Here is a 121,896-nt window from a genome sequence, read left to right as displayed (position 1 = left end):
GGGGTCACACAGAGTCAGACATGACTGAAGCGACTTAGCAGCAGCAGCAGCAATATTCTTCTTCCTAGAAGGAAGTGTATGTGATTTTTTAAAAAGTCAGAGTTTGGACTGAGAAGACTTGAGACTGATTATGATTTTAGACAAGCCACTTAATTGAACTTCTTTTTGCTTATCTATGAAATAGTGATAACAATTTTCCTCTCTGACATTATTACATATATGTGAAAGACATACGTGAATGTAGAGTGAATGTAAATACATATACTCAAAAATACAGACCAATGAAAATAATTCTCTCTGCTCTACTTTGTGGAGTTTAAATTTTAAGGAAATGACAAAGAAGATTTTAGAAGTCTAGTCTTACTTATAAAGGATCATTTATGTCATATATATACATATGGTTTATTTATGCTTTTAATAATGAAACTGTTTATTTATGCTTTTAATAATGAAACTAGGGAAAAAATCAGTTCAGTTGAACACATAAATAATTTTATCAACATAGTATTTTCAGAGAAAGAATTCACTTCATTGAACTATCACAACACTGAATTTCACAGTTAAACCCACATGCAGATTGTAGGATAATTTTACAGAAAGTGTTTTGATGGAATGTGTTAAATATAAAATAATCCAATGCAATTTCCATTTAGCACATTGTACAAAATGAATTCTTCAATGGAATTAACAAGTTCATAATCTCTCCCATAAGGTGCTATGTATTCAAAGTGCTCTGTAGCAATGAGGTTGAGATCAGAGAAAAAATACTGTAGAACTCCACACAAACGCAGCTTAGCAATAAATGAAATTGGATATAATGGAGAGGAAACCTATTTTATAATGTAAGACAGTGGAGATCTATGATGTGCCATGAGTGATGTTCATCCTTAAAAGGGGGTGGGGCTGAAGGATTTCACATATATATCATTACAGTCATAATAAAAATGAGTTTAAAGTTGAGGTCATCACTTTTATAGTGACCATCATTTCCTCAAGTGAAAAGAGAGAAGAGACACAGAGGGTAGAAGAGACAGAAAGAGACAAAGTTCACAATACCTCTGCAATCCATTTTCCAACTGAGACTAATCTTCAATACAATCAATAGTCCGTGACAGCAGTTTTCAGACTATAGTGTACATCAGAATTACCCAGAGGGCTTGTTAAAACACCAATTGCTCTGCCCCACCCACAGAGTTTCCAATTTAATAGGTATGAGACAAAGGCAGGAATTTGTATTTGGAACAGTTCTGGGTAATGCTGATATCCTGATCAAGGCCGCATTTTGCAAACCACTGGTCCATTATATTAATACCTTTGATCACTGAATGACTCCTTTATTAAAATGAAACACACCTCTAAAGATAAAAAAAAATAAAGATAATATGCCTGATTTTTAGGGACATAGGGCAACCAGTGTGGACTGTATAATGATTAGGGAAGCAATTCTCAACTTTTTCTACATAGTAAAATCAACTGAAAAATTAAAACAACAAAACAAAAAACTAATGCCTACACCTATCTAAAACTAATTAGATCTGAATCCTTGGGGTAGGATCAAGGATTGATTCATTCATGAAAGTGCCCCATGAAAGTCTAATGTGTAGTGTAACTGGAGAATCACTGCTTTAGGACATCTTCTTTCACCTCCTTACGTAATGAAAAGATAGCCAAACATATGCACCCTTCGGGACACCGGTGTATGAACAGAGATGTCACAGGGAAATTGAAATCCCCAAGAGACACAGCTACACAACTATTTCTAGTGATACGGGGGGCAGGGGTAATTTAGAAAGCAGTCATGACCGTTGATTTGCAGTGCACTGCAGGGTTAGTTTCACAGGTTTGAAATAACAGAACCTGGGAAGGTGAGCAGCATGCTAATTTAATCCAAGTTTCTTTTCCACTGAATGATACCAACCAGTCTAGAGTCTAGCATGTTGGCATACAGGCTGATGTGCAATGTTTACCTGCTATAATGATTGTTACTCATTTTACTCGGCTAAATTATTTACTACATTAATTTAATTTGAGTGGCCCTATAAATAAGTCCCTCAAGGATAAAATGCTGCAAGCATTTACCTGTTCACCTCAGAAAGCAAGACTATAGAAACATGCAAAAAGAAAGGGCATTTTGAAATAAGATTTAGACATTAAATTACTGATCTGGCATAAATAGAAATATACTATTCTACTATGGCATAATAGACTATTTATAAGTAAATAAACATGCCATGGAACCCTTTTCTGGAAGGACTTACAGGTCTGGAACAATCTTTAGCACTGAAGGTACCTGGAAGAACATTTAGAGCTCATTTTCACAGACAAAGCCAAAGATTTTAAATCAAATGCTCATGTATGAAGCTGGGACTAATATGTGATTTTAAATAAATAGGAATTTAAAGAAACCCCAGATATCAGGACTGGGCCTTTCGGGTAATCTTTGGTAAGAGTCAAGCTTTTGAAAATGATAAGTTTGATTTGAATATAGACATGTTAACTGTGTAGAATTAGGTAAGAGCCTTCCAGTCCTCCATCAGAAACCAGCACTCTAGGAAGGAGCTGAGCACCTCTTCTCAAGGTGCATGAGGTGCTACAGACCAGCTGGCAGATTGGGAATCGCTCAGACAAGCACAGGGATTAAAAAAAAAAAGTCCTGGTGAGATATTCAGGTGAATCCTTCTCCTCCACTCCAAGTCTTCTGGAAGACGTCTTGAAAATATCCTGAAAGACAATAAAAAGGGTAGAACTATGAATATAATCACTCAGAATAGTAGAAACCAGGCATTAAGTACACATCATGCAAATAGTAGAAACACAAGGAAATGCTAGAAATAATTTTGGTCTTTAGTTACATCATCAGTATTTTACAGATATATTTTTTTAACAGGCTTCAAATATTTTAATATATTTTACTAATTTATGCTATATATATTTATTAAACTTCACAGAACTTCAGAAATGAAGACAGAGAGCCCATATAAAGGCAAAGTAAGCCTTTTTCCTTTTGTCCCCATGGCACACGCTCTCCTCTGTATCCATCTTCCCAGCCCTGTAAGGGAGAGGAGGAGGATCTCACTGCTTGAGAGCTGTATTTGCAAAGGCAGAGGCTGGGATTTAGAGTTGTACAGGGGGTAGAAATGCGTCCCTGTATGCCTCTGGTTTGCCTGTCCATCTCACCCAGCCCCTATCCTGATGGGCTCAGCAGCCCCTGGAACTGAAGCCTGTGTGTGCAGGCACTGATAAAGGGATGAGACAGCCCACAGGAGAAGAGACCCCAGGTGGGATATCTGTGTAATCCTACAAACAGGTTGAGCTTAAACTCACCATCAGCCATGAAGTCTCTTAGGCTTTCCCCGGACTCAAGGAAACATCCAGGTCCTCACTTCCTCTTTGCACAGAAAGCTCTTGCTTCTCTTGGATTTCCCTGCAGTTGAGCTTTTCAAAAAGTGTTTCTGCATCCTGTGGACTCTCTCTCCTGGCCTCTGACCCGCTCTCTTGGGATAATTCTAGTCTAAATTCTTCAGCTTCCCCTGACTCCTGCTCCCCATCAGGACTCCCCTTCCCTGCCTCCTCCCCCACCAACTCAGACTCAGCCCCTAGGGTTGTTTCAGCCTTCTCTGCCTCCCCAGCTGGCCCTGGCTTTGGAACCTTCCCTTCCAGGTTAAAAGGTTCCTCTGGAGCCTCAACCTCAGCCTCCAATGCCGAAATCGCAGTCATCTCCTCTGCCACTGGTACATCCTCCCCGCTCAGCACTATCCCCTCTACAGCCACCTTCTCTGCAGCTGCTCTTTCTCCTGGCATCTCATCCACTGTGTGCCAAGCTTCCTCCCCAGCAACATCTGAAAAGGAGGAGACTTTATTTGCTTCTATTTTCCCCTCAGCAGAATCGTCCTCCCTCTCTGCAACTTCTTCTGAGGCTCCTCCTCCTTGATGGGGATCTTCCACAGTCATAACCACGCCATGCACGCTCCCGTCCCCCTTAGGGGCCCCGTTCTTCGGCACTCCTGTCCCCAGCGTGCACTCTTTATCCACCTCCTCCTCTGCAATCTCATCCATCACTTCACTGAGTTTTCCTGCCATCATGGAATCTCCCTCAGGAACATCTTGGGTCAAGGCTGTGACGGCTACTCCCTCTGGCCCCTGTAAAGGCCCGTCTTTATTCCTCCCCTCCTGGTTGGTGACCACGTGTTGATCTTTGGTTGCAGACCCCTGGGCCTTACCTGCACCCCTGGGAGTCTGTGCTTTCCCTGTGGACTTGGTTTCGGGGGCTCCTGACACCCTCTCTCCTGCAGGGGTAGACTCCTCTTCCTGCTCTTCGTGGGCCACATTCTCACTAAAGAGCAGCTCTGTTGAGCCTCTGTGCTCTGTGGTTCCGGCATCTCTCAGTCTTTCCCCTCCTTCCCCTTTCCCCCAGACCGTTGTGTTTTCTAGGGAATTTTCAAATCCAGGGGCCGCTTCAAACATGTCTACCTCCTGGTCTCTCAGTGAGTCCTCTCCTTGTTGCCCTGCGTCTTCAGTCACCTCAGATGCCACCACGGCTGCTTCACCCTCGGCATCACACTCCGTTTCATTTGGGGAGGCTTGTGTCTCTTCCTCTGGTCTTTCTTCCTGCACAGGTTCCCCTGCTTTCCCTTTATGATTTTGTTCCTCTTCTGAAGTGTCTTCATCCTGAAGCACCTTTGCCCTTGTCACCTCTTCTCTCTCAGATTCAGTTTCCCCCAGAGGTGTTTTTGAACTCTCAGCTTTCCTCTTGTCTCTCGTTTCTGAGTCTAATTCCTCAGGTAACATTTCTTTCCTATCATCATCTGTATTAGACTCTGACTCCATCACCATCCCCTCCTTTTCCACCTGGTCCTTACGAAGTCCTTCCAGGCTGTCCACTGAACTCCCCATCTGAGTAGCCTCAACCTTCTCAGAAGTGGAGGAGCTCAAAGGTGTCTCCATTCCTGTGACTGCCTCTCTCTCTTTGGTCGGCTCGTCTCGCCCCAGCATTGCCTCTTCTAAACCCTCCTCTCTGTCAGATGTAGCGTCTTCCATGGGCCCCCTGTCCTCTAGGTCTGTACATGCTTCCTCTTCACTGTCCTCCATGCCCAGCTTTGCAGACCCAACTGCACTCACAGCCGCGCTCTCAGACTTTCCCTTCTCTGGCCTCACTGCCTCTCTTAGAGCCGCTGTCTCCTGAGCACACCCTGAGTTCAGAGCTGCTGCCTGGCTTGCCAGCACTGCCCTCTCTGAAGCCTGCCCACCTTCAGAAGCTGCCTGCTCCGTCTCCAGCACTGTTTGCATCAGGGCCGGTGCCTCAGCAGCCTCACCTTCATTCAGACCTCCAGAGTCTTTTGCTGCTTCTCCTTCTCTGGCACCTAACCCTTCTTTATCCTGCCTTCTATCCCCTTCTGCTTCTGCCTCTGCCTCAACTGCTCTGCCCTGAGAGAGCTCTCTTTGCTCCGTAAACTGTCCTACTAATGCCAGCTGTTCTACTTTTGGCTTCCCCTGCCCCGAGGGAACCTCATTAACCCCGGCTTTTCCCTGCCGTGCTGTATCCCCTTTTCCTTCTGTGTCAGCATTCCTGTGTTGAGGACTTTCACCTTCCTCCACGGCTTCTTTCGTCTCCAGGGTATGCTCTTCTGATGCAACTTGCTTGGATTTCTTGTTTGAGCTGAGTACAGTCCTTTCCTCCACCACCAGATTCCTATCCAGTGCTATAAAATAAGGTTAGAAATCAAGGTTACTTTAATCAAAGTGCAGGAGTAGACATTACATATAATTTTCTATATATAAGAGATATTTATGTATAATATCAAGGGGCTACTGATATTATATTTCATTTCCTCAACTCTAGGATTCCATCAGCTGTAACATGTACCATGATTTAATAATGGCTTTTCGTGATGAAAAAAGAAAAAAAAAAGAGCTATCAAATTTAATGGACACACATTGATATTAAAGGAAATTGAACATCAGAACTGTTGAAAACAAACAAACAAAAAAATCCATGCCTTAGAATAATAAAATCTCTCTCCCTCCCTCTCTTTCTTATACACACACACACACCCCATACACACATACATATATCCCACTTTCAAATGAAATATTAGGACTTGCAGAAAAAATTATGCAACAAGGAAAATAGTGAGGATTTCATTTTAGCAATCATTGTTCCCTACAGGACCATAATATGCTTGTTCTCAGCCTAGGTTTCTTGTACTCATGTGAGCATTTAGCAACAGAATCATAATACAATATGAACTGATCATTATCCCATACATTGCTCCCATTAAAGCTGCTGCTGCTGCTAAGTCACTTCAGTCGTGTCCGACTCTGTGCGACCCCATAGACGGCAGCCCACCAGACTCCCCCATCCCTGGGATTCTCCAGGCAAGAACACTGGAGTGGGTTGCCATTTCCTTCTCCAATGCATGAAAGTAAAAAGTCAAAGTGAAGTCCCTCAGTCGTATCCGACCCTCAGCGACCCCATGGACTGCAGCCATCCAGGCTCCACCGTCCATGAGATTTTCCAGGCAAGAGTACTTGAGTGGGGTACCATTGCCTTCTCTGCCCATTAAAGCTACTATATCTAAATTTAGTCATCAAATAACTTCGTAGCTCAAGGTAAGACTTTTTACTATAGATACAAATTTGTGTTGTAGGTCAAAATACCTCCCCTCTACCTTCAGAATTTGATTTGCCTTTGGCAAAAGAGGATCACAGAGCAAGACAGGACTTTGTAGTCTGGGACAATTTTCAACATAAATAACCTACTTGAAGCATTTCATAAGTTTCTCATCCATACTTTCCTGCAAATCTGGGTGTGTTAGCTATCATACTTCAATAAATATAAGTTCAGTGTGTTTCTTAAAAGGCTCCAGATAGATTTCTTATCCTTTAGCAAATATGTGCATTTCTGTTACAGTGATCCACGCAAAATAAATAAAAGCATTCCAGACCAAAGGCCAAATCATTTAAAATTTTCAACTGCAGAATAATACTTAGGGAGATTAGAGCTTCTCAAATAGTCCTCTCAATGCTTTCTATCAATCTAATCTTCTTTGTTTGTAGAGAACACTGGAATAGATTCTACAAAATAAGTTATAATGCCAGGATGCCGACTTCCAAATGGTATAAATGTATAATGTAGGCAAGTGTGTCTTCCTCATGGTTTTCTCTTGCTTGCCCTTTTGGCTAACCATCTCACCCCTACCCCATCACCAACAATCTCCCAGAAACTGAAAGCCCTGATCTTACTCACTTCATCCTTACTCTGTTACTCCATCTGGGACTGTCCTATAACTGCAGTTCCTCTCCTAACACCACACATGGCTGTCCTTTGTTCCTCCTCTTGGCCTCTTACCAGCTATTAAAACAAGCCATTATGAAGTTAGACAATAACAGCTGATATTAAATTTCCCTTTAAAAATGTATTTGGAAGGTAACTTTTGATATATTCATTCAAAGGAGTAACAGAAACTTCTCCAGGAGAAGGGATAAGCTAAACCCACTCCAGTTTTGGGGGGCTTCCCTGGTGGCTCAGTCAGTAAACAAGCCCACTTGCAATGCAGGAGACCTGGGTTGGGGAGATCCCCTGGAGGAGGGCATGGCAACCCACTCAGTATTCTTGCGTGGAGAATCCCCATGGACAGAGGAGCCCGGGGGGCTGCAGTCCTTGGGGTCGCAAAGAGTCAGACGCAACTAAGCACACAGCACAACAGAAACCTCAGGTCTATAAGTAGGGTGCTGTTAACTTTTATAGGAGGTCCTCAGCATACCACAGCAGCTATTTATTATATTAAATGTAGAGCCAAATGGGCTTCCATGGAGCCAGTTCACCTGAAAGAATATGGTTTGTTTTATTTCCTTACAGATTACTAGATTTAAAACAAAATTAAATGAAAGCCATGAGAAACAACATACCAAGTCTCTTTAATAGTATATCTATTACTATTCAAATTCCTGCATGAAAGTATACTTCAATAGTCAGTTATAAAAACATTTAAGGAAAGTCCTCTGTTTTGCTAAGTTGACCTCTAAATTTATGGATTAATTAAAGCACATTCAGGAATACAGCAGGGTAATAAAATTGCCTAGCCACTATGTAATAATATATTGTGCCTAAATTCTCAGAGAAAAAGTGCTAGTGGCATCTAGCTGAGTTATTACACACACACACACACACACACACACTCATAGGGCAGTCAGACATGACATTCCTGAAGCAAGGGAGAAAGCGTAATTGAAGCCCTTCTAAGAAATATCAATACAAAAACATGATGTGTTTTTGCTAGTAACCTCATGGGCTTTTGAAAAAAAAATGAATATAAGAAACCAAGCAATATTCAAAAACAGGGGCAATTTGATTTAGTGACTGAGTATGTACTTGGGAGTCAGACAGATCTCAGTGAGAATACCAGCTCTGCCACATAATTGTGTGAACTTGGGAAACATATCTCTAAGCCTTCATTCTCTTATCCATAAAGCGATAATAGCAATCCTTAAGTCACAGAATCTTTGTAAGAACAAACCATAAAATGCTTGGCACAGTGCCTGGCACACAGAGAGCCCTAACAAATCTTCCTTCCACATTCCCCTCTCACTGCATACAATATGTGATATTTTCTTGCTTGAATCAGATTTAATAGACAACAACTACTCTGCCTGCATTGTTGAGGAGGTATGTTAGAACTCCTCTGGTTGAATGTCCACTATGAAAGACTTGGGTTCTTGAAGCCCAGAGTCCTTCTGCAACTCAGTCCACTCAAGTTCAGGTGTCACCTGGCCCTCTCCACGTTCCCTGGGGGAACTTGAGCTCAGGGAGCCAGCCTAAGTGCAAATCATCTGGCTGCTACTATTTGCCTTGAGTAACAAAGTCCTTTTTCTCTGAGCCAGGAATCTTGTATCTTCTAATGCATCTGTGAAACTGGCTAATTTGTCTGCTTGAAAATAGAGTAAAATCTCAAATACCTTAGAGGGCTTGATGCCCATCATTAAAAATTGGATGTGGGGGGTAATGTGACCACATGATGAACACAATGAAGCCCCCTCTCCCTCCCCCTACTTCCACACACACATACATGTATTTAAATCGGGCTATTTTAAAAAAATTATTTACTAAATACAGGGAAACCTGATTTCAAGGACACAGGCTGTGTGACTAGATATATATGTGTCATGGTCTGTTGAGTCACTCTAATAGGCACTCCTGCAGCTGGAATACTCATCATCAAAAGCCAGGTCATTTGCTGATGGCAATGAATTCTTGCCTAATTTTAAAAAATAAGGAGTTCAAATAAATCACCATGAAATGTGTCTGGGCTCTTCAAGTCTCCAATGGGTCAGTTAGGCACATCCACCTAACTGGGAGACATGCTAAGAAATAATATTGGTCTGAAAATCCCTACCAATATTTTCTGTTATTTGCAGTCCTTTTTTATTATCTGAAATCCTTTTTAAAAAAACAAACTCTAGGCACCAATGTTTTCAAAAAAAGAATGATAACTTTCATATCTGATGTCAGCTCCAAAGCTCCCCTTAATGCCGCTCAACCACCTCCTGCCATCACATTCACTGGTCAAAAAGAAAATAAAGATGGAAAGAAGGATAAGAAGATGAAAGATGGAAATGGCACTGCCTTTTGCAGAGGCTTTCTGAAGATCTTTCCTAGGTAATGATGCACCCTTACCTGCACCTGTGTCAGTCTCCAGCTTCCTTGAGAGTTCCTCTCCTTCTGTGCTGCTAACACCAGCCTTGGAGTCATAGTGGCAGTGGAGGCTAGAGTCCACAGCTTCAGCTACTACCTGTTCAACTGATTGGAGACCACATAAAATACCAAAAGGTATTAAAAACAGGTCAAGGAAACATTGTAAATGAAACAGCAGCAAGTGGGGTTAATTAAAAGCATTCACATTAAGATCCTGTTTTTAAAATGTCAGGATTAAACAATGCTCAAGCTATGATTTCAAAATGAAAACAAATAGGAAATCATGAAGAAATCCATGCAAAGAGATACTTACATTAAAAAAAAAAAAAAGGCAACAGCCAGAAGCAGTGACAGATTTGCCAAAGGCACATGCAATGAAATGACTGTAAAGGAATTTAGTTGCCTTTTCCTTTTTAGAAACGTGTTATGGCTTTTATAATCCCAATCATCACTATTCTTTTAGATCTCTAAAACTACCAGGACTGACTATACTATAAGCATTTCGTCCGTTAGTAGATATTTCAGTGATGTGACTCCAACACTCCATGTGGACAGAGCAGAAAAGATATTGCATAATTCCTATAAATTTGACAGTAAAAGCTGCTGTAGACATTTCTGTTTACCTGCACTGATTACTAGCACTGAGCTTTAGGAATGCAAAGACCTAAAGAGTTCAAGTTCCACACTAACTGTGTCACCTTGAGTAAGTTCTTTGGCCTAAGGCTCAGCCTCAACTTCAGTATACTCATCTGTCAAAAAGAGATATCTTAGTGATTATATTGGGAGCATTAAATGAAATAATACCTGTAGAACATGTTTATATTTAACTTATTAACAAGTGCCTAAGCACCTAATGGGGCTTCCTTGGAGGCTTAGTTGGTAAAGAATCTGCCTACAATGAGGGAGACCTGGGTTTGATCCCTGGGTTGGGAAGATCCCCTGGAGAAGAGCATGGCAACCCACTCCAGTATTCTTGCCTGGAGAATCCCCATGGACAGAAGAGCCTGGCGGGTTACAGTCTGTGGGGTTGCAAAGAGTCGGACATGACTGAGTGACTAAGCACAAGCACCTAATACATAATAATAGATGAAATGATGAGTATGTTTATTGCAAGTATTATCTCCCATTTTCATATAATTCTAGGCAACCTGTAATATCCGTTAAGTTTGTCTTTAGTTTCTGGCACAACCCTGTCTACATCCCTTGCTTATCATCTGATGACCTGTGTCTCTAAATCTCTGACAGCTATCATTACACCACTTCCTGGTTAACAAAAGCTCACAAAAGAATACTAGACCTAGATTATCCCTTTTATATAAAAACATAGTTTCTCCAAAATATCCTCCCTCTCTATCTTTCTCTCCCTTTCTTTCCTTGCCTCCCTTTTCTCTTACTTCCTTGCTTTCTGTCCTCTCAGAGAGGCTGATGCAGTTGATCCAAAGATTGTACTTCAAAAAAAGCAGAACTAGAATGTGATCCCTTGCTCAATATAAGGTGAGTTGCTAAGAGGCAGTTAGTTACTTACTCATCCCTCTGTGTTTGGAAACAAATAGTGAGATATCTGATTCACATGGCTTTCAGGGAAAAAATGGAATGACTTAACTACATTAAGAGAAAAAATATGGAAGACTTCTGTAAGAAGTCTTTGAGCATCAGTTTTCCTCACTCATCCAATCCACCAAATACAAAAAGGTTGTTTTTTTTTTTTTATAACAATATAGTTTAGAGATGACATCAACTCATGACAATTAGGTTATCATTGTTTTTTTTAAACCAAGTCAATCTTTATTTTAGTAACTTTATAACATAGTATATATAAGTTAGATATCATCTTTCCCACTACACTAATGCTGGCACTGTTTAACTAGAGAGTCTAGATAAACAGTGTTTTAGGTCTTTGTGTATAAATCTGCTTGATCCACTAAGCAACAGGTTGGCAGGACAGGAGGGTGGGGGGGAATCTGATTTGGTATCAATTACTGAAGCTCTGTTTCATCAGAGCCAACAGGACATCTAGGCTTTTCCCCAAGTAGTCCACAAGCTATAAAGAAATATGGTTTACTATAGTTACAGAATCGTTATGTTGTGTATCTGAAGTTAATATAATGTCGTGTGTCAATATTACCTTAATAAAATATTTTATATGATTTACAATAATAACTAAAATAAACAATTAGCAGCTATTGAACCAAAAGACTATTCTAAGAAGCCAAACAGTACTAGCATAATCTATAAATTACAGACTCACTCAGAATTTCCTGAAGCTTGTAGTCCTTCTCTCTCAGGACTGTAATCACCACTTGCCCACGTCAGCTAGCTTCCCCCAGGAGGGTTAGGCTTTGGAAGTTGATGAGAGCCTGTACAGTTAGGTGCTGCCTGATTCAGGTTTAGCAAAAATGGGACACTGGCCTGAGCATCAAGGATTTATTAGGTGTGAGATCAGAAAAGGCCTCACTTGGTCACTTTTTTCTCAGATGTTCTTCTGAAACTGAAACTTAAAAAGCAAGACCTCAGCCAGCATCTAACCTTGACCATTTCCCACCTACTGTAAGGGAGGACCATGCATGCTGAGACTCCCATGTCAGCAGTGTGACACATCGCCCTGTTTCCTCTATCTATTTAGCCCTTCATCCCTCAAGGCTCTGCTCCTTCACCTTGCTATAAAGATGACCATTAAAAGCAAAGAGAACTGTCAGTTCCCATAGCATCTGCAGCAAAATGGAAGAGGCTCATACAGAGAATTTCATAGGAAAACATCTTTTCCACTCAAATGTTATAGGATATTTTGAGATATTTTTAAAATACCAAAATATTATTACATTACAGTATTAGCTTTCTATTATGAAAACAAATTTTAAACATTTTAAAAATAATATATGTTATTTTCCCCAAGTATGAAAAGAGTACATATTCACTACTTGAAGCTGGAAATAATAACGATAAAAAAATACAGAGACAATACAACTAAATACAACAATATCCTAGTTTCACCATTCAGAAACAACTAGTAGTCAACATTTTGGCAGGTTTCTAAGTATTTTTTTTCACTTTACTACATCTATAGATAACATTTTGTATCCCATTTTATTCATTTAGCAAAATATTGTGACCGTTTCCATGTATCATTTAATAAGAACTATTCTTCAATAACTGCACAGAATATTCTAATAAAGTTTTACTAAAATGTGGTACCAATTGCCTGGTGTTAAATGTTGAATTGTTTCCATTTTTTGTGATTATAAAGCTGCTTCAAATACAGATCATAATTATTTTATTATTTCTGACTATTGCCTCAGTATAAATTCCTGGAATTGGAATGATTGGGTCAAAGAGCATGATAACTTTTAGATGCTTTTGATATATGTTTCTCTATGTTCTTCAAAAAAGGAGGTCAATTAATAATTTCACCTCTAATGATAAGGGGTCTTATGTCCCTGTACTATTGCTGACAGCTTCTCAGTTTCCACCAATTCCTTCTAAATTTGATAATTTAGTCATTGAAAAGTGGTGGCAAGGATATGGTTTTCAACATTAGTAGGCAAGCTTTCTAAATTCATTCCCTTTCCTCTGCTTCTTTTGAAGCTAAACAAACCAGCAGTTCTGTATCAGAAGAAAGTTTTGCCAAGAATTGTTTATCTGAATTTTAAGAGCCTAAGAAGGCCATAAAAACAGAGTAAATATATATCCAGGTTTATTCCAAGTTCCCAGTCACTTTGAAAACTATGACTGTTCTTTGATCATTTTTTGTGTCGCCAATCAATTATCTTCCCGGCAACTCCCTGTGACAAAATTCATGACTAACATCATCTACCTACACAGTGAAGATGTTCATATGTTACCTTTGGCATTGAAACATGGCTTACAAAAACCCAGGATTAATTACAACTCAAGACCACACCTGTTCAAAGATAACAGATTCAGAAAGCTAAGGTCTATCCTCTACACAGTGGTGAGAATAATCTTTTCAAAACTTTCCACTCATGTCATTTGTATGCTCTGATTTTTCCAGTGACTTCCTATCACAGAATAAAATCCTCCTAATGGCATAAAAGTTTTTTTCCCTCTGGCCTCATCGTCTCCCACTCTCAGCTTGTCCATTCTGCTCCTGTCACAATGACCTCCTTCCAAATTCTTCACTCAAAAACTATGCTCCCAATTTAGACTCTGCATTTGCTGGGCTCTCTGCTTCTTGTGCTTCTTCTTCAAATGACAGAGTGACTGACCCCTGCACCTCATTTCCCTCTCTGCTCAAATGTCCCCTCACTGAGAGAGGCCAGCCCTAAAAAATACTACCCCTTCCTCAAACCATCACTCTATCTCCTTACCTTGATTTTCTTTTCTGCTAGCACTTAGCCCATATGCTCCATTACATGTTTGTTTTTCACTTGTTGGGCATATCTCTTCCCAGAATATAAACTTCAATATAGGCAAGCACTTTGTTACGGTCACACTGAGAACAGTGTGGCATAAACAGATACCTAACAAATATTTCAGAAGGAATCTATGAAAACAAATAGCTATATGCTTTCACAATTCACTCAGAATAAAAATAAAATATAAAAACAAACAAAAAACAACAAAAAAGAAATTGTATTTAGAACTGCAACTCTTAATGCATGATTTTCTTGTTCTTTCATCAAGACCATTCTATCCTGCCTCAGATCAGATCAGATCAGATCAGTCGCTCAGTCGTGTCTGACTCTTTGCGACCCCATGAATCACAGCACGCCAGGCCTCCCTGTCCATCACCAACTCCCGGAGTTCACTCAGACTCACGTCCATGATGATAAAAATTGCATTTTATTTAAATCCTACTATTTAGGTTTATATTACTTGGCCAAGCACTATGACTTCTTCTGATTCAAATATGAAAGTATAAAATGCCTACTTCTATATACATTTTACATTATATAAAACTTTATTAATATTTTATTTATATTCATAATGTATAAATTATATTAACTTCACAAATTAAGGCACATAAATTATTCCACCATGAGAATACAATGTGTCAAAATGCATTAAGACAGTTTAAACTAAAAATAACAGAGAAAACTAAACACATTTAAATAACACTATGCTCTATAATACTGAATTAACTCCCAAGGACACCATCTCATTGTAGCTAGCAACTATAATCTTTTACTTTACCCACTTCACTGCATATGACTTATCTTTTCTATAAATTCACCTGATTTTTTGGTGGACTGGACAAAACCTAATTAAGTGTGACATATTATAAAATACTTAGAAGGAAGCTATCACTTTATGTTATCAACATGAAAGGTATGAAGGCATTAAATGCAGTACTTTACAAATTTATCCATTGCTATAAGTGAAAACAATTCAGATTAAGTTATATTAAGTTAGACACAACAAAACATCATTAATTGTGTGTGACTTTTTGGCACAGAGACGTTCTTAACATAATCACAATTTTTATTTGAAGTCTAGTGGAAAATGATTAATTCAGTGCTATGCAAAATGAGATAGAATCTTTTACACATTATCTCAGCCCCCATTTCATTTCAACCTAAGGTTCTAATCAGGGAGCTAAGTAAAATATTAAAATATACACATTTCAGTCTTCACTAGCTTCTGGTTTAATTTATATAAGCTATGTTTTGCAGCAGAGTCACCTAAATGACCTTCATTTCAAGCACATAACTTTGGTTCCATCCCTTTCTCCCTCAGCCACCTAACTGAAGATTTAATTAAGGAGAAGGAACCACCATAACCTCTCTGCTTGGTATCAATATAACACATGATGCATTCAAGACCTGGTTTATTTTATCTGAAATTTTCTTAGGAATGTTTACTCATATAAAGACTTTGAGAATAGCTGTCATTACCTATTATTTTAAATATTTACAAATTTATTGCATCATTTCCTGGAGTTTATTTTAAAAACATCAGTACTCAACTGTCATTAATCTACTAATCCTTAGGGGGTTTGATGCCATAATTCTTTTACATTATCCTGAGTATTTTACAAGGTCCTTGTGCTATTTTGCTTATAAATGTCTCATTTTCCACTGTCCTTTAATCTCTCTGCCTTTAGGTCTCTCTAACCCAGAAATTTTATTCCTTTGTGGAAAATAGGCCATAAAACAAATCTACCAATTCTTACACAGAAAGCAATATTTAAGAAAAGTTGCAAAGTTATAAGATACTAAGGCAATACAATGGCATAAAATGTACAGTAAATAAGAATAAAAGTACAGTTATATATGCAGATATGAAAAGATATTCAAGATATAGTGTTAAGTGAAAAACAACAACTTGTAAAACAAATGTGTTTCTATCTGCATATAAAAATGACATCTGTATATATAATATATAATATGATGCATTTAGATATGTTTATATAGAGAGAAACTTTTCTGAAATCATGCACACAAAAAAATACTTATCCACAGTTTTTGCTCAGGAAATAGAAAAAAGGCCAGGCAAGGAAAACCCTAGCTTTCATCTTATTCTCATCTATTCTGTGTTACGAAAACTTTTCAACCAATCTTTTATAAGAAAAATTTTTTTTTCAAAAACTTTAAAATGTCTATTACCTTTGATCCAGAAATTAAACTTCTTGGAAACTAGCCTAAGAAAATAATTGTTAATTTTAAATTATCTTAGGTAATAAGATATTAGGGTATGATTAACAGTAGTGAAAATAGGGAAAAACTTATGGAAATGGTAAAACTATGAAAAAAACACAGGATAGAATAATACACAGACATTAAACATATTCATGAAGATTACATAATAACATAAAAATGTTTATGGTATAAAGTTAGGAATAAAAAGCAAAATACAACATTTTATAGAATTTATGACAACATAGATTTGTAAACTCTAACTTTAGAAATAAAAAGCCTGACCAAATGTTGAAAGTGATTTTTGTGTGTGATAAATCCACAGATATTTTGAAGACCATTTTTCACAATCTCCTAAACGTTATTTTGTAAACTATTAATGAAAAATAAACACCAAAAGAGGTCTGGTACATACATACAGTTCAGTTCAGTCACTCGGTCGTATCCGACTCTTTGCGACCCCATGGACTGGAACATGCCAGGCTCCCTGTCCATCACTAACTCCTGGAGCTTGCTCAAACTCATGTCCATTGACTCGGTGATGCCATACAACCATCTAATCCTCTGTCTTACCCTTCTCCTCCAGCCTTCAATCTTTCCCAGCATGGGGGTCTTTTCCAATGACTCAGTTCTTTGCATCAGGTGGCCAAAGTATTGGAGTTTCAGCTTCAGCATCAGGATCTTCCCAATAAATACTCAGGACTGATTTCCTTTAGGATAGACTGGTTGGATCTCTTTGCAGTTCAAGGGACTCTCAAGAGTCTTCTCCAACACCACAGTTCAAAAGCATCAATTCTTCGGTGCTCAGCTTTCTTTATAGTCCAACTCTCACATCCATACATGACCACTGGAAAAACCATAGCTTTGACTAGATGGATCTTTTTTGGCAAGCAATATCTCTGCTTTTTAATATGCTGTCTAGATTTATCATAGCTTACCTTCCAAGGAGCAAGTGTCTTTTAATTTTATGGCTGCAGTCACCATCTGCACTGATTTTGGAGCCCCCCAAAATAAAGTCTCTCACTGTTTCCATTGTTTCCCCATCTGTCATGAAGTGATGGGACCGGATGCCATGATCTTCATTTTCTGAATGTTGAGTTTTAAGCCAACTTTTTACTCTCCTCTTTCACTTTCATCAAGAGGCTCTTTAGCTCTTCACTTTCTGCCATATGGGTGGTGTCATCTGCATATCTGAGGTTATTGATATTTCTCCCAGTAATCTTGATTTCACCCTGTGCTTCATCCAGCCCAGCTTTCACATGATGTACTCTGCATAGAAGTTAAATAAGCAGGGTGACAATATACAGACTTGACATACTCCTTTCCCGATTTAGAACCAGTCTGTTGTTCCATGTCCAGTTCTAACTGTCTCTTCTTGACCTGCAAACAGATTTCTCAGGAGGCAGGTCAGGTGGTCTGGTATTCCCATCTCTTGAAGAATTTTCCACAGTTTGTTGTGATCCACATAGTCAAAGGCTTTGGCGTAGTCAATAAAGCAGATGTTTTTCTGTAACTCTCTTGCTTTTTCTATGATCCATGGATATTGGCAAATTGATCTCTGGTTCCTCTGCCTTTTCTAAAACCAGCTTGAACATCTGGAACATTCACAATTCACATACTGTCGAAGCCTGGCTTGGAGAATTTTGAGCATTACTTTACTAGCATGTGAGATGATTGCAATTGTGTGGTAGTTTGAACATTCTTTGACATTGCCTTTGTTTGGGATTGGAATGAAAACTGACCTTTTCCAGTCCTGTGGCCACTGCTGAGTTTTCCAAATTTGCTGGCATATTGAGTAGCCAGCAAATTTTGTAGCACTTTCACAGCATTATCTTTTAGGATTTGAAATAGCTCAACTGGAATTCCATCACCTCCACTAGCTTTGTTTTAGTGATGCTTCCTAAGGTCCACTTGACTTCAGACTCCAGGATGTCTGGCTCTAGGTGAGTGATCACACCATTGTGGTTATCTGGGTCATGAAGATCTTTTTTGAATAGTTCTTCTGTTCTTGCCACCTCTTCTTTATATCTTCTGCTTCTGTTAGGTTCATATAATTTCTATTGTGCCCATATTTGCATGAAATGTTCCCTTGGTATCTTTAATTTTCTTGAAGAGATCTCTAGTCTTTCCCATTCTATTGTTTTCCTCTATTTCTTTGCACTGATTCCTGAGGAAGGCTTTCTTATCTCTCCTTGCTATTCTTTGGAACTCTGCATTCAAATGGGTATATCTTTCCTTTTCTCCTTTACCTTTAGCTTCTCTTCTTTTCTCAGCTATTTGTAAGACCTCGTCAGACAAACTTTTTGCCTTTTTTGCATTTCTTTTTCTTGGGCGTGGTCTTGATCACTGCCTCCTGTAATATGTCACTAACCTCCAGCCATAGTTCTTCATACATTAGATCATAAGAAAGTCATAAACCTTGCCATCTAATGTTGAACCCATTTGAATGAAAAGATAACAAAATGTTTTAAAATTATAGATCTGATCAAGTCAAGAACACAGATTTCCCATAATAGTTGAGAAAAACAATAAACCTGTACACTTTTCATTTCACAAATCCAGAGGGAAAACCCACTTTTTTCCAAGTGACATGATTCTAGTTGAATGCTTCTATTAGTCCATGTATCACCTAATTAGAGCCCATATTATGTGCAGATTATTTTACAGAAAGCTGTCTACTTTCATAAATCCAAGTAAACAATCTAGTTTTCTGATGTGGAAATAAATGAAATAATAATGTCAATGTTGCTACTGAACTTTAACATTCTACCTTTTGGGTCAGCAGTTTGCTAAATTGTACAAATATTCTAGATTATATTCCATGTACCAGAATTGAACAATGAAATCCAAGATCAAACTTTTGAATTATTTTATTAAAGAGCTTCAAATGTATTTTAATAGGAGTCCTAACTCACATATGTTAAAATCATTTTGAAAATGTAGGGGGTCTTAATGTTATAATTCTAGGGCAGAGGTTGGCAAACTTTTTCTGTGAAGGGCCAGACAGTGAATCCTGAGGGCTTCGTGGGTCATAAAGTCTCTGTTGCAGCTACTTAACTCTGTTCTTGCAGAGCAAAAGCTGCAACTGAGAATATGTAAATAAATAAGCATGACTCTTTTCAATGAAACTTTATTTTCTGGAACTGTAATATGAATTTAATATAATTTTCATGAGTTATCATATATTCCTTTGATTTTTTTCCAATCATTTAAAAACAAAAAAAATATTATCTCACAGGCAATACAAAAAGAAAAGTGGTAGACCAGATTCAGCCTGTGGGCTGAAGTTTGTCAAACTGTTCATCAGAGTTTTTAACTTATTCTAAGCTAATATCCCTTGCTACTTCCCCATATTCAGCATGCTTTTATCCTCCTCCATCCCACCTTCAAAATCCTATCTAACCTTTAAAGTCCTCAAATATGTCCTTCATGAAAACTTTCTAAGTGTTCTTTATCAAATGGGCCTTCTCTTCCTTTGAAACTTTCATTTGTACTTTCTCTGGTTTTTATACATGACTACTGACCTTGTCCAGTTATGTATATGCCAAGCCTTCCTCTTAACATTTTGTGGATGAAACCCACTCCAGTTCAGTTCAGTTCAGTCACTCAGTCATGTCCGGCTCTTTGCAACCCCATGGACTGCAGCACGCCAGGCCTCCTTGTCCGTCACCAAGTCCCAGAGTTTACTCAAACACATGTCCATTGAGTCAATGATGCCATCCAACCATCTCATCCTCTGTCGTTCCTATTCTCTCCTGCCTTCAGTTCTGTCCCAGAATCAGGGTCTTTTGAAATTAAACCGTCTCTTACACATTTCTTGTTGATCATGGTGCATGGCAGAAGGTTAATGATGATGGTTGAATGGAAAGATAACTATTTGACATCAGTTCCTGGATATGGGCCCCAGTGGTTTAATAACAGCTTTTAAGTTTCTAAAAAAATATTATAGACATTAAAAGTATTCATAAGATTTAAAACATGGACGGATTTTAGCAATATTAAAATGTGACAACAAATTTTACGTCGGAGTCAAAAAGAATGCCCACCATGTTGGTAGAGAAGATAGATGGAGAGATGGGAGAGATATAAGGCATGGGGTGCTATGTGAGAGCCAACTATCCACAGGACACAACTTAGTCCTTTAACTGTCCTCCTAGAGTTGAAAAAAGTATCAGACCTTCCACTGCCTGTGGTATCAGGGCCTGATTATCCTGGGACACGTCTTAAGACTTTCAATGTCACATTGAACTTCTTATACACCCAGGAAACCCCTGGATCAGAAAGTTACTCAGCTTCAGACAACTCAAAATGAAGTTCGGAGATTTCTACGAAATCTTTAAATTTTCATTTAACTTTAAATTCCTACTGCACAGATGCAATAGGAAATGTTCAGAAACTGGAGCCACTCTCCCTAAATTCACATTCTAGGAATGTTTCTTATTATCTGTGTGATCCTTGACATCTTACTTAACCTCTCCAAACCACAATTTTGTCATCTGTTAAAAAAACAGACAATGACAAGAGAACCTAACTCGTGGGGATTTGGAGCATTGTGAGGATTAGGCAAGTTTCTCTAAGTACTTAGCACTATTACATAGAAATCATCTATCAGTGTTAGCTATATATACAGATGACTGCATATTTAGAAAAGAACAAATAGCATTGCTAATATTAAATAACCTCTAAGAAGCCACGCATACCCTTGCCTTCAGACATGTATTTTATTTGATTTTTGAGATAGAACTGCCATAGGAAGGAATTACAGAAAATAGGAGACAAGTTATATAAGAATTATCAAGTAATTTTTTAAATGCAGTAGAAGGAAAACAGCAAGCTGAAAATACATGTATGGTTATGTGACATAGAGAGAAATAGGAAAAAATTGAATCCTTCCGGCATTATCACAACAGTATTTCCCAAGCTTTGGCAGAATGCAGTGATCAAGATCAGGTTCCATGCACAGGGACAATGGCAGGTCAACTCAAAGGCCGTACTTACCACCTTTATCCACCCTACGGGGACCTGCCTTTTTGTCCTTCACCTTAGCAGTGCTTTCTTCCCAAAGCTTACTCTTCCTCTTTTCCTTTTCTTCCTTGGAAACATGTTCCCTGGACTTCTCAAATAAGCTCTCTGCAATCATTCCAGTTCCTTTCTCTGCTTCTTGTTCAAGAACATTCTCCAAATTTTCCTCTATCAGCAGAGGCTTGGTCTCCACATCTGTTTTTATTATTTCTTGTTCTTCAATTTCTGGAGAATCCTCAGTTGGAAGGTGGGTTTTTCCTGGCTTATCATTTTCACTCAACTCTTGAGAAGATGGACTTCTGACACTTTCATCTGGACTGTTTTCAGCGTTGGTCTCCTGGTCCCCCACTGCAGATTCATCTTCACTAGAACTAGAATATGGGTGACTTCTGGATGAGGTTGATGAAGCAGTTTTTCCATCTATGAAAAATAAAAGTGATGATATCACTGTATTTTCATAAGGGGAAATTTAATAATTATTGTGGGAATTATGTTCATAATTAATCATATTGACATTTTAAATATAGTTTAGTAGATTTGATTCCCTTTTCCCATATATTCCACATACTTATCATGATAAAGAAAAATCTATGTAATCTGTGAGTCTGTAAAAATTTTTAGTAGAAAGTCACATTTGAAAACAAATAGTGTTTATTTTTTGAGAGCCATATCATTGGAAAAAAACTATCTGTTTTGTTATAGAAGAAATGGAATAATCTTTTACTTGTTCAGCAGAAGCATTTATTTCATTATCATCTTGGGTAGCCACAGTATTCTCTGTACATAAAGTTTATATTTTTATCTATTGCAACACCCACCATACTAGTATAGTCTGGTAGCTGAGTATAGTAAAAATATCCATCGTTGTTGTTGTTCAGTCACGCAGATGTATCTGACTCTTTGTGACCCCATGGAGTGCAGCATTCCATGCTTTCCTATCCTTCACCATTTCCTGGAGTTTGCTCAGATTCATGTCCACTGAGTCAGTGATGCCATCCAACCATTTCATCCTCTGTCACCCCCTTCTCCTCCTGCCCTCAATCTTTCCCAGCATCAGTTATCTTTGTATTTGCATAATACCTAGATACTTAATAAATATTTTGAAATAATGCTCATGTGTGTGTGTGCACGCGCATGCGTGTGTGTAGAAGGAAATGTCTTTTTTCGGGTTCCCCAGAAGCAGATGCTGATGAGGATGCACAGGCAAGTGATGAAATGAGAATATGCTCCAGGAGAAGTTCTTCCAGCGTGGGGGAAGCAGGGAAGGGGAGGGAAGAAGTCAATCAAGGGAGCTATTTCAAGCAACATCTCAGCCTCAGCCCAAACTCAGGGGAAACTCTGAAGTCTAAATTATATTAAAATTTTTCCTCCCTGGAGGACTCTGGGCTCACACACTCTGCTCCAGTTAGACATGGCTACAGGCCACCCTGGGGGGACATAAACTCCTTGGCACTTTCAAGCTCTTTGTGCCTCAGGGTGAAGCCAATCCGGTAGCACAGGGCTGTCCTCTGAAGAAGACAGAGGATGCAGAGCTGGAAATGGACACACAGAATCAATAAAAGAGATTCTAGGAGATTTATGAAGTATGCTGATGTGATGCTACAGATACCCAGTCTAGAAACTTACCACAGCCAAAAATGGTTTAGCATTTGCTACCTGCAAACACTTCAAAGTATCTCCAAGACAGTCACACACACACTGACTCTATAAGGAAGATGTGCTGCCTCAATGTCACGGCATACACTGCCATGGGCCAGAAAAATACAAACTTGCCTTTGATTTTTTTAACCAAATAGATCCACGTTATAATTGTTTTTTACAAAATACTTTTTTTTATTTTCCAAATGAAAGAGCCCACACTTACAAGCTGCTTAGCTTTCTTGTTTTCTCTTCTCTGTGTGCTCTGGACTCTTTTTGTCTGTTTCTTTCTTTTCTGCTTGGCAGCTACCCAGATGGCTATAGCAGCTGAGGCAGAGTTTAAGGGAAGAAATACCTGTCTTTACTCTTATCCTCTTTCCTCCAGCCCCAACGGCTCTCCATGACAAGGTTTAGCATTTTAAGTATAGTCACTGAGACATATCAGAGTCTCCACAAAGATTTCAGAGATGCTACCCAGCAGTAAAAAACAAACTCCAAAAAGCCTTTAAGCAACAGAACCCCTTAAGTACAATTCCATTTGTTCTTATCACTCAACTACCTTGACAGGCACCAGATGACCACTGTTTCTCAAAGGAGTCACATACTTCAGCGGCTCATTTTTTATCTCTGTTGTATAAGATCTAGATGTGCTGTTTCTCGGTAGGGAATGTACCGATCAAGGACAGACGTTCTCTATCTTATTTGTACTAGTTGAGAAACTTCAGGGACTATGATCTCCCCCTCTCTTCAGTGTGTCTCACATTTGTTTTTTTTTAAGAAAAGAAAAACAACTCCTGTTTGCTAGTGGTTTGATCAGTGGTTTTCATTAACTGCACAATTAGCTAGGACACAATGTTATATTGATACTTGTTATACATCCAAAAATATCCATATCTATCGTCTGAATGTTGACATGAAGATGCTCATTTTTGGCTCTGCTGCTGCTGCTGCTAAGTCATTTCAGTCGTGTCCGACTCTGTGCGACCCCACAGACGGCAGCCCACCAGGGTCCCCCGTCCCTGGGATTCTCCAGGCATGAACACTGGAGTGGGTTGCCATTTCCTTTAGCTCTGAGTGTTGTTCATATAATTTAAAAAATGAAGGCTCCTCTTTCTTTAGCAGCTTCTATTAATTATTTTATTTCAAAGGCTGAAACGAGCTATGGTTCATTTTTGAGTCAGTCCTTAAGAGAAGAAAGATCAGCAGAATGAATGGCGAGGCTATCTGACCTCCCTTATAAACTCATTTCAGTTTTCAAATTTCTCTCCAACCTCCTTGCATAATCTTGTTTCACTCTCATTTCTTATTTTCATCTTCATACAGATGCTGGGGCAAGGCTTTGCCTACAAAAAAGCTCAAGGTGCTTTAGGGCCATGGAATGGGATTTTCAACACTAATTTTATTTATTCTCTTAGAAATAAAGTTTTTATGTAAAAATTTTTATATAAAGGAAGTTTGAGAGCAGACATGTAAATTGTAATTTTTTTCATCAGGAGGGAAAAAATTTGTCTTGGAGGCATGTTAGGAGACTTCACTGTCTCCTACCTGGAGTAGGAAATGGCAACCCACTCCAGGATTCTTACCTGGAAAATTCCATGGACAGAGGAGCCTGGTGGGATACACAGTCCATGGGATCTCAAAGAGTCAGACACAACTGAGCAACTGAGCATGCACTGCCTCCTACCAAAATTCCATTAGTCTCTTCAACGCTCCTTTAGGTACTGATGCTAAGAATTTACCCTTGGTCTCCATGGTAGCGACCTGACTTGCACGCATTCCCTAAGTCCTCTGCCAAAACCATCATGTTTGGTGCCACAGCTCTACCTCCTAAGAAGGATCCCTAACTTGTCTCTCTCCACATTCAATCAACCCCACATCCCTTCACTATCTTTTCTCTTCATGTAATCATAACTACACAGTGATAATAATTTCTTCTTTTACATCACTATTTTGCACATAAGATTGAGAGAAAACACTATGTTTTTCTGTAAAACAACCCTAGGTGCTCCAATCATGACTAAGCTACTCATTACCTACGACTTTGGTTATGCTACTTCTCTAAGCCTCTGTTTTCTTGGCTGTAAATTCTACCTATTGTTCTCAATAAATAATTACAGAAATTACATGATAAAATTAATCTCACCAAATCAAATAATAATTTCTTTATGATTTTTAGTCTTCTTCCCTAATATCATACATGATAGTCAGTTCAGTTGCTCAGTCAGGTCCGACTCTTTGCAAGCCCATGAACCGGAGCACACCAGGCCTCCCTGTCCATCACCAACTCCGAGAGTTTACCCAAACCCACGTCCATTGAGTCGGTGATGCCATCCAGTCATCTCATCCTCTCTCATCCCCTTCTCCTCCTGCCCTCAATCTTTTCCAGCATCAGGGTGTTTTCAAATGAGTCAGCTCTTCACATCAGGTGGCCAAAGTATTGGAGTTTCAGCTTCAACATCAGTCCTTCCAATGAACACCCAGGACTGATCTCCTTTAGGATGGATTGGTTGGATCTCCTTGCAGTCTAAGGGACTCTCAAGGGTCTTCTCCAACACCCCAGTTCAAAAGCATCAATTTTTCAGTGCTCAGCCTTCTTTATAGTCCAACTCTCACATCCATACATGACCACTGGAAAAACAAAAGCCTTGACTAGACCAACCTTTGTTGGCAAAGTAATGTCTCTGCCTTTTAATATGCTGTCTAGGTTGGTCATAACTTTCCTTCCAAGGAGTAAGTGTCTTTTAATTTCATGGCTGCAATCACCATCTGCAGTGATTTTGGAGCCCAAAAAATAAAGTCAGCCACTGTTTCCACTGTTTCCCCATCTATTTGCCATGAAGTGATGGGACCGGATGCCATGATCTTAGTTTTCTGAATGTTGGGCTTTTTCACTCTCCTCTTTTACTTTCATCAAGAGGATTTTTAGTTCCTCTTCACTTTCTGCCAAAAGGGTGGTGTCATCTGCATATCTGAGGTGATTGATATTTCTCCTGGCAATCTTGATTCCAGCTTATGCTTCATCCAGCCCCGCATTTCTCATGATGTACTCTGCATATAAGTTAAATAAGCAGGGTGACAATATACAGCCTTGACGTACTCCTTTTCCCATTTGGAACCAGTCTGTTGTTCCATGTCCAGTTCTAACTGTTGCTTCCTGAGCTGCATACAGGTTTCTCAAGAGGCAGGTCAGGTGGTCGCGGTTTCCCACCTCTTTCAGAATTTTCCAGTTTATTGTGATCCACACAGTCAAAGGTTTTGGCATAGTCAATAAAGCAGAAATAGATGTTTTTCTTGCTTTTTTGATGATCCAGTGGATGTTGACAATTTGATCTCTGGTTCCTCTGCCTTCTCTAAAACCAGCTTAAACATCTGGAAGTTCACAGTTCATGTATTGCTGAAGCCTGGCTTGGAGAATTTTGAGCATTACTTTACTAGCGTGTAAGATGAGTGCAATTGTGTGGTACACTTTGAGCATTCTGTGGCATTGCTCTTCTTTGGGATTGGAATGAAAACTGACCTTTTCCAGTCCTGTGGCCACTGCTGAGTTTTCCAAATTTGCTGATATATTGAGTGTAGCACTTTCACAGCATTATCTTTTAGGATTTGAAATAGCTCAACTGGAATTCCATCACCTCCACTAGCTTTGTTCGTAGTGATGCTTCCTAAGGCATGATAAGTAACATTCTAATAAATCTTTCTTGTGATTTCACCCTGTACATTATATTATGAATAGTAGTCACAGTCACCATTTAATGAGTAAAATAAGACAAAACTTGATCATGATTATGCACCTACTCTACACCAAGCAATGAGGTAAGCACTTTACAAGCAATTCATTTAATCCCAAGGAATACTTATCTTCTTTTTCTTGATTTAGAAGGTAAAAACTACAGAAGTTAAATAATATCCACTGTCCATTAGCTATAAAGGAACAACTTTTGTAAAATACTGCTTTTGTAATGAGATGTTTCCCCCCGAGTTCAATCCCTGGGTGTGGAAGATTCCCTGGAGAAGGGAATGGATACCCACACAAGTATTCTCGCCTAAAGAAGTCCATGGACAGAGGAGCTTGGTGGGCTACAGTCCATGGGGTTGCAAAGAGTTGGACACAAGTGAGCAACTAACACTTTCACATTTTCAATGACATGTTTGTATTTGGTGTAAGGGAGAACATATGTCCTCTCTTGATAATGAAATGAGTTCATTATCAGTGCATCAGTAAGATAAATATATACATTACTTTGTAAGGGTAAATATCTAAAATAAATTCAGATGTAGCAGGAGGAGAAGAAGCAAGCTTAAAAGTTCCTCCATATTTAACTTTAATTGGGTTTTCTAAACATTAATATGAATACTTAAAATACTGAGAATATAATCAAATCATGTATCACATTGTGCTGCTTAAGTCTTTTTCAATTTATCCATTAATGTAGTCCACCAGCCATGCATTTCACAAGATTTTATTGAGTGTCTCAATAATATCACTGCCATGTACAAGGCAGATTCAAAACTATAGAGAAGCACCTCATAGATAAGTAATTTATGGGAACTAAAAGATGATGCTGCATTTAAGTATCCATCTGAAAGCCATCCTACTTCAGTGATCCAAAAGTGAAGATAAAATGAGGAATTCTTATAGTTAAGAAAAATTAAAATGTGACTAACCATGCAAAAAAATGCAGATTTCTGACCAAAAGCTGCCTACAATCTTCCCCTAACCCTCTGTTATCTAAGGATTACTGAAGTCCATAGAGTGTGGTTTCAGAGCATATGCAATTTCAACATAGAAGGAGCATCATTCCCTCATATCCATCTCTTCAAGCCCATAGTCAGACCCAGAAAGGAAGAGTGAGATATCTGAAGTATGTCTAGTAAAGAGAATATTTTTGTGACACTGAGATTTTTAAAGTATTTAAGGCCAACTGCTTCAATAGAGTGAAAAATAGCACAAGTGAAATATTATCTTTTTTACTAGAAAAAAATTGCTTTAATTCTTGTTCCTTTCTTTGTGTTATGGGAACAGATGCCGCCTCTCTCTCTCTCCCTCCGCTTCCCCCCGTTCTCTTTCTCATAAGGAGCTACTTAGTCTTTACCTCTTACTCATAGGTACTATCAGCCAAACTGTCCACAAAAGTCTGTTCTCAGCAACATGACACTTTCCCCCTCAACCTTATAACATTTATCTATGACAATGTATTTTCAAGTGGTGAATTAGCTCCCAGGGTTGTCAACACAAATGCAGAGAAAAGGAAGCTGTCATTCTTTTTAAATGAAGGGAAGTCTCACACATCATTCTCAAAGTAGGGTCTTCTCTTAGTGGGTGCTCAGTCCCTGGCACTCCATCACTTGTGAGCCGCTCAGCACAGGGTATTTATCAAGGCAGGCCGATACAATTGTTTGCTGGCAGTTTAAATGGGGCCGACTTGTCACGGGAGTGACAGCCTGGGCAATTGTTTGCCCTCTGGGAACAGGTGCAGGCAGGTTCAAATGAAACGCATCCAAACACTAACAGCAAGATTCTTAATCATGTCAATAAAAAGGATGTACCAGTGTCTAGGATGCAGTGGTCACAATATGCCTCTTAGACTTTTGAAGATGAAATGCTGTCTGGCTTTTCAATAGAGCGTACCAAGGAATCTATTATGTCATTATCATTTTTAATACACATTTCTTGTTTGCCGGATGAAATCTCTAATTCTGATACTCTGCATGCTAAAAAGAATATTTTTGAATAACACAGGGTCAGGTTATCAAAATAATGGGATGGAAAATAAAAGAGCCTGTAGGTGGAAGAAAGAAATGGTAATAAGCAATGAGATTTTTACTTCAGAATAATGGCAAAGATTAAATGTAAATCTCAGGAATGCAAAGGAGCTCTTAAAAAGGATTGTTAAAAAATGTCATTACTGAAAGAAAAATAGTTAACCAGTTTAACTTGGGGCTTTTAAATGTCCCAACATTGTGGACTAGATTCTACATGTTCTGATAGTTTTCGTTACATAACTATTTAAAATATTATGTATTCTATACCTACCTTATGCAGCTAACTCTACACAATGTTTTGAATAAAATTCTAATAATAATCACATAGTGTAAATGTAACTAGATAGCATGGCACTGACAAAAGTATTTTGGGACTCTTGGTGTTAATCAAGTAATTCTTAATATTCACAAAATATCCTTTAGGAAATTGCCTCTGTGAGAAATAACAAAAACAACACTGTCTTAGCTTTTGTAGTATAATTAATCTGTGTGTTATTAATTTGGGTGATTAATTTTAAAGGCAAAATTTAACACACATGGAACTGTAAGTGGAAAATGAATTATGGCATGATAAAGTTTCATAAAATAAAGAGCTCAGTGAAGGCTGTGGAAGTAGGAGAGTCATGGAAGAGGAGGGCAATGAACTGGAAATGAGCAACAGGCCGGGGAGTGGATCAATGGAAGAGAAAGGTAAATTTAGGTAAAATTAAAATTTTTCCATTTTATTTTCTTCTGTTTAAAAGCAAAACAAAATCACAAAACAGAAGCTAAAAAATAGAATAAGATGAAGAGCTCAAGATAAATGCCTCTTTAAAATATACATTCTTAAAGAAACAAAATCCTTTTATTAGAGGCATTTGCATTAATTTTAGACAAGTAGATGTTGACTGATTTGGAGAAACGTTACATTGTTTTTCTCCAAAATCCAGGCTCTGAATTTTGCATCTTGGCTCCACCACTTTCCAGCTGTGTGAGTTACTTAATCTCATTATTTCCAAGTTTCTTTACTTGTAAAATGGAGGCAAAAAGTACCTGCTTTTTTAAAAGTTGTTTGAGGTAAATCAGATAATTCATGTGAAATAGTTAATATGAGCTCGGCACAAAATCGAGTCTTATAAACAATACCTATAGGATTCTTTCCTAAACATGGGATTCCAGTTATTTAACTGCAAGCAGTATTCAGTGTTAAAGCTTACTCATCATTGTCAGCTATTCAATAATCACAGGTCTAAATGATTAAAGCTTTCCCTCCAAGTAAAATTCAAGTACTGCATATATCTTTGTCTGCTTGAACATTAAAAAATTATTCGATCTTGGAAGAAATTCATTTGATCCCAGGAGGGAAGTTGATAACACAGCACAAAAATAATCCTCAGATGACCATATATTGAAATAATGTACTGACTCTTGACAAAATCAATAGATGACAATTCCCTACCATCATTGAAGAGATAAAAAATTGAGTTCCTCTTTGTTTTGACTAGATTATATTTATACACAAACACATTTTCAAACTGTTTTCCCGGTTCAAGTATAGTTTCTTTAAAATAGGATTCAGGTGACATCACTTTTCCATACAATTCTTTTAACTTTTTCTATATCATATAGGAATATGAATTAAATTCAACATTTACATTCAAGATGAGAAAAGAAACATATATTAGGCATGCCTAGAAATATAAAATGTTAAGTACTGAGAAATTTAAAAGGCTTAATTTAAGACTTTACTGAAAATTTTCAGTGCCTGACTATTAATATACAGTAGCTCTTTCAACTGTAATTGAAATGGCAGCAAATCTTTTCAAATGTATTGAAAGTTAAAGTCATTCTAGTTTTTCACATTGTGTTTTTTACAATGTGTTGTCACATTGTGCTTTTCACATCGCTTCACTCTTTGCTTTGACTATCAGGAAGTTCAGGATTATTTTAACTCAAGGGTAGTCATGATCCCCTATGCAGCTCCTAGCAAAATTATCTTCTCTCTTACTCTAAATAATTTCTGTTCTTTATTTTATTGCCCTGTGTATGTCTGCATGAAATTTTAGGATAGGTTTTCTTAAATTCTTTCTTGAAGAGGACAAAGTGACAAACTATTTGTTCTTGTGATTACTTCATTACTTAATTTACTCTTATTTTGTATAATTCAAATATATCCCTTGAATTCAAACTTTTGATATTTTTATACAGGAAAAAATTTGAGAGGTGAAAAATGGAGAAAATGGACAGCAATTCAAAAACTCATCATAATGTGACCTCATTTCTCTAGTTTAAAGCAAACTGCATAGACATACACACACTTAAATATAAGAGGCTATTATTATCACTGATAAAATGCCAAGAATGTACCAGGGAAGATATATCATTTATTTACTAAGACCTACATAGCCTTGGCCAAACATTTTCAAGGGACAAAGCCAGAAATGGATTCCTTCTTTGGATATTATCTTAGTAACTTGACATGTTTTTAAAAATCTTAAAAATTCAAGATATGCCACATATAATGAGGGTTTTTTTATCTACCTGAAATATTATGTATTTTCCCTATGAAATTCAGAATCATTTTAGGCTTGAATATTGTACAGGGGAAATTTTATCAATCTTTCCATAAACTGATATACCAGCATCTTGTGTTCAAAGTAAATTAAAAAAAAATGAGCATAAATGAGGGAGAAATTTTCAACTTTCCTTTAATTGAATAGGAACCACTTTTCATTTTCCAAAGCCAAAAGAAATGATCTATATGTGTGTGCACATAAGAGAACACTGAAAAAAAATTTTTTTAATGAGGTAACTTTCTAAGTAAACAGGAGATGTGTCACTACAAGTTTTACCTGACGCCTTGCTGGAAAATCTCAGCAAATTAAAGAGAAAGGATTCCATAATGGGTATCTATGGAAGATGGGGTGACCAGCACCTTCTGGTAAGGGTACCACGTTCTAAACAGTCTTAAAGGAGGCTTATCTCATTAAATATAAGGGAAAGTAGCGACACTTGCTAAACAGCCTATGCCGCATGATAAGCTAAACAACTTGCCTTGTTTATCATCTTCCAATTCACTCTCCGAGCATCCATCACCCTCATCTTTCACATTGTCATCAGCATCTGGTGCCTTCCACAAAGAGGTTTCACTTTCCCTTTCAGGGTCTAAATGATCTTTTTCATCCTCCGAGGGTGACTTCGACATTTCATTCATTTGATCATCAGCCTGTCCTTCTTCATTAGCTTTCCCATCTTGTTTCTCTTCGTCTGCTTCAAAATCTTCTTCATATTCTGAGAAAAGAAAATCTCCACTATGAGAATGAAAATAGAATCCCTAATACTGAGCCCATTTCACTTAATGAGGACTTTGACTCCATTATCCTCTGCTCTCTGGGCCTTTCTGCACTTCTTTTTCACACAATTAGTGAACATGGAAAACTAATAGCAAATGATCAAAGATAGCAATCAGTTACATATACAAGAGCACTGAAGAAATGAAGCTCCAAATGACGAGCCTGAAACCTAATAAAAGCTCATTTACAAATGGACATCGTCATCTACAATAACCAAAATGGACAAGAGAAGGACTCGATAGAAAACAATAAATTAGAAATAAATTAAAAATGAAGAGAACAGGATTATAATAATGAAAGTTAATTTGGAGACCCAGTGAGGTCATATTTTATAGGAAGAATGTTCAAAATATTTGGATATCAAGTTAATGAATAGTGAAGTAGAAAAATTCAATTAATCAAGCCCAAAGGCCCTGAGAAGTAACACTGTGAATAGTAAATTCTTTGAGAGTACCAAATGGACATCAAAAATGCATTATGAAGGATTCTATACCTGGGCTAGAACTGAAATCATATGCATTATTCATTCCTACAATCAATAAAATAATTACATTCCAAGGATAAAAATTCTTATAAAATAGAATATGCTTGTCACAATCATGAATTTGCTTCATTCCCTACAGAAGTGTAACACATCTGCAGCAGGAAAAGGAATCTGTCACATCAGATAAACGCCATCTGTCCCTTGTGGTTATAATTTTTCACCTTTCATATTTAATTATTCCCCTTTTTCTTCCACCAAAAACTAAAAATCTTGAAGTGACAACATGCCAAGGATAGACAGCAAAAGGATTTCATGCAGAACCAATTAAGCAAATAAACAATTATCTTTAAAATAAAGATTACAGGGAAAATAAAGGTTTCCCTTTTTCTGTGTTTTAGTTATTAGATAGTCTGGTTTCTTCTCCAGTAGTGGGGGCCTCTTGGGTAATTACTTGAGAGTAGTCCACTTTGCCACAATGAGAGAAACTTAATTCAGAAATGCATGCCCTGTGCATAAGTAGAAAGCTCTTTCAATGCAGAGAAGGTACGAGGGTCATGTTAGAAGAAAAGTGAAATCAAAAACTGTAACAAAAAAGCAAACAAAGAGAACTCGTGAGAATATTTTCATGAAAGAGAGTTAATATGTAAAAAGAGAAATGCAAATTATCGTAGGACAAAATTATAAAATAAGCAAGAAGATGAAAAATTTGGTTTCTATTGCATAATACAAACAGAAAGTACTAATGAAAACAAATACCTTGATTCAAATATTTCAGGCCAAGTAAGAGGATAACTCCTCACTTGGTCCAGTAAGGTTCTCTTTATTGAGAACTTCCCAGGTGGAAGAGGATAAAATCGCAAGATTAAAGACATTACAGTAATACAGCCCCTGCCTATCAACGGATATCCAATTTTTGTAGAGGAAATAAGACATAGATACACGAGAAATACTGTACTCATGTTTGAATAGTTTTTATACATGACCCTCAGTAAGTCTAGTTCTAACACTATTGGGCTTGATTGCTGTAGATTTTTATATAGGACTCTTGATTAATAATGTGAAATAATGTCAAACAAGTGGAATAGAGTCAAATTTAAGAGAGAAAAGTCATTTGGAGATTGTGGAAGTCTTCCTAGGGAGTAGCTGAAGTTAGCCACAGAACACACACACACACACACAGAAACACATCAGAAACAGGTATTTGCTGCTGGTCATAGGATAAGCAGAGACAGATAGTACATGAATAAATTGCTTCAGTTTCATGAACTATTACAGAGTGGTGAAATATGAGGGTTTTGGAGTCACACTGTCATGTGTCCAGGTACCAAACACAGCTGTGTGATCTCAATTTGTTGAACATCTTTAAGTTTCAGTTTCTTCATTTATGGTATAAGTGGTACCTGCCTCACAAAACTGGGGAATATTAAAAGCAACAATGCTTAAAATGTGCTCAGTATAGTGCCAAGGAAAGTAGGTACCTAACAAATATTGTTTTGTTGTTTTAGTTGCTAAGTGGTGTCTGATTCTTTTGTGACCCCATGGACTGGAGCCTGCCAGGCTCCTCTGTCCATGGGATTTCCCAGGCAAAAATGTTGGAGTGAGTTGTCATCTCCTTCTCCAGGGGATCTTGCCCACCCAGGGATCAAACCCTGGTCTCCTGCACTGTCATGTGGATTCTTTACCACTGAGCCCTCAGGGAAACCCAAATAAATATTAGAGATCAGTAGTAATTGTGATTGACTGGGGAGTGGAGGGAGTTGGTAGTAGCACAGGAGAAATCACACACCTACGTGCTATATTGACAGCAATACACTCTAACGGTGGCACCTGATTAAAATGAGAGAAGTACAGTGTCCACAATTAGGACACAATTGCAGTCATATTATTGAAGCAGAGGAAAAATCCCTGCATCTTTTTGGCAGGAGCTTCAGTGCTTTCTCTCAAATAGGAAATTCAAAGCTGCCCCAGCTTTGTTCTATCATCACAGTTAAACACTAGTCTTCTATTAACCAGGAGCTCTGCATTAGCATCAGAGCTCAAAACAACTCCTTCATCTATCTACTCATGTTTTCAGTATGAATGAACTAGTGGCATGCTTTCTGGATCCCTTTTCATAATTTCTTCTGTTTCTCCATTTCATCTTTATTCTCCCTGAGAATGTAATTAGGTTGTTGTTTACCATCCCCACTAATGAGGAAGCAAGTCAGTGCAAGGTCAACATCAATCCAGCCGCAACTCTGCCTGGCTGACCTCCACACAGGCTTCTTGCTGCCCTGACCATCAGTGACTGTTTTACAGAGAGCTGAAGACTTTATCAGCTTTTTCTCCTTTCTTTTAAATGGAAATGGGCATTTAAAATCCATTAGAAAGACCTTGAGAAAAGCTGTATTACAGGCATAAAGTATGCTACTCATAGCACCATTTTGGTTTAAGAAAAAAAGTACAGAAATTGAACATGGCCCAAATAAACATACCTATATGTCCTGAAATAGATGGGGGAAAAGTGGAAACAGTGACAGACTTTATTTTCTTGGGCTCCAAAATCAGTGCAGACAGTGACTGCACTATGAAATTAAAAGACACTTGCTCCTTGGAAGAAAAGCTATGACAAACCTAGACAGTGTATTAAAAAAGCAGAGACATCACCTTGCCAACAAAGGTCCATATAGTCAAAGCTATCATTTTTCCAGTAGTCATGTACTGATGTGAGAGTTGGACCATAAAGAAGGCTGAGCTCTAAAGAATTGATGCTTTTGAACTGTGGTGCTGGAGAAGACTCTTGAGAGTCCCTTGGACTGCAAGGAGATCAAGCCAGTCAATCCTAAAGGAAATCAACCCTGAATATTCACTGGAGTTGACTTACTGGGTATTAAAGGTAGCAGAGTATGCCACCACACACTATGCCACTTGGGCATAAGGATTATATTGAGCTGAAGGCAACTGAGAAGTTGTAAATAGAAGAGCTCTCAGCCCTCATCCTATTTCCCTAAAAGCAAGGCATAAATTTTTCTCTTAATTAATTAATTTTTTTAACTGTGCTGGGTCTTCCTGGCTGTGAGAGGGCTTTCCCTGGCTGCCGAGAGCGGGGGCTACTCTCTACTTGTGGTGCCCAGACTTCTCATTGCGGTAGCATCTCTTATTGTAGAGCAAGGGCTCTAGAGTACATGGCTTCAGTAGTTGGGATGCACAGGCTTAGCTGCCCCTGATAGCATGTGGGATCTTCCTGGACCAGGGATCAAACCATGTACCCTACATTGGAAAGTGGCTTCTTAACAACTGGACCACCAGGGAATCCCAGGACATAAATTTTTGAAGGTGTCTCCCCTTTCCTCTCTCCCAGGAAGGACAGAAGTTAATCATAGGAGGCAACTCTGATCCTTAACAGCCCAGAGCTGGCACCAAAGAAATCAACATAAATTTCACTGAAACTAGCCCTTATATAATGTTAGTTTCCACATAATATTTGCTTTCCCACAATTTGCTGTCCCTGAAAGCTCAAAGTTCTTTTCCTTTGCCTCGTCACTTCTTGAAAAAAATGTATTATTCTTCTGTTAGATGCCACATAAGCCCAAGTTCTAACCACCACTTTGAGTTACTCAGCTTTGAGTGCTCCCATCCATATGCACAATGCACCTGCTAACACGCTTCTGTTTGCCCTTTTTGATCTCCTATTGGTTTTATTTACATGGACACAGCTAATGAACCTGAGATGGGTAGAGGGAAAGCCATTTTTCCTTTCCTACAGTATGAATCCTAGCTCTGCTACTTTCTCTCTGTATGTCTGAGCCTTATTTTCTTAAAATGGAGAGAGTAATAATATCTACTACATCAAAGGAAAGCTATGACAAACCTAGAGAGTGTATTAAAAAGCAGAGACATTACTTTGTAGCAAAGGTAATGTAGTCCATATAGTCAAAGGTCCATATAGTCAAAGCTTTGGTTTTTCTCATAGTCATGTACAGATATGAGAGTTAGACCATAAGGAAGTCTGAAATGTCTTAGAATTGCTTTTGAACTGTGGCACTGGAGAAGACTCTTGAGAGTCGCTTGGACAGCAAGGAGATCCAACCAGTCAAGCCTAAAGTAAATCAACCATGAATATTTATTGGAAGGACTGATGCTGAAGTTGAAGCGCCAATACTTTGGCCACCTGATGGAAAAGACCCTGATACTGGGAACAATGGAGGACAAGAGGAGACAAGAGTGACAGAAAATGAGATGGTTGGATGGCATCACTGACTCAGTGGACACAAGTTTGAGCAAATTCTGGGAGATAGTGAGGGCAGGAAAGCTTAGCATGCTGCAGTTAATGAGGTTGCAAAGAGTTGGACATGACTTAGTGACTGAACAACAGCAACAACATCAAAAGATGAGGATGTGTGTATATCCATATAAGGTAAAGAGATATATATATACACACACATACATATGTGTGTGTGTGTGTATGTTTAAAGGGGAAAGAAGGGAGGAGAAGGAGGCAGAAGAGGAGGATTAGAAGGAAGAAGATGCAGAGGAAGGAGGAGAGGAGAGAAGGGGAGGGGAGGAGAGGGAAGGCAAGAGAAGAAAAAAATAAAAAAACAAGAAATGCAGACAGGCTCCAGGACCCCAGGCCTATATTTTCACATGTTTTCAGTTATGGAATATTTTTTCATTGTATAATCATACAGGCTGTGCCTTCCTGATGCCAAAGTATCAATTTCATCAAAGCAAATACATCAGTTCAGTTCAGTTCAGTTTAGTTTCTCAGCCATGTCCAACTCTTTGTGACCCCATGGACTGCAGCACACCAGACCTCCCTGTCCATTGCCAGCTCCCAGAATTTACTCAAACACATGTCCATTGAGCCTGTGATGTCATCCAACCATCTCATCCTCTGTCGTCCCTTTCTCCTCCTGCCTTCAATCTCTCCCAGCATCAGGGTCTTTTCAAATGAGTCAGTTCTTCTCATCAGGTGGCCAAAGTATTAGTTTCAGCTTCAGCATCAGTCCTTCCAATGAATATTCAGGACTGATTTCCTTTAGGATGGACTGGTTGGATCTCCAGTCCAAGGGACTCTCAAGAGTTTTCTCCAACACCACAGTTCAAATATATCAGATACTGAAAAAAATAGGCAAAATTCTGTCTCTCCCTGCAGAAGTAAACAGAGCCTCTGCCCATACAGATACAAACTCTTCCCTGACTCCCCTACAAGCACCTCCAACCTCCTGGAGTTAGGCAGCCCTCCTCTAAGACAACTCACACAGAGTGAAAGTGAAAAGTCGCTGAGTCGTGTCCCACTCTTTGTGACCCCATGGACTGTACAGAATTCTTTAGGCCAGAATACTGGAGTGGGTAACCTTTCCCTTCTCCAGGGGATCTTCCCAACCCAGGGATAGAACACAGGTCTCCCACATTGCAGGTGGATTCTTTACCAGCAGAGCCCAACTCAACAAGGGGAGCCCAACTCAACAAGGGGAGCCCAACTCAACAAGGGGAGCCCAACTCACATAGAACTCCTCACAAAACAGTGGAGGAAGGTGATCAGGGAGAGTCCTCCTTGCAACAGAGTTGCCTGAGGATCAAAACTGAGTAACAACATTTAATGGATATTTTTGCAAATTTTCATAATTACATTCTAAAGACTTCAACAAAAGAACAGCAACAACAAAAGAAAATCGTGTCATGCATTACCGTATTTAAATATGTTTTCTTGGTCATCTTCCCAGACATCTTGCCCTGGTTTTTCTTTACATTCCATTTCTTCCACAGCAGTTCTCACTTCACTGAGCCCTGCGTGTAGTTCTTGAGCTGAAACAATAGCTGAAGCTGAGGCTTTGCTCCCCTCCATCTCTCTCCTTCTTGGTATCAGGTACTCTCTATCCTTTCTCAGTTTCCCCTCACCCTTCTTCTGTCCCTCTTTTTTCTCAGCGTTCTTTTCTTTCCTGGGTTTTGGAGAAGTTGTTTTTTTGTCAAGGCCCATTGCAATAATGCACCTAGGAAAAACATTAACATAAAGAGTGATTAATCTTTATGCACAGCAGAACCGCAAAGATCTTTAAACTACTTCTCTTATCCCAGTAAGAAATGTTACAAGAAACATATTTATCATAGTATACATAGTTAATTACAAATTAACTACTTTTTACTTATTAATATAACAATCTTGCAAGTAAACACAAAAAAATTCTTAGTTTTACCTACAATAATAAAAAAGAAAAGGAAGCAACTTAATAACTATGAATTATAGTCTCAAACTAAGCTTTGTGCCTTAAAGTATATTTTTGGCTCTATAATAGAGTCAGGTAGAGAGATAGAAATTCAAGTCTTTAAATTAGAATTATGTGATAAATGGACATTCAGGTTTATCAGTAAAAGGAAGCTGAGATAATAGTTATCAGAAGACGTCATTCAGTCTTTGATAATGTATTATTCCAACATCACAATCAAAAAAAGACTTATATAAAAAGTTGAATCTAAATAACTGACTTTTTTTTTTTAAGAAACACAGTCAAATATTTTCGCACCTTTTAAACAAATACTTCAGGAGCCTGAACGCTTATTGTAATAGAACTGTCATCATTACTTTTAATATGGTCTTTTGAAGCCTGTGGGCTTCCCTGGTGGCTCAGACAATAAAGAATCTGCCTGCAAAGCAGGAGACCTGAGTTCCAATCCCTGGGTCAGGAAGATGCTCTGGAGAAGGGAATGGTAAACCACTCCAGTGTTCTTGCCTAGAGAATTCCATGGACAGAGGAGCCTGGTAGGCTACAGTCCATGGGGTTGCAAAGAGACACAACTGAGCAAATAACACATAACAACTTTGAAACCTATACCACAATCTTTTGTTGATTTTTGTTTGCAATAAGTTTTTGTGCTTTGAAAATGGCAGTGATCTCTAGAGGTCATATGGTCATTCAAATTCAAATCTGGTGAGCCAGCACACTCCAGTATTCTTGCCTAGAGAATTCCATGGACAGAGGAGCCTGGTAGGCTACAGTCCATGGGGTTGCAAAGAGACACAACTGAGCAAATAACACATAACAACTTTGAAACCTGTACCACAATCTTTTGTTGATTTTTGTTTGCAATAAGTTTTTGTGCTTTGAAAATGGCAGTGATCTCTAGAGGTCATATGGTCATTCAAATTCAAATCTGGTGAGCCAGCAGATGATATGAATGTATTAAGACATTAAAAAATATTTTTAAAAATCAGTTATAAAAAAGATAAGATCAATAAATTCTTCTATAGTTTTTTCCTGTTTCTCAAGATAATATCAAAATAGGAATTGTAATTATGATAATACACATTAATAAATATAGTGACTATGATAACAATAAAAGTATCAAGTGCTCCTTCTGTGCCAGTCTCTTTGCTAGGTACTTTGTATACATGATCTTATAGGATACATTCCCCTACAGACCAATTAAGAATTATCATCATCACTCTACAAACGAGGAAACTGAGGCTTTAAGGGTTCCATGACTTGCCCAGTTTTACCCAGCAGGTCAGTGATGAAACTGGATTTCCGCTCACGACTATTAGACTCCATCACCTCACAGTCTTCTCAGATGACTGCTTACACAGACAAATGTCACACGGCCGGGCTTACCACCAGGGCAAGTACTCACACTCTCACCAGAGACTAACACAAAGTGAGAAGTTTTTACCAAGGCCTAGAGACAATCTGTAACCCCAAACAGGTTCCTGGTAGTTACTGGTCTCCCTACTCCTCCTCTAGAACTTTGCCCAGTTATTTCTCTCCATGTCACACAACTCATGGTGAACAGAGCCAATTAGAGTGGGATTAGAATGTAGTCAAGACTTGTCAGTCCAGGAAGAATCAAAACAATATGTAAAAATCTGAAAACCGTCTCAGTGTGAATCAAAACTAATGGCAATCTCTTCAAATGAAGATCGTGCTAAATTTCAGCCATCCCTAGGCTAGCAGTAGCAAATATGAGGGCTTAGTTAATCACTTATCCTTTCACTATCTCCCCATAAAATAAGGCTAAATGGATAGGCACTCAAAGTAACTATCAGGGGCCGTGAAAAATGGGATAATGAGAACACACTTACCTCACCCATATTAGCATGATAAAGTATTTCTCAACTATAATGATGATATACTTAGCACATTGCTTTCCTTGGAATAAAGGTGTCATGAATCTTCAAAGACTATGATTACTCGCATTGCCTTCTGTTCAAGCTGTTCTTCCCTTATCAATGGCAACACCAAATCCATTGATTTGGAGCCTCTGATATGCTGTTACTTTTAGTTTATGTTGTGACTGTGTAGAGGCTTTGATGCCTCCCTACTGCCTGTGCAGACGTTTTATGGCCCATCTGCTTAAGGGAATTAGACAAACAAAGTGAGTAACATCTGTGCTCTCCTCGTCACTGACTACCTATTTGACTTCTGAGTATAATTTGAGGTGTTGATTCTGATTACTGAAGCTCAAAGCAGTATGCGTTCTACTTGGTTAGGCAATTTTTCTTCCTGTGTTTCACTTTAGCAACTGAAAATAACTACCATGCCTCTTCAAAGAGGTCCCATGATTGAGGGATGGGTACCAGTGTGGAACCTCCATACTTTGGTAATGAACACTGCTGAACTTTTCTTGTTTTCTAAGGACCTCAAAACAGGTAATTCCAAATCACTTTTTAAAAATAGAACTCCCTATTGTTTTAGTTGCCCTTCTTCTCATAATAAAAGTTCAAGGAACCAGTATGTTTTAAATGAATTAAAATGAACTTCATTTTTAACAAACTGGGAGAAGGAAAGCACATCTCTCAAAATAACTAAAGAAAGGTATTATTATGGGTGTGACAAAAGTTACAGAATATTATAAGTGATATCAATCTCCTGAGGGATACTTTTAACTTTTACCGGAGTTCTGCAGTGTTGGTGCTTCTGGAATAAACAAAGTCATCTCAAGTAGAGTAGAACCAAACAAGCAAGGCTGTAGGCCTCACTGGTCCAACCCTGCCCCATTTAAACCAATCTGCATTGAATTGACTTTCACCTGAGCTGCAGCATGGACACATCAAATGATACCACATGTTCTACTTGGGACATTCACAGATTTCATTTGGAGAAATTATTATGAAGCTAACAAAACGCTGGAAACCAATGTCCTATGACAACTGTGCATTTTAGTTGAGGGTCAAGAGTTCTCTGGAGTAACAGGCAAATTCAGCCTTGGAGTACAAAACAAAGCAGGTCAAAGGCTAACAGAGTTTTGCCAAAAGAAAGCACTGGTCATAGCAAACACCCTCTTCCAACAACACAAGAGAAGACTATACACACGGACATCACCAGATGGTCAATACTGAAATCAGAATGATTATATTCTTTGCAGCCAAAGATGGAGAAGCTCTATACAGTCAGCAAAAACAAGACTGGGAGCTAACTGTGGCTCAGATCATGAACTCCTTATTGCCAAATTCAGACTTCAATTGAAGAAAGTAGGGAAAACCACTAGACCATTCAGGTATGACCTAAATCAAATCCCTTACAATTATACAGTGGAAGTGAGAAATAGATTCAAGGGATTAGATCTGAGAGACAGAGTGCCTGATGAACTATGGATGGAGGTTTGTGACATTGTACAAGAGGCAGTGATCAAAACCATCCCCAAGAAAAAGAAATGCAAAAAGGCAAAATGATTGTCTGACAAGGCCTTACAAATAGCTGAGAAAAGAAGATGCAAAAGGCAAAGGAGAGAAGGAAAGATATACCCATTTGAATGCAGAGTTCCAAAGAATACCAAGGAGAGATAAGAAAGCCTTCCTCAGGAATCAATGCAAAGGAATAGAGGAAAGCAATAGAATGGGAAAGCCTAGAGATCTCTTCAAGAAAATTAGAGATATCAAGGGAACATTCATGTAAATATGGGCACAATAAAGGACAGAAATGTTATGGACCTAACAGAAGCAGAAGATATAAAGAAGAGGTAGCAAGAACACACAAGAAATATGCAAAAAAGATCTTCAACCCAGATAACCATGATGGTGTGATCACTCACCTAGAGCCACACATCCTGGAGTCTGAAGTCAAGTGGACCTTAGGAAGCATCACTATGAACAAAGTTAGTGGAGGTGATGGAATTTCAGTTGAGCTATTCCAAATCCTGAAAGATGATGCTGTGAAAGTGCTGCACTCAGTATGCCAGCAAATTTGGAAAACTCAGCAGTGGCCACAGGGCTGGAAAAGGTCTGTTTTCATTCCACTCCCAAAGACAATGCCAAAGAATGCTCAAACTACTGCACAATTGCACTCATCTCACACGCTAGCAAAGTAATGCTCAAAATTCTCCAAGACAGGCTTCAACAGTGTGTGAACCGTGAATGTTCCAGATGTTCAAGCTGGGTTTAGAAAAGGTAGAGGAACCAGAGATCAAATTGCCAACATCATGGAAAAAGCAAGAGAGTTCCAGAAAAACATCTATGTCTGCTTTACTGACTATGCCAAAGCCTTTGGCTGTGTAGATCACAACAAACTGTGAAAAATTCTTCAAGAGATGGGAATACTAGACCACCTGACCTACCTCCTGAGAAATCTGTATGCAGGTCAAGGAGCAACAGTTGGAACTGGACATGGAACAACATACTTTTCCAAATCGGGAAAGGAGTACATTAAGGTTGTATACTGTCACCCTGCTTATTTAACTTATATGCAAAGTACATCATAAGAAATGCTGGGCTGGATGAAGTGCAAGCTGGAATCAGATTGCAGGAAGAAATACCAATAACCTCGGATATGCAGATGACAACACCCCTATGGCAGAAAGCGAAGAAGAATTAAAGGGCCTCTTGATGAAAGTGAAACAGGAGAGTAAAAAAGTTGGCTTAAAACTCAACATTCAGAAAACTAAGATCATGGAATCTGGTCCCATCACTTCATGGCAAATAGATGCATCAACATGGAAACAGTGAAAGACTTTATTTTTTGGTCTCCAAAATCTGCAGATGGTGACTGCAGCCATGAAATTAAAAGACGCTTGCTCTTTGGAAGAAAAGCTATCACCAATCTAGACATATTAAAAAGCAGAGACATTTCTTCACCAACAAAGGTCATCTAGTCAAAGCCGTGGTTTTTCCAGTAGTCATGTATGGATGTGAGAGTTAAAGAAAGCTGAGCACCAAAGAATTGATCCTTTTGAACTGTGGTGTTGGAGAAGACTCTTGAGAGTCCCTTGGACAGCTAGTAGATCCAACCAGTCCATCCTAAAGGAATCAGCCCTGAATAATCATTGGAAGGACTGATGCTGAAGCTGAAACTCCAATACTTTGGCCACCTGATACGAAGAACTGACTCATTTGAAAAGACCCTGATGCTGGGAAAGATTGAAAGTGGGAGGAGAAGGGGACAAGAGAGGATGCGATGGTTGAATGGCATCACTGACACGATGGACATGAATTTGACTAGGCTCTGGGAGTTGGTGATGAACAGGGAAGCCTAACATGCTGCAGTCCACGGGATCACAGAGTCGGACACAACTGAGTGACTGAACTGACTGAATACACTTTACTCTTAAATATCAAAACCATTTTATTTGTTGATGTTGTTCAGTCTCTAAATTGTTTCTGACTCTTTGAGACCTGATGGACTGCAGCATGCCAGGCTCCTCTATTCTTCAGTATCTCCCAGAGTTTGCTCAGATTCATGTCCATTGAGTCATGTTTTCATTGACTCCACTGAATCATGTTTTCATCAGACTCCATTGAGTCTGATGTTTTCTAACCATTTTTTCCTCTGCATGCCCTTCTCCTTTTGCCTTCAATCTTTTCCAGCTTGAACATTTCAAAGAAAGAAGCTAGAGGAAACCAAGTGAAATCATATAAAGAATTGTACAGATACTCCTAAGAATTGAATAGAAGAGTAGATGCCATCAATCAGATTTGGGTACTGATTATTAAACCTCCATAGAAAGTGTTTAGGACCAAACATTTTATAGCTTGGATTTATACAGCAATTCCCAGTGAGTGCTACGTGTTCACACATGCGTGATTGTATGAGAATTCATTAGCTTTCCTGCGAGTTAAACAGAAATGTGTTAAATGACTTGCCCACAAATATGGAGAATGCGTATTTGACTTGGAACAGAAAAGCAACTGCAGGCATGGCCTAAGTACACCTCAGCATTCCTACCACTTGCCCTAGACCATTCACTGTGCCACTTGTACCTCTTCTCTCACCTATAATTTCCAGATTCTTCCTCCCTTAGCCTTAACCTCAGCTGACAAATTCTTGTTTGACCAGAAAATAGAGACAATCAGCAGAGAACTTCCAGGTGGTCCAAAAACATCCACCAGTTTACATCTCTTTCTGCCCTATAGCCATCTTTCTTCTTGTTACTTCATCTAAGGCTAATACCTCCATTTGAGCCCCAGGTCCCATCTCTTCTCATCTACTCAAGCACTAAATATCTCCCTCTATATCATGCCTTATCAATGCTTTTCTTCCTCAGGTATTAATCCTATCTATCAGCTTTTAACCATATTATAATATCTCCAATCTTAAAAAATAATAAGTCCCTCTTGGGCCCCTGCATCCTCCCTCCTGGCTGCCACCCAATTTCCATCCTTCAGAGCAAAACTCTTTAATAAGAGCTGTCTATAATCTCTGGCCTCAGCTCTTCTCCAATTGTGTATTAAACCCACTCCAATCAAACGTGCATTCCTACCACTCCCTTATAGCAACTTGTGTCAAGATCACCAGTAACCAACACATTACCAAACCATGCTCAATCCAGAGTCTTCACTTTGCTTCACCTAGCCACACCTTGGACCCAGTTGATCATGCCTAATTCTTTAAACATTTTGTTCATTTCCAGGACATTGCTTTCTCTAGGTTCTCTGTCTAATCATTGGCCTTCCTTCCCTAGGCTTTTTTCCTGGTTCCTCTTTATCTTCCTTCCCTTTGAATGAAAGTGACAAGAGCTCATTACTCAGACATATTCTCTTTCTGCCTTCCATTCTTAAGCAGATTTATCCCATCTTATGACTTTAAATGCCATCCATATGTAAACCATTCTCAAATTTATATCTCCAGCCTGGACATCTCACCAGACAACAGATTAACTGATCCAACTACTTATTCAACATTTCTACTTGACTCCAACTCAATGTATCTAAAACCAAAATGCCTTCCTTCCACTCCCAAACCTATATCTTCCAGTCTTTCCTGTGTTAACTGGGCATCTTTCGAGTTGTTTAGGCTAAAAACCTTTCAATCACTCTGACTCAGCTCTTTATCTCATGCCCTGCATCCAATCCATCAACAAATCCTATAAACCCTACCTTCAAAATTCATCTAGAACCTAATTTCTTATAACTCTTTCCACCATTGTCTTGCCTCTAGATTAAAGTAGTTTCCACCATTTCCCCACCCTCCCTAGTTTATTTTTTCCATAAGAGCTACTGTCAGATCATGACAGGCCATTGCTCAAAACCTACCTTAGAGGCTTCCCATCCCCCTCAGAATAAAAGTCAAAGTCTTTGCAGTGACCATAGGACTCTGCGTGACTTGACCCCACTGTCTCTCTGACCTCATCTTCTATCACTGTCCCATTCCTCATTTGTGCTCTGACCACACAAGCTTACATACACCAAGCATAATCCTGTCTCACACACTTTCTCTATGCTTTTCCTCTACCTGAAAACCTATTTTAAAAAGGGAACATTTTTTCTGGTTTCTGCTTGAAAGACATCAGAGAGGCTTTTGTTATCCATCCTACATAATAGAATACTGCCTTCTGACCCTTTATTCCTTTTATCTCCCTTACCTTATCTTGTGTTTATGTTTATTACCATCTCATATATATTAAAAGAAGACAGAGCACCAAAGAATTGCTGCCTTCGAAGAACTGTGGTGCTGGAGAAGACACCTGAGAGCTCCTTGGACAGCAAGGAGATCAAACCAGTTGATCTTAAAGGAAATGAACCTTGAATATTCTTGAAATCAGTCCTTGAAAGGACGGATGCTGAAGCTGAAGTTCCACTATTTTGGTCACCTGATACAAACAGCTGACTCATTGGAAAAGTCCTAATTCAGGGAAAGATTGAGGGCAGAAGGAGAAGTGGGCATCAGAGGATGAGATGACTGGATGGCATCACCAATGCAATGGACATGGACTTGGGCAAACTCCAGGAGATGGTGAGGGACAGAGAGTCCTGGCACGCTGCAGTCCATGGTGTTACAGAGAGTCAGACATGACTGGATGACTGAATAACATACATTAATTGGTTGGTGTACTATTGGTATATTGGCATTGATTTATTGGTATATTACTTGCACTTCCCCAATCAGAAGACGCTCCATGGGTCAGATTCTTTGATTGGCTTACTCCCATGTTCTATCTTGGCACAGAATCAATTAATTTTCCATGAGTACTTTCAGGAGAAAGTTAAACAAAGCCTACAAGAAAATGTACTGATCTCAAATAGAATGTCCAATATGAAAACTGATAAATAGTAGTCAGAACTGACCTGTTTACATGTATTTTTTTACACCTGAGATTGAAATTAGTGGCATGAAAATGATCATTGGGCTACACAATAATGCAGGCATAACTCTAATACACATAACCTATAATATCCAATTGTATAAGCTGGATGCTTGACACATGCTCTGGAGCTCAACCCAAAATCAATTACTACAAGGAATGAGGTGGGAAAAAAGCCTCCCTCTTTCCCTTTAGAAACAGAACTTAAGCATCATGAGGAAAGGGAGGGGTAGAAAAGAAATAGAATTTGAAACACCACCAGCTTTTATCCCCACTATATAATACAACTGAAAATCTACTTTTCATCTTATAATTTTAAATACAACACACAGGATTGTGATAAACAACCTTAACCCTAGATATTTTAGGCTCATCTACATTAATATGATTCTTAACAAATTGTGCTGAGAAATACATCAGTAAAAGCATACAAAGGAGCATGTAGCAAAACCTGCCCTCTCCCAAAGGACATTTGTTTCCATACTTGTAACAAGGCGATGATCTCTCGACACACACAAACCCGAAGTAGCCTCGTTTGCCTCCAAGTCTGGAACCTTTTCGATGCTTATATTCACAGCAGGAGCTTAACCTGTTCACCTGTATCCCGTTCAGGAAAAAGGTGAGGCTGAACGGGAAACCTTGGTGCCTTTTGGAAATAAACTGAAAGGTCTCTGGAATTTAAAAAGGAAATACATTAGTGAAAGCAACTGACCTTGAACTAACGTGTTCTAAATCACATTTTTCTGGTAGATAAATACAATATTATTTTCTAGATCTCCTTTTTTTTTTACTTGAGGACAATTTTTAATCACAAAAACACATTCTTTTACATATATATAGTATAACAAATACTCCAAGGTATTATAAAACTCTTTGACTTGTAATAAAATAATAAAACCTAAAATTATATGAACACTTAATATGGCCAGACATTACGCTTGATTACTTTGGATGTATTATTTCTAGACAACCATATGAAGTGTAGATACTACCATCATCAGTTTCTATAATGCAGAAATTTAAGTTTAGATGGATTCAGTAATTTAGCCAAGATCATACAGTAGGAGAGTCAGTGTTTGAATCCAAACATCTCTCTGGACTCCACACCTCTATGTTGCTATGCTATCTACCAATAAAGCACGTAATGAAAGGTGACTATGAGCTCAGTGATGCTTCTATATGACTATCTTTTAATTCAGTAGTGTTTTTAAATACATTTATTTTTTAGTGGTGACTCAAAACATCCTGATACATATATGGATGAGGCAGAATCATTCTATCCTTAGTCCATTCTCAGTTCTGCCTAGATTTGAGATCCTTTCTTGATCCCCTACCCACCCAAAAGTCTCACCAATAAATTAAGAACCACTGCTTGTAATTAACAGGTTTTAATCATTCCATGTCTCTATAGTGCTCTTTGAAGAAGTCTCACCCTAGACATTCCAAAACCCAATTCTCCAGGTAAGAATACCAGAGTGGGATGCCATTTCCTCCTCCAGGGGATTTTCCCAACCCAGGGATCAAACCCACATTTCTTGTGTCTCCTCCATTGGCAGGTAGATTCTTTACCATTAGAACTACCTGGAAGTCCTCTAGCAGGGAAGAACATGCCATAAGTAAACTGCAGTTTCACGGTCAGTGGAGGATGACTTGATTTGGAAAAAAAAAAACTAAAAAACTTTGGTCAGTGGCATTATGAGTAATAATCTACAATCTCAGAAGCAAATTAACAGGGAAGGTCAGAGGTTCTTCTAACCATGAGATTGTAGTTCTAATTAGAGGAAGCAACAGGTCAGCAGACTAGCCAGAAATTTAACAGGGAGATACAGGCAATAAGGCAGTCACAGACACATTCAATAAGCTTTCCACACATCCCCAGCTAACTGGAAGCAGCATGGATTGAAGTAGGCCCAACCTATTTACACATCCCTGTCCTACTGGGAGCTTGCACCTGTGTACAAAGGAAATATGAGAGCCTGGTGGAAAATAAAAGTTGAAACATACCTGAAAACTGTCTGAACTTTGAATGTACTCCTGAACCCACTATAGTGGGTTGAATATTGCCCTCCAAAAATTCATGAATACTCAGAACTTCAGAATGTGACCTTATTCTGAGATAGGGTCTTTGTAGATATAATCAGGGAAGGCTCAAGATGAGATTATCCAGAATTTGTTTTGTCCTAAATCCAATGACTGATGTCCTTATAAGAAGAGAAGAGGATACACACACACAGATACGCAGAGAAGAATGACACGTGAGGACAGAAGCACAGGTTGAAGTGATGGAGCTGCATGCCATAAAACACAAAGGATTTTGCTAAGGATCACCAGATGTTGGAAGAGGCAAGGAAAGATTCTCCCCTTAAGCTTTTAGAGGGAGCATGACCCTGCTAAGACCTTAATTTTAGACTTCTGGCCTCCAGAACCAAAAGATGATAAATTTCTATTGTTTTAAGCCACCAAATTTAGGAGCATTTTCTATGTCAGCCCCAGGAAACTAATAAACATACAGAGAGATTCATTGGCAGAAGACAGAGGGTATATTGGCTCAAAGTGTTTACTCTGACAAATCATTGGAAGATCACTAAACTATGAAAATACAGAGACAAGCCTAAGAGATTAGCCTAAAAAATATAAACAAAATTAAAAATAATCAGAGCAGAGACATTAATAGCTATACCAATGAAAGAGGGCATGAACTTCAGATTTGTTCTAGATAAGCTACTAAACAACAACAAAACCAAGAATAACTTTCCAGAGGGAAAGTGGAATTCAGAATCCACAGCTGCTGTAATACATGATCTAAAATGTCAAGTTTTCAACAACAGCAAAAAAAAAAACCTCAAAAAGAAACTGGAGAGGGTGTGACCCATTCTCAGGAAGTGAAAGCCAACAAACCCACTCCTAGGATGTAGCTCAAGAGAAATGGTAACTGATGTTTACACAGAAATCTTGTCTTTGTAAATCATTGCAGCATGATTTATAATAGTCCCAAACTGGGAAAAGTGCAAGTGAAGTGAACTCACTCAGTCATATCTCTTTCTGACCCCATGGACTGTAGCCAACCCATGGTATTTTCCAGGCAAGAATACTGGAATGTGTTGCCATTTCCTTCTCCAGAGGATCTTCCCAACCCAGGGATCGAACCCAGGTCTCCTGCATTGCAGGCAGACTCTTTACTTTCTGAGCCACCAGGGAAGCCCACCAGGGAAACAATACAAATGTCCACCAATTGGGTAAATGAATAAAATGTGGTAGATCCACAAAATAGAATATATTCAGTGCTATGAGAAGAGAGCAACTATTGATAAATGCTACAATGGATGACTCTCAAAAATACTATACCTATGGCTGATTCATGTTGATGTATGGCAGAAACCAACACAATATTGTAAAGCAATTATCCTCCAGCTTCCCAGGTGTCTCAATGGTAAAGAATCCACCAGCCAATCAAAGAGACACAGGTTTGATCCCTGGGTCAGGAAGATCCCCTGGAGAAGGAAATGGCAACCCACTCCAGTATTCTTGCTGGGAAATCCCATGGACAGAGGAGCCTGGTGGGCTACAGTCTATGGGGTTGCAAAGAGTCAGACACAACTTAGTAACTAAACAACAACAAAAAATAAATTAATTAAATTTTTAAAAATTATATATAATAAGTTTTAAAACTCCATATGCTAACTGAAAGAAGCAAGATACAAAATCCTACCTATTGTATGATTTCATTTACAAAAGGTCCAGAGAAAGCAGACCTGTAGAAACTAAAAGCAGATCAGTGCTACCCTGGGGCTGCCTATGAGAGTGAGGATTCATTGTCAAAGCGTGGGCACAAAGGAAAACAAAGATAATGACTGCACAGCCCTATAAAATTCCTAAATATCAGTGAATTGTCCACTTAACAGTGGATGAACTTTATGGAATGCAAGCTACACCTATTTTTAAATTAAAAAAAAAAATCAATATATAATAGCAAGAAAAAAAAAAAACAGTTAACATAAGTCAAGGTACAATAAGATACTTCAGTTTTAGGTACAAAGAACCATGATCAATCAAGAGAGAGGGATAAAACAGAATAGAAGTCAGCTGAGAAAACTTCACAACCTTAATCTGAATCTTAAAAGATGGGTAAGATTTGAATTTAAAATACAGTTTTGATTTTAAAATTCTTTGTCCTGTTACAAAGAAAAGAGCACAGGAAAAGATCAGATAACAGTGTGTGGTGGGGATGGGAGGAGGAGGCAGGAGGACCAGAGAAGCAGCTCCTGTGCTTGTGAAGATGTAGTGAGCGATGCACAAATAGTTACAACAGGATCAGGTTATGGAAATACAAGAAAATGGGGCAGAAAGGGATTATAAGAGAGCCAGAAAAAAGGTACTTTGTTCTTGATATCTACATGAACCCAGGAGGCCAACTTCTGCCTTATTTGAAAGGATGAATGGTAAATAAAACTGCTGTGAAGAACTGTACTCTTTACAAGTAGCAAAAATATTCTGTGACTTCACAGGTGTACATAATACACAATCAATCTATGGCCTGATGTCTAAAATCAAACTGCAAGACATCATGAATCACTATGATAATGAAAGATGCACTTGCTATGTTCCTAAATAATTAATTGTATTGTTATGCTCATCCAAAAGCAAGACAAATTAACAAATGCCACATTTTTAATGAGTTTACTGCTCCAAGCATAATGCTAAAGGCCCTTTTTCTTAAAGCACAAATCTAAAAACCTATTCACATTTCACTGAATCACACACAGCTTTGATTTGTAAAAGGGCAGATGGGCAGATTCTTTTCAGTCCAGTTAAATTGCTAAGATTGCTGAACTACAAGTCAACTTGAAGCCACCCAACTTTTTCAGGTTTGAACTTTCCTAGCAATCAAGGGCAAGCTGAGATAAAATTATTGTGTGGACAGGATTCAATTATTTAAGTCCCCATTCCATCCTATTATTTAAGATTGTCCAATGACATAACATAAAGTCAGTCCTAGGATCAATATGCACGCAAAATAACAGTCAGCTGAGTAACACTCTCCAGTAGCCTTTTGCAATCTTATCACACAGTGTATATCATCTCCCAGAAAATCCTTCAGCCGTCTTGTTCTTTTTTCAATTGTATATACATTTTCCAACAGTCAAAAAGCCATTCGATATGAATTCTGTTGAATAAAGCATGATCCAAGACCCAGGAAAATTTTCATTATGTTAATTCCAATTTGAGGCTATAGCTAATTTTAGAAATTCTAAATTAATAGTTGAAAATGACACTTTCAAAAAATAAGTGCAATCATTTATCATTAGGGGTTTCATAGCCCTCATATTATAAAAATATTTGAAACACTTTGCTACTGAGAATAGCTAACTGGGGCCAGATAGTATTTAGTACTAAACAAGGGCCCTGCACGTAGCGGCGGGGAGGGCTGGAATCAGCTCTCAACCCCGGTCAGAGCTGGGAGTGTGACCTCGGGGAGGTCGGTACCTCTGAGGCCTCTCCTTTTTCTCATCTACACAATAAAAGGAACAAATTCTCAAATGCTATGACAAAATAAAACAAAGTAAATTCTATTTCTGGCAAGTACACAAAATGGGAAAAATAATTTCTAGCATTATTTTTTAAAAGAAACTTTTTACACTTTTATAAAGAAAAATTTTTTTCATTATAAAACTATATAGTTCATTATATAATTTGATATGTATATAATTAATTATAATATATAATATTTTCCTCTAAGTTAAAACCAACATTCAAATGTTTATCCTTTCTTATGTTGGAAAGTTTTCAATATTTTATCCCTAAATATGTATAGTTTTTTTTAAGTTCTAGAACTTTTTTAAGTTAATAGTCACTGTTTTTGATTGATGAGGGAAATCAGAAAGTCAAAAGTAAAAACACCATGCTTACTTCCAACTCCTCCTTTCAATCTCTAAGTCTATATCTGGATTACCCAAATATAAATATTTCTTTTAATCAGTAAAAACTCTATCACTTTCTAAAGAGTTTCTTAAGCAAGGAAATAACAAATACAGTCCTATAAAAACACTTCCTTTTAATTGCAGTTCCACAGAACTAAATATTGACCAAAAAACACTGTGGTATAATATGTGAAATCCTATGCAGCCATGAAATTAAAAGACGCTTACTCCTTGGAAGGAAAGTTATGACCAACCTAGAGAGCATATTCAAAAGCAGAGACATTACTTTGCCAACAAAGGTCCATCTAGTCAAGACTATGGTTTTTCCAGTGGTCATGTATGGATGTGAGAGTTGGACTGTGAAGAAAGCTGAGCACCAAAGAATTGATGCTTTCAAACTGTGGTGTTGGAGAAGACTCTTGAGAGTCCCTTGGACTGCAAGGAGATCCAACCAGTCCATTCTGAAGGAGATCAGCCCTGGGATTTCTTTGGAAGGAATGACGCTAAAGCTGAAACTCCAGTACTTTGGCCACCTCATGCAAAGAGTTGACTCATTGGAAAAGACTCTGATGCTGGGAGGGATTGGGGGGAGAAGGAGAAGGGGATGATAGAGGATGAGATGGCTGGATGGCATCACCGACGTGATGGACATGAATTTGAGGGACCTCCGAGAGTTGTTGATGGACAGGGAGGCCTGGCGTGCTGCAATTCATGGGGTGGCAAAGAGTCGGACACGACCGAGTGACTGAACTGAACTGAACTGATATTGGATATAAAAATTATCTTATGCTAACAAACATGGATTTATAATCAAAGGGAAATGAAAATGTAATAAAAGCATTTAGCCAAATTTTGTACTGCATTATTTAGGTGTGGTCCATCCTGAATGTTACTGGATTTGTGATTTATCTCAGCATACTTCTAAAGAACAAATTGCCAATCTAATATTTTTCTCTTAGGATAATGTATGATATAACTCACTATGGCAAGCCAAATAGTTAACTTGTAATTTGGGGGACAGTTATTCATGCAACATTTTAATGATCATATATCTATATCTCAAGATTAATCTGTTACTGGGTTAAATCACTCCAAATTCTTTCTTCCACAATCTGCAAGAGTAATTGCTGCTTCAGTTTCAATCATGGAGCAGTAAATCTGGATTTACTTTTAGGCAGCTGGTTTATAAGTCCCTGGATATGCATAATTTCATACAGTGATTGAAGTCATTTTGATATTATATCAACAATAGCTTATCTATAGCATCAACTGCAAGCAATTAAAAAAATTCACATTTTATGTGTACCTTTTTCAAGTAGCTTGCCTGTGTAGACACACAGGTTTTCTCCACCACAGTGCTGTTGATAAACTTTTATTTCATCCCGGAAATCTGAGTGATCATAAGCTAGGTGCACACTTTTCCCCAAATAGATCATTGTAATAGCTGCATTACTATGTAGTGGTGTTTTATGAATCCTTCTTGAATCCTAGAATAAACAAAAAGGGGGACTTATTAACTAATCTCCTTCTAATCAGAATGTGAAGACATTGTAATACAAAGAATACAAAAGGCTATTTTTAGGTACCTAGCAAAAAAAACCTTTATAACATGTCAACATATACAGTGCACAAAAAGTCAACCCCATTACAAAATAAATACTCTTAACAATTATAACATACATACACTTTGGCTTTGTATTTTTAATGTAAATTCTGGGCATCTGGACAAAGTTTGTCACCTTTTAGCTCACGTATGTGTCTTTTTTTCATGCAACAAAAACATCAATGATGTGAAGAGGAAAACTACTCGGTTCTTTTAGCTGGTTCCCAAATAAAAATTTAAATCAAATTAATTAAATAATATTGGTGACATAATTTTCTTCTAATCCAAATTGACGTTCACTGTGATTTAGCAATTGTTTTTATAATTGAGTGTTATCTTTTTATGTTTGTGCATTGACAAGACATCCTTCCCTGTGTTTATTCTATGTGAGAGGGAGAGACATACATTTGATTATTCCTGCAGTCACCCTGAGGATCAGGAATAATATATGTCAGATATTTGGGATTATCCAGTTTAATAGGAGCCATTCAGTTCAATGAAAAACCAACACTATCAATATTAGCCTTAAATAGCAAACAATACATCCAACCAAAAAATATCACCTCATAAGCCTATCTGATATTCTATGGCACTGACCAATTTAAATTATGTATAAAATAAACAATAAACTCAAATGTGAGATTAAATATCCAAAGCCTTACCTCCTGGTTTATATTCTGAAGTATTTTTTCGTAGTAGTGAATAAGCACACTGTTTGCCTAACCTCTAAGAGGAAGACAGGGAAAGGGAAGTAAGAAAAGGAAGAGGAAGAAGAGGCAGTGAAATAGAATGGCTCCTTGAAAGACTTCAAGAGGTCCCAGTAAGAATATTGTAGGCTGCTAGAACTATACAGATACAAGGCATTACTTTTAATCTACTTCACTTTTCTAAAAGTCAATTTTTAGCTAAATGAAAAATGTGAAGAGACCAGCTTTCAGTGAATCCAAGGCAATGATCTGAGTTTGATTTCATTGACTTACAGATGCCTTGGAAACATGCATTTTATTGAGAATGACAAAGCTCAAAAAAAAAAAAAATTCTGAAGGAACTTCTATAATACTTCTATCTCTAAATCCATTTCCTTCTCCCTTGGAGTATTCTTTCTTTTTTTTCATTCACTTTTATTTCTTTGAAACAAAAACCAGAGGAGGTAAATTTGATGAAATTCTGCAAATGACAGTCTGAGATTTAAAATTTGAGTGCACTGTCTTGCCTGTGGACAGAGCTCCCAAATAGAGAGATAATCCAGGGAACTATTTCAGGGACTTCAGGAGCCATGACAGCAAATCAGCAAACTGGATAATTCTCTGCAGACTAGAAACTTCACTCTGCATCACAGTTGAAAGCATAGGTATGATGGCAGGCCCAGCTCCTAGTTGCAAAGTCATCCCATGTTTGCTCTTGCCTGAGCGACTATGGAGCTGTGACACGCACGTGTGCAGCCCAACCCACAATCACCAGCCTAAGGCAAATCCAGCTCCAAGCTCCCACTAGAGCATTTAATGATGTGGAGGATTAAATAAGAACATCCCACTTCGTTAAGCAATACTTTCTGAAGTGGCATGGATTCACAGGTAGTCCTGAGAGCTTCTAGGAGATAAGCACTACATAAATACGAGGTAATAGTGGGATTAGAGTGGAGGAAGGGCCCGCCTCATCAGTGCAAAAGGAAAACCTGGATGGAAGAATGTTTAAAAATAAAATCAAGGAAAGCTCTTCACCCTTTTCATTTACTCATATTCATATTTTTTCTGCTAAAGTATATTTCTGATAGCAACATCTCTTTTCTCTTGGGTCTGGTTGCTTCATTTCCTTTTTAAAAGATTCCCCAATCATTGCCACCAAGTAACACCTTCTGTGTTCTAATAGGAGGCCTAAGTGACAGCTCATGATTAAATACATCCACTAAGAAATGAACGATTGTTTCTTGCAGTTGACTAAACTGCCTCTAAACTTACAATCTTCCCAGGTTATAATGAACTCAGACTGATGAAACTTTAACAAGGTTTCATGGCCCTTTCTGTGGTCCTCAAGCAAGTATCAGAAGCCTCCATGAAAATTCAGTTGCATTTCAAGAACAGGAGCAAGTCTCAAGCTTCTGTACATCTAAGGATTATCTCTCCTACTTCCTTGACCAGTTGCTTATGACTTTGCTTCTCATTTCTTTTCAGATTTCTCAAGCAAGTATAATCCGAACTGACAAAAAGCAAGCCTATTGAGTAGTGAACCAGTCAGCTACTATATATTTGTAATACTTAGCATTCAGTGGATATATTAAATTTTCACTGGCATCTCTTTATCACTGCCCAGGTATACATAACAGGTAGATTTTAAAGACTGAATAAGTGTCAAAGTTCCTGTTTTTGTTGATGTGTTGGGCAGCCCCTCCTCTCTATCTATAAGACAAGCCCTGATGAACTCTGAACATCATATCGTACCTGGACCACTGTAATTAACTTGCAGTTAGAATGCTAGAAAAAAAAGAGCATAAATTTGAGCTGTTCCAGGAAATCTGGATGTATGATTACCTTACTAATTGACCCCCACACTTTTATCCTATTGTCCTTCAAATTCTCCCTCCTCCTGGATATCAGAGTGATCTGCTGCTGCTGTTACTGCTGCTAAGTTGCTTCAGTCATGTCCGACTCTGTGCGACCCCACAGACGGCAGCCCACCAGGCTCCCCCATCCCTGGGATTCTCCAGGCAAAAACACTGGAGTGGGTTGCCATTTCCTTCTCCAATGCATGAGAGTGAAAAATGAAAGTGAAGTCAGTCAGTTGTGTCCGACTCTTCGCGACCCCATGGACTGCAGCCTACCAGGCTCCTCCGCCCATGGGATTTTCCAGGCAAGAGTACTGGAGTGGGATGCCATTGCCTTCTCCATCAGAGTGATCTACTGTCACTAAATAGATCATGTGACTCTCCTGCTTAAAGTCTTCCAATGATCCCCAATATCCATGGGATAAGGTTCAGTATTCCTCAGACAGTAAAAAAAAGTCTTATAGTCTCTAACTCCTACTATCTTTCAACTATTGCAATTTCTTGTATTACATCTAAAGGTACAGCAACTGAACTAATTGTAATGGTCCACACATGACCAACATGCTTTTAATCTCAAGGCCTATATAACTGTATGAGTCACATGGCATTGACCTGTTTCCTTGTATTCCTCTCTCTCAGTAGATAAGGACAGTATCTTACCGATCTTTATGCCCCACCCCCTATGTCTTGTCAGTGCTGACAGCTGTGCTGTGCTGTGCTTAGTTGCTCAGTCATGTCCGACTCTTTGCAACCCCATGGACTGTAGCCCACCAGGCTCCTCTATCCATGGGGATTCTCCAGGCAAATATACTGGAGGGGTCGCCATGCCCTCCCCCAGGGCATCTGCCCAACCTAGGTATCCAACCCAGGTCTCCCACATTGCAGGTGGATTCTTTACCATCTGAGCCACCAGGGAAGCCCAGGAATGCTGGAGTGAGTAGCCTATCCCTTCTCCAGGGGATCTTCCCTACCCGGGAGCCAAGCTGGGGTCTCCTGCATTGCAGGCAGATTCTTTACCAGCTGAACTACTAGGGAAGCCCACTGACACCTAGTAAAAGCCTAATAAACATTGATCTGACTGGAGACAGCCATACAACAATTAGAGATTCCACATTCTGACCTTTGCTGAGACAAAAGCAGGCTGACCCCACCCAAAATCAGAAGCTTTCTACATTTACAGGAATTCAATAGGTACTAAAGCATTAAAAGTGATTCATGGTGTCCTGTTAAACAAGACACCACCTTTGTTGATTAAGCCTGGATATTGATAAAAAGCCTGGCCATAAAGAGCGGCAGACAGTCTTCATGTTGACTCTTGATTCAGGTCTTGCGCAGTCACTAAGTCAAGCCCAACTCTGCGACCCCACGGACTGCAGCCCGCTTGGCTCCTCTGTCCAGGGGATGTCCCAGGCAAGAATATTGGAGTGGATTGCCATTTCTTTCTCCAGGGGATCTTCCCGACCCAGGGATTGAACCCATGTCTCCTGCACTGACAGGCAAATTCTTTACCACTGAGCCACCAGGGAAGCCCTATTCAAGTCTTTAGGAGAGGAAATTCTGATTTGAGCTAGAAGAGTGTTGCAATGTTCATACTCTAATGTTTCAGGAAGCCGCTGGTTGTGATGGAAACCTGTCTTCAATCTCCTCATTTAGTTCTGCTCTTTCCCTTCTCTTTCTCACTGGCTTTAACTTGTTCTCTCCTTCTCCTTCCTTTGCTTTTACTATGCATCTTCCTTGCACTTTATCCCTGCCTGTTTTTCTTATTACTGTATGACCTATATCTCATGCAAATTCCTGACCTAACCCCAAATGCCTTGGTCTTTCTGGACTTCTGGAGGAATCTGAGCTCCAGATTTTGAGGACACTAAACTGACACTGTATCCTTTACTTCCTCATCTCCCTCAACAGAATGAATTCATTAAGTCTGTTAAGACCAGAAATTATCCAGCTGGATTTTGATTTTGGTAAGAAGGCCCCCAAATCGGACCCTCTTAGTAGTGGTCTGCCCTGACTCCTAGAAGCATTTCTGGTTCTTCCTTTCTTCTAGGGTGTTGTTCCACAATGCCAGCTGCAAAGATATTTTGATTGTTGAATTGACTTTTTTTATACTGTTTTTAAGTTCTTTTTAGTTATGTAGTTACCAAACTACAGTGCTAATTTTAAGCAAAAGCATTGTTTAAAAGAAAATGTTGCCTAAAATAAATCAAGCCTGCCATGAAATATGTTGAATTACAATATATTAAAATCATGCGATGTTTTTCCTTTTTCATTCTCAAATCTTAGTCTACTGATGAGAAAAACTAAGAGTAAAAATACCAAGGTAATGCACTGGCTAGGAGAAATTTTTAAACTATTTTAAATTTTAAAAATATTACTTAAATTAAGTCAAACAAAAGAAATGCGTGATTTCCCCACAAAGCTAATATTTGTTAGGCTTTATTTGTTACTGGAGAAAAGGGATCTATACCTGAAAGGCATAATTATCATCTACAATATTTACCTAAGCTAAAAAGTATAACTAAAACTTACTCTTTGCATGGATAATAAAGCAATACCCATTTATGAACACACTGCTAATAAACATGTGACTAAATGTAAATAAAATCAAACATCTGCTCTCAACAAGCTTTATAACCTGGGAGTAGAATTAAGAATAAGGGTACATGAATATTTATGCTAAGCAGAAAATATTAAAGAACATAGGAAAAGTAAAAAAGTCCTCTTGAAGGGAAGAAGAGATGGAATCCTATTACTGTGTACAGAAATACAGTATAGATCATAAAGTCTTTGAGAAGATCAGGGAAAGATAGGTAGGGAAACACATTCTTCTTATCTGTTATGCATTCTCAGTCAATTCATAGAATATCTGGCATAAACTAATTTTTAAAAAGTATATACCTGAGATGGGGAAGTAGTAGACCAACCAGTTGAGGGTATAGAAAATAGTTCAGCTTGGCTTGGCTACGAGCAGAGAGAAAGCTGGAAAAGGGCCAAAATCAGAAGCCCTTAAATGCTAGTACACTAAGCATGCCCCTTTATTCTGATGTTTTGACATCTGGGTCCTTGCTGACTCTGGGATATAGCTCACCCAAGACTAACCAGTTCCTAGACATGGGCTTCCCTGGTGGCTCAGTTGGTAAAGAATCTGCCTGCCCAATGCAGGAGATGCAAGTGACTCTGGTTCAATACCTGAGTCAGGAAGATCCCCTAGAGAAGGAAATGGCGACCCACTCCAGTATTCTTGCCTAGGAAATCCCACGGAAAGAGGAGCATGGCAGGCTATTGTCCATGGGGTCACAAGAATTGGACACAACTTTGTGACTAAACCAATAGACATAATAAATGACTTGCCTAGGAGAACATTTATCACATATAAACCAACCAACTGAGAGCCTATATCCACCCTCCCCCAGTCTCTAACAAACTGGGCCCATATTCTGCTACCTTTACCAGGCACCAGACAACTGAGGACAGCCCAACACCGAAGCCTGCCAAAATCATTCATACCATCCTGTCCTAAACCTTCTTACCCCCCGTTGCCTGATCCTTAGAAACCACAACAGATGCTCTTTCCCACCTTTTCCTCCCACCCTCACTCCTGACAGTCCTGGTGCTTCCCTGGGTGACCCTACAAGGCCTGGTGTGATGGTTAATTTCATCTATCAACTTTGCTGAGCCACAGTGCCAGATATGTGGTCAAACAATATTCTAGATGGATGCCTGTCTAAAATAAACAGGGATTTCCCTTTCTCTTGAGAACTGTAAGTGACAAACTTAAAGGCAAGAATCCTGATCTATAGGTCGCAACATAGGTGAATAATAATGTGACATTTTAAAGCAGGCAGACTACACCTCACTTTCATTAGGAAAGCAGAAGCTAGTGAAAGGTTTTAAGCAGGCAAGAAAAAAGCTGGGAGCCAGTCTACAAAGTTTAATTTTAACACCATTATATAGAATCTACTGCTACTGAGATGGACTGTGCTTACACTCCTCTCCCATTCCTGCCTTTAACTCTCTGCTTCCTGATTTTGTTTGCTAACTTCCTATCTACCTTTCAGGCATCTGTAATTGCATAGGGCTTATCTGAAGTCTGGAAGGTGGACAGGGGAACTCAGGCAAATAGGAGAAAGCCCCAGACTAGTTCAAGCCTGGAGAAACTCTTTGCCCTCTCTTTCATAAAACATATAAGAAATTAAAGCAAACTATGTTTCATTGTTTTAATTGATAAACATACTGTTTAAGTAGGTTCTTATTTGGACTTCCCTGGTGGCTCGAGTGGTAAAGAACCAGCCTGCAATGTAGAAGATATGGGTTCGATCTTTGGGGTAGGAATATCCCCTGGAGTAGGAAATGGCAACCCACTCCACTATTATTGCCTTGAGAATCCCATGGATAGAGGAGGTTGGCAGACTACAGTCCATGGGGTTGCAAAGAGTAGGACACAACTGAGGCAACTTAGAATGCATGCAATTTCTTATTTGAAAGCCTTTATTTTCACATCTATAAACACTATTCACATCTATAAACACTATATAGGACATCCACGTTTTCAGTAGGCAGCTGTGTAGAATAAAGTGATAGGCAGTCCTGAGTGGAAACACAAAAATCTGCAGATCAGTGAGGTAAAACTCAGAGTAAAATCTAACTAGTCGCAGAGATTCCATAGAAGCATTATAAGCTCTCTAGGTATTATATATTCACATTATAAAGCAACAGGGTACAGAAGCAATGTGCTGGGCTGTGAAATTTACACTATGTCATTTGGCTTCCTGGATCATGGCCTAGAGACAGAGACCAAAGAAGCCAGGGATCCTGTTCTACATATGCACAGAGGAACAGGTGATGGGCCACCAACAAGCCATATTTCTTTGGCTCTTTCTTTTACCTCTTTCTTTTAAGAGCATTTTCTTTGGGATGGTAGTCATGAAAGTATGAATTTAATGTGTAAATTAATCATGAGAGCCACCTTTCCTTAAATGAGTCTTTTCTAGATCAAATATAAAATAAATCCAAATATTTAAATGAAAATACATGATTTACCCCACTGTGCCAATTTCATTCTTAAACCCAGGACCTAGGAGCTAGTGACAAATCCCAGAGACATCTAGAAAACTACTGAAGCCATGTGAGAAGATGATCACATCTTGAATTTTGAATAGAAAGACAAGTGTCAAGGTCTAAGCCTATGGTGATGTCCAGGTTTAGGGGTGAAGATGAAAGAGATGTAGAGGAGCACGACAGTAGGTAAAAGGAGAGAGCAAAGAACCATGAAAGTAGAGTGCCACGAGGCAAGAGAGAGAAGCTTCACGGAGGCGGCAGTAATAACATAAGATACTACTATCAAAGGAAAATCATGGTAAGTAGAAAATATAAACTAAGATGGTAGAAATAATTCTAAACATACTGCAAAATAAAATAAATCAGTAATTAAACTCACTAATTAAATGGACAGATTCTCAGTTGAAATAAACAGAAAGCACACATATGCTACATAAATATATTTAAAGTCTAAAGCTTTAAAGACATTGAAGAGTGAAGTAAAAGGAATATAAATATATATATTCATATATATATAAATAATCTTTCTGTGATTGTGGTTTTCATAGATAGGAAAAAAGTTGAAACAGTGACAGATTTTATTTTCTTGGACTCCAAAATCACTGCAGACAGTGACTGCAGCCATGAAATTAAAAGATGCTTGCTCCTTGGAAGCAAAGCTACGACAAATCCAGACAGCATATTAAAGAGCAGAGATATGACTTTGCCGACAAAGATATGCCTAGTCAAAGCTATGGTTTTTCCAGTAGTCATGTACAGATCTGAGAGTTGGACCATAAAGAAGGCTGAGGGCCAAAGAACTGATGCTTTTGAACTGTGGTGCTTGAGAAGACTCTTGAGAGTCCTTTGGACTACAAGGAGATCAAACCAGTCAATCCTAAAGGAAATAAGTCCTGAATATTCATTGGTAAGACTGATGCTAAAGCTGAAGCTCCAATACTTTGGCCACCTGATACAAGGAGCCAACTCATTGGAAAAGATCCTGATTCTGGGAAAGATTGAGTGCAGGAGGAGAAGCGGGCAACAGAGGATGAGATGGTTGGATGGCATCATTGACACAATGGACATGAGTTTGAGCAGACTCCGGGAGATAGTGAAGAACAGGGAAGCCTTGTGTATTGCAGTTCATGGGGTCTCAAAGAGTCAGACACAACTTAGCAACTGAACAACAATATATAATCTAAAGAAAATAAGGAGAAGTACTATTAGACAAATAGATTTTGAGGCCAAAAGTAATAATAAAGAGGATCTTTTTTTAATAATAAAGAATATTTTCACCAGTAAGTTAAAGTATCCTAAATCTGAGGGCATATAAGTATGAGTATTGAGGGCAAGTATTCTCAATATTTACAAGACAGAACTCAATTAACTACAGAAAGAAACAGACAAATCCACAACTACAGAGAATTAATTCTCACTAGAACTCAAGAACTAAGAGACCACATGGATAAAAAGAATAATAAGGATGTAAAATTATGAGTAACACAATTGGACATTTCTTACCTATTGGAAGAATTCTGCTCCCAACAATTAGAAAAGCACATTCTTTATAAAAACTTAGCCTATCTTAGCCCACAAAGCAAATCTCCACAAGTACCAAAGGATCAAAATCATACAGAACAAGATGCTTTTTAAGAGTAGCATTCAGTGAACAAAAGGAGTGCTAGGATTTAAAATATGGCAGGAAAAGAAAAATGTCAATAACCCACAGATATAGAGAATGGGCTTGTGGTTGCGGAGGGGAAGGGGGTTGGGGAAGGAAAGGTTGAGAGCCTGGGATTAGCAGATGCAGACTATCATACACAGGACTGATAACAAGGCCCTAATGTCTAGCATGCATGTGTGCTCAGTCCTGTGCAACTCTTTGCAACCCTATGGACTATAGGCTGCCAAGCTCCTCTGTCCATGGAATTACCCAGGTAAGAATACTGGAATGGGCTGCTATTTCCTTCTCCAGAGGATCTTTCTGACCCATTGAACCCACATCTCCTGCGTCTCCTGCATTGGCAGGTGGGTTTTTTTTTTTTTTTTTTCACCACTGAGCAATCTGGGAAGTCCAATATATAGCACAGGGAACAAGATGCAATATCCTGTGAAAAATCATAATGGAAAAGGATATGATAAAGGATATATAACTGAGTCACTCTGCTGTACAGTAGAAATTTAACAGAATATTCTAAATCAACTATACTTCAATAAAACTTTAAAAAAGAAAAATGTCAATAGAATGTGTGGAAGATAAAATTGAAGAAATCTCCCAGCAAGTAGAACAGAGAGGTAAAGAAGTAGAAAATATGAGAGAAAAGCTAAGAATATTAGAGCATCGGTCTAGTGGTACCAACATTCTCAAAATAAGATGTCCAAAAAGAGAGAATAGAAGTTAAAAAAAAAAAAAAAAAAGACCAAGTCAGACTGAAGCCTTGTAAACTCAAGAGCTAGACACACCAAGGTCTGTCAGAGCCAGGATGCCTGCTGACAGCCGCTGTGTTCCTAACCTGAAGTAGAATGCCCAGGGGAAGCTGGCTCAGATGCTTATCTATGCTTCACTGGTCATGACCACAGGGTGGAGAAGTTGCTGCTCTCTCCTCTGTGCACAGCTACAGAAGCCCATTTGCCTGAGTATATTCTGGCTGGACATCCAGCATCTACCTCACATGAGGACTTCACTAGATGCCCTGATTCTGGTGAGCCCCATTTTTCTAAGAAAATTAAAAGACACTTGCTCCCTGGAAGAAAAGCTATGACAAACCTAGACAGCATATTAAAAAAGCAGAGACATTACTTTGTTGACAAAGGTCTATAATAGTCAATGCTATGGCTTTTCCAGTAGTCATGTATGGATGTGAGAGTTGGACTGTAAAGAAAGCTGAGTGCCAAAGAATTGATGCTTTTGAACTGCAGTGTTGGAGAAGACCCTTGAGAGTCCCTTGAACTGCAAGGAGATCAAACCAGTCAATCCTAAAGGAAATTAGTCCTGAATATTCATTGGAAGGACTGATGCTGAAGCTCTAATACTTTGGCCACCTGATGCAAAGAACTGACTCATTGGAAAAGACCCTGATGCTGGGAAAGATTGAAGGCAGGAGAAGAAGGGGATGACAAAGGATGAGATGGTTGGATGGCACCATGGACATGAGTTTAAGCAAACTCTGGGAGTTGGTGAAGGACAGGGAAACCTGGCATGCTGAACTCCATGGGGTTGCAAAGACTTGGACACGACTGAGCGACTGAACTGAACTGATTTTTTTAGAAACACTCATGACCTGACCTCTCTTACTTCCCTGCCAGGAGCTCTTAAAACTGTAAGGAACCAAACCTAAATGGTGACCCACAGCTCTATTCAGCTTATTTTCTCCTGGAAATATTAGCCTTTCATTACGATGCTAAGTTTGAGCTTTTTTATGAAGTTTTATGCATATAAATAATAGAACTCCAAAGAAAAGCAGGGACTCAATTAACACATTTGTCAGTATACTGCTTGCTCTGAGAAGGAGTCAGGGATGTAACAAGGCAGGAAATAGGGGGCTTATCATATGACAAAAGTCTGCTACTTGTTGAGAAGTAATGGTATATACATAGATTTTTAATTGTTGTTTAACCTGAACATAAAGATTTTACATATTCTTATGGTTTATATGATATTTAAACATTTTTTAGAAAAGTAGGACTGGGTAGAGTTTATCCTAGTAATATATTTTTAACATTAGAAAATAAAATCTGCCACCAAATAAGGACAATGAAGGAGAAGGCAATGGCACCCCACTCCAGTACTGTTGCCCGGAAAATCCCATGGATGGAGGAGCCTGGTAAGCTGCAGTCCATGGGGTTGCTAAGAGTCAGACACAACTGAGCAACTTGACTTTCATTTTTCACTTTCATGCATTGGAGAAGGAAATAGCAACCCACTCCAGTGTTCTTGCCTGGAGAATCCCATGGACAGAGAAGCCTGGTAGGCTGCAATCCATGGGGTCGCACAGAGTCGGACACGACTGAAGCGACATAGTAGTAGTAGTAGTAATAAGGACGATGAAGAAATTACAGTTCTTGCAAATGGAGGCCACAGCCTTTAAGACAGCATGTTTGTTGGCCTGGTGGAGACAAATGCCAGCATTCAAAGAATACATAGTAAATTTGTGGATTAGTAGATTCTAATATCATGGCTCCAAATATTCACTGCCACCTCTTTATAAGAGGATGATACCTACACTCTATGTCAGGCTTTGGTTATGGAATTCAAGTGTAAGTGACAAGTATCACTCCTGAATGGAATCTACAAAGCATTCCATGACTCTGTTTGTCCACGAGGCAAACACACCCCAGGCAGGGATGATTCATCCAGTCTGGGTCTCAGAATTGCCACTGAACACCAACTGACAATAATGATAAAAAGAAGTTGCTGCTGTAATCTGAGTCATCTGGGGTTGCTTGTTAGAAGGAAGCTATAGTAAACTAGACTGCAGAGAACTCTGTAGTAGGAAAGGAGATAACAGAAGTCCCAGGCTACAGAATATGAGTAAAGGATTTAGTTACTCTATATAAGGCGTGGGTATATAGAGAGACAGATGGATATTAGAGGAAAGAATAAACATCCAAATAGGAGAGAAGAATGACAGACAGTGCAAAGTGCCATGTAATGGGAAAAATACGCTCAAGGAACAGGGCTGGGGGAGGAAGGGGAGGGAACCTCCAGGATGAAGGATACAATGCTCTGTCAGAGACCGTTACAAAGATAGAGAATTGGTGAAAGGTAGATTGAAAGAAGGAAACCTAAGCAAGCAAGAGGAAAGTGAAAGTGAAGTCTCTCAGTTGTGTCCAACTCTTTGCAACCCCATGGACTGTAGCCCACCAGGCTCTTCAGTCCATGGGATTTTCCAGGCAAGAGTACTGGAGTGGGTTGCCATTTCCTTCTCCAGGGGATCTTCCCAACCCAGGGATCAAACCCAGGTCTCCCGCACTGCAGGCAGACGCTTTACCATCTGAGCCACCAGGGAAGCAAGAGGAAGATAGTCACAATTTTTAGAGAAGGTTATTGGTGAGGATAGCTGCTAGGAGAGAGATGTGGATGGGGGTAAATAAAGCACTTGAACTAGGCTGGTTTTGAGGAGCCAGCATGCTATCAATGTGCAGTGTTGGAACTTCACTCCCTGATTCTCCAACAGTGAAATGTTGACCCAGCCAGTGGCTAGTAACCACAAAAATTGCATATAACAGCTTATTGGTTGTGTATTTACACTATAAAGTAAGAGATTTTTGACCTTCATACTAGCCTGTATCTGTAAAAGTGTAAATGCCCTTAGAGCTACATTCTTTATCAGTAGTTTGAAGAATGATTACAACAAAACAATATATTTTAAGGACATGGAAAGGAAAATATTTAGAAATATTATACAGTAATTTGCCAAAAATTATTAAAAGTGAGTTTTACTATTTTATATGGCACATTGCGGTTTTCAATATGTTACTGAATATTCACAAATTAAATGTTAAATACTTCCTGACATGACTTAATGGCAAACTGAAGGACATAAATGATTTGGAAATGGGTATAGTACAAACTAAATTTGAGTATAAGATTTACTTAATTTTTTTGTCAATTATGCTAAATTATTCAACTGTATTACTCAAATATCTGGTTTAGGATTCATTCAAGTTTACAATTACTATATTTACAAAATTATTATATTTTTTATGCAAGTCATTTGGTATCAATTTCCCTAGATTCTGTTACTGCACATCTAGAAATCTAAAAGTGCAATGTAATCGGTACTAAATTAATGAAAGAAAAGTTGATTCCATAATCACCTTAGTAAAGACAGGTTCTAAGCCATTTGGAGCAGTGGTTGGACGAAATCTTCTCCTTCTCCATGTTTCAGGTCTATTTTCTCTTGTGATTTTTCCACTGGTGGGAGGAAGTGGAGGAGGAATAGGCATAATGTAACGGTTAATGCTCGGAAATTGGTATCGATTCATTCCCTGTGAATTGTCCATGGAGTTCCTGAACTTCATCATTGCCTTCTTGCCCTATAATTAGATTTCATGACATAAGAATGATTGAAACAGATTTGGTAACCCAACATAACTCAAAATTACAGACAAGACTATGATTGACATTGCAGGCAAACACAACTGATATTAACAGGCAAACAAAGTGAAAGTGAAGTCGCTCACTCATGTCTGACTCTTTGCAACCCAATGAACCCCTGCCAGGCTCTTCCATCCATAGGATTTTCCAGGCAAGAATACTGGAATAGGTTGCTGTTTCTTTCTCCAGAGGATCTTCCTAACCCAGGAATCAAACATGGGTATTCTGCACTGCAGGCTGACTCTTTACTCTCTGAGCCACCAGGGGAGCCCCACTTAATAGCCCTGTAGAGATATCTTCAAGAAAATTAGAGATACCAAAGATGGGCTCAATAAAGGACAGAAATGGTATGGACCTGACAGAAGCAGAAGATATTAAGAAGAGGTGGCAAGTATACACAGAAACTATACAAAAAAGATCTTCACAACCCAGATAATCACGATGGTGTGATCACTCACTAGAGCCAGACATCCTGAAATGTGAAGTCAAGTGGGCCTTAGGAAGTATCACTATGAACAAAGCTAATGGAGGTGATGGAATTCCAGTTGAGCTTTTCTAAATCCCAAAAGGTGATGTTGAGAAAGTGCTACACTCAGTATGTCAGCAAATTCGGAAAACTCAGCAGTGGCCACAGGACTGGAAAAGGTCACTTTTCATTCCAATCCCAAAGAAAGGCAATCCCAAAGAATACTCATACTACCGCAAAATTGCACTTATCTCACACGCTAGTAAAGTAATGCTCAAAATTCTCCAAGCCAGGCTTCAACAATACGTGAACTGTGAACTTCCAGATGTTCAAGTTGGTTTTACAAAAGGCAGAGGAACCAGAGATCAAATTGCCAACATCTACTGGATCATCGAAAAAGCAAGAGAGTTCCAGAAAAACATCTATTTCTGCTTTATTGACTATGCCAAAGCCTTTGAGTGTGTGGATCACAATAAACTGTGGAAAATTCTGAAAGAGATGGGAAACAGAGACCACCTGACCTGCCTCTTGAGAAACCTGTATGCAGGTCAGGAAGCAACAGTTAGAACTGGACATGGAACAACATCTGTTTCCAAAGAGGAAAAGGAGTACGTCAAGGCTGTATAATGTCACCCTGCTTATTTAACTTATATGCAGAGTACATCATTAGAAACGCTGGGCTGGATGAAGCACAAGCTGGAATCAAGATTTCCAGGAGAAATATCAATCACCTCAGATATGCAGGTGACACCACTCTTATGGCAGAAAGTGAAGAGGAACTAAGAAGCCTCTTGATGAAAGTGAAAGAGGAGAGTGAAAAAGTTGGCTTAAAGCTCAACATTCAGAAAACTAATATCATGGCATCTGTTCCCATCACTTCATGACAAATAGATGAGGAAACAGTGGCTGACTTTATTTTTCTGGGCTCCAAAATCACTGCAGATAGTGATTGTAGCCATGAAATTAAAAGATACTTACTCCCTGGAAGGAAAGTTATGACCAACCTAGACAGCATATTAAAAAGCAGAGACATTACTTGGCCCACAAAGGTCCATCTAGTCAAGGCTATGATTTTCCCTGTAGTCATGTATAGATGTGAGAGTTGGTCTATAAAGAAAGCTGAGTGCAGAAGAATGATACTTTTTAACTGTAGTGTTGGAGAAGACTCTTGGGAGTCCGTTGGACTGCAAGGAGACCCAACCAGTCCATCCTAAAGGAGATCAGTCCTGGGTGTTCTTTGGAAGGACTGATGTTGAAACTGAAACTCCAATATTTTGGCCACCTGATGTGAAGAGCTGACTCATTTGAAAAGACCCTGATGTTGGGAAAGATTGAGGGCAGAAGGAGAAGGGGACGATAGAGGATGGTATGGTTGGATGGCATCGCTGACTCAATGGATATGGGTTTGGGTAAACTCCAGGAGCTGGTAATAGACAGGGAGGCCTGGTGTGCTCCGGTTCATGGGGTCGCAAAGAGTCAGACATGACTGAACGACTGAACTGAACTGAATCACATTTCATAACATAAGAATGCATGAAGTAGAAGTGGTAACCTAACATAATTCAAAATTACAAACTCAAAATTACAGGCATTGACATTATATGCAAACGCAACTGATATTAATAGGCAAACGTAAGACACCTCAACCTGTTGAAAAATGGCATTTTGCAGTATCCATAGCAAATCAAATTTTCATGGATTTCTAAACTTATTTAAGTATATATTTTAAACCGAACATATAATCATGGCATTTTTATAGTTCTTTGAGGATTTTACCTCAGAGATTCATTAAATCTACGAGGACCCAGTACAGTGAAACAATTTAGAATCAATAGGTTTGAAGTGTTGTACTTCAAGACAGGATTGGGTAGTCCACTCAATGATGGGATATTTGCACTTTTTCTTTTACATTGATTTCACCCATCCAGGTGTTACAACATTCCTTGATAATATGGTTTCAAGGAATCTAAAACCTTGACTCTGACCCAAAGTCTCTATTCAAGTTATTTTTACCTAGAAATTTAACTTGTAAGAACAAATTTTACCCAGTTAACTGCACAAGTACATTTATATAAGTGTGTAATAGGATATACACACACAGGTACACACACAAATATGTCTAAAAAATTTAATTGATCAGCTTGGGATTGACATGTACACACTGCAATATAAAATAAAATGTTTGTCCTTGACAAAAAGAGAAAAAAAATTTAGTTGAACTACCAAGTCCATCAGTAAAAGGATAATTAAATAAAATTTGCTTTATTATAAAAGATTCTCATCAAGCTTTAAAAAGAATATTATTAATCTATTCTTTTGGAGTCCTGACATAAAAAGCTCCATGCAGCATGGTCATACATTTCATTTAAATTATTTATATGTGGATTTTGATAAAATCAGGGATGACTGGAAGACTCTGAACACAGGGTTGCCTTTAAGGATTTGGATTATTTGTGGGAGTGGAGCATATAAATTTAGTCAACATTTAGTATCTTAATGACTAAAAAGTACCTAATGTATAATCAAAAATTTTAGTTTCACGTGTATTTGAGCCTCTGAATTTTCACATATTGATAATTTTTGTATATCTGAGGTAGTTTTCAAACTTTAGATTATCTTTAATCATTTAAATCTGTCTTATACCAATTTATTTAGTATTGTTTTAAATTTATTTTCAGCCAATTTATCTTTTATTTTGAGGTGCTTAAATTGTAAAAAGTTATTTTTAAGAAAGAGAAGTCATTCCCCAAACATTCTCATTGCTATTAAACAAAAGCAGATTAAATAAAGGCATGGGTACTTCATATTTTGATTGAAATCAACATTTTTATGAACAGAAGGTATTTAGATAGATATTCACCAAGGGGCTTAGAATTATTAGATTGCTTGATGTTGCAGGTATTATTTACGCTCTCATTTTTTTCTTACATTTTCCAATTTTTCTCTGCTGGTGTGCACTGACATTGTAATAACAAATATAAATTAAAGAAGTGAAAATAAGATAATAAAACAATAAAATCAATGAATTCAGAACTTTTTGGTCTTGGGAGGTTCTACTTTTAATTTCTAAGTAGTTATCCATCATTGGCATGCCTTATTTGGTAATGAAGTTTAGTAAATTTTTTAAAAATTAAACTTCTACTCCATACCTTTCTTTTTTTTCTAGCCCAAAGAATCTTGGACATCTCCCTATGGCAGTATAAATAATTTGCCTTATTTTTAAATATTATTTAATATGCTACAACATTTTTAAACAATAAATTCTTAGGTGTCTTCCAAATGTTCACTATTGGAAATATTATAATTCTAAAGTTCCTGAATCTATTTCTCTTCACATGCATGTATGTTCCTAGGATAAATTCCAATATGCTAAAATGCTTGAGCATGTTCATTTAAAATGTTGACAAATATTCCCATACTGCCTTCACAAATAGTTGTACCAATTTCTGTTCTTATCAATAGTGTATAAGAAACTCTCATTCCAAGTATAATCATTTTCAGTCATGTCATTAATTTACTCAACAGCATCTCAACCAATCTGTTTTGACCAAATTGCTTTTGCCTAAATCAAAGATCCTCGCTCCTAATACTTGGAAAATTCAACTTACTTAAGTATGTCACACCTTCAAACAATTCCCCCATACATATCTTTTACTATTTAGTTGGTGCTTACTACATACTCAGCAGTCATGCAAACTATTATTCTTTAGGAATTTCTTGTCTGATTTTATATTAAGTAATTTTCATCATCAGTGCCATTGAAAGAATTACATGTCTTTCTTGGTGGTATATTTTGACTGTGTACATCACAGTAGAAACTCCAAAAAGTCAGAGAACATTGTCTGCTTTGATAATTGATATATTACTAATGCCTAGAGCAGGACCCAGTCAATAGTAAATGCCCAATTAAATTCCACTGTATGAAAAATGTTAAGTTTAGCTGGTTGAAATTAACATGGAATTGATCTCAACCTTGTCAGCACGTATGAGCTACCATTTTTTAATTAATTTATTTTTTAACTGAAGGATAACTGCTTTACAGAATTTTATTGTTTACTGTCAAACCTCAACATGAATCATAAGCTACCATTAAATGTCAATCCCTTACTCACTCACATTCCCAAACTTGGAAATGGTTAAATAAAAGGTCCTGTAAAGATTTAATTAATAAATCTACCCAGTGCCTCAGAGCAGATTTGGAAAATCACCTAAAAGAAAAATCATTTACTAGTCAGAAGAAATTGAATATTACCTGATTGATAATGGTCACATATCTAACAGAAAGTGGGTCCGATCAAGTAGAGTTAATAGATAATAGGAATTTAGAAAAGAATATAATCACCTTGGCAAACATGGAGAGTGCCCATCTGAGTACTATCTAAGGGAGAGGAAATCCCACCCATTGGACTTTGAATATTTCCAGTCCTAAAGGCAAAGTTATCCCTGGAGGATTCAGAGGGCTTTAGCCAAAGACCTTTGAGCTTTCTGGTACCTTTGGCAAGCCCATTCCTAAGATGAGACAGATGCATCAGGCTAAGACAGCCTGATGCCATTAACATTCCATTCTACCATATCCCCTCATTCTGGTTCCGTACTCTCTAGGCAACCTTCTCATTGTTATCTGGCTTCCCATCTAGGTCTGCCTACAAGGGGAAAATGTACTGTTTCTACAAGCTTTGATTTGTTTGATATCTGGTGAATTAATGGCCCCTAATTATGATTTGACTCCCTATTTTGATTTACAATAGTGATAAAAATGGGCTTGTCATGTCTTAGTTTAGTTAGCTTGAGACAATATCTCAGGACCTGACGATTCCTGGACACTAGCTTGAAATGGGAAATCTCTGGACATTTAAAGTGGAGATCAGATCCTAGAAAGTGTCAACCGAATTGGCTTATGACCCAGTAACTTCTGCCCAGCTCTAAGTAGTATTCCCTAGACAAAATGCCACCACTTTTTAATTTATCCTTCTTTCCAAGAATGTACTATTAAATTAACTAAAGTAAGGTTTGTGAAAAGTGCTTCACCAGCTAAAAAACATATTAGTTGGATTAAAATATTTATCATTTGGGGGTTATATTTATACTTTTAATGTGAAAGATAATTTATTTCAATTAATTTCTTAGTGACAAGGTCATCTGTCAGCTTTAAGTAAAAACATCTTAATTTCATATGTCTTATGTTTCCTAATAATAAATGGAACTAAATTCACCCATTTGAGCATAATTACAATTGTACTCATAACACAGGTTCTTTCTTAAGCTGGCAAATGTTTCTTCTTGGTCTTAGAAATACAAACAATACCTTTTCTAATTACTAAATGTCCCAATTGTCCTTCCCTGTTAGAGTAACTCATGTTTTATGACTTCCCTGCATCCTTCCTGTGCTCTGTTTAAAATAAGTGAAAATTACCTGAGACATAACCTTGAAAAAGAAGCATAGTCAAGCTTCCGAGTGTGATTAATTCAGGATTTTTTTAAGACAGACATTCTTTTCCTTCTATATCCAACCTTCTCCAGAGTCAAACTTGAAGCAATTTCATACACTGATGGTAAAGTAAGTCAGCATGCAAATGCCAACCTATTCTTGGAAATTTTCATTTTCTAGGTTTCATGCATTTTAAAATTTGGAAGCAGTCAACACTGTGTCTATTCTGTTAGAAGTCATATTTAGCCATAAAAAGATCCTCTTTGTTTTTATACAACCTTTCAAGTTCATGAGAGATCATCTTATATTATTACAAGTCTATTCCTTACTATTTTTCCCAATAACACAGAAATTATAGGTCTTCCAATTAAAATAAAATATAATTAAACAGAAGTACAGAGCAAGTGTTTAATAAGTACACAATATAAATTTCATTGATCAGATTAATTGAATCTAGCATCTTAAAAACTGAGAAGAAAAAGCATTTACCCCAATGGGAAATGAAGTTTCAGTTTCCAGCAATGAGGTTTTTGATCTGGATCCCAAAGTTATCTTTGGAACAGTTCGTACTGCAGAATTACTGGGAAGAGGTTGTAATCGAAATGGAGGCTGCATATTTCCAGGAGCAGTGTATGGTCGAGGGGCTGTCTAGACAATTAGGGGAAAAAATTCCATTTAAATTAGTATCTTGACATGTTTCCAGAACCAATTAATAACTCAACAAATTGCCTAGAGTAATTAATGGTGCCTTTTTACTGAACAGATTAAACTTTAATTATGTCCTTCCATTATACATACCCTTATGACCCAATGTATTTGTTAAAACATATGGTGTGGAAGTCTTCTACATACCTAAATGCCACAATTGTAGAGTATTTTAGATAAAGATGTTCTCTGTTAGGTTCCTGTATTTTATTCATACTGTAAACTCACTGACAATGCCTAGTTGATGCTGTACATAGAATGAAAGTTTTAGTCGCTCAGTCATGTCCAACCCTTTATGACCCCATGGACTGTAGCCCACCGGGCTCCTCTGCCAATGGAATTCTCCAGGCAAGAATACTGGAGTGTGTTGCCATGCCCTTCTCCAGGGATCTTCCCAACGCAGGGATCAAACCCAGGTGTCCCACACTGCAGGCAGATTCTTTACCATTTGAGTCACCTGGGAAGCCCTTTGTTCAATTAAATGTTAAGTTGAATAGTGTTCCGATTTTAAAGACCTAGGGCATATAATCAGAATGAACTCATTCCAGGTTTTAAGCCTTAAGACTAGTGCTGAAGTAAAAGCAGACAATATGATTCAAAACGAGGGAAGGCGAATGCTTACCTCTAATGCGTTACCATTTATTTATTCTATCTCTTCCTTGAACTATTAGGAAAACAAAAATGAGAACTAGTGACTGGCAACTTTGGAAAATACTACCAAAATGTAGATGTTCAGAGATGTTTTCCAAGCTAGACGGTTTCCATTTGCTCCTCTTCTCTGCCTTCTCCTTTCTGCTCTGGCTGCTGGGAGTCATTTCTTAATGGACCATATCAACTAACCTCAGGTTTCCAGTCGGATTTGGCCAGTGAAAGACACTGGCAGGAAATCAAAGACAGGAGGGAAGGAGACTGGGGTCCTAATGCTGCTGGACCCTCCTGCCAAGGTCATGATGGGCCAACTGGGTCCCTCCACCAAAGTCCACAGCTCTTCAGGAAGTCTTCTTCCAGAAACCGCCTGCTGGTTCTGGTGTCCAATACCTCCCTTTCCGTTAGCCCTACATGATGTGGTTCCCACTGTGTTCACCCCAGCACGCTTTACATCCCCAGTTGGTTGTCCTTAACCCTGCCCACATCTTTCTAAATAGTTTCTTTATTAAACTCGTCCTAATTACCCTATTTGTGTGAGCCATCTGTTTCCTGCTGAGACCCTGACTGATGCATTTTCTAATCAAGAATGTACTGCAGAGAACACCAAAAGTACCAGTTCAGAGCATTAGATGTGCCTGTGGGAGCACTGACAGAACATTGTAACCTTAGCGTAAAGATCAGCAATGTTTCAAAAATGGAAAAAACAAAATGTTTGGCCTAGTTGTTCTATTACAATAAAATACTGGTAAACCTGTTAAGAATAATACATGCAAATTTGGGTAAGAGGGTGTGAGAAAGATAGTTTGTAAATGATTCATAAAAAAGATTTATTACATTGACTCTAGTAGTGACCACAAATATTCAACTCTGGAAAAGTGTTGTATAAATACATAAAAAATGGTGATAGGGCTGCTCCCACCACCAAAACTTGATCTTAGTACCATCTTGACAAGCATGTTATACGTTGCTAAAGCTCTGCTTTTGTTAAGTCAGCACTTACTGAATTCCAACTGTAGTCACTGTGAGGAGATGAAACAGTAATCTAATGGCAACACAAGACAATTAGTGTCAAATGAACCACACAAATACTACCAAAGAGAGAATAATAACAAAATACCTGCAAACTAACGAACATAAAACTAAAAGTTATTTGGAATAAGCCAATGAGACAAGTATTAAAAGTGAAAGTTTCACAGAAGTAGTTACATTTTATCCAAATGAATGAGCAATAAAGGATAATGTTAAATAAAAAAAAGGGATGGTGAATTTGGACATCCAAGTAAGAAGAATCAGTTGTGAACCAAACATGGGAAGGACAGCAAAAGTAATATATCCCAAGATCTGCTTTCCTTTCTTTATGTAATGTAACATTTATTAGGGAACATGTGTGCTGTGCTTAGTCGCTCAGTCGTGTCCAACTCTTTGCTACCCCATGGACTGCTATCCATGGGAATTCTCCAGGTTAAGAACACTGGAGTGGATTGCCATGCCCTCCTCCAAGGGATCTTCCCAGCCCAGGGATCAATCCCAGGTCTCCCACATTGCAGACAAATTCTTTACTGACTGAGCCACCAAAGAAGCCCCAAAATACTGGAGTGGGTAGCCTAATCCTTCTCCAGGAGTTCTTCCCAACCTAGGAATCAAACTGGGGTCTCCTGAATTGCAGGCAGATTATTTACCAGTTGAGCTACCAAGGAAGCCCATTAGGGAACATGGCTATAACAAATAAGAACTATATTTCCCAGCATCTCTTCCAATTCTATATAGACGTATGCCTCAGTTTTGTCCAATAAGATATGAGCAGAAGTGATATATGAAACTTCCAGATCATGTTCTTAGAAAGAAAAAAAAATGTCTTCACTTTCCCCTATCCTCTTCTTTCGGGCTGAAATACCCACATGGTAATATACAGGGATGCCTGGCATGCTGCAGTCCATGGGGTCACAAAGGGTTGGACATGACTGAGCAACTGAACAACAAAAATATGCCATAGTGCCTTGAGTGGATGAAGACAACACACTAAATATGGCAGATCAGTGACACAAAAGGAGTCTGAGCTTTTTATGACTGAGAAAGTAGAGATAGCACAAGACTTGAAACTTAAGGTGGGGAGCAATCCTCACATTAAAGTCATTATTTTGGTCTCTGCACACAAACCTAGACAGGAAACCAAGTGGATTGACTAGAACAACATTTAGTTTAAAGAAATAGGATATAAGCCTCTATGAGCCAAAAGGTGCAAGGTCTTAAAACCCACAAAGAGAAATCAAACTAGATGTTTTCTGAAAAAGGGAATCAGATTATCCAAAAGAATTCTTTTGATCTCTGTGAAAGAAATATGCCTTAAGACTCACTCCTGTCTAAAAATCAAACTGAACACAGAAACACTGAATGTAGGAGTTGGAAAGCAGGTTACTATAAACTAACACATGATCTATTTGCTGCTGTGCTCTAAATGTTACTTCCCCACATTTGCATTCAGTTAGATGAATGTGGCAGTCAAATGTTTAACTGATTACACGTATCTCTAAAAAACAAATCTGTACCATTCAACTAACAGCTGTGAGCTACAAACTGTTATAGTTCACATCAGAAGCCACCTTAAATTTGCTACACTTTAAACTGTTCATAATGTATTTTCTGGGAATAAATATGGCACTGTAGCTTAACATTTTCAAAACTGTACCAGAATGTGAATTGAAATTCACTACCTGGTGATTACTCAGCATAGCTGAGCATTTCTAATTCTTCTAAGAAGATCTCTGGGGTGAATTTTCCAAGCATGTACAAAATTACCTGAATGACTCTCCACAGTTTTAATGGCACGGTGCAGCTAAAAGCTACATGCTATTTTGAAAGTCCAGGTGCAATTAGTGATCAAGTGCAGTGACTATTCACAGTATGCTTTCCTTATTCATTCAAGAAAGTTCAAAGAGAAAAAGGGATGGCAGTATCCCCAAAGGATTATCTTCATCCCAATAGCACCTAGAGAGATCAGGAGTCAAGTTTAGAGGATATGTAAGCAAGTCAGGAAAACAAAAAAGAAGGACTTGAATTTCTGTAAAATGCAAAGTACAATTCCAAGATCACAATAGGTATCCCTTCCAGGGCAGAAGCACCGCAGGGGGTGATCAAGTGAGGGATCCTGGCTTACCAGATAGCCTGCTAAAGTGCTGGTGCAGTGTTTCCTGTAATTTTTAAATTACTTTCTCACTCCTGCCACATTAAGATCTCCTGGATGTATCATAAACTACTTATTGAGGCTGTTCAGCTGGAAAATTGAAAAGAAAGCCTTTCAAGGGTTTTTTTCTCCCTAAAACAGGTGGGAAGATAGAAAACGGAACTTGATTATTTCTTTTGTTTCACCCAGGATAAGCTTTTGGGATTCTAGTGAATCTGCCACCCAACGAAAGAATATTTATGTACATATACATTTAAATGAAGCCTGGAAATTCGGTAACAACAAAGAAAAGACAGTTGCTTTTTATAACTTGAGCTGTTCATCGGTAAATGTCAAAACATATTTACCTTTGAAAAATGTCAAAGCTTAACACTATATGTGATGAATCTACTTCAATAATCTGTGAAAGCACTGCAATACCTCTATAAATACTATGCAATCCAAAAAATGTTCATGCTAACAAGGAAATATATTAGGCCACAAAAAGCAAGAATAAAGATGTCATCAAAGCTATTTGTTGAAAGCTGAAACCATCAACTGCCAGCAAATATTTTGCAAATCTCTTCCTGTATTTATATTGTTTCAAGCGACCTATTCCTTCAAGCAAATACCACCCCTAGGTTGTAAATGAATTGAACTAGAATGAAATGTAGGGGTGTGTGATTTCTTTAATAGAATTTTTGTGCATTTAATTATTTTTCTTTTAGATTATGACATATACTTCTGATAAAAGAAGCTCAGATGTAATAAGTATCTGGTTCGTGTTCTGTAGCATATTGAATTTGTGTGCATAAAAAACCTTTACAGATAAGGTAAGAGTAGAGAGAATAGCAAGAACAAGATCCAGAAGTCAGAAAATATAGAACATGTATGGAACAACCAACAGCTCAATTGTGCTGCACTACAGTCCATATGGTTGCAAAGAGTCAGACACAACTGAACTGACTTGGCACACTCGCACATAGGGTGCTAAAGGGTAATGATGAGGAAAAATATTAAGATAGCTAAATTGATGTCATGTGGTTTAGGGTCTTAAATGTCAATTGCAAGAGTCTGGATTTCTCTATAGGCGACACAGAGCCAGTGAAGGTACTTGGGCATGTAAGTAACAAATAATCTGCACTTCAAGAAAACTAATCTAGTAGTAACAAAATGGATTTGAGAGTGGTGACATTGGATGAAGGTGGGACATTCAGTAGGCACAGACTTGAATGGATATAAGACTATAAGGATGATACAACCATGTACCCCAAGAGCATTCTTCCTGAGAGTTATAAGAAATCATGAATTAATTATTGGCATGGTGCAAGTCAGCATGATTACTGTGACTCACCGGTGTTACTGGACTGGCATGCCCTTCATCGACCAGAACACTATGGCCACGGTTAGTCTTGGGGCCAACGGGGGGGCGGGGAGACAGGAGGGGTGTGTTATTTTCTATAGTCCATCTTGTGTGCTCTCCCTAGAATAAGAAAGTGATTTAACAAATCAGTGCATAACTACTCATCTAGGTTAAATTAATACCTGCCAGAGAAGAAATGTTATATGAGTAGAGAAGTTCTTTCTCGTGCTTTTCAAAAGTACTCCATCCAAGGACCATCATAATAACGAGGAGATGTTTTCACAGCTGTATTAGAGAGTTAGGTATGGTAGTGAAAGGCAAGAAACTGAGTATGCTTTACCTAAAGGAATAGCCGTGCTCATGGTAAAAGCCACAGATGCAATGTATCCTTAGTTTTAGCATAATGTTTAATTTGCTTGAAGCAGATCACTGAAGAAGCACAGTGTTCCTCACTACTCTGATCAGTAGACACTACCACAAAGTATTACATTTCTGTCTCAAAAAAAAATTAAATAATGCCATAAGCAAAAGGTTATACATGACATAAGGGGGGCCTAAAATACAAGTCTTTTGCCAAGTGCAGCTACAGGTGAAAATTGTGATGAATCAAAACCGTACAAGGAGGAAATAAAGTGCCTATCAGGAATTTCTGCCAATGTTGCAACATGCCCATGTACCTGGTTAGTGTGTCTGGCCATACAGACAAGAGTGAATACAACACTGTTTCAGAAACCATTTCCAGTTACTATTTTCTCCATCAACACTTCAGCAGATAAATTGTAGACTCTATCATTCCTTGACAGAGAACACTATTGGCAAAATTGACTTAACTACAAATCTTTCCACACCAACTTTTCTGATCCGGAGAAACTGACCTATTGTCTGTTATTTAACAATACTTTTATAACAATAGTATGTTTTGACCAAGATAAAATAGACAGATTTGAGTCTATCAGGCAAGAGGGAAAATGACTGTTTCCTACTGCAAGTTATTCCACAGAAGCTTCACGAATATTCATCAGTTTGTGAAATGTGTCTTAAGTCCCACATTTGTAGCACTACACTGAAAATGAAGAACAACATGTGGGCTTGAATGACTCAACAAATTGAGTAAAACTGCCAATCTAAACTGAAACCTTTCAAACATGCCTAATTGAATCTCTCATCTCTTAATTTAAATTTATACATTTCCTAAGTTGACTGCAAACAAGAAATATCAAATGCAAAAGTAGAAAACAGGAATTTTTAAATGACTTCACAAAACCTCTAAATCTTATGTTTTGTTTGCTAATATAGATCTTTCCTACCATATATTTTTCAAAGGTCACATTCACATGAAAAAGCACCATTGGATAATTCTTAAAATGCTCCATTTTCGATAACATTGAGAACATCACCGTCTATTTTTATCTTCTTATGACAAACAAATCTTTTGGCCTCTATCACAAATCAATCAAGAAAATACAAAAGCAAAATTTCAAACTTGAGGACATTTTCAAGTTTTTCTTTGAATTAATTGTGCCTTATACAGTTTCTCTTGTACAGTAGCTCCTATTTTATTATGATCTTCCAAAATAACAGTGGCCAAGATTCAAGTATGGTGGAACCATTTGATGTCAGTTATGAGTTACCCCAAAATAAAGTGACTCCAAAGAGCTTCAATAATAGTACCACTGACCTTCAAAATTATGAAATAATATTATGAAGTAAAATAGTTATGGAACTCCTTACCTTAAATCTCTGAATTCGCTCCTTCCTAGCTAAGGTCTCCAGTTTCTTTTTTATTTCAAGCTGATGGTAACGCTAAATAAAGAGGAAAGAGTGAAGGAAAGCATCATATCAATTATAGTAAAGAATTTTTGAGAGGAAAATAACCCCACTAGCTAACGGTATTCTCAATTACCCCTCTTGTCACTGAGATGGAGAAGAATCATGTGCATAAGTGTGCACATGGGAATATAAATTGGTACAACTCTTTGGAAAGCCAATTCCTAACATACATTAGGCAGTTAAAAGTGCTCCTACTGATAACCCATAAATTTCACTTCTAAACCTAGGGAGAAATCTAAATAATAATTTAAAAAAATGTTTTATGCACAAAGATGCTGTCTGAAAGTTTCTTTTCCTTCAAAGCAAAAATTCAGAAGCATTATAAACCTTAAAGAGAATGGTTTAAGTTTGGGGCACATCCATATAAACGGGACAGAATGTAATTTTTAAAATAAGGTTCCAAAAGATTTGGCTTTAAAAATGGAAAATGAGTGTAATGCTGATAAAAGTACAAAGCTGAACTGCATGGAAATGCAATTTTGTTGATCGAGCTCACATTGTGTGCCTGTCCCAGTGCTGGGAGAGTGCTTCGTGAATATCATCTCTTCTTGAACAATCCCAATTGCCAAGCAGTCTCAATGGCACCCCACTCCAGTACTCTTGCCTGGAAAATCCCATGGACAGAGGAGCCTGGTAGGCTACAGTCCACAGGATTGCTAAGAGTCGGACACACTGAATGACTTCACTTTCACTCTTCACTTTCATGCATTGGAGAAGGAAATGGCAATCCACTCCAGTGTTCTTGCCTGGAGAATCCCAGGGACAGGGGAGCCTGGTTGGGCTACTGTCTATGGGGTCGCACAAAGTCGGACACGACTGAAGCGACTTAGTAGAAGCAGCAGCTAGTTTCACAAATGAAGGAACTGAGGCAGAGGACCATGAACTTACCCCAGGTCACACATCTAGTCAGTGGTGGAAATGTAATTTGAATCCTAGTCCTGGGCTTCCCTGGTAACTCAGCTGGTAAAGAATTCGCCTGCAATGCTGGAGACCTGGGTGCGATCCCCTGGAGAAGGGAAAGGCTACCCACTCCAGTATTCAGGCCTGGAGAATTCCATGGACCGTATAGTCCATGGGGTTGCAAAGAGTTGGCACGACTGAGCGACTTTCACTTTCTTTCTGACATTAACTTCCTGGCTTGTCTTTTTTTTTTTGGAGAAACCATGTTTCTCTCACACCATGATATGGGTTTATTAATGTCTATATATGAATAGGCAAAAGACAAAAAGGAAATGTGACTGTTAACAGCAGTTATCTCTGAGAGGAGAAATTATGCACAGTTCTTTTCCTTTTTTAATGCTTTCTTATGTTTTCCAAAGTTTTGGTAGTATATTAGTTATATAACTTAAAAATAAATTTCACGTAAAAATAATCTGCTTATAATTCAATTTGAAATCATTCAGACACCTTTGAGAGTGTTTGATATTCTGTCGCTTTTAAAAAATGTTTTTTAACTGCTCTTGATCCCCTCCGGCTGCCTTTAAGACCCTGCAGACTCAATCATTCCCTCTCTAAGTATCATCAATCCTCTTCTCAAAGCCTTTCTTCTCTTTCTGTTATCTCACCCACTTATCACCAAACTTCATTAGATTTACTATCAACCACTTCCACCTTCCGTTTATTCTCATCTCACTGCAGTCCCCCTCTCCCATCCTCACTCCTCTCTGTGTGTGTGAGAGTGCTCAGTCGCTTCAGTCCTGTCTAACTCTTTGCAACCCTGTGGCCTGTAGCCCACCAGGCTCCTCTGTCCATGGGGTTCTCCAGGCAAGAACACTGGAGTGGGTTGCCATGCCCTCCTCCAGATCTTCCAGACCCAGGGATCAAACCAGTGTCTCCTGCATTGCAAGAGGATTCTTCACTCACTGAGCCACCCGGGAAGCCCCATTCTTTTCTACCATCTCTGAAACCACTTTTCTCCCCAGTAGTCTTCTTACAGAACCATTCTGCAGCTTGTAAGACCCTGCTGGCTTCCGGGTCAGCACTCTATCAGGTTTTCCCACCAGTTGGAGGTTCTTATCTAGTCCATGTCATTGTTCCCAATTTCCTGCAAGGCACACACCACCATGCTAGAAACCTCAGAGTGGCTCAGGTGCCTCCCTCCCTCTCCTGGCCCAGGCAGAGTCAGGCTCTCTGTTCTCTCTCCCTCTTCCAGATCCCCATGGACAGCTGCTTCTCCCCGGCACTTCCACTACTGCTGTGAGCCCACACCCTCTGGCAACAGCTTCCTAATTGACCTCCCACCTCCAATCTTTTCCAGCTCATTAATCCATCTTCCACATTTTTAGCAACATCATCTTTCTAAAGCAGCTCTGCTCATTAATTTCACTCCCCTGCTGAAAAATGTTTCATCGCCTCATCACCTACACACCTAACCTAGCTGAGAATTGAAGGCCTCAAGAAACAGGGCCCCAAACTTACTAGAGAGTGTCACTTGCTGCCACTCTTTCAGCCAACTCACAGTGCAGTCTGGCCTCAGTGAGCTTTCTTTTCCACCCACAATGTCCCCTCACACCTCTGCAACTTCACATCTGCTTTGCTTAGATCTTTTCATGTCAGGAATGCTTTGCTTAGATCTTTTCATGTCAAGTTGCATTCAGTCCTCCAGGCTCAGTTCAAATGGCAGGACCTCTGTTCAGCTTCTTCCTACTCTCACAGAGGCAAGGAATGACTTGCTTTTCGGGCTCAGTCTCTTTGTTCCTCTCGTTTAGCATGTGATCCCTTCCTACAGCATTTTAAAAAAAATTTTATCTCGCAGCTACATCATGTAACCCCATATTGGTACATGGTAAGCTTGCAGTTAACTTTTCTTGCATGAATGAATATATGAATATTAAAACAACATTAGTAAACAGTATTGGCATAAACTAAATGTGAGACAAAGGTGATAATTTAGAAATACTGAATATTTTATTTTAAATTATATTAATATATTGTGTATAATATAAAATTATATATTACACATTAACATTTATCTAAACTATTTATTTCAAACTTCAAGAATAGACAAAGACTTTAATAATTGCACATTTAATAGTTATGATGTGTGCATTATATGAAACTCTAGAAAACCAAAGTTCAAGGATCAAGACTAATATAGATTTGGTCCCTATTGATTAAGTTTGAAATTATGTATAGGTTAATTTTACACTGTACTGTTTTTTCAACATTAGTTGTAGAATTCCAACTAATAGTTTTACAAGGAAGTGAATTTGAGAGCCATAAACAATGATTCTATATAATTCATGCACATGATATAAGTCACAAAGTGACTCAGTCATGACTTAGTCGCTCAGTCATGTCTGACTCTGCAACCCCACGGACTGTAGCCTGCCAGGCTCCTCTGTCCATGTAATTCTCTAGGCTATTCTTGCCTAGAGTGGGTATCCATTCCTTTCACCAGGGGATCTTCCTGACCCAGGGTTTGAACCCTGGTCTCCTACATTGCAGGCAGATTCTTTACTGCCTGAGCCACCAGAGAAGCCCATAAATCACAAAATGAATTCCTAAAAGAACAAATCATATACATCTGAAGTGAGCATAACACTTGCTCACTTTAGTAGCAGCATACTAATAAATATTTTCAGTAACACTACACCCACTCCAGTACTCTTGCCTAGGAAATCCCATGGATGAAGCAGCCTGGCAGGCTACTTCATCCATGGGGCCGCTAAGAGTCAGACACGACTGAGCAACTTCACTTCACTTCACTTCACACTTAATATTGGTTTACTCTTGATTCTACAGTTGCTCGTAATTGTATGGTGCACCCACAGGTAGATGGTTTCATGAGCCAAGTTTTCTCATTTACTGCTACTTGGTCAAGCAGAGAAGTAACATGCTTTTTCACAGACATTAAAACGATGTTGATGCTTGAAACTACAAGTTCCATGGAGCAAGGCTAAAATGATTTATAAAGTTAGCTAGATATCCTTCTAAAAGTGCCATGTCAGAGTGGAAAAAAAAAGTTGTTGATGCTTGGGGTTGTGAATCTATGCTGACCAATGTAGCCTAAAGTGGGAGGGACGGCAGATGTTCCAATGCCTGTTCCCTGAAATTTAGCATACGGCTGAGCTTGGGAGCCTTCAAAGAATAACAAATCTGAAATAATTCATGGCAGTTAGAATTACTGATATTTAAACAGATGTCACTTTTTTTTAGTAAATGGAAATTGAGGTACAGATGGTGAGGACTGGTATGTTTTAAAGTAACCATTATGGACTAAAAATCTACATTTGTTAAATTAAATATCACAAATTATACAACGATGTCCATATTTTTCCCTAACTGAAGTGAAGAAATGCTTACTTTGGTGTCTTGCCTCCTTTCACTACCTAGAGAGGTATACAGTATTTCTTGTTTCATTTTCACCTTGTTTCATTCGTTTTTAACGAAATACAGGAAAAATTTCCCCTGATTCTGGGTACAGAAAGTATGAATTTTCTTACTGGAAAGTATCAGTTGTGAAGGAAATAGTTAATACTTGTACCTCCATATCAAGAACCTTATGGAAAATAGCCTGGGCTAAGCACTCCCGGATATATTTTTGGTGATCCTTCTTCATGATGTTTAGTTTGTATTCCTTTTCAGAAAGTATTCTTCCATTTCTTGTGACCTGTCAATGAATAAATAAAACATACATAGAAACACAAAGCAGAGAAATAGATGGACAGTCAGTCAATCAGAAAGAGAAATAGGCAGCATCTTTAAAGCCTACAGAGTATAGTACTATGGTTGATAAACTTTCACTTTTAATGAATGTTTCATAAGGGGAAAAAAAGCAAAAGGCAGTCTCATAAACTCATCATTGGGAAAACACATACAGGTGGTGCACTTGATGTTTAAAACAAGGTTTTCATTAGCGTAACAATTTTCCCTTGATAGAACCCAGGTGTTCTTTTCATTTCTTTTTTTGAACACATTGGGGAAGAAGGGGTGGAGTGCTACCTTGAAACAATGAACAGGAGCAGTGATCACAAGGCTGATGATCTCACAGGAAATACTTTGAAGGGCAAAACATGTAAGCTACAGAGGATCTCATCAATTTGTTTTTAAAATAATTGGTTTCATCACTTTGTTTTCACACTGCTTTCTTCTTCTACTTTCCAGCCCAGAATGTAATTTAATTTGCTGTGATTCAGATATTTTCAGATTATACAGTACTACAGATACAAAGTATTCCAGGCAGGTTTCAAGAGACATCACTGCAAGTCCCAGGAGTGATAGTTTCTGATTTTTATTTTATTCCTTCCTATGTCCTATGGGCGTATTTGTTCTATTTTTAATATCTTCCCTAAACTGAGGATGTTATACTTCCTAGAATGTTCATCTTCTTCCTTTTCCTCTATTTAAATACTGCTCTTCTCTTCACATCTAATTCAAGACCACATATTTCTTAACTGATAACTAGGTTTTTAGCACTGTTATTGCAACACATTGAAGTATTGAGATCAACTAGAATTGTGCTACAAGTGATTGGTTATTGATCATCTTTTTCATGAATGCATTTTCTAATGGAAGAAAGGGGTGTAGTTATAGAAAGTGTGCTTGGAATTGTGAATAAATCAGTTACAGAACTTGAAATGTGTTGTCCATGGGATACCATGTCCTGTTTATCCAATCAGGAAAAATTGTTGAGAACTTCCTGTACTGCCCCTCCCTCAGCAATTAACATTGTTATTTCTCCCCAGTTGGACTGGAAGCTCCCATAGGGCAGAAGTGCTTAAACTTGAGATGAAAAATCACCTGGAAGACAAGCTAAAGACTGATGGGCCCTCCTCCAGTTTCTGACTTAATAGATCTGGAGTGTTGTTGTTTTGTTGCTAAGTTGTGTCTGACCCTTTGTAACCCCATGGACTGTGGCCCACCAGCATCCTCTGTCCATGGGATTTCCCAGGCAAGAATACTGAAGTGGGTTGCCATTTCCTTCTCCAGGGGGTCTTCCCTGATCAAACCTGCATATCCTGCATTAGCAGGTGGATTCTTTACTATCTGAGCCATCAGGGAAGCAGATCTGGAGTGGTGCTCTAACAAGTTCCCAGATGATGCTGAACACTCCCGATTTAGGGACTGTATTTGTACAACTGCTCTAGAGAAAGGGCTGTGTCTTTGCTGTTTGAGTTGCCATGTTTATAATTGGTATTCAATAAGTGCTTGTTAATGATGTTGATAAGAAATACAAAGTCCTTCCCATTTCATAGGAAGCTCACAGACTGTTATCCAAAGAAGCAGTGTTAATAGCAACCACAGTAATTACAACAACCATTTTTTCTACATCTCTGATTGTCACAACTCTGAGTGCTGGGTATCATTATCTTCATTATCTTTCTTCAACTGAACACTTTGGAGCTGAGAAACTTAAGTGTTTTGCTGAAGATTTTGTCTTCTAAATGGCAGAGCCAGGTTTCAGCCAGGTCTATCTGATAACAAAGCCCCAGGAGACAAAAAGCAAACTCTCAGAGATCTACCCAGACAGACTGCCAAGCACATAAACAACAATTAGAAATGCGATGCATATCCTTTCAACACCATGGCAACGAGAGTTAAGGAAATTCACTGTGTTTTAAGAGAGTAAATAGCTAAAATCGTTAGTCACACTTTTTATAACCACACTCCTTACTTTGAATGGAAAACTATAGTATTTTTTAAAGGTTTTCACATTATAGACATTTAGAGAAGTGGAAATTTTCTGGAAATGATAGTTTTGGAGCTAATGAAAGACACTAATGTATCAATAAACTGTCACATGAAATGAAAGAGTTTTTAAAAATTTAGAGGAAAATTTTGAACTGTTCATATCTTCCACATCATATCCTGTGATTATTAAAAACAATATTTTTTCCTGAAGACAGTAAAGACTTCTCTATCCTAACTCCCTAATAGTTCCTGGTTTATACAATATGTTCAATAAATATGTGCTGAATAAATGAGTGAATAAACAAATGAAATATGTTGTTAGAAACTTACAGGGATTTTCCTTAATAATTTATAAGTTGCCTTAGCAGCCCTCCCGACCTCTCTTCTTATCTTTTGAAAGATAGACTCAAATAGATAAATCAGAGCTTTGGAAAGGAAGTAATTATTCTAAAGTGAGGGAAGGGAAAAGATGTCATTGTTAAGCTCAAAGAGGAAACTAGGAAAGATAGGGAAATATTGGACTTAATGAAACAAGGGGGCAGGTAGAAACAAAACCAAATCTTACCAGCCCTGATCTTAAGAGATGCCGCCTTATCCTTGTATTGTTAAAATATCCAGCCAGGTGTTTATCTGTGAGACTATTATATGCAGCAAGTAATCTGGAACAGAAAAATGAAACCATTAAGGTTTTATGAAGTGTTACTTGATAACCAAGGAATTCTTGACTCTCATCCCCAAAGTGTGCATTATCTTTCATTCATCCAGCCAACCAGTCATTCATGTACGTGTTTAATAAACAGGTGTTAATCACCTATTGGGGCATCCCTCGTGGCTCAGGTGGTAAGGAATCAGCCAGCAATTTGGAAGACCTGGGTTCAGTTCTTGGGTTGGGAAGATCCCCTGGAGGAGGACATGGCAGCCCACTCCAGTTGGAGAAGACTCTTGAGTCCCTAGGATAGCAAGGAGATCAAACCAGTCCATCCTAAAGGAAATCAGTCCTGAACATTCATTGGAAGGACTGATGCTGAAACTGAAGCTCCAATACTTTGGCCACCTGATGCAAAGAGCCAACTCATTAGAGAAGACCCTGATGCTGGGAAAGATTGAAGGCAGGAGGAGAAGGGGACAACAGAGGATGAGATGGTTGGATGGCATCACCAACTCAATGGACATGAGTTTGAGCAAGCTCTGGGAGATGGTGATGCACCGGGAAACCTGGTGTGCTGTAGTCCATGGGGTCACAAAAAGTCAGACACGACTGAGTGACTGAACAACAACAAGCACCTATTGTTTTCTAGGTTTGATGATAAGAACTGGGAGACAGTTTGATGCCATTTTATCCCACAGACAAGTATGGAAATCAGATGTGAACTATTAAATTGGTTGTGAAAAATCCAATAACAGAAAAATACAAAAAAAAATGGGGACACAGAGAAGGAGATCAGCAACTCCTCTTGTCAAGAAAGTCTTCTTAGAACTTCCACAGTGGTCCGGTGGTGGGGAGTCTGCCTGCCAGTGGGCCTGATCCTTGGTCCACATGGATCCACACGCCACCAGGCAACTAAGACCTTCCTTAAGAGACTTGTCTTGGGTGGTTGCAAGATGAGTATCTCTCCACACCTGCCCACCAGAATCTTAAAAGCTTATATAGAGGCCTTAACTGGGTTCAGTCATGTACAGGGTCCAAGTGGTCTCAACAACACATTGCTCTCTCAAGTCTGGGGCATACATTCCATGGATGGGGAGTGGGGGGTGAGGAGCCTCTGATTACCCATTTCCATATGCTTTCAATAACCTCATTCAATACCTCTGCTAGATTTGAAGACCAGGATGGCACAATATTTTCGTATCCTTACTGATGTTATTGATTAGATAGAGTGCCTGATGAACTATGGAATGAGGTTCATGACATTGTACAGGAGACAGGGATCAAGACCATTCCCATAGAAAAGAAATGCAAAAAAGCAAAATGGCTGTCTGGGGAGGCCTTACAAATAGCTGTGAAAAGAAGAGAAGTGAAAAGCAAAGGAGAAAAGGAAAGATATAAACATCTGAATGCAGAGTTCCAAAGACTAGCAAGAAGAGATAAGAAAGCCTTCTTCAGCAATCAATGCAAAGAAACAGAGGAAAACAACAGAATGGGAAAGACTAGGGATCTCTTCAAGAAAATCAGAGATACCAAAGGAACATTTCATGCAAAGATGAGCTCGATAAAGGACAGAAATGGTATGGACCTAACAGAAGCAGAAGATGTTAAGAAGAGATGGCAAGAATACACAGAAGAACTGTACAAAAAAGATCTTAACGACCCAGATAATCACGACGGTGTGATCACTCACTAGAGCCAGACATCCTGGAGTGTGAAGTCAAGTGGGCCTTAGAAAGCATCACTATGAACAAAGCTAGTGGAGGTGATGGAATTTCAGTTGAGCTATTCCAAATCCTAAAAGATGATGCTGTGAAAGTGCTGCACTCAATATGCCAGCAAATTTGGAAAACTCAGCAGTGGCCACAGGACTGGAAAAGGTCAGTTTCCAATCCCAAAGAAAGGCAATGCCAAAGAATGCTCAAACTACCACACAATTGCACTCATCTCACACGCTAGTAAAGTAATGCTCAAAATTCTCCAAGCCAGGCTTCAGCAATATGTGAACCATGAATTTCCTGATGTTCAAGCTGGTTTTAGAAAAGGCAGAGGAACCAGAGATCAAATTGCCAACATCTGCTGGATCATAGAAAAAGCAAGAGAGTTCCAGAAAAGCATCTATTTCTGCTTTATTGACTATGCCAAAGCCTTTGACTGTGTGGATCACAATAAACGGTGGAAAATTCTGAAAGAGATGGGAATACCAGACCACTTGATCTGCCTCTTGAGAAATTTGTATGCAGGTCAGGAAGGAACAGTTAGAACTGGACATGGAATAACAGACTGGTTACAAATAGGAAAAGGAGTTCGTCAAGGCTGTATATTGTCACCCTGTTTATTTAACCTATATGCAGAGTACATCATGAGAAACGCTGGACTGGAAGAAACACAAGCTGGAATCAAGATTGCCGGGAGAAATATCAATCACCTCAGATTATGCAGATGACACCACCCTTATGGCAGAAAGTGAAGAGGAACTCAAAAGCCTCTGGATGAAAGTGAAAGTGGAGAGTGAAAAAGTTAGCTTAAAGCTCAACATTCAGAAAACTAAGAGCATGGCATCCGGTCCCACCACTTCATGGGACATAGATGGGGAAACAGTGGAAACAGTGTCAGACGTTATTTTTCTGGGCTCCAAAATCACTACAGATGGTGACTGCAGCCATGAAATTAAAAGACGCTTACTCCTTGGAAGGAAAGTTATGACCAACCTAGATAGCATGTTCAAAAGCAGAGACATTACTTTGCCAACAAAGCTTCGTCTAGTCAAGGCTATGGTTTTTCCTGTGGTCATGTACGAATGTGAGAGTTGGACTGTGAAGAAGGCTGAGCGCTGAAGAATTGATGCTTTGAACTCGGTGTTGGAGAAGACTCTTGAGAGTCCCTTGGACTGCAAGGAGATCCAACCAGTCCATTCTGAAGGAGATCAGCCCTGGGATTTCTTTGGAAGGAATGATGCTAAAGCTGAAACTCCAGTACTTTGGCCAGCTCATGCGAAGAGTTGACTCATTGGAAAAGATTCTGATGCTGGGAGGGATTGGGGGCAGGAGGAGAAAGGGACGACAGAGGATGAGATGGCTGGATGGCATCACTGACTCGATGGACGTGAGTCTGAGTGACCTCCGGGAGTTGGTGATGGACAGGGAGGCCTGGCGTGCTGCGATTCATGGGGTTGCAAAGAGTCGGACATGACTGAGCGACTGATCTGATCTGATCTGATCTGACTGATGTTATTTATTATGTATCTAAATAATGATGTGTTCAACACATGAAGATACAATTTTGTTTGTGACACATTCTTATTGGTATAAGTTTCTAACTAAAGTTCAGCAATTTAGAAATGTTAACTTCCACATATATAGCTAGACAATTTCATTAATTCCACATCCAGAACCCCAAAAAAAGAGAAATTCATAGAATTACAGTTGATTTTTAGGGTTTTTCACTTAAAAGAGAACAAATTGGTTCCCTGGTCATATGCTACACCTTGGTAGATAGTCAAAATAAGGGTATAAATCAAAGTTTGAAACTATGTTTTCTAAGTTTTAACCTATCTTTCATTAACTGTTATCTTACAAAAGCAGGTACATTATACATTATACATGTACACATATGCATGAATGTGCATACACATATATATACATACACATAAATATGACTGTGTGTATATACATAGAGAGACATAGGGAGTGAAAGAAAACACATAAGCCTAAACACAGCCCTAACATAAAGCTGTCCTAAAAAATGCATGCCCTATTACCTGCCATAAAGATTAATAATCTATATGTTTACTGAACAGCTGATCCTTAACTTAAACTTATTCTGAGACCAGAGCAGGGACACTTATTACAGAATGAAGTAAATGTCATTAGCAACAATTTTATTTAGCTATTTGCACTGCCTTAATTACATGGAGATGGTATTGGTGACCTTTTCCTATCTCTTCTCCTTAATGCCCACCTCAGGAAAGTTCCATGCTGTTGAATAGTATGGAAAGTTTAATTTCGTCCACAAAAGAGAGTGAAAAGCATTTACAAAGCTCAGAAGCCAAGGTGCCACACGAGAGTTGCAGATGCATGAACAACTGCGGAAACCATTATTTCACTGGGTTTACGTAAAAAGACAACCTGAGGGCTTCAGTAATGCACACACAAAACCGGCTCTGGGTAATGCTTTGAAATCATCTTTTAAATGAACTGTCTTGGTGTCCTATAGTTCATCAAAGGTTTCCTGTCTCCAAAAGGTCAACGTTGTATCCCTTACCCTTTCTGAATCTCAGAATACCTTTTCAGCAACTCATTTCAGAAAGGTGAGCAGGTGTCTCTCAGTCCTAACAATCATGATTCCACAGTTCACAGATTCTTAAGATAAATCATTAGACTGATATCATACATAGTCTTTTGTCTGTTTTTCAGGCTCACATTTTTAAAAATCAATAGTTTTGGAATAACTGTGAGTGCTAAAACCCTGATTAAATGCAGTAGGGTCAAAATGTTAAGATAATGTGAACCTCAACTTCCTTATTGACAGTAAAATATCCCATTCTTTTCATTTAGACTTTGAAACATTTTTAATATTTAGGTCTTAATAGGAAAGCTTAGCCAGCTTTGGCACCATCTCGTTCTAATTCTGCTCTCTCAGGCTCCTATTGAATGAGTATGTGTCTGTGAGGCCCCTCCAATCTTACTGAGAGGTGCAATAGATCTAGGCAAGTTGAAATCTTTGCACACATCCGTTTTCTCACCTTCTACTGTTTAGGAAAGACTGAGGGCCCCTGGTAGGGATGCTATGTGTAAAGCATCTCTTTCCATGACTATGAATAATAACCAGCTGGGTCCCCCTAGGCTCAGTCATTTCTTTTTCAGACAATGCCTTAATTTTTTTTTAACTGAAATTTTAGATAAATGAATTGTTTGCTAACAAGAAACTATGCTAAATTATATACAGATTTAGTAAAATGGTTGTTACGGATTGAAAGTATGTTTCCCCCCAAAATTCATAGGTTGAAGAATTCCCTGGCAGTCCAGTGGTTAGGACTCTGAGATTCCACATGCAGGGAGCATTGGTCAGGGATCTGGGATCCCACAGGCCCAGTGGTGCTGCCAAAAAAAAAAAGAAAAAAAATCACAGGTTGAAACCCTATTCCCCCATGTGATGGTATTAGGAGGGAGGGCCTTTGGGAGGTGGCTAGGTCATGAGGGTGGAGCTCTTATGAATGAGATTAACGCTGTATAAAAGAGACCCCAGAGAGCTCCCGTGTCCCTTCTACCACGTGAGGACACAGCAAAATGGCCATCCACGAACCAGGAAGCAAGTTTTCATCAGACACTAAATCAGCTAGTGCCTTGATCTTGAATTTACCAACCTTCAGAATTGTGAGAAATAAATTTCTGTGGTTTATGCTGTCATAATACCAGTTTATGGTATTCTGTACAACAGACTGAACAGAGACAGCAAATAATGCAAACATTTCCACAGTCAACATATAAATGTCACCCTCATTGTGACCATCAAGCCCCCTTCACAGGGAGAGGGTAGCAATCCCATGGCTCAGTCACAGCCATGATCTGTCTCATCCTTTCCACTGTTTCTCTTCACAGGTCTTGGTATGATTTGCAGCTTCCTTTTGCATGTATTCAATTATAAGATTTACAATTACAGCCACACTTAGATTTAGTAGAACTCTTCTGATCTTTCTGCCTTGTTCTCTCCACTCACTGCCACTGTTTCTCCTCCCCAACACACACACACACACATTGTTTCCTTGCACCCAGCACAATCCTGGACCAGATGAGGTCACCTCGCCTGGGTTGGGATTGTGCTGCATCTTGAATATTCCATTCTCTTGTAAGTTACTGTCGGCATCCATCAAAGCTGGACTTCCTGGTCACCAACATCGGCCCTGTGATCCTCTCCTGCTCCTATCCATAAGATCAACAGCTGTGTTGGTCACAGTGACCACCTGGCTACTGTGACCACATCACTCACACGCCATGCTGTTTACACAAAGGCCCATAACTAACTGGCCAAACCAACTTGTTGGCTTCTTTACATGATGGACAAGACTCTTTACCCAACCCCAGTACCCTGGGTGGGGAACGACCCACTTTCTGACTCAACGCACTGGGAAAACTGCCCCCCAGAAAACAAAGCAACTCTACGATGGTTCCTGTTTCCCCCGCTTCAGTCTGCATCTCCCCATTCCTGTGGTGCCTGAGTATTAACGAGCAGCTGCTGAGTCACAGGGAGAGCGGCCTTCCCAGCTGCAGCCTTTCAACATTTGACCCTTCAACCCTTGACTCCTGCCTCCCACCATGTAGATGATATAATAAGGGCTCTGAACTAAAAAGGTCAGTTCTTATCAATCCCTCCATCTGCCCCTTAGAGAGTCTATCCCATAGAAACCCAGACTAAAAGGAAAGTCACTATAATATGCATCACAGACCATTTACTGAGTACTGACTGTTTTCAGGGCATTCTGTACAGCCCCAGGGACCCAGAGATGGCACAGACACTGTACTCATGGAGCTCCAATGGGGGGCTATGCATGTACATAGGTGTGTGTGTTTGTGTGTGTGTGTGTGTGTGTGTGTGCGTGCACATGCTTGATTTCTTCCCATGTCATAGGCTAATTCTTTCACAAATAGTTACTGAGTGTCCCCATGTCAGACACCATGCCCTCAGCTGGGGAAGGAGTGTGGAATCTCTGTCCCATTGTGCAGATTACGCTTTCACATACATAGTCCCATTTGTCTGCTTCCAGGCCTCTGGGATGTGAGCAGTATCTGTTACAGCTCTTCCATCTTCCTGAAATGGAAAAGCTCCAAAACAGGATTATTGCTTAAGGTGAGTCAGTCCAAATAAAACATGATGAGAGTCAGGTATCCTGGACCACACTGATAGAGGAATCTCTTAAACCCCAATACCTACTCCCAGCATGCCAGTCCCCACAATCTCTACTTCTGTAGACAGAGGGATGTAGGGAGGGAGAGGGATGTAGTGGTGAAGACTGCAGCTTCAATCCAATCTGGTTTTACCATTACTGGGTCCACAGCTGGGAGCACATGACTTAAATTCCCCATGCCTTGATGATTCTGCCTTCCACAAAACACTCGAACAGTCACACAATTCAGTCAAGTTCTTTGCTACTTTCAACAAGGATCACCTTTCCTTCAGTTTCCGATAACATATTCCTCATTTCTGTCTGAGACTCCATCAGAATGGCCATTACCATCTGTATTTCTACCAGTGTTCTCTACTGTGATGTGTTGTGTAGGAAGGCAGATGCTTCCTCTCCTGCTCCCTTTTCTTTGAGTCCTCATGAGAATTACCTTTAAAAGCCCCTTCAGGAGAAAATATTTTCACACCATACGTATCTGATAAGGGGTTAATATCAAAATTATATAAAGAATTCATACAACTCAATAGCAAAAGCAAACATAATAAAAAGCAAAACAGACAGATAATCAGATTAGAAAATGGGAAAAACACCTGAATAGATATTTTTCCAAAGACTTATAAGTGGTCAACAGGAACATGAAGAGGTGCTCAGCATCATTAGCCACCAGGGAAATGCAAATCAAAAACACACTGAAATATTATCTCACACCTGTTAAAATGGTTATTATCAAAAAGACAAGAGATAACATGTTTTGCCAAGGATGTGGAGCAAAGGAAATCCATATGCACTTTTGGTGGGAATTTAAATTGGTGCGGCCACTGTAGAAAACAGTATGGAGGCTTCTCAAAAAATTAAAAAATAGAACTCCCATATGATCCAGCATCCCATACGTGGGTACATATATAAAGGAAATAAAATCACTGTCTCAAAAAGATATCTGTACCTCCATGTTCATTTGGAACATTATTCATAATAATCAAGACATGGAAACAACTTAAGTATCCATTAATAGAAAAATGGATAAAGAAAATGTAATACAAGCACACACACTTGAATATTATTCAACCATAAAAAAAATGAGGAAATCCTGTCATTTATGACACAAATGGACCTTGAAGATAGTCAAGTGAAATAAGCCAGAACGTGAAAAAGAAACCCTGTATGATCTCACTTATATATGGAGTCTAAAAAATCCAAACATAGAAACACGACAGAATGGTGACTGCCAGGGACTCAGGGGTGGGAGAAATGGAAGAGACTGATTAAAGGTACACACTTCTGATTATAAGGTAAGTAAGTTCTGGGAATCTAGCACACAGCATGGTGACCTAGCAAGGTTATGCACAAAATCCTTCAAGCTAGGCTTCAGCAGTGCATTAACCAAGAAATTCCAAATGTACAAGCTGGGTTTCGAAGAGGCAGAGAAACCAGAGACCAAATTGCCAACATTTGTTGGATCATGGAGCAAGCAAGGGAGTTCCAGAAAAACATCTGCTTCATTGACTATGCTAAAGCCTCTGACTGTGTGGATCACAATAAACTGTGGAAAATTCTTAAAGAGATGGGAATATCAGATCATCTTACCTGTCTCCTGAGAAACCTGTATGTGTGCCAAGAAGAAACAGTTAGAACCAGACATGAAACAACTGGTTCAAAATTGGGAAAAGAGTATAACAATATTGTATATTGTCACCCTGCTTATTTAATTTATATGCAGAGTACATCATGCAAAATGCTGGGCTGGATGATGTGCAAGCTGGAATCAAGATTGCCAGGAGTATTTACACCACAAAAATTGGCAAACACTACAAGTCTCTTTTTTTTCTTTCTGAAAACCCAGTTTATCAGCACACCACTGACTAAATTTAAAAAAGAGTAGCAAGATATATAACATGGGATAAATAAAGTGATTAATTATATGAGCAAAAATATAGAAATATGTTTTATATACTTTTAATTCAGAAATTGATCTTTTGTATTTAATATTTGACCAAATGGCCTCATATTCCTATTCAACTTTCTCCTATCCCTAACAACAACAACAAAAAAACATAAGGACTCCAACAAATACACTGACATTTTTCAGCAGCATTTCAATCAGGAAATTTTATGCAAGATGTCTCTTTACATTGCCACAAATGGAAAGACTCAACTCATCTACCAATCTGGAAAACCTGATTACACCATTGTATGCTCAACAGAATCAAGTGAGACTTAGGTGAATGAGCACAGTTTTATTACTAAGGATGAGAAGCCTAATCAAGAAGTGCTTTGGATTTCAGAGGTCACTAAATCTGCAATTTGTAGATTTTGATGGGGTCCAAGGTGGGGGCGATATCAAATCTCCGCTGCCAAAGCAGGCTTTCAGCCAGATAAAATTTTTCCTCAACTCACATACCAAGTGCTTATACTGGGAAAGCAAGTTAAACAAACTACAGGATATTATGGCTTGATTGCCTTCACGTTACAGTTCATGGAGAATGGAGTACAGTGCACCAATCCAAATGTCTCTCTTTCTGTCCATCAGAAAAAAATTTGCAAGAATCCACTGAACTCCCACTGCATGAAGAAACTCATCACACTCAAGCCAGCCAGCCAAATCAAAGATTTTGAATCACAGTAAGAGTCTTAGCAAAGAAAGTTAATAATATCTAGATGGAAACAACTTCCCCAAATGAAATATTTGAAAGCAGCACTAATAACTAGAAAAAGCTTTCTATCATTAAAACTGCAAGTTTGTTATTTAAGAGTCGGAAATTTAAGAAATATGTGACCTGACATCTTAACTCTTAAGAGGTGCAATGATTTTTCTGCAATTACTTAAAACAAATGCATCTATAACACTTCCTGCCCAAAGTAAATTTAATGAGATTTAAAAAAAGAAAAAGATTGGGAGCCAGAAGGCTTGAGGTCAAATAATAACTCTACCCCTTAAAAGATGTCTGGCCCTGGAGAATTCAATCTTCTTCCCTTTATAATTATTGTCACCATGAAGTAAAATGCTGTGACTGCTTCCTGAAGTAGATGATCTATGCTTATGGGTCTGGAAACAGATTTACCTGGAGCCCTCCCCAGGTGGTGCTAGTGGTAAAGAACCCACCTGCCAATGCAGAAGACATAAGAGACACCGGCTTGAACCCTGTGTCAGGAAGATCCTCTGGAGGAGAGTATGGCATCCCACTCCAGTATTTCTTGCCTGGAAAATCCCATGGACAGAGGAGCCTGACAGGCTATAGTCCATAGGGTTGCAAAGAGTCAGACATGACCGAAGTGACTTAGTACAGCATATTACATCAGTGGATTACAGAAATTCATATGTGCAAAGGTCTGGTCAACTCCCTCATTTTATATTCAGGAAACTGAGGTTCTAAAACTAGGCATGATTCCTTAGTATACTTAGATCCATGTCCTCACAAAGAAAATGCAGAATGTCTCAGGAGTTCCCACAAAACTGTTCCTATCCCTTTCCTACGGTCTTTGTCTTGCCTTCCACCAGAATTTCTTTCATCCATGTTTAATTACTCCATTTAGATTAACAAGATTCTTCCCTGTACACTTTTCATCTGTTGTAGTATGGAGCCAGGTCCACTGTAAATACCCATCCAAAACTGGTTGAATGAATGGTCAATCAGTTAATAGAAATCAAATATATTAGTCCAATTCATCGACGTATAACCTTTAAAAAAATCACGTGGAAGAATCATAACATTTCTTCTGCTTCAGGATAAGAACTGAAAACAGTCTACAACAAAAGAGATTGAAGAGCATGTTTTACATATTTGGACTTTTTAAAATTCAGAATGCTCAGTGTGGATGAGCACATATCGCTGACAGTGTTAGTCTTGTTTTGGTTTTGTCAAATAAGTGCCTTTGTGGTGTGCTTCAAAGTTACATTAGAAGAGAAGTTCCCAGGGAGGCAAGGAAAAAAAACCTTTGAGGAAACTTGAAGAAAGACCAGGACAGAAGAGCAATTGACATAGGGTCAATTATTTTCCAACCCTTTATAAGAAAACTCTGCCAGCTAAAATTAAACAGTGAGTTTCTGCTGCCTGCCCCTTTGTAGAGGGTGATTGGACTGATATCATATAAACAATTTTGTGTTACATTCTTCATTCTTTTTTATTTGCATCCAAATCTGCCATATTTCAGCAATTATGCCAAATATTGATTTACAATTTCTCTTAGTTTATTCTAATTAGGCATCCAGATGTGATCCATCAGGTTATTTTATTTATGGCCTTAATATTAATAGTGTGGTTCAGTTCAGTTCAGTCGCTCAGTCGTATCCAACTCTTTGCGACCCCACGAATCGCAGCACACCATGCCTCCCTGTCCATCACCAACTCCCGGAGTTCACCCAAACTCATGTCCATTGAGTCGGTGATGCCATCCAGCCATCTCATCCTCTGTCATCCCCTTCTCCTCCTGCCCCCAATCCCTCCCAGCATCAGGGTCTTTTCCAATGAGTCAACTCTTCACATGAGGTGGCCAAAGTATTGGAGTTTCAGCTTTAGCATCATCCTTCCAAAGAACACCCAGGACTGATCTCCTTTAGAATGGACTGGTTGGATCTCCTTGCAGTCCAAGGGACTCTCTAGAGACTTCTTCAACACCACAGTTCAAAAGCATCAATTCTTCGGCGCTCAGCTTTCTTCACAGTCCAACTCTCACATCTATACATGATCACTGGAAAAACCATAGCCTTGACTAGATGGACCTTTGTTGGCAAAGTAATGTCTCTGCTTTTGAATATGCTATCTAGGTTGGTCATAACTTACCTTCCAAGGAGTAAATGTCTTAATTTCATGGCTGTAGTCACCATCTGCAGTGATTTTGGAGCCCCCAAAAAATAAAGTCGGACACTGTTTCCCCATCTATTTCCCATAAAGTGATGGGAACAGATGCCATGATCTTAATTTTCTGAATGTTGAGCTTTAAGCCAACTTTTGCACTCTCCTCTTTCACTTTCATCAAGAGGCTTTTGAGTTCCTCTTCACTTTCTGCCATAAGGGTGGTGTCATCTGCATATCTGAGGTGATTGATATTTCTCCCAGAAATCTTGATTCCAGCTTGTGCTTCTTCCAGCCTAGCATTTCTCATGATGTACTCTGCATATAAGTTAAATAAGCAGGGTGACATTATATAGCCTTGACGTACTCCTTTTCCTATTTGGAACCAGTCTGTTGTTCCACGTCCAGTTCTAATTGTTGCTTCCTGACCTGCATATAGGTTTCTCAAGAGGCAGGTCAGGTGGTCCAGTGTTCCCATCTCTTTCAGAGTTTTCCACAGTTTATAGTGATCCACACAGTCAAAGGCTTTGGCATAGTCAATAAAGCAGAAATAGAGGTTTTTCTGGAACTCTCTTGCTTTTTTCATGATCCAGTGGATGTTGGCAATTTGATCTCTGGTTCCTCTGCCTTTTCTAAAACCAGCTTGAACATCTAGAAGTTCACAGTTCACGTGCTGTTTAAGCCTGGCTTGGAGAATTTTGAGCATTACTTTACTAGTGTGTGAGATGAGTGCAATTGTGTGGTAGTTTAAGCGTTCTTTGGCATTGCCTTTCTTTGGAGCTGGAATGAAAACTGACCTTTTCCAGTCCTGTGGCCACTGCTGAGTTTTCCAAATTTACTGGCATATTGAGTGCAGCACTTTCACAGCATCATCTTCCAGGATTTGAAATAGCTCAATTGGAATTCCATCACCTCCACTAGCTTTGTTCATAGTGATGCTTTCTAAGGCCCACTTGACTTCACATTCCAGGATGTCTGGCTCTAGGTGAGTGATCACACCATCGTGATTATCTTAGTCGTGAAGATCTTTTTTGTACAGTTCTTCTGTGTATTCTTGTCATCTCTTCTTAATATCTTCTGCTTCTGTTATGTCCATACCATTTCTGTCCTTATCCAGCCCATCTTTGCACGAAATGTTCCCTTGGTATCTCTAATTTTCTTGAAGAGATCTCTAGTCTTTCCCATTCTGTTGTTTTCCTCTATTTCTTTGCATTGATCGCTGAGGAAGGCTTTCTTATCTCTTCTTGCTATTCTTTGGAACTCTGCATTCAGATGCTTACATCTTTCCTTTTCTCCTTTGCTTTTCACTTCTCTTCTTTTCTCAGCTATTTATAAGGCCTCCCCAGACAGCCATTTTGCTTTTTTGCATTTCTTTTCCATGGGGATGGTCTTGATCCCTGTCTCCTGTACTATGTCACAAACCTCCATCCACAGTTCATCAGGCACTCTATCTATCAGATCTAGTCCCTTGAATCTATTTCTCACTTCCACTGTATAGTCATAAGGGATTTGATTTAGGTCATACCTGAATGGTCTAGTGGTTTTCCCCACTTTCTTCAATTTAAGTCTGAATTTGGCAATAAGGAGTTCATGATCTGAGCCACAGTCAGCTCCTGGTCTTGTTTTTGCTGACTGTATAGAGCTTCTCCATCTTTGGCTGCAAAGAATATAATCAATCTTATTTCAGTGTTGACTATCTGGTGATGTCCATGTGTAGAGTCTTCTCTACACATAGTGACTAGTAAAAACAAAGGTAGTCTCCAAACTATGCTGACTGCTGGTAAGATAGTTTTTGCAGTGTTCACAGACAAGGCAAGAGAAAAACAGGTCATGGGGAGTCAGCAGGGCTGAGACACACTAAGGTTGACTAATTGTCTATAAGAACTAACTTGAGCCACCAAGCTCCTCTCTGGAGACTTAAGAATTGTATATCTTTTAATAACAAAACAGTTCTATTCATTAATACAAGAATAATATCCAAACTAAGGGAGCGGACTAGGCTGTTTGGAGGAAAGGTGACCAACAGGAAAGTTCTAGAAACCAATAATTTTTATCACTAGTATTTATTGATCATTTCCTTTTTTGTAGTGCACAGTAAAGTCTCTATATTAGTTGTTGTTGCTTGGTCACTCTTTGTGACCCTATGGACTGTACCCTCCAGGTTCCTCTGTCCATGGGATGATCCAGGCAAGAATACTGGAGTAAGTTGCTATGTCTTCCTCCAGGGGATCTTCCAGACCCAGGGATCTAACCCACATCTCCTGTGTCTCCAGTATTGGCAGGTAAATTCTTTACCACCGAGCCATCTGGGAAGCCCACACTCTCTGTGTAACATGCACTGTATACTTTAACTCTCAAAACAATTCTGCAAAGTACTATTATCCTCCCTCTTCCTAGATGAATAAACCGAGATGTAGAGTAGTTTTTATAGACAATTAGCTCACAACTAGTTAAAAGGCATATTCTGAAATCAAACAAGGGGCTGTTGTGCTGTAATCACTAAACTGAACTGTGCTCAATGAGGTACAACTGCCCCACAGAGCTCAACCTGGAGAAGGAAAGGCATGTAGGGTGTCAGGTAAGTGAACAGTCATCCTGTAAAAGGTGCTAAGAAAGCAGGACTGTGACAGGTGACGAGTGAAAGTTCAGGGAGGATATATTACCTCAGTAAAAAGAAAATTGTTTAAAAATCAAAGGAAGGGCCTGTAAGATGGTGTGCCCCATGCTTCCAGGACTGGATGGTTTTGTGACAGCAGTGAAGAGTTTTAACAGGGAAACGGTACAACCAGATTACCCTAACCCTCCTTTTAACACCAAATTCCTCCTGTTGTGTCTTGAGGAGGCAGAGTGCAGTAGGTAGTTAAGAGTCTGACCTCTCTAGTCTGTTTTCCTGAGTTTGAACCTTACTAGACTAGCAATCAGAGGCAAGGGTTACAGTACAGTACAGTTCAATCCCTCAGTTGTGTCTGACTCTTTGCAACCCCATGGATTGCAGCACGCCAGGCCTCCCTGTCCATCACCCACTCCCAGAGCTTGCTCAAACTCATGTCCTTCAAGTTGGTGATGCCATTCAACCATCTCATCCTCTGCCATCCCCTTCTCCTGCCTTCAATCTTCCCCAGCATCAGGGTCTTTTCTAATAAGTCAGTTCTTCACATGAGGTGGCCAAAGTATTGGAGCTTCAGCTTCAGCATCAGTCCTTCCAAAGAAATCCCAGGGCTGATCTCCTTCAGAATGGACTGGTTGGATCTCCTTGCAGTCCAAGGGACTCTCAAGAGTCTTCTCCAACACCACAGTTCAAGAGCATCAATTCTTCGGCACTCAGCCTTCTTCACAGTCCAACTCTCACATCCATACATGACCACAGGAAAAACCAGAGCCTTGACTAGACGAAGCTTTGTTGGCAAAGTAATGTCTCTGCTTTTCAATATGCTATCTAGGTTGGTCATAACTTTCCTTCTAAGGAGTAAGTGTCTTTTAATTTCATGGCTGCAGTCACCATCTATAGTGATTTTGGAGCCCAGAAAAATAAAGTCTGACACTGTTTCCACTGTTTCCCCATCTATTTGCCATGAAGTGGTGGGACCGGATGCCATGATCTTCGTTTTCTGAATGTTGAGCTTTAAGCCAACTTTTTCACTCTCCACTTTCACTTTCATCATGGTAACAAATATAGAATGAAAAATTTGAGACATTGCAAGAATTACCAAAATGTGATGCAGAGACATGTAGTAAGCAAATGCTTTTGGGGGGAAAAAAATGGTGCCAATAGATTGCACCATGAAGGGTTGCCACAAACCTTCGATTTGCAAAAAAAATGCACTATCCTTGAAATATGATAAAGTGAAACACAATAAAATGAGATATGCCTGCAATGGAAGGACAGTCTGATGTATTATAATCGTAATAGCTTATCATACTTGGCATACATGATCTCATTTAATCTTCAAAGCACCCTATGCACCAGATTTTTAACCCCATTTCACAAATAAGTGAACTATGCCCACATAGGATGAGTATCCCAGGAGAACTGAAATCAAAACTGGGTCTTGAATGACAAGTCAATTGTTAAGGGAGAAAATAAATGTAAACAGGCGATGAAAAGGGCAGAAATGCTGTTCAGACTCATGTTAAGAAAGGAAAACATTATATACAAAATGTCCCAAAGAGAGAGAACACAAATCCCCAGTACTCAAGTTGAAACTTGTTAAATATTTACCATAGAATTAGTGCAATCAAAGAGAGTTGAGTTCTGCAATATTACTAAATCATCAGTTAAGTCAGTTACATATTATATTTCAATAGGCTTCAGTGGGTTGTCTTGGCTTAGAAGTCTGGTCATTGTTTATACTTGACCTTGGAATATAACTTCATATCAATGCAAAGAGCTTCTTAAAAAAATAAAATAAATAATACAAAAAACCAGCCACTAATGAGGGCAAAACCAATAAAGTTACCAAGCATGTTGGGTGGGAAAGGCTAATATAATCAACCTCTTTAAAGATTGTCTCATTCCTCTAAAATGTAACTCTTATGTGCAGTAGTGAGGTTTAAAATAGTAAGGACATCCAGTCAAAGGTTAAAGAGGTTGACTAAATCTTAAATGATCATTTTTTAAAAAGTACTTATAAAATTCACCAGTCCTTCTAGTATTTGTCAATGTCAATGTAATGATGCAGTTTTCTGAGTTTGTCCTTAGTTCTTGAATTAGATAAGAAAACTAAGTATTCTAGAGAAGTAAAAATGCTCTGGGTCAGAGTTTCCATTTTATAAAAATTCTCAGTTGTCCAGATCATGGTTTCTTTAAAAGGGTAGTTTCATTTTCAAGGTTATGAATAGGTGGATCAGTGCTAATTTTCATTGTAAAAATCCATGAATTTAAAAACAGGTTACCATTTAAAATAAATTAGTTTAACTGAACAAGAAAGTGATTTATGGACTAGAAATACATTCCTTATCTTCCCTCTCAGTTAGTTTAGTCTACTTCTACTTATTTTGAGCTGTACATTTACATATTTTTGGTTGATGTACTTCAAGAATGAAATTTTAAGGATTTGATAATCTTATAATAATCATTTCATAATATATACATATATAAAATCATCATCATTGTTCACCTTAAAATTATACAGTGTTATTGGTCAATTATATCTCAACAGAGCTTGAAAAATTGAACTAGAGGAAAAAACAAACAGAGAAAAATACATATGCAGCATATGCTTTGCACAAAGATCAAAGTAAATACACAACAGCTGCCATTCATTGTGTCTATAACATGTGCCAACATTCCTGCAAGCGAGGTATTTATATTTACCCCATTTTTTGAAAGAGGAAAGTGAGACACAAAGGAAATTGACTTTCTTGAGTTCACATAAGGCACAACTGAGATTCAAACCTCTACCTTTCTGACTCCAAACATGCTTATTTCCTATTTTTTAAATGAAACATTGAGTTTCTTCTTGGAATATCATTGCTTTTCATTTAGAAAAACACAAAAAATAAGGACAATTTTCACACACTTCTAATTCTGCAGATACTTCAAACCTTTGCTTGTTTTCCCTTTGAAACATTCCAGCCTTCTGCCCACACTCCCCAGGACAATTTCTTAATGTTCTTCAGTCCCACACCCCAGCTTCCTTCTTGAGCTGCCCTGCTCCCTGTCACTTGGGATCCCTGGGACCTTGGGATCAGTTCTTCCTCCTTGCTCTTTTATTTGGCCCTGAAATCAGACTTCTTCCCTTCTGAGTCAATATCCTCACTAAGAACTGGAACCTCAAACCCCTCTCTACAGATTGTAGCCTGAGATTAGCCTCACTCACTCCTTAAACCTACTTCCAACTCTCAAAGATACCCACCAGGGTCAAAGCTCTCAGTCTCAAGTCTGATTGAGGGGGAAAGAGAGTTTTTATAAGAAAGAATTTAGCAATGATAACCTTATGTAAATTCCTATGAACTGTGGTGAAAAAGTCATTTGCTGGCAGTTAGAGACAGAGAGTCTAATTTCAAGGAGAAAAAACACTCAAACTCACTTTTTAAAAGATTTTGGAGATGAACAGAGATAAATCAGAAATTAATTTCTTACTTAGAATTGAAGGCAAAGATCTTTCAGTTAAAAAAGGAAATCCTAGTGCACACACTTGGTATCATATCCAAGGTTCTAAAACTTGAGCAAAAGAGTCTTGAAAGAGACAAAAACAAATTTGAAGTATCTCAGGTAAACCAGATTTTGCTTGGTTTTACAGCATCCTTGCCTGCTCCTAAGGGTTTGTCAACTAAATAAACAAACAATGTTGTCTTCTTTCACTTATTCAAAGTCACAACTGGCTACTCTTACCCTGGCAATGATGATTGTACTTATAATACTGATTTTAGAGAATACTTTTTACTTTTTTAAAATGTGTCCAGATATCTTTTCTCCCCTCTTTCAAAACTCTTCCCCCAAATTTAATCTCTCCAGCATACCTCGTCCAATTAATCCAAGTCTACATCTGGCTCGGAACTTGGGTATGCTAGTTCTCCTAAAGAAAGCTGGGCTTACTCACAAACGTTGCATCTAAGCTCTCAGGCACTCAGTTAACATATTAACACTTTCTATGTGCTAGGCCCTGTGCTAAATGCTTTAAAGTATTTCATTCAATCCTCACAAAACCTACAAAGCAGACATATGTTCCACAAGGATGAAAAAAAACAAGTCAGAGACATGACAGAGAATTTACGTAGGGTCATACAGCAGCTATGTGGCAAATCTCAACTCAGACTACCCATATCCCGAGCCAGACAGCTCATTACGGAGGCTCTGCACTGGACACTGTTGACTGGCTCCTAGAAATCTTTCCCAAACCATTCTCTCTTGCCTATTGCCCACAGATGTTAGGAAAGTCAAACCTATTCTTTCCCACTGTAGTAAGTAGGCTTGTTCATTGATGCCTACGTGGCATCAATGATAATCTTGGGCAACAAGATATAAAGGAGAGTCTAATGAAAACTTCTGGAAATGTTTTCCTCCCAGATTAAAAGAAAGCCATCTTTTTCTTTACTTTCCTTTGTATTTTTAAAAATTTATTTATTTCTAATTGGAGGATAATTACTTTACAATATTGTGCAGTTTCTGTCACACATCAACAAGAGTCAGCCACAGTCAGCCCCTCCCTCTTGAAACTCCATCCCACCTCCTACCCCATTCCACCCCTCTAAGTTTTCACAGAGCACCAGTTTGAGCTCCTTGCATCATACAGCAAATTCCCACTGGCTATCTATTTTATATATGGTAATATATATGTTTCCATGCTACTCTCTCAATTCGTCCCATCCTTTCCTTCCCCTACTGTGTCCATAATCTGTTCTCTATGTCTGTATCTCCATTGCTGCCTTGCAAATAGATTCATCAGTATCATCTTTCTAGATTTCATATATACGCATTAGTATATGATATTTGTTTTCTCTTTCTGACTTACTTCACTCTGTATAATAGGCTCTAGGTTCATCCACCTCATCAGAACTGAAAAAGTCATTTTTTTCATCTGTATTTTTCCTTTCAGTTTGGAATGGTTTTATAAAGCTATTGTACATGGATCTAGGATGGTCATCTTGGTATCATAAGGAAAAGACCAAAAAAATTTTTAAATAAGGACCTTGATATGATAAAATAGAATCACCTACCTCCCAGCTACTTATGAAACAAACAGTAAGTGTTGTTACAGTTTAAGTGGAAGTGTTAGTTACTCAGTTGTGTCCAACTCTTTGTGACCCCATGGACTGTAGCCCACCAGGCCCCTCTGTCCATGGAATTCTCCAGGCAAGAATACTGGAGTGGGTAGCCATTCCCTTCTCCAGGGGATCTTCCTGACCCAGGGATCCAACCCGGGTCTCCTGCTTTGCAGGCAGGTTCTTTACCATCTGAGCTACCAGGGAAGCCAATTTGGCTTTCTGTTACTTGCCAGTGAAAATATCCCTGTCTGATACCTACTAATCACCCTGCTGCCCAAGGATGGCAAAATTTAAGGAAGGTCAGTGACTTTTAAATCTTTTCTTAAAAATAAAACATACTATTCTGGTCTTTTCTAGAACTCAAATGACTTTCTGGAACTAAGTGTGTGCTGAATATGATAACCATAGTAAGCACTCAGCAAATATTAATTGAATTGATGAGCAAATGTACTCTTGGAATTTACCATAAATGGTCATTAAAACAATTGACATATGTCAGCAATTCCTGAGCTAAATTCTACGGATACTGGACCAACACAAGACATAGAGAGGTGTGGTCTCTACCCTCACAGAGTTTGCAGTTTAGTTAGAAGTAGGAAGACAACTGGAACACTATGAGGGCAGTGCCCTTATGGTACTTTAAAACAGCAGAGTCTTAGAAACAGCTTTTTTAAAAAAGAGAGCTTTGATAGTATCACTTAAAAATAGGAATATTCTGCAGAAAAATGAAGAAGAAAATGACCAAAATGATTATTTATGGATGGGAGGATTTCAAGCAATTTTCATTTCCCTCTTTGAATTTTTCCACATTGAAAAATTTCAAAATATAGATAAGTATTAGAGGGAAAATAAAAAATCTATTGTGTCACTAGTACCAAGAGATTTGAGATCCTTTCTAAGTCTATTATTCGAATTTACAGCAGATTAGTTTTACTTGAATCTAAGCAACAGAAACAATATTATTGTAAATATCTTGGAGCAAGCTATGAAGAGAGAAAACTTCTTAAAATGAGAGCCACATAATATTCACAAATATGAAATATTATCATCCATGGTATATAGAGAATGCCAAATTAACTGCTACTATAAAACATTATGATTCAATTCAATTTAAAATCCTTAGCTTTTAATGCTGTTTCGTAACTACTATGTGCAATTTATATTGTCTGTTTAGTTCCCTGCTGTGTCTTCTCTTGTTTCAATATTTTGCCCTAAGAATTTTCATTAATTTATAAATGTTTATTACTATTATAAGAAAATAATAACCTTCATAGAAAAATGGATCACCAGCTTCAAATGTTCAATTTTCTATCCCAAGTAGTATCAGACACTGAGAGGTGGGGACTAATTTGATTACTAATCAGACTTAACAAAAGAGAAGCTCAACACTTACCAGTAGAGATCATTGACTTATCGCCTTAATTATTTCTCTTCACTTAGTCCTTTAATCATATTTTCTGTTTGCTTTCAATTTTATCTCCCTTTTTGAATTTCTGGCTTGCAATCTCCACTCCCTATGACCCTCATATTGTTAAATCACTTATTTTCAGTGATCCTACACGTCATAAAAACCATCTTCAGCTTTAGAAGGACCAAGTTGGGAAAAAAAAAAAGCATCAGGAATTGCAAACAGGTAGTATCATTGTGCCGCTGCTGCTGCTACTGCTGCTAAATTGCTTTAGTCGTGTCCGATTCTGTGAGACCCCACAGACAGCAGTCCACCAGGCTCCCCCGTCTCTGGGATTTTCTAGGCAAGAATACTGGAGTGGGTTGCCATTTCCTTCTCCAATGCATGAAAGTGAAAGTGAAGTCGCTCAGTCATGTCCGACTCTTAGCGACCCCCATGGACTGCAGCCCACCAGGCTCCTCGGTTCATGGGATTTTCCAGGCAAGAGTACTAGGGTTTCCATAACAAAGTGCTGCAGACTGGATGGTTTAAACAGAAATGTACTGTCTCACAGTTCTAGAGGCTGGAAGTCCAACATCAAGTTGTCAACAGGGTTGATTTTTTCTGCGGGCCACGAGGGAAGGATAAGCCCCAGCCTTTCTCTTGAGCCTACAGATGGCCATCTTCTCCCAATACCTTCTCATGGTCTTCTCTCTGTATGTACATGTCTGTGTTCTAATCTCCTCTTCTTATAGGGACCACAGTCATACTCGATTGAGGCCCACACCATTGGCCTCATTTCAGCTTAATTAACTCTTTAAAGACTTCCCTGGTGGCTCAGAGGGTAAAGCGTCTGTGTACAATGCAGGAGACCTGAGTTTGATCCCTGGGTCAGGAAGATTCCCTGGAGAAGGAAATGGCAACCCACTCCAGTACTCTTGCCTGGAAAATCCCATGGACAGAGGAGCTTGGTACAGGCTACTGTCCATGGGGTCGCAAAGAGTCGGGCACCACTGAGCGACTTCACTTTCACTTTCATTTACAAATAGAGTTATAGCTGAAGCATTGGGTGTTAGGCTTCAACATAAAAATTTGTAGGGAGGGGAAAGACAAAATTTAGCCCCAGACACAGCTATAACCAGAAAGATGATCGATTTAAGTAGGTAACATGGACTTAGACAAAGGTAACAAAGAACATGCTTCCTGGGTTCAAAGAAATGCAAGCTACTGCACTTTGACTTTGAATTATCTGTGCTGACAAACAGAAAAGATCATTGATGATCCATCAAAAGAGGAAACAGATACCTCCTGGATCCCACCACATCTGTGCAGGGAACTGGGTTGGATGACAAGAGGATAATCAAACTCTCCAAAGACAGTCCCCAGAGCATGGGGCACAAGAAGAAATGGCACCTCACGGTAATCTGCCCATAGACAAAAGAGTTTGCCTTACAAAAGGGGCAGGAGACAAGAGGAATAGTGAGAGGGGTCCCACCAGACAATGAGAAATTATTTAAAAATCCAAATCCATACACCTACACTTGAAATGTTCTTCACTTGTTAAGTACATTTCTTGTGGCTTACTATAAAAACAATTTGACAACGATTCTCAAAAAACCTTTAATCCTAATATCGACCAGAATCTCTCTAAAGCATGATTTTTCAAGCTGTGGCTACTGTACTTGTCACATCTTTTTCTCTTTTCTCTGGAAAGACATTAATCCAGAAAGGCAAGCTCCCAGGTGGATAAGTTTAATTCAAATATATTTTCTGATACAACAAGGCACAGCAATGGTCTTGTCAATGAAGGATGTGTTCCCTAACTGGGAGCCCTACAAACAGAGTGATTTGGTGCCTCTGGCTAGTGAAAGAACCAAATGGCTTCTTCTGGGCTGGAAACAAAGGTATAATGCATATTACATTTGGGTTGGGGCTTCCCTGATGGCCCAGATGGTGAAGAATTTGCCTGCAATGTAGGAGATTTGGGTTTGATCCCTGGGTCGGGAAGATCCCCTGGAGAAGAGAAGGCTACCCACTCTGGCATTCTTGCCTGGAGAATTCCATGGACAGAGGAGCCTGGTGAGCTATCATCTATGGGATCACAAAGAGTTGGACGCAGCTGAGCAACTAACACATACACACACACACACACACACACATATGGGTTGAATTTTTAGCCAGCACAAGATACAAATGAACTATGTAGTAAAAATTATCATTGAAATTTTAATTCATAAAGTATAATAATGGTTTTCTGTATACCATCAGTTCAGTTCAGTCGCTCAGTCGTGTCCGACTCTTTGTGACCCCATGAATCGCAGCACGCCAGGCCTCCCTGTCCATCACCAACTCCCGGAGTTCACCCAGACTCACGTCCATCGAGTCAGTGATGCCATCCAGCCATCTCATCCTCTGTCATCCCCTTCTCCTCCTGCCCCCAATCCTCCCAGCATCAGTCCTTTCCAATGCTATTCAGTAATTCTTGATATGGGTGAACCATAGGAGCTAGGGCAAAACAAGGAACTAAGAAAAAAATCAAAATGCAGTGTCCAACACTCAAATAACCTACTTTTGAGGGCACTAACCAAGTCCTGTTCAATAGCCCTTGTTGCAGTGCTGCAGTGCTTGCCCCTGAACACATCTCTCCTCCAGCAACAAAATACAAAGAAACTATATGGGATGAAAAATAACTACATGCTTGCGGCAGCTGGGTCAAATTCTGGACAAAAGATACAAAGAGACCAAAAAACCCAACTGCTGCTCTGAAGAGCCCAGAGCGACTGTGGGGTACTGCACATGCCCCTGCACACAACAGTACCTAAGGGGTGGGCAAAGTATCTAAGCCACCCCTCTGACTCAACCCCTGGATAAACCCCTACTCTCACCCCATATAAGGAACAAGCTCACCCCTAGCTCAGGGGGCAAGTAAGCAAGGGAAACTGTAAGAATACTGGACTGGGTTGCCATGCCCTCCTCCAGGAGATCTTCCCCACCCAGGAATCAAACCTGCATCTCTTATATTTCCTGCATTGGCAAGCAGGTTCTTTACCACTAGCACCACCTCAGAAGTCCACATTCATATTTATCTTATTGTAACTGAAAGCATAAATGTATGTCCTTTTTTGTAGTGTAAAAGGTTTTCCTCCAAATGCCTCAACTGATTTTCCTCTTTCCTCATCCTCTTTAAAAATATAAATCATATTCATAATGTATCGTTTGGGATTTCAAGTTTAAAGAAAAGTGACAAAAGACACTTGCAAACCAGTATGAATGCAGAAACTTAATTTTTTTTCTCTTTTTCAAAATTTTCAGTTCAGTTCAGATGCTCAGTCATGTCCGACTCTTTGCAACCCCATGAATCACAGCATGCCAGGCCTCCCTGTCCATCACCAACTCCTGGAGTTTACCCAAACTCATGTCCATTGAGTCAGTGATGCCATGCAGCCATCTCATCCTCTGTCATCCCCTTCTCCTCCTGCCCCCAATCCCCCCCAGCATCAGGGTCTTTTCCAATGAGTCAACTCTTTGCATGAGGTGGCCAAAGTACTGGAGTTTCAGCCTCAGCATCAGTCCTTCCAATGAACACCCAGGACTGATCTCCTTTAGGATGGATTGGTTGGATCTCCTTGCAGTCCAAGGGACTCTCAAGAGTCTTCTCCAACACCACAGTTCAAAAGCATCAATTCTTCAGCGTTCAGCTTCCTTCACAGTCCAACTCTCACATCCATACATGACCACTGGAAAAACCATAGCCTTGACTAGACGGGCCTTTGTTGGGCAAAGTAATATCTCTGCTTTTGAATATGCTATCTAGGTTGGTCATAACTTTTCTTCCAAGGAGTAAGCGTCTTTTAATTTCATGGCTGCAGTCACCATCTGCAGTGATTTTAGAACCCCAAAAGATAAAGTCTGACACTGTTTCCCCATCTATTTGCCATGAAGTGATGGGACCAGATGCCATGATCTTAGTTTTCTGAATGTTGAGCTTTAAGCCAACTTTTGCACTCTCCTCTTTCACTTTCATCAAGAGGCTTTTTATTTTATTTTCTCTTCACTTTATTTTCTCTTCACTTTCTGCCATAAAGGTGGTGTCATCTGCATATCTGAGGTTATGGATATTTCTCCCAGGAACCTTGATTCCAGCTTGTGCTTCCTCCAGCCCAAAGTTTCTCATGATATACTCTGCATATAAGTTAAATAAGCTGGGTCACAATATACAGGCTTGACATACTCCTTTTCCTATTTGGAACCAGTCTGTTGTTCCATGTCCAGTTCTAACTGTTGCTTTCTGACCTACATATAGGTTTCTCAAGAGGCAGGTCAGGTGGTCTGGTATTCCCATCTCTTTTAGAATTTTCCACAGTTTATTGTGATCCACACAGTCAAAGGCTTTGGCATAGTCAATAAAGCAGAAATAGATGTTTTTCTGGAACTCTCTTGCTTCTTTGATGATCCAGTGGATGTTGGCAATTTGATCTCTGGTTCCTAAGCCCACCTAACTGGACAGTTTATTTTAAATTGACAGACATTTATGGAATCATTCCAAAGAATATATGATTTTCTACTATTTGTATGGGGAACTGAGTAAGTCATAGAGGGAAAGATCCAAAGATTCCATGTGCATACTACTTCTTTTGTTTTGTACCAAAATCAGCAACTAAAGCTTAAGGATTATTTCAGTACTAAATTCTAGATTCTGAAGTTTTCATTGAAACTGATATCTGTGGAAAGCAAAAGTCTTGAAAATACATAAACATCCCAGATCAGGATTATTCAGGTTGATTTTAGAATTGCACAATGAGTCAGTTGAACATTTAAAATGTTTTATTTTCTTGTCTCCCCAAAAATCTTTTCATAGTTATTAATAACCAAAGTAATTTGGGGGAAGTCTCTACTTCTAACGGCTTAGAGATGCCGATCTTCAATAGGGAATGAGAGAAAGAAGTGTGGATTGCTACACCGCAGCCTTCATTTGACAGCACCCTGTGTGCTAAACCAGAAGTTTGTAAACTGGGATATGTACTCCCATGGGATACCCAGAGATTTCCTAGGGGAACCCAGGCAAGGAATGTTTGAATGGAATCAATTTTTAGACCCTTAAGTTTCCTCCATATACTCTCCTAATACTGGTCTGTCTAAAAAATGCACTCCAAGCCATGTTGAGCCAGCTCCTGCCTTTCCGTTTTGTAATCAACTTTCCACTTTCACAAAAGAAATGCATACGTCTCACCATATGGTGTCTTCTTAGGGTGTACTGAACTTAGAAAAACATTTGTGAGACAAAGGGACAGTTTGAAGTATTATGTAGGTGTTGATATAATAAATGGCTTTGACTGGGCAACAAATATGATTGCAAGTAGTTTCCAATGTCTGCTTCCAGCACAACTGAAGGAGGACCTAATTGAGCTGTAATTTGACAGATCATTGAAAAAAAGGGGTAATAGATCACTATGTGATGTTTGTCATATATCTCTGAAAACTTCAAAGAACTGAGTGATGTTGTATAGCAAATAAGGCTTCCCAGGTGGTGCTAGTGGTAAAGAATCTGCCTGCCAATGCAGGAGACATAAGAGACATGGGGTTTGATCCCTAGGTCGGGAAGATTCTCTGGGGGAGGGCACGGCAACCAACTCCAGTATTCTTGCTGGAGAATCCCCATAGACCGAGGGGCTTGGTGGGCTATAGTCCACAGGGTTGCAAAGAGTCGGACACGACTGAAACAACTTAGCACGCACTCATGCAGGCATAAAACAAATAACAAATCCCTTTCCATTCCCATCTAGTTATGTGAACAGGTTTGTTAAGCAAAGGGATAGAGATGACATCTCTTCTATAAAAAATAAGAGAACAAACTCTGCAACAAAATGATCAGAGAGGAAGCCAAGACAACTGAGCATGTTGAATTCACCTCCTTTAACCAGAAACAATTTACTCCATGAAGTCATGTTAATATTTAATGTGAGGGTAAATAGAAACTACCCAATTTGAAATCAAATATTTAATTACTTCAAGTCTGAAATTCTGTGCCACAGATAATTTTGGTGGTAGGAGTTGTGAGCAACAAAGAGACTAGAATGCTCCTACAAAGTACTACACTTGCTAGTGAGGCAAAGATACTGTAATCAGTTTCATTAACAGGCAACCCTACACATAGTTACAAATTATGTACATGTGTGGTATCTTTTAAGATCTACTCCCTTAGCCACTTTCAAATTTAAAATACAGTATTATTAACTATTGTCACCATGACGTACATCACATCCACGTTTATTTATAACTGGAGGATTGTACCTTTGACCACCTTCCCCCATTTTCCAACTGCTCCCCCACCCCCGACCCCTGGCCACCACCAATCTATTCTCTGTATCTATGAGTTCATGTTGCTGTTGTTGTTGTTTTAGATTCCACATATAAGTGAGATCATTTGGTATCTGTGGTGATCATTTTGCAAAGTAGACAAATATCAAATCATTATGTTGTACACCTGCAAAGAATATAAGGTTGTATGTTAATTATATATCATTTTTTAAAAAACAGAACAAGAAATACCATGCTGGATTGATAAAAAGAAGGCAGAGACAAAATGCAATGGATATTCCATATGTAAATGACATGTTGGTTTATAATCTTTTGGATATACATATACACTATAAACTATCTAAAAATTGATAATTTTACCCATAGCACTTTGTACTCTGCCTTTGATGAAATAGAACTGAGTGATTTGAGAGTACTAAGGATATGATCATTCTTTCTAAATCACAGTTCAGCATCTTCTGTTACTATAGAAACATATCTTCACATTAAACGGTATAAATTAGTAAGTCTAAACCAAAAAAGAAAAGTTTCAAAACCTTGGAATAATCTTTCCAAACATACATCTTCTGCATTTTTATTTTCTCATAAACTATAATGCTTCCCATTCTTCCAGTTCCTCAAAGCAAATTTACAGATGAGTGTGACTATCTCTACTCAGAGCCAAGCTTATCTTTCACACAGGGAGCCACTGCACATGGATTCAGTGATGATCCTTTGAAGGAGTCAGAAGAGCCATATCATTTTATCCTCATGCATGACTGAGGGGTATAAAATCCCCATTCCACCTCCAGGACTAGAGCACAACCCACAAACACCCACACAAACAAATAGCAACTCAGGATGAAATTGAACAAACTCGAGGGACTATCAATTGAAATTTTCCACTCTAAAACAATTTCATTAGAGATGGCATTGCCAGAAACAGTACGTTATAGTTGACTTCCCCCAAATTACAATGCAGCTCAGAAACAAAGTCTCTATTATCATCTTTGGCAGAAGTTTTTAAGACCATTTTTATTTACTCCAAACTCTACTGGAACAAAGTCAGTACCAGGCCCTTTGCAATTTTTACGTCAAGTGTTTCCTGCTGTAATTAAGGAAGCAGTGGAACTCAAAGCAAGCACCAAGAGAAAGCATCTTATTGACTGGTGGAATTTTAGGAATTTCAAATTTCTGTTTTGCTGTACAACTACATTTTATTACCACTTTAAATCTTAAAATGTAATAAATACAAATTGCTTCAGTAATGATGGAAAACTTTCTCAGCTTTAATGAAACCTTTTATTTGCTACTGGAACTTTTATTCTTTCCAAATGGTAGCATAGACAAGAAAAATAATGACTACTTATATTGAGGGAAAACTTTAGCAATTTGAATAATTTTATTCTTGGGTGACTTTTAAGGCATTTGGAGTTTTTCTGTTTATTGTTTTCATTTATTTTTGAAGTACAAACAAAAAATATATACATATAGACACTATCACAATATTATTTTCTAATTCTATATCAAAATACTGAAAGCTATGTACCACTAACACCTGTCAGAGGTTGGTCTGATCTGATTGAGAATTTTCATGTATTTAGGGCTCCCCCACATCTCAGCTCTTGACCATGAGAGGCAGATCGTGTAAAGGTTAGTCACACAGGCTCTGCAGCTGGACTCCTTGGCTTTTTATTAGAGCCCTGACCCCCTCCTACCTGTAAAATCTCTGAAAACTTCTCAGTCCTCAGTTTTCTTATGTGTGAAAAGAAGAGTTACTAGAATCTGCCTCGTGAAGTGAGTGGGAAGATTAATGAGGTCTGTCCTGTAAAACTGTAGACTAGAGTCTGGCACATGGTAAGCACTTAATAAATATTTAGCTCTTATATGGTTTTCTTTTGTGAATCCATCCACCTCTAGACTGGATGCACTGTCAGATGATATCATTCATTCCACAAGCATCTGTTGAGCACTACTTTATATAGGAATAAGCAAAGGGGGCACAAAGATGAATGAGACACAGTGTCTACAATTTTAGTGCACGATTATTATTGCATCTTGCTATCTTTCTTGCAGAGTACCATGAAGCACACTCTTTCACTAGATCACACATTTTCCTATTTTTCCCATGTGCTTGGAACTAATCGAGCTTCAGAAAAATTTCACTTCAGCTTCTGAAATCTTAATCATGCACAATTTAGCCAGCAGCTACAGGTTTTTCCACATTGGAAAATAGATGATTAAATGGTCTAATCAGATTCTGACTTAGCCAAAAACTTGAAAAACATAGGAAGACAACCATGACTGACACATTCATTTTCCTGAATGTGGACACTACAAAAAGCAGCTGCAGAAAAATAGTGCCATTTACATCCCACTGACCCACAGCAACTAAAACTGCACAGTTCAGCATCAAACCCTTCAAGTACCTAAGTGTTAGTCGTTCAGTCGTGTCTGACTCTTTTCGACCGCATGCACTGCAGCCTGCCAGGTTCCTCTGTCCATTGATTCTTCAGTATTCTTCAGAATACTGAAATGGGTTGCCACGCCCTCATCCAGGGATCTTCCAGACGCAGGGATCAAGCCCCGGTCTCCCCCATTGCAGGCAGATTCTTTACCATCTGAGCGACCAGAGGATCCCCTCAAGTACCTAAACTGAACTCAATTTAAGATAAAATAGGAAGCTTATTTAGGCATAGTTTCATCACTTTCCAAAAAGTTCTGAAACTGACTTCCAACAGGGCACCTTATAGGCCTTTAGTTTTTTCAAACAATTTCATTTATGTCTTGCATTCAGAGAATTCATTAAAAAGCAAAATCTTTAAGTTTGACTATAAATCCTGAACCCAGCGACTAATGTGGTATTTCAGACATCACAAACTCCAAATGATCTTAAATATGTTGTCCTCTGCTAATTTGCTGCTCTTGAAAATGTGCAATAAATTCAATTAAAAAGGAAAGCATCTTCAAATTAGTTGCAAGATCAACTAGGATATTATCTGCTTACTAGATGTATCATAATAAAAAAAAAAACATCTAATATGCATTACATTGTTTAATTCAAAAGGAAACTGGATATTCTCTCTTCCAATAAAAGGACCAAGATCCATTGGGGGTTGGTTTTATTTTTTTCTTTTCAACAGCCAATAATGACTGTGTTAACTTTCTAAAACAGACTGAATAATTGCCAAAATATGTCTTCCGAGGAGTCACCCTGCCCAACACAACAGGAGATCATGTGTAAACACAAAGGCACCCTTCTTGCTTCTTCCTTCTTGCCTTTCTGCATCACACCACCTCCCCTGGTCACAATTTTTTTTTTTTTAAAACCCCTATGATCCTTTTGAGATGGGGCAGATAAAAATCCTGAAATATGGGGTACCCTCACAGGAAACCTCCCTCAGTGCGTGGCACAACTCGTTTGAATGCAAGACGCCACAGTGAGAATTTATCTCTAAGCCTTGATTCTCCAAACGAATGCGCATGTTTTGACCTTTGCTTTTGTATTTAAACACGTATGTTCCATCACGCAGGATCCTCTTGGTCTCAGCTAATGTCCTTGCTTAATGTATGCATTTTTCACATCCATTTTTAAATCCTTCCTGAGTGAACATTTCAAAGGGGGTAAACGTCATGGAAAGAAGTGAGGGAGGGGAGAGGGGAGATACGAAGCCTGGGATGTCTGCCATCCTCGCTGCGACCCAGAATCCGTATTCTTTTCCTCCTCTCCCCAGCCCCCTCTCCCCGCTCGCCCCTTCCCTCAGCAGCAGGAGGAACGGGCGGAGGGGCCGCTGGCTGCAGCCGCCACCTGCCGCGGCGTGGAAAAGCTCCAGTTGTCACTTACCCAGCAGGGTGAGAATGGCTCATTTTTGCAGGATCCCTTTTGGACCCGCGGCGGGCACGGAGGGTGGGTTCGGGGGACCTGTGCACGCCGGGGCCGCTACAGTCGCCTTTGCCGGGTGGTTCCGCACTGCGGTCGCCAGTGCGCGGGGCACTGGGGCTGGGCCGCCGCCCCTGGGCGCCCGGGCTGCACGCAGCCTCCCAAGGCCTCACCCGCCCGCGGTATCCACGTCCTCCGGTTGCTAAGGCGGGAAGGAAGGCAAGCGGGGAGGATTTAGAGAAGCCCAAGCGCTGCTGGAGCCGAGCCCAGGGAAGGTGGAAGTGAATCCCAGCTTCCAGCGCTTTTACTGGGCCCAGATGTGAGAGGATACCCAGGCCCCTGCTCTGTAGCTCTAGGGCTCTCGTTCCCTAGGCACCTGCGATCTGAACACACACACCCACTATGCGGACAGGTTCCCTAGGCACCTGCGACATGAAAACACACACATACACACACACACACGCCCTGCTTATGCTGGTGTGCTTTCTGCTAGGCCCTGGGAAGGGAGGGTTAGTTCAAGCTGTGGCTTTTGATTTTGTTTCTCCAACTGCCAGGGATTGCTGTTCCTGGATTTCCTCCTTGGAAAACCCCCAACCTTGCTCCTAACTGAGGTCACTACTTCTGGCAGACAGGGCTGAGGGTTCTGATATTCAGAAAGTGGGAAAGATGCTGTTCCTCACTGAAGCATGCTGGCTCCTGGAACTTGTATTTGAATCTAGTAGGGAAAATGCAAGGCTTAGACAGAGAAGCCTGGGTTTATTCAAGGGGGCCTTGGTGTGGAGGAAGTTGAAAGCCTAGGATTCAGATGAGCTATTCCTAGTCCTGTTTTTGCTTTGTCAGGTTCTATACTGGGTAATTTGACCTCCAGCCTCAGGTTTGCCTTGTATAAGTCAGGGTTGGACACATTCAAGGTGACTGAGTTCTCCATGGATCTCAGTTCTAGCTCAGCCACACTTACCAGCATGAAAAGCATCATCTCATTAATGGCATTCTGCTTTCCCACGCGTCCTAAAGGCCCACCAAGAACGTCAGAGTCCAGTCTGCTTCACATGACATTCAAGCCCCTTTATCATCTATCCCTAGCATCCTTTGTCAACCTCATTATGACCACTTTCTCCACCTCTGCTACCCTAAACTCTAGCAAGACCAAATTTTCACTTTCCCTCTCATGGGAACATGCTTCTACCCTGACAACTTGACAAACTTCTATTCATCCTTCAACTCTTACCTCAAATCTTGTCTTCTTTGACATCTCCAGGTGAGTTTATGACTCCTGCCTCTGGGGTCCCACTCTGCCTGGACATATCTGTTTCACACTTACTTACTGATCTGTGGCTGCCTTTCCTACTTGAACCTGAGCTTCTCTATTTCATGGTGTATGTCTACATGTATATCTATTATTTTTCAGTAGTCTCAGAGGCAAACAGCAGTGTAACAATTGTTTGGAGTATAAATGAAGGCAAAAAGAAAAATCTCTTCAAAATGGTTTCATTTTTACTGCTGCTGCTCCTACTGCCGCTAAGTCACTTCAGTCGTGTCCGACTCTGTGTGACCCCATAGACAGCAGCCCACCAGGCTCTGCCGTCCCTGGGATTCTCCAGGCAAGAACACTGGAGTGGGCTGCCATTTCCTTCTCATTTTTACTGAGTATTTACTAAATGCTCTCCTTGGTCTTTTATTGAGCACTTACTAACTGTTCATTATCTCACTTAATCCTTACCTCTATTCTCTAAAGTTGGTTTTTTTCCTCCATTTCATAAGACACCAAGAAGTTATTTTTTTTGCCTGAAGTGTATAATAGCTTCTAAGTGGGAAAACCAGGATTCAAATACAACTCTGATT

General features: G+C 39.0%; 1 protein-coding gene across 3 annotated transcripts; it reads right to left on the bottom strand.

Annotated features, from left to right (window-relative positions):
* Positions 1–409: 409 nt before the first annotated feature.
* ERICH3 (glutamate rich 3) lies at positions 410–120,430 on the bottom strand. Of its 3 annotated transcripts, XM_027536872.1 has the most exons (15): positions 120,019–120,430; positions 89,012–89,105; positions 86,300–86,425; positions 81,715–81,786; positions 79,975–80,103; positions 74,597–74,755; positions 67,934–68,152; positions 54,235–54,415; positions 47,495–47,681; positions 38,194–38,495; positions 31,741–31,977; positions 21,283–21,726; positions 9,674–9,796; positions 3,325–5,699; positions 410–2,721 (listed from the first exon to the last, which is right to left on the bottom strand). In XM_027536872.1, exons 1-14 carry the CDS (start codon positions 120,039–120,041, stop codon positions 3,343–3,345), a joined length of 4,653 nt encoding a protein of 1,550 aa, XP_027392673.1. In that variant the 5' UTR covers positions 120,042–120,430; the 3' UTR covers positions 410–2,721; positions 3,325–3,342. The 3 variants fall into 3 exon arrangements, with proteins under 3 accessions (XP_027392673.1, XP_027392674.1, XP_027392675.1); XM_027536873.1 differs by lacking the exon at positions 79,975–80,103; XM_027536874.1 differs by lacking the exons at positions 79,975–80,103; positions 81,715–81,786; positions 86,300–86,425; positions 89,012–89,105; positions 120,019–120,430 and adding an exon at positions 78,257–78,342.
* Between the last annotated feature and the right edge of the window lie 1,466 nt (positions 120,431–121,896).

This window comes from Bos indicus x Bos taurus, chromosome 3 (genome assembly GCF_003369695.1).
Source record: "Bos indicus x Bos taurus breed Angus x Brahman F1 hybrid chromosome 3, Bos_hybrid_MaternalHap_v2.0, whole genome shotgun sequence".
Taxonomy (NCBI): domain Eukaryota; kingdom Metazoa; phylum Chordata; class Mammalia; order Artiodactyla; family Bovidae; genus Bos; species Bos indicus x Bos taurus.
The sequence above is the reverse complement of the archived record's forward strand: the minus strand, read 5'-3'. Positions and strand labels throughout refer to the sequence as shown.

Excerpts from the sequence above, each read along its gene's own strand:
- ERICH3 (XM_027536872.1), bottom strand. The coding sequence starts at position 120,041 with ATGAGCCATTCTCACCCTGCTGG. Across the intron at positions 80,104-81,714 it reads AGCGAATTCAGAGATTTAAG|GGAGAGCACACAAGATGGAC; the intron begins GTAAGGAGTTCC and ends TTCTTATTCTAG. Across the intron at positions 74,756-79,974 it reads ATGCCAGTCCAGTAACACCG|ACAGCCCCTCGACCATACAC; the intron begins GTGAGTCACAGT and ends CTAATTGTCTAG.